The sequence below is a fragment of the Trichosurus vulpecula genome, chromosome 3 (genome assembly GCF_011100635.1).
Source record: "Trichosurus vulpecula isolate mTriVul1 chromosome 3, mTriVul1.pri, whole genome shotgun sequence".
NCBI lineage: Eukaryota > Metazoa > Chordata > Mammalia > Diprotodontia > Phalangeridae > Trichosurus > Trichosurus vulpecula.
Window position 1 is genome coordinate 110,761,535 of NC_050575.1, and position 144,179 is coordinate 110,905,713.

Sequence of the window (144,179 nt, forward strand, 5' to 3'; positions counted from 1 at the left end):
GAAATGAAGAAAAAAGAGAGTAGGAAGTTTAGGAGAAAGAGCCTTACCCTGGAACCAAAGGATAGAGACTCAAACCCAGTCTGGCCCCTACTAGCTAGAGCAACATGAGTTGCTTGAACTTTCAGCTTCATTTTCCTTCTCTGCAACACACGAATAACAGCATTTACACCCCCTGTCTCAGAGGAAAATGCACCATAAACTGCAAAGCTTTGAATCTGTAGGAGCTTTTGTTATTATTTTTGGAATCTGGTCATGGTTGCTCTGGTGCTCCTTCTGTCCAAGAAGCCTGGAATTTTCCAAGGAGCAAAAAAATTTCTCTCAACAGCAGCGAAGGCCAGACTCTGCACACAGAGAGCTTGCTGACTTCTTAGAACAAACCCCAGGCCTTCGCAACAGGAAGAGCTTTTCAGTAAACTTATCTGCTGCAACCTAGAGCTAGATGGCCTGTGATCAATCAATCTTTTTAAAAAATTATTTAATAATTTTTTTATTTTAAACTTAAATACAAAATGAGAAAAGGAAAAAAAAACATTGCTATATATACAGCAGAACATGAGATGATTCAATATAAAATAATAAATTTCCATTTCAAGAAACCTATATAATAAATACCACACATTGTTTTCAAAGCTGTCCAGCTTTTCTTTGCTTCCTTGTTGGTTTTCTTTTGTTTTCTGCTGTACACTTTTTACTTTATTTTTCCCCTCTCTGCTCCACCTTCCATCCTAAAGAAGGCTACTATTAAGTGTGGATATGTATATATAAACATAGATATCTATAATCACACACATATATACACATATACACTTATACACACATATATATATAAGACCGTACTATGCTCATTTCCACGTGTCATCTGTTTCTCTGAAGGTGGATAGCATCTTCCTTCATAGCTCTGAGTCTTTCCATGTTTTTCTAAATCAACCAACTCTTCATTTCCCATTCTACAGCAGTATTCTAACCCAATCACATCCAATCTGAGAAACTGTCTATGAAAGTTTTTTCCCCCCAATTTTCTGCATTCCATTCTTGGCTACAGAGGTTTTATTTGTACAAGAAAACTTTAATTTAAAATAATCAAAATTATCCTTTTACACTTCAACAATGCTCTCCCATATAATATAGTTTAAGGTCTGCTACTGCTCAATCTACTTCTTTTACTCCTTTTTTCCTGGTTTCTTTGAAGTTCCTGACCTTTTGTTCTTCCAAATGAACTTTTTTATTATCTTTTCTAACTCAATAAAATAATTTTTTAGTAATTTAATCAGTATGACATTAAATAAATCGATTAGTTGTAAAAATATCATTTTAAAAATTGTATTGGTTTTACCTACCCATGAACAATAACTATTACTTCAATTATTTAGATCTGAATTTATTTGTATAAAAAGCATTTTATGTTTATATTTCTATAGTTCCTGTATCTGTTTTGGCAGATATATATACTCTTGTATTTTACACTGTCTAGATATTTTAAATGGTCTAAAACAATATTGAATAATATTGCTGACATACAGTATAGTTTCTCTATTTTCACGTTTGATTAAATCTATTTTAACTTTGTCTGAGATCATGATCACTAACCCTGCTTTTTTACATAATAAATTCTACTCCTACCCTTTATTTTATCTTTGTGTATATCTTTCATTTTTATAATGTTTCCTGAAAGCAACATACAGTTGAATTTAGATTTTTAATCTGCTATCCATTTTTGTTTTATGGGTAACTTTGTTATCACTGACACTCTAAGCTATTACTTGTTGTGTATGTTCCTCCTTCCTCTTTTTCCTCACTATTCTTTTCACCCTATTTACCCTATCTATCCTCATTCCTCTGCTTTACTTCTCACTACCTTGCCTCCCTATTCCTTAACCTACCCACCCCTCTAAAAGTCCATCCCTTATCCTCTCCCGCCACCTATCCCCTTGCCTTCTTATTTCTTTCTGAATTTAGAAGACTTTTATACATCCATACATATATACATATATACATACACACACACATACACACATGTACATAAAAGCTCATTCCCTCTTTAACCCATTCCCAATGACAGTAAGGTTCCAGCACCACCTGGCTTTCCCACTACTAGCTTCTTCTGTATAATTTTTCCTTTTATGCCTCATTTGTATGAGATAATTACTTCTTTTTATCTCTCCCTACATGGTTTTATTTTTTTAGAATCATCCCATCATACTCAGCTCAGGCCAAGCCTGTCTTTCAAACTACCCAAATAATGATAACAACCATAGGAGGACTGCTAATATTTCCACATATGTGAAGTAAGCAATTTGACCTTATTGAGTCCCTTATAATTGGTCTTTAATTTTACCTTATATTTCTCCTGGATGTTATACGTCAAATTTTCCCTTAAATTGTGGGGGTTTTATCACAAAAACCTGAAGGTCTTTCAGTTCATTAAATATCCATTTTTTTTTCATTCAGGAATATACTTAACTTTGCTGGGTTAAGTTATCCTTGGTCATAAGCCCAGCTCTTTTGCTCTACAGATTATAGTATTCTAAGGCCTATGGTCCTTCAATGTAGTAGCTTCTAGGTCTTGTGTAATCCTTACTGTAGCTCCATGATATTTAAATTTTTTTTCCTTGTTGCTTCCAATATTTTCTCCTTAACCTGGGAGCTTTGAAACTTGGCTATGATATTCCTGTAAGTTTTCTTCCTGAGATCTCTTTTAGATGGTGATTGGTAGATTTTTTTCTATTTCTGCTTTGCCTTCTTGTTCTAGGACTTTAGGGCAATTTTCCTTGATATTTTCTTATAATATTGTGTCACGGGGTTTTTTATGGTATTTTTCAGGTACTCCAACTATTCTTATATTATTTTTCCTTGATTTGTTCTATAGATCCATTGTTTTTCTGATGAGATGTTTTACTTTCTCTTCTATTTTTTATTCTTTTCATTTTGTTTTATGACTTTTTAGCATCTTAGAATGTCATTAGCTTCCCTTTTCCCAATTCATAATTTCTTGATTTTCTTGGATTGTTCTTATTTTTTTCCCCAATTTTTCCTCAGTCTTTTATTTGATTTTTAAAGTCCTTTTTTAAAGTTCTTCTAAGAACTCTTTTTATGCTGGGGACCATTTGATGGTTCTCATTGAAAAAGAAGTAGCTTTTTTTAAGCTCTACTATCTTCCTCTAAATATGAACCCAGATCTTCTTTGTCCCCGTAGTAACTATCTATGGTTGGGTTCTTTCTCCTTTGCTTACTCATTTTATTTATTTTATTTTATTTTTAGCTTCTATTAGTGTAATCAAGTGGTAGCCCTGAGGTATGGGGAATGATGCCCCATGTCACAGGTCCTTCTTACTGTTATTTTCTGAAGTCTGTCTCAGGCCCAACCTTGGGCTTACCTTTCCACTTCTAAGCCCTGGCTAGGGCCCCCAGAACACTGTCCTGCAAATGAGCTTGCTCCCTGTGGTCCCTCCAGTGACTGCAAGCTACAGTTGTGCTCTCTGCCTTGGAATTGAAACCAGGGACTCTGATCTCCTGCAAGTGCCTACGGCCAACAGGGACCCTGCCCCTTGCTACTGTACTCACCAGGTGTGTGCTAGCTCCTTCTCCCCATAGCCATAGTCTGGGTGTCTGGGCAGCACAGCTATGTTTGGCATCCCTCAATAGTAGAAGGTCCTTCAATCTTCCCCTACTCAGCCATCAGACCCCCACACTGTCTGCAAAATGAAAGTTTCTAAGGCTGAGGCTGCGGCCTGGAGGTGTTTGCACTTCACTCAAGCTAAATCTCTGCCCCTAGAGGTCTGGTCTTTCTTGGGTTCTTCTCAAATTGTGTTAGGATGACAACTGCTTTACCCCATGTTTATTTATGCTGCTCTGAGGCAATGTTCTATCTTTTTTGTAGAGAAAATTTGGAGAGCAGAAAGTTTTCTGACCTACTCTGCCATCTTCCCAAAATTCTCTCCCCAATTAGTCAAACAATCTTAAAAGCATACTACGTGGGACAGCTAGGTGGCACACTAGATAGAGCACTGGCCCTGGAGTCAGCAGAACTTGAGTTCAAATCTGACCTCAGATACTTACTAGATGCATGACCCTGGGCAAATCACTTAACCCTGATTGCCCCAAACAAACAACAACAATAAAGATCTTATTATGTGCCAGGAACCAAGTACAAGGAATGAAATAATCTCCACTCAAAATGAGGTCACAGTCTAATGGGGGAGACTAAGGTGTGTGGCAGAGAGAGCTGGGACTGGCCTGGATCTGTCCTTCACCTGGGAAACTGGTGGAGTAGAGCTGGACCGTGGGGTGGTGGTGGTGGTGGTGAATGGTGGTCCTTGGTAGGCAGAGAGCATCTGGACCTATGTCAGATTTGGTCAGGACCAGGTTCAGGTGCCCCATGGGATGGCATTGGAGAGATTAGTATCTTTGGTCTTTTACTTGCACTTAGATATACTCTCAGCCATCCCAGGTGTCAAAGTCAGCCAGCTGGGGGTACCAAATGTCTTAGTGCCCAAGAATTAATGGGAATTCCTTATACCTTTAGCTCTGTGCACTGCAGTGTCTCAGTAAATGCTGACTGCTGATTATACTGGGTGAGTTCCCATCTTCTTCAGTTCTCAAGAAGAATATGACACCATCCACATATAGAATAAATCTCTGTCTCTCTCTTTGTCTCTCTCTGTCTCTGACTCTCTGTCTCTCTCTCTCTCTCTCTCATATGCCTATATGCAAGAGCAGCTAGGTGACACAGTGGATAGAATGCCAGGCCTAGAGTTAGGAAGACTCATCTTTCTGAGTTCAAATCTGGCCTCAGACACTTACTAGCCTGTGTGAAGCTGGGCAAATCACTTAACCCCGTTTGCCTCAGTTTCTTCATCTGTAAAATGAGCTGGAGAAGGAATTGGCAAACTCCTCCAGTATCTTTGCCAAGAAAACCCCAAACGGGGTCACAAAGAGTTGGACACAATTGAAATGACCAAACAACAACAATACATACATATACTTTATATAGAGATAGAGATAAATACCTTATATATACATATACATGCACGTACACATACACACATATGTATGTATATATGTATATGTGTGTATATATGTGCATGTATTTGTGTGTATAGAGAGAGAGAGGGGGAGAGAGAGGGAGAGAAAGAGAGAGGAAGGAGGGAGGGAGGGAGAGAGAGGGAGAGAGAGACAGGGGGAGGGGAGAGAGGAGAGAGACAGAGACAGAGACAGAGAGACAGAGAGAGTGTTGAATTTGATGATCACAACAGCAAGACAGATGCTATTACAGAAATAGCTTGCCTATAGTCACACAGCAAGTCTATGGGAGACTGCACTCAAGCGGTTTTTAGCTCTTTCCCCTATACTGTGTTGATTTATGCATCTTCATAAGCAAGGATGATAGAGCTTTAGGTTTACACTTGGCACCCTTTTCTCCCTGGCGCCCAGGACAATCTTCTGAAATGAAGCATGTTGTCTTCCCTGGGGAAAGAGATCCCACCATATAGACTCTGTGCTTATAGATCCTTTTGAAATGTAAGCACTAATTCTCCCCAGCGAGGGATAGCATGATATAGGAGATGATTGCTGGCTCTAGAATCAGAGGGCTTGGGTTCAAATTCCCTCTCTGAGACTCGCTACCTGTGTGACCTTGGGCAAAAATTTTAACTTCCTGGGGCCTCAGTTTCTTCATCTGTAAATTGAGGTTAGACCACGTAGCTTCTGAGGTTTGTTCTAGCTCTAGATTTACGGTCCCATGATGCCTCATGTCCCAGGAAGCCTCCTCTACAGAATATATTTCCTGTGATGGAATTTGAATATGGTCAGATGTTGGGACATATTCAATGACCCTGTCCTGGCTTATCTTTGTGGATGAGGTGGCCTTCTTAAAGTGGGTGCTAGAGAAGGGGCTGGTAGACTTCAAAACTCTTGTCTCCCCTATGAGTACTCAGCATATGTTCAGTGTGAGTGAGTGAGGGGTTAAGGGAGGAGGAGGAAGTGAGGAAGGGTCAGGCAACCATGGAACGAGGCTGCCTTTAGACAGTATGGAACTCAGTGACTAGAACCGTGCTCTGAAATGAAATGGGCTTCTTTTGGGGACAGGCCCTGCATTGCCTAGTGCCTTCCCTTCACTTAGCAATTAATTTACCAATTATGTTCAGATCAGAATTTCCCTGAGAAAGAGGGACATTTTTATTATCATCTGCAGTTGCTAGCAGGGTTTTTAAAGCCTCCAGCTAGAAAGTTTGCGTGGAAGTTTGAGCACAAAGTGACCTGGTTTTTGAAGTCGCAATGAGCACTCCTGAAAATAGGACAGGGAATAGTGGCTAGACTTGCGATTTGATTATAGGGATCTCCCAGATCGGGCAACTCCCTCTACCAAAGCAGGTCAGCACTTTTTCTGCATTTTATAATCTTAGAGAGTTAACTAGAGCATTGAGGGGTTAAATGACTTGCCCAGGATCACACAGTCAGTAGACAAGACCTGAATCCAGTTCTTCCTGGCTCCAAGACAGCCTCTCTATCCACTATGCCACTATATCTCTGGGAAAAAGGAATAAATAGGACAGGAAAAAAGTAGTAGAGAACAGAGAGGTAGTGAGTGCATCAAGCTAATTCTGGGGGGTGCGGGGAAGTTCTTGAGGTAGAGGGATTGAGAGGGCCACACACCGAACAATCTGTTGGGTTGGGTTAGGAAGTGCTGAAGACACCCTTCACTTTCTCCATCATTGGGGGGTGGAGGAGTGGGGGAGAAGAGAAACTGCTTGATTATGAGGGGAGAGAAGAGTGTGGGAGAAGGCCTCTGGATCTGCATGCGTGCTCTGAGAAACTACACTCAAATGTATCTCATATTCCTTAGGGATGCCCAAGTCTCCTCCACATCCCCTAAGGACATTCAAGCCCCTCACATTTCCCTGGCCTCTAAGACCTAGGGATCACCCCAGGCCTATCAAACTTCTCAGAGATAGCCCCAGGCCCCTCCTTTCTCCCTAAGAATAGCACTGTGCCACAGAAATTCCTAGGGGAACCTCAGCCTCTTTATATTCCCCTAGGGGAAGGTTGAGCCCCTCAAACCCTCTAGGGTAGGGGTTTTCAGTGTGTGTGTGTGTGTGTGTGTGTGTGTGTATAAATGTATAAAATAAAATACATAGTTTACAAAGGAAACCTATTATATTAAAATACAATTGTCTATATATAAGGAAAACAAGTTCATAGACTCCAAGTCAAGGACCCCAGTTCTAGAGATTCACTGGGTTCCCACAGTCCCTAAGGGAGTGGGTCCCTTCATATTCCCTAAGAAAAATCCTCTAGGGGATGGCCCTTGGAAATTTGGTTGTGGGTTGTCTTGGCCTGCCCTCCTGCTTCATTTGCCCTTAAGGTAAATCAGCCTTCCTGGACCCTTTCTTGACCTTTGGGTTCCTTAGGGATAGGGGTGTGCTGGCTCCTGCAAGCCCAATTGTTCAATTTTCAGTCTAAGCTTTTATACCTTCAGGAGGCAAATGCTACAAATCTGGGCTTGATTTATTGTTTTGTTGATTGTCTAGACTTAAACAAGTAATGGATAAAGTGTTAATAATGCATATTAAACTTAAAGTGTGTCCTGCTTGCATTTTCCCCCCAGAGAGCCAGTTGCTAAACATTTACCAGCATACCCCTTCTTGGGGGTAAGGGGCGGAGGCTATAAAACCATCTGAACATGGAAATACATTCAGATCATTCAGCTGGAGATGTTCCCGGATTAGAGGGAAATTTATCCCCTCCCTGCTCCGCCGTGGCATGATTTAAAGGCCTCTGAGTGTGCGATAAAAGACTGGAGCAGGTTTCAGCCATTTAAATATAATTATACGGCGTCTCAATCCAGATTTCTCAGATAGATCATTAATACGAGCAGGACCCAGATAGTGCCTGGCTGTTGGAAAGACGGGTTTAGCTGCTACTCAAGGGACCAGCCCACCTTAGGAGATAGGACCACCTAGGCTCAGGATGCACCTTCTGCATGAGTAAGCAGCCACTTAGAAGATGGGGAGAGACTGCTGCTCCCTAAACGAATGAATGCAAAAGCATTTTAAAAGCACTTAATATGTACTAGGCATTATCCTAAGTGCTGGGGAGTCAAATGCAAACATGGAGACAGCCCTTGCCTTCAGAGGCTTGCATTCTGATGAGAAGGTACAATATATAGGGAGTAGAGAGTTTGGGGTTAGAGATTCATGGGGTTGGGAAGACGATCCTTGGCATAGTCAATCGACACCCACTTTCTGGAAGCAGTAAGATTGACTTGACTACTATTCCTAGGGCAATAGGAATGGAGGGAGTTGGCGACAGGGGAGATGACCAGAAAGCTTGGCTTTGTAGCTCAATGAGATGTGAAACGTGGTCTAGTTTGGGGCCAGGATCATGGAGTTAGACTGTAAAGTACCTTGGAGCTCATCCTGTCCAACCCCCTCATTTACAGATGAGGAAACTAAGGCCCAGGGAAGTGGCATGAGTGCCGAATGTCACACAGTACATGGCAGAGCCAATTGGCTTGGTAAATACGACCTTCCTCAGTCTCCAATCAGGACGGCCCAGAGCCCAGGATAAGCTAAAGCTTGCCTAAAGCTGAGCAAAATAACTTCCCCAAGAAGTCACACCACCAATGAGTGACAGAAATGGGGCTTGCACCTGGCTGTTGCTTCCTAAATCCCTATTTAAATGCCCCTGAGAAAGGAAACATTCAGTCTTTTCAGGCAGTAGAGGGATAGCCTTACTCCAGTCTCTTCCTTCTCCAATCTATTCTTTACAAACTGCCCTTATAAGCTTCCTAAAGTACCTCTTGTTGTTCAATAAGTTGACTTGCATCTGACTCTTTGCAGCCCCATGGACCATAGGACTCCAGGCCCGGCTATCCTCTGCTGTCTCCCAAAGTCTGTCCGATCTCACGTCCATTGCTTCCATGACACTATCCATCCATCTCATCCTCTCCCGTCCCCTTCTCCTTTTGTCTGTAATCTTTCCCAACATCAGAGTCTTTTCCGGTGAGTCCTGTCTTCTCATTATGTGGCCAAAGTATTTAAGCTTCAGTTTCAGTATTTGTCCTTCCAAGGACTAGTCTGAGTTAATTTCTTTAAGTATTGACTGACTCGATCGCCTTGCTATCCAAGGGACTTTCAAAAGTCTTCTCTAGTGAAGCAATTCAAAAGTGTTGATTCTGTGATGCTCAGCTTTCCTTATAGTCCAACAGCCAGCCTTGCTACTGGAAAAACCATAGCTTTGACTATACAGACATTTGTCGGCAAGGTGATGTCTCTGCTCTTTAGTATGCCATCCAGATTTGCCGTTGTTTTCCTTCCAAGGAGTGTGTCTTTTAATTTCATGGCTATAGTCACCATCTGCAGTGATCTTTGAGCCCAAGAACATAAAATTTGAAACTGCTTCCATTTCTTTTCCCTCTACTTGCCAGGAAGTGATGGGGCCATTTGCCATGATCCATTATGATCATGTAATTCCTCTACCCCAAAATCTCCAGGAGCTCCCCATAGCCTGATCCTGGCATTCAAGGCCCTCCATAATCTAGTTCTACTTTATTTCTCACTTCTCCCCACTAGTCTTAGGCAAACTGGACCACTTGTCCCCAACCTTCATTCTGCCTTTTTTCTGTCTCTGTATCTTCAGTCACAACACTCTTCATCCCTAAGATGGAATCATCTCTCCTCCCCATCACTGTCTGTTGAAAACCCTCCCTTTCTCAGGCCCAGCTCATAAGCTTTTTCCTCCATGGAGCTTTCCCTTAACATCTCTCCCTGCCCCCTACTTTTCAGGTGAAAATGATCTTCTCTTCAATTTTTTTCCCTTCAAGTATCTAATAATTCTTTGCCTGCACCTCTTATTTGCACTTATCTCACTGTCTTTTGTGTCATAGTCATTTGCATGCTTGTCCTTTGTGGTAATACATAAGATACTTGAGATCCGTACCTCTTTCCTAACTACTTCTGTATCCCTGGCATGGAGCACGAAGTCTGGCATATAGTAAGGGCTTACTAAATGTTTTTTGAATTGAACTGAATTTTAACTGAATGTAAAAGGACAACTCAGACCTTTACCTGAGCACAGGTTTGGAGAGGGGAGAGGGGAGAGGGGAAGTCCCAACATCTCTCGGCCAGGGCAGAGACATGGGAAAACATCGACGGCAAAAATATCTATTCAAGATTACAGAATGTTAGCTCGGGAAGGGCCCTCAGAGATCATCTAATCCAATCCACTCATTTTACAGATAAGGAAACTGAGGCTGAGAGATCATGTCACTGGCCAAGGTCACACAGCCACCCGTGGTGGCTCTGAGTGAGACTCAAATTCAGGTCTTCTAAATCCAAGTCTGGCATAGTTTCCTCTTTATCGCACTTTTATGCGAATGTGGGTTATGTTTCCCTCCTAATCTGTAAACTCAATGAGGGCAGAGATTGTGCCTTAGCATCTTTCAGTTTAGGACGGTGCTCTGGAAGACCTGAGTTCAAATCTGGCCTCAGACATAGGGATAATAATAGTATAATATATAATATTATAATAATATAATATAATATAATATAATATAATATAATATAATATAATATAATATAATATAAATTATTATATAATATATATAATATAATATTATAATATAATATATAATATAATATAATATAATATAATATAATATAATATAATATAATAATAGTATAATAATAATAGTACTTACCTCCCAGATTGTTGAGGATCAAATGAAATATTTGTAAAGCATTTAGCATGGCGCCTATCCTATGCTAAGCACTTAATAAATGGTTATTCCCTTTCCTTCCTCCTTCCCTCTGCACACAGTAGGCACTTTACACATATTTGTTGAATTGAATTGAATCAACCTTGACTTTGGCTCCTTTCCCATCCAGCCATGTTAGCAAAGAAAATGTGCATGGCCCCTTGAACACGTACAACACTTTGTCTCAAAAGGCTTTCATGCCCACTGTAGAATGCGGCCCACAATACAGCAGTCTAGTTTATCACTCCCCTCCTTTTATGGATGGAAAAATTGAGGGCAAAAAAGGTTAAGTGAGTTGCTCATTGTTACGTAGGTACTTTGGGGCACGGCTGAGATGCAAAGCAAGGATTATTAATTATTAATCCAGTATGTGTCAGCACAGGTGAAAACTGGCTGGCTTTGAACCTCTGAATTTAGAAGCGAAGGCCTTGGGTTCCAATCTCAATTCTGCTGAGAAGTGATCATATCATGGCAAACACCAACTGTAGGTTACTCCCACCATCTGCCTCCTTTCTTCCTGTTCATATGCTGATGAAAAGAGCTGGAGAAAAATCACAAAGCCAGAGTGACCTGGTCTGCTACAAGTGTGTAAACTAGCTTGGGCCCTCACTGCAGCAAAGCAATTCTTTTATACCCCCCAATCAATTTAAGAATTTATTTTATTTTTTTTCCAATTGCATGTAAAAACAATTAACATTCATTTCTTAAAATTTTGAGTTGTGAATTCTTTCCCTCCCTTCCTCCCCAACCCCTTCTTGAGAAGGCAAGCAATTTGATATAGATTATACATGTGCAGTCGTGCAAAACATATTTCTGTACCTAACCGATTTTCTACCCCACTCATCACAGTGGCTCTTCTAAATCTTTTCATATCTCCTTAATCTGCCCAAGACAGATGCTCAATTGAGAGAATTCGCCAAATTGTTGTGGAATGTGAGGTCCTTAAGAGTGAAGTCCCAGTGAAGTGCTGCTAAATGTTTAACAACCAGCTTCAGGTCCATTGGGGTTGCACAGGTAAAGGGGGCAGAAAAAGAGGAGAACAGGGAAAGTATGCCCAAAACATTTTAAATCTTATTCTGCATTATTAAGATTTTCTCCATCACTTTCTTAAATCCAGAAATCAACAAAACAATAAATCAGGGACTAATTTGTATCATTTGCTGATTTCTGAGGTATAAATGCTCACAATGAAAATTAACAATTGATTGTGATCCACCATGGACTGGCTCTACCACACCCCTGGCAAAGGTTGTGTTTTTTGCCTTTCTTTGTATCTTCATTGCCTGGCACACAGCATAAGCTTAATAAATGTTTGTTGGATGACTAAATGACCTTGAATCAACCACTCTGGGCCTCAGTTTACCCATTTATAAAAGGGGGCTGGAATGAATGAGTTCCAAGATCTTTTCCAGTTCTACATTATGTGATCATATGAAGACAGCAATGCGGTTGTTCCTTCAACTTTGCCAGGCAAAGATATTGGCTTGGATGAAGGGGGAGTCAAATCCTGTTGTGATTGCCCATCAACACTTTGCTGGCTCTCTTTTCCAAACTTGTATGTTCCCACTATATCCTTTCCCTTCATTCCTTTGAAATTGCTCTTCTCTGTGTGAATATGCAAGGAAGTAGATCCCAGGCTGGCAAGTGTGATCCCCTATTATATTTCCTTCCTCTTTTTTTTTACTCCCTTTAACTCCAGAGGGAGCAATGAACCTCCTCAGAGATCAATGCTATCTGGGATCTTCTTCCGTGAACTTTATCTGGACATGAGAGAAACACTGTGGAACACAGAAGGTCCTCAAACCTCCTGAATCATCATCCTGGTATGGACAATATCACATGGAACATGCTATATACAGCTCTTTCTGTTCTGACTGTCAGGACCCTACCAGGGGATGGAAATTACTGGAAAAACTCTGCCAAAGGAAGGAACTCTAAGAAGTTGAAAAGTTTAAGTATTTTCTCTCCAACCTACCCTTCACCTGCTTCCAAAGTTAATCTTCCTCAAACATCTCTCTCATAGTGCCACTGTTCTCCTTGGTTTAATGTTGTTTTCCTCTAGGTAGAATGTTAGATCCTTGGGGTATGGAGAACATTTTGTCATTTATATCTAGTGCCTAGAACAGTGCTTGACACATGTTAGGTGCCTAATAAATGTTTACGAACTGAATCAGTGGAGAAGCATTTATTAAGCTTCTACTATGTGCCAAGAACTATGCTAGACACTGGAGATACAAGTACAAAGACTGGAACAATCTAACAAGTACTAATCTAATAAGTAATTACAGCTTGAATACAAAGTGAATAAATACAAAGAAATACAAAGTAGTTAAATGTTACTAGAGGCAACTAGACGGAGCAGTGAATAGAGCTTTGTGACTGGGAGTTAGAAAGACCTGAGTTCAAGTCCAACTTCAAACACTTATTAGCCGTGTGACCTTGGGCAAATCATTTAACTGCAATCTTCCTGAGTTTTCTCATCCATAAAATGGAGCTACTAATAGCACCTATCTCGCAGGGTTGTTGTGAGGCTGAGATGAGACGATGTAAAGTGCTGCATAAATGCTGGCGACGTAGTTAGAGGAGGGCATTCGCTACTGGGGGAATCAAGAGAGGCTTCGTGCTGAAGATGGTGCTGGAGCAGCGTCTTAAAGGAAGCGAGGGCCTCTATGACGTGGTGGTAGAGACAGCCGGTGTAAAGGCATGGATGCAGACCGGAGGTAGAGTGCTTGATGCATGGAACAGAGAAGGCCAGTTCGGCTGGACTGATGAGTTCAGTTCAACGAGGCTGGAAAGCTAAGTTGGGGCCAGGTCGCAAAGGACATTAAAAGCTCATCAGGAGCAGGGATCCCCATAATCTATAGAATAAAGAATAAACTCTCTTTTCTGGTATTCATGTCCCTCTAGAGTCTGGTCCTAATTGTTAGGAATAATGAAGTAGATGGCAGCTGGGTGGTACAGTGGATAGAGTGCCAAAGCTGGAGTTAGGGAGACCTGAGTTCAAATCTAGCCTCAGACATTTACTAGCTGTGTGACCCTGGGTAAGTCACTTCACCCAGTTTGCCTCATTTTCCTCAAATGAGCTGGAGAAGGAAATGGCAAACCACTCCAGTATCTTTTGCCAAATGGGATCACAAAGAGTCAGACGTGACTGGAACAACTGAACAAAGAAATAATAAAGTAATAACAAAAAAGTAATAACAATTCTGATTTTTATAGCACTTTAACACTTACAAAGCAGTTGCCCCATGACCCTGTGAGGGGGATAGTACAGAAACTATTATCTCCATTTTTCAGATATGTAAAATTGAGATTCAGAGACTTACCTGTGAGTCAGAGCCAGGATTTGAACCTCAGTCCTGCTCCCTTTTAAAGCTTATATCACAAATCACTTGCTGATTGTAACAAAAACTTTTGCATATTTGGTGCATGGGATTTGAAAATGAGTACCATGATTTTGTAATCAAAGAACCAACAGCAACAACCATAGTCAATGATGTACTTCTTCCACTTGGGTCTATGCATTTTGGGGAGTATCTTTTTCATCTATGATAGCTTTTGAAACCAAGCATCAATTAAAAATGACTTAGAACCAAACCTTTGAATCACTATATTAGAGTTTTTGTTGTTGTTTTGAAGTAATCAGGGTTAAGTGACTTGCCCAGGGTCACACAGCTAGTATATGTCTTTGGTTAAATTTGAACTCAGATCCTCCTGACTCCAGGGCTGGTGCTTTAACTTGAGCCAACTAACTGCCCCTATATCACAAAGTTTTAAATCAAGCATTTCAAAAACTTATGATACGTGTCCAATTACATTGCTTTCACTAAAATATTTTGATCATATAAAACGGCTGGAGAGATGAGTTGGAGTCAGTTTGTGAGGCACTTTAAATGCCAAACAGGGTTTATCTTTGACCTTAATAGGCGTTCATTGAGCAGGGGTATGACATTGTCCTGGCAGCTAAGTGGAGCTACTTGACTTAGGGATTTTAATTAGAATGGCATTGAGTAAGAGATGAGCAAAAACTGGAAACAAAATGGGTGTTTAATTGGGCAGCAGTAACCCAACATTTTGATTACATCCCTATCAGCAAAATGTTTTGGCCATGCATCTTCAATATGTGTTTGGTTAGGCGGGAAAGCAGATAGAGCACAGGACTTAGACTCAGGAAGACCTAAGTTCGAATCCTGTCTCAGGGATTTGCTAACTGTGTGACCCTCATCAAGTCACTTCACTTCTCTGTGTCTCAGTTCCCTCATCTGTTAAATAGGGATATAGGTTATACATGTGCAGTCATGCAAAACCTATTTCCATATTAGTTGAGTTGTGAAAGAAAACATAGATGCCCCCTCCCCAAAGAAAACATAAAAAAGTTTAAAAAATATGCTTTACCCTGCCTTCAGATTCTATCAGTTCTTTCTCTGGAGGTGGATCCATCTTTCATCATAAGTTCTTTGTAATCGTCTTGGATCACTGTATTGCTGAGGATAGCTAAGTCATTCACAGTTGATCAATATTGCTGTTACTGTGTACAAAGTTCTCCTGGTTCTGCTCACTTCACTTTTCATCAGTTCATGTAAGTCTTTCCAGGTTTTTCTGAAAACATCCTGCTTGTCATATTTTATAGCAAAATAGTATTCCACCACAATCATATACCACAGCTTGTTCAGCCAGTCCCCAATTGATGGGAATTTCCTCCATTTTCAGTTCTTTGCCACCACAAAAAACTGCTATAAATATTTTTGTACATATAGGTCCTCTTCCTTTTTAAAAAAATCTCTTTGGGATACAGGCCTAGTAGCGGTATTGCTGGGTCAAAAGCCATGCCCAGTTTTATACCCTTTTGGGCATAGTTCCAAATTGCCCTCCAGAATGGTTGGATCAGTTCACAACTCCACTAACAGTGCTCTAGTGTCCCAATTGCCCTACATTCTTCCCTCCAACATTTGTCATTTTCCTTTTTTATCATATTGACATCATTTGGGTATGAGGTGGTACCTCAGAGTTGTTTTAATTTGCATTTCTCTAGTCAATAGTGATGCAGAGGATTTTTTCACATGACTATAGATAGCTTTGATTTCTTCATCTGAAAAATGCCTATTCATATCCTTTGATCAATTATCAATTGGAGAATGATTTGTGTTCTTATAAATTTGACTCAATTCCCCACATATTTGAGAAATGATTCCTTTATCAGATAAACTTAAGGTAAATTTTTTTCACAGTTATGATTATTAATTGTATTTTCCCCTCCATCTTATTTCCCTCTATTTATCCTTCCCTCTCTTCTTTAATCCCATTCCACCTGAAAAGTGTTTTGCTTCTGACCATCACCTCCCCCAATCCACCTTCCCTTCTATCAGGTCCCCCCCTTCTCTTATCCTCTTTGCCTCCCACTTCTCTGTAGGGTGTGTTAAACCTCTATGCCCAACTCAGTGTGTATGGTATTCCCTCTTTGAGCCAATTCCAATGACAGTAAGTTTCAACATTGACCACTACCTTTCCTTCCCCCTCCACTGTAAAAGCTCTTTTGCACTTCTTTTATGTGAGATAATTTGCCCCATTCTACTTCTAACTTCCCCCTTTTCCCAGTGCATTCCTCTTAATTCTATTTTTTAAAGATATCCCATCATAGTCAATTCACAGCCATGCCCTCTGACTATATATATATAGCTTCTAACTGCCCTAATACTGATAAAGTTCTTAGAAGTTACAAGTATCATCTTCCCATGTAGGAATGTAAACAGTTTAACTTTATTGAGTCCCTTACAATTTAGCTTTCCTGTTTACCTTTTTATGCTTCTCTCGAGTCTAGTATTTGAAAGTCATATTTTCTATTCAACTCTGGTCTTTTCATCAGGAATGCTTGAAAGTCCTCTATTTCATTAAATATCCTTTTCCCCCAAAAGTTTATACTCAGTTTTGCTAGGTAGGTGATTCTTGGTTGTAATCCTAGCTCCTTTACCCTCCGGAATATCACATCCTAAACCCTTTGATCCTTAAATGTAGAAGCTGCTAAATCTTGTGTTATTCTGACTGTAGCTCCATGATATTTGAATTATTTCTTTCTGGCTGCTTGCAACACTTTCTTCTTGACCTGGGAGTGCTGAAATTTGGCTATAATATTCCTGGGAATTTTTATTTGGGGAGTTCTTTCAGGAGGTGATTGGGGGTTTCTTTCTATCTCTATTCTACCCTCTGATTCTAGGATATCAAGCCAATTTTCCTTGATAATTTCTTGAAAGATGATGTCTAGTCTCTTTTTTTGATCATGGCTTTCAGGTAATACAATAATTCTTAAATCATCTCTCCTCAATCTGCTTTCTAGGTCAGTTGTTTTTCCAATGAGATATTTCACATTTTTCTTCTATCTTTTCATTATATTTATTTTGATTAATTGTATCTTGATTTCTTATGGAGTCATTAGCTTCCACTTGCCCAATTCTAATTTTTAAGGAATTATTTTCTTCAGTGAGCTTTTGTACTTCCTTTTCCATTTGGCCAATTCCACTTTTTAGGAGTTCTTTTCTTCAGTGAATTATTGTACATCCCCCTCCGCCCCATCTGGCCAATTCTGCTTTTTAAGGAGTTTTTCTCTTCAGTGGATTTTTGTACCTCTTTTACCACTTGGTCTATTCTGTTTTTTAAGGTCTTATTTTCTTCAGTGTTTTTTGTGCCTCCTTGACCAAGTTGTTGACTCTTTTTTCTTGGTTTTCTTGTATCACTCTCATTTTTTTCCAATTTTTCCTCTACCTCTCTTATCTTATTTTTCAAATCCTTTTTGAGCTCCTCCAGGAATTTTTTTTAAAGTCTGAGGCCAATTCATATTTTTCCTTGAGGCTTTGCATGTGATTGTTTTGACGTTGCTGTCTTCTGAGGCTGTTTTGATATTCCCTGTTACCATAGTAATTTTCTATGATTAGGTTCTTTTACGCTAAAGTTGGGCTCTGCTTCTGGGGTGGAGGGGGCACTGTCCCAAGCTTTTTAGTCTTTGTGCTACTGTTTTCAGAACTAGTTGTAGGGATCTGTAAGTTTTTAGTTCTTCCAAGGTGGTATGTTCTAAGAAGAGGTGTGGTCACTGCTCTCCTGGCCTGTGCTCTGGTTCATGAATGACTACAAGCACTCTTTTCCACCCTGCAAATGAGATCAGGCTACCTGCTTCCCTGCAATTGTACACTCTAGTGTGCTAGTGCTGCTCCTCACCCTCAGACTAAGACCCAGAACTATGTATGGGCAATGCAACAGAGGCCTACACCCGATGCCGGCAACTTACCAGTTGTCTGACCCTCTTACTGTCTGTGGGCTGGAAGCCGCAGTTGCTGATTAAGTTGTTCCTAAGGCCTGATGCTGGCTTGATGGCCTGTGCTGGACTGCACTCTACCCTTAGCCCAGTGAGACAGACCTTTCCTACTGACCTTCTAAGTTGTCTTGGGCTGGAAAATTGTTTCACCCTGTCCTTTGGTTGTTTCTGCCACTACAAAATTCATTTTAAGGAGTTACATTAAAGTTGTTTGAAGGGAAATTTGGGAGAGCTCAGGAGAGTTTCTGCCTTTACCATCTTGGCTCCTTTTTCATTTTTATTAAATGTTACTGATAATAATCAAAATATTCAGACTATTTTAGTGATAGCAAAATTTTGTATCATCAATATAAACATTTTTAAAATCTTTTAACTTCATCTTTGTCTCATTCTTTTAAGATGTTTGAATCTCAGGATGTCTTACCATTATTAATAATACTTAAATGAGAGTAAAATTTTTATCACGAATAAATCATTTAAAAAATATAAAATATCTTTGTTTTGTAATCTTGTCCATCATAAAATGTCTGTTTTTTATATTTTACAATGTATGTAATATATTATTAGCATAGTAGTATATATATAATTTATAGACATATTGGGGATTGCATGGACAAACATTTTTTACTGATGGGAGTGTGTGATCAAAAAAGTTTGGAGACCACTCTCTCACCTGATCAGCACCCCTCTTGTTTCTAGTCTTTCCTGTGATGGAGAATGCTGCTGTAAACAGTTTTGAAGATATGAGACCTTTCTCTCTGTTGTTGATCTCCCTAGGGTACATGCCTAGGAGTGGGAAGTGAGTAAAAGGCTTTGAACAGTTTGTCAAATTTTTCCAAATTGTTTTCTAGAACAGCTGGACCAGTTCACTACTGCAACAGCAATGTACTAAAAGGATTTGTATTCCCACAGCTCCTCCAGCTTTGTTTCCACTGGCAATCTTTACCATTGTCCACATCTTCATTTTATGGCAGAGGAAACTGATGCCCCCGTATAGTGCCCAAGGCCACACAGTGGCAAGCACAGTGCTGAAAATAGCTAGAAATAGATTTATAGAATATGTTCCTTTCAACAATCCTGTGAGGTGGGTAGTAGGAGCATTCTTCTCCTCATTTTATGATGAAGAAACTGAGGACCAGAGACCTCCCCAGGGTCACACAGCTAATAAGTGTTTCGGAGGCAGAATTTGAACTCAAGTCTCTTGACTCTTGGTCCAGAGTTCTTTCCACTGCACTAGAATGTGTGTACTAACCATAATTTTTCCCATAGAGGCATCTAGCTAATTACTCACAAAGCATTTGGTAGTTAGACTGGCATTAACCATGCCATTAAAGTCATCTCAGGATTTTAAAAAATACTGCTGACTAGCGGAGCCCCATAATTGGTATAGATCACGCCATCCCATTGTGTTTAATAAATGCCCTGCACAAAGGGTGAAGGTCTCACCATTATGCATTTGCTAAGGTCGGAGATGTCCCGCCTCTCGAATGCAATTAATTGCCGCTGACAGAAATTTTCATTATGTTTCTTGCTGCTACAATAGGGGGGAAAACATGCACATGTCTTGATTTGTTTGCAGAGCTTGATCCAGGGGCTTCTGTCTGAATCAGGGGAGCACCTGCCTGGAATGGGTTCTTCTGAACTGGAGGAGCTGAAGTCATCCAAACGAGGACAGAGAATCGTCTCCTTTCCCATTGACTCACTCAGCTGCTGACTTCAGGCCTAGCAGTGCTAGAAATCATCAATTCGATTCAATTCAGTAAACATTTACCAACTTCCTACAAAATGCAAGGCCCTGGGTTTGGTGCTGGGGATACCAAAATAGAGGAGATGTGGGGCCTGCTCTTCGGGAACTCACAGTCCGAGTGGAAAAAGCAGGTGTTCAGTCAATTGCTGTGTCTCCATGATTCTACTTCCACAACCCTCACCTCTCTCCCCTTCTCTCCTCTCACACAATTCAGGCCCTCATCCCCTGTGTCCTAGACAATTTCCTGGATGTAAGGCAGCTGGGGGTGCAGTAGATAAAATGTTAGGCCTGGAGTCTGGAAGACTTGAGTTCAAATTCAGCCACAGATACTTACTAGCTGTGTGACCCTGGGCAAGTCACTTAACTGCCTGTCTACCTCAATTCCCTCATCTGTAAAATGGAGTTAGCAATAGCACTCACCTCCCAGTGTTGTTGTGAGGATCAAATGAAATAAGATTTGTAAAGTTCTTAGCACAGTGCCTGGCACATAGTAGGTGCTTAATGAATGCTTACTTGCTCCCTCCCTATTACAACAGGCTTCCAATTTGTTTCCCTGCTTCCAGCGTGTCCCTTCTCTAACCCATTCTGTACACAGCTGACCATTTAATATTCACAAGACACAGATCTGATCATGCCATTCCCCTTCCCCAGATCTTTCAGTGACTCCTCATTGCCTCTGGAGAAAATACAAATCCCTACCCTGGCATTTAAATTCCTCCATAGTCTATTTCTCACTTCCTTTTGCCAGTCTTGTTTTATATTATCATCCTTTGTATGCTCTCCATCCTAATAAATATGGCCTGCTGTCTGGTCCCTCCTGTCCACACCCTGGAATGCATTTCTTTATCACCTCCACGGAATTTTCTCCTTGTAACTCTCTCTCTCTGATCTCATCATCTCCTATGGTTTCAATTATCATCTATGCCAATAGATAATATAAAAATATATCAATATACCAAAATCTACCAGTACCATCTATTTCAATCATATCATCTGTGATTCCCAGATTCACATATCCCTCCCTAGCCTCAATCTTGACTTCCATATCTGCATCACCCATTGGTGATTGGCCATTTCTAACAAAATGTTCTGTAGCTAGATCAAACTCAATATTTCTAAAATAAAACTAATTATATTTTCTTCCAAACCCACCAATCTTTTTAACTTCTCTATGTCTGTTGAGGATACAATAACCATTCCAGTTACCCACACTGGAAACATTGAAGTAATTCTCAAATCTTCATTCTCCCTTATCCCACATTCCAGATCTTGTCAATTCAACCTTCACGATGTTTCTCACATAGTCATCATCTTGGTTCAGACACCTCTTGCCTGGACTATGGAAATAGCCTCCTAATGGTCTCCCTAATTCAGATCTCTCCTCTTCCAACCCTCCTCCACACAGCTGCCAAAGTGGTTTTCCTAAAGCAAGAGCCTTATCACATCATTCCCCTATTCAGTAAACTCTAGTGGTTCCCTATTACTTCTGGGATCAAAACCAAAATCCTTTCTATGGCACTTTAAACCCTTCACAGCCAGTTTCCTACTTGTCTTTACAGGAATATTTGCTATTAATCCCTCTCATATGCTTTACGGTTCAAACAATCTGGTTTTCTTGCTGTTCCTCACATATGATGTTCCATGTTTCATCTCTGTGGCTTTTCACAGGTTATCCCCACCACTGCCTCTCAAGCCTGGAACCCCCTCCCCAATCCTCCTCCCCTGCTCAGAATCCCTAGCTTCCTTCAAAGTTTAGCTCTAACACTGCCTCCCACATAAGGTTTTTAATCTCTCAGAGGCTGATGCCTCCTCCCCAGTTACCTTGTACTTAATTTAGTACATACTTTTATATGCACATCTTTCTCTCTATATACAGAATGTAAGTTCCCTGAGAACAAGGACTTTTTCATTTATGTATCTGTATCCCAAATGTCTGACACATAGTAGGTGCTTAATAAATGTTTGCGGATTGATTGGTAGAATCCCAAGCTTCCCTTCAAAACACAATTCAGGTGCTCATTTCTCACATGGCTTCACTATTTGGGACTTCTCTGACTGCCTTATCCACCATGCATGCCCCCATATTGGGTACCTTCCCCGCTCCAATCTCAAATTCTCAGCTTCTTTTTTGTTTTGCCTTCCCCCATTAGACTGTAAGGTTCTTGAAGATTGGAAGTGTTTTTCTATCCCCTTAGCTTAGCACAGTATCTGGCACATAGTAGGTACTTAATAAATGTTTATTAAAGTGCTTTTCCCATATAAAACCTTTCCTCACACCCGTCCCCAGCCAGGCTTAGAATTCTTTCCATTTTGAAATTACTTTAGAACTTTGGATATACTTTCTGTTCACTCATTTCTGTAAATGTTGTGTCTTCCCAGTTGGATATAAGTTCCTGCAGGACAGGAACTGATTTGTTTTTGTTTTCATTTTCCCAAAGCCTACTATAGCAACATGTGCATAGTAGGGGCCTAATATGTGTTTATTAAATTAAATCAATTAGAAGAGACAATTTGACAAATGTAAAGGAGAGGTCTTATCAAAGTGCTATGAGAAATATGAGATCACTCTATTTCTTTTTTTTAAATTGTTATCTTTTAATTTTTACATCTGAGTTTTCCCTCTTTCTTCCTACATAACCTTGGGCAACCTAACTCTCTAGGCCTCAGTTCCTCATCTCTAAAATAAGGGGGTTGGAGTAGATGGCCTCCAAGATCTCTTCTATTGTCAAATCTAGGACATTTTAAAATCTAGGACCTAGGTGTCCAAATCTATGTCACATCCCTTATAGCAACAGTGCTAGGATAAGGTGTTGGATATAGTCAATAAGGTCTGAGTTCAAATCCTGCCTCAGACATTTACTTGCTGTGTGACCCAACAAACTGGCAAAGGGATTAAAATGTTGATATCCTTTGACCCAGAGAGCTTACTTTTTAAAGCATGATGCCAAATCGATTTCCAGAGTGGCTGAACCAATTCAAAGAATCACCCAAAGTGTATTAGTCTGCCCTTCTAGTAGTATTTCCAACATTGAACATTTCCTTCTTTTGTCATTTTCAGCAATTTGTTGGTGGTGGGGTGAAAGCTCAAAGTTGTTTAGATTTGGATTTCTTTTCTTAGTGATCTGATCTTTCATATAGTTGTTACTAATAGTTTGTAATTATTCTTTTGAGAACTGTTTATTCACATCCTTTGACCCCTTACTCATTGGGGAATGGTTCTTGGCCTTATTGGTGTTAATTCCCTACATGTTTTGGCTATCAAATTCTTATCTTGATTTTTGATGAATTTTTTAAAAAATCAATAGCTCCTCTTCTCATCCTGGCTGCATTGATTTTGTTTATGAAAAAGCTTTTCAATTTCGCATAATTTATATGATCGACTTTATCTTTTGTGATCATCGCTATCGTAGCTTGTCTGGCTATCCCTTGTATGATTAAAAACAAGGAGAGATAGATCACTTTTATCTGGAAGAGGTTTCAGGGGAGACTTCATAGAAGTGGCATTTGAAAGATGTCCATAGGCCTTGAATGAACAGAGGAACTTCTAAAAACAGTGATGGTGATTCAGGGAGGTCTGCTTCTACCATGTGGGAATGACTTGAGCAAAGAAATAGAGTTAGGAGAGGGCAGGACAAGAACAGGAAGAAGAGAAGTTCAAATTAACCACACTGCAGCAGCATGGGTGCCATTTGGGGACAAAGCCAGGGCCAGAACTTGGTCTAGTTCTTGTTCCACTGCAGCACATGGACAGTTTCCTAGGCCTGAATTTCTAACTAGAGCTGACTTTTTTTCCCTGGGGATTCTCCAACACAGGGTAACTTTTGATCAGTGGGTCCCTATAGCACTAGGGAGTCCATGGCCAGAGCAGTAGCAGTGATTAGAGATAGCTGTAAGTCCTTCATTTTATCCAAATGCTGGGTGATAATTTACGAAATTTAATTAAAGGGGAAAATGGGGATTCTCAAACACCGTGTCTTCTGTTACAATGAATGAAATACACCCAGGCTGTAAAAGCCAGTGCTGTGGGAGATTCAGCCAGCATGCTTTATTGCTAAGTTTTATTTACTGATGTAAACCTAATCGCTGGGAACTGACATGCTATTAGCACACATGTTTTCCCACATCTGGTGCCCTGAGACTACAGTTCCCCCCAATTTCCCTCCCCCAAGGTTTTTTTTTTGGTGAAACACCTCCAGAAGCCAGATATCAAAGTGTTCTGGGGTTTCCCATCCTAACCCAAGCTCCCTGAAGAGGAGGTCTGTGTGCCAGACCACAATGTCTACATAGTCTCTTTAGGCTTTTCTAACACCAGCTTAATACCCTTATAGTACAGATAAGACTTTAATAGAATTCCATAGCTCAGCTCAGGCTGGGTAATGCATTTCCTGAAATTAGGTGGCTACATACTAAAGCAATTGTTTCCACTTATGAATAGTCTCTGTTTCAGCTAGTGACCCTTCCGTCTCCGTCTGCGATAAGCTGTTAGGGACCAGTTGCTCCACATGTTATTGGTGTGTTAAAAGGTCTATCTATAGGCTTACATTGCTCATTGTTAGAAGCTGATACATTTAAGTAGTTTTCCCATGAATCAGCCTGCTTGGTTTTTTTCCCCCTCTTGGCATTGATAGATGAGCGAAAGGAAGCCGTTTAGACTGTTCTATATAGGGCCCCAGCCCACACAGTGAATGATTTCCAATGCCTAGTTTAATTTATTTTTAAATGAAATTTGTTATTGATTCTGGATTAAAAGAACAAATCTTCGGGCTGTTACCACTGACAGAGCCACGGCAGCAAAAGTGACACTCCTCCTGTGATAGGGAGGCAAGATGGGCTTCCCTGGGGAGCTGGAGCCAGGGGTATGAGGACAGGGTTGAGATAGCAGCCAGGAATGACCCTACATATCCTCCTTTTCCCTCCCCACCAGTACCGCTCTGGCTTCCTACAGCCCTTACCATCACAGCTGCACAGATTAGCAGTTGATTTGATACCCTCTCATTTGGCTCTAATTAGAATCACAGAACATAGGATTTCAGGGCTGGAAGTGCCATTAGAACACAGAGCACTGAATGTCAGATCTAGAAGTGACTTGAGAACACAGAATGTTGGAAGTGGAAAGAACAAGAGAACAAAGGACAGAGAATGTCAAAGGGGGAAGGGATCTTAGGAACTGAATTTCAAAGCTAAAAGACCCATACGACATGGAGTATAGGATATCTGAATTAAAAGAGACCTTAAAAAATAAGAATTTTACAGCTGGAAGGGGAAATAAGATGTAGAAGATAGACTACAAGAGCTGGAAAATATCTTTATTATGATCCAGTCCAGCACCTTCATTTTGCAGGTGTTTCAGACTTGTGAGTCTTGTGTCCCCAGCTAAACTATCAATTCCTTAAGGAATTCAACCTGATATTTTACTTTAGTAGATAAATAAATATTTATTTATTGAAAGCCTAATCCATACAGTCTTGTGTTCTTGCTTATAGGGGACAGAGAGATGAATAAGAATTATCCTTGCTTTCGAGGGCTGTACAGTTTAGTTGGGGAGACAGGACACAGATTAAAAGATCACTAATAATGCCACCTAGCATCCTTGTGAGGAAAATTCTCTTTAAACTATAAAATGCCACAAAAATCCAAGATATTAATATAAGGAGTATTGGATGAGTGGTAAAAGGTGCTATAGGAGTCAGTGGAAGGAGAGATCATTTTGAAATGGGGGTGATCTGAGGAAGTTACTGGAGCTGGACTTTGAAGGGTGTGTAGAATTTGGTAAGGTAGAGAGAAGTGGGGAGAGCACTCTAAATGGGGGGGAAATGGCATGGGAAAAGTATGGGAAATCCCAAGAGACATTCAGGGTCAGTGAGAAAGTGATTCTGGCTAGAGGAGAAAGGTCAGGAAGAACAATATGAGATAAACCTAGAAAGGACATTTGGGAATATATAAATAAAGCCTTGAATTCCATACCAAAATATGTGGACTTTATTCATTCACACTAAGGTATAAATGACTGAGAATAGCTTAAAGTATGATGCTTCTCAATAACACTTTACATTTTAATAGGAATCAGCCAGAAACTAAAGAAATGAATGGTTTGAATGATGGAGTAGAAAGGGATTTTCAGCACCAGTCAGTGAGTTGAGAGTTGTTTTTGTTTGTTTGTGTGGAGGGAAGTGTCTTTCTAGTGGTCTTCAAATCACACCAACAGCCAGACCCTCTTACATGCTGGGCACACAATGAGTAGGAAACTAATAAATGTCAACTTAGCCTTCTGAATTTCTGACTTATGAAGGACTAAAGATAATGTAACTTAGTAGAGTTGGAAGGGCCCAGAGAGAGGCAATGACTTTACCAAAGTCATGAAGTGAGTTAGTGGCAGAGCCAGGAGTAGAATTCAGATATCCTGACTCTCAAATCTAAAGGACTTTCATTCATCCAATGAACATTTGTCCAAGTGCTTTCTTTGTGCAATGTACTATGCTACTTTACCCCCTTCTAGTAACACCAAAGTTGCTGGTCACAAAGAATGCTTCCAAAAACTCAGCAGATGTTCCAGTCTTTCAATTACTCTTTCTTCCTACCTGTCTTCTAATTCCTGCCTTCTCTGATGCCACTCTACAAGGATTTTCTTGCCCTTTGGAATGAGAAAGATGACTGAGCAAGGAAGAAGGAGGCTAAAGATGGTTTTCAGCCGAATATGACCATGGATATGGTGAGGGGGAAATCTAGTCCAGCAAAACTTCACAGGGAAAGTTAGTTTTCTGTGTCCTTTTGCAGACTGTTACCTCTTCTACCCTCTTTTTTTTCTGCTGATTTGACCCCTTAAACTCATCAAGGTTTAAGAATATCTGAACTAAAAGAGATGGTAAAAAGGAATTTTGCAGCTGGAATGGGAAATAAGATGTAGAAGATAGACTATAAGAGCAGGAAAATATCTTAGTTAAAATCCAGTTCAGCTGCTTCATTTTGCAGACGTTTCAGACACAAATCAAAGGTTAGTGTAACATAGAGGACAAAGTGCTGGACTTAGAATCAGGAAGACTTAGTTTGAATCCTGCCTCAGAAGCTGTGACATTGGACAAAATTCTTATTCCTGTAAGCATTAGTTTGCTTATCTATGAATGTGGACAATAATGAATACCTCACAGAGTTCTACGAGGCTCAAATGAGGTAATACATGTAATGTGCTCTCAGAAATGTAAAGAATTATATAATTACAAGCTGCTCGTCATAGAGATCCTGGTCTGGGGAGAGGATGGACAATGGAAAGGACTGGACTAGGAATCAGGCTACTCTGCCACCAGCTCAATCTGTCCCCTTGAGCTTCTCTGAGCCTAAAGTCCCATCTTCTTTGTGAGTCACAATCCTATTCTTCCCTCAGATGGATGCCTTCAATAGAAGAACACTAATCCAATCCGAACTTCACCTCACCAGGAAAAAAAGTATTACTAATGGGGATAGTTACTTAGTAGGAATCATCATGTGATAGAAGAACTATGGGTCTAAGAGTTAGAAGACCTGGGCTTTGGAATTTGTTTGGTGGAGGATGTACTGTGTAACTGATGTCAAGAAATTCACTATCCTTCTCCAAGCCTCAGTTTCCTTAGCTGTAAAATGTGTACAACAAATCCTGCCCTGCCCTTCTTTTGAGTTTGGTGAAAAGCTCAATGGAAAATGGACATGAGAGAGTCAGATTAACCTAAGGGGTTGTTAGTTATAATTAGTTACAATTATACAGGTATAATACCATCAAAGCATGTTAGACCTGGATAGGACCTTATCTTAATCTGTATTTATCTTATCTGTATCACCCGTAACACCTAGCACAGGCTTAGGCACATGGTTAGTGATAAATCACAATGTGTCAGAGCTGGATGGGACCTTAGACAACATCTAGTCCAACTCCCTCACTTTACAGAGGAAGAAATTGAGGCCCTCAGAGGGTGAAGATGAAAGAACACAAAATAGAATAAGAGGATCTGGGTTTTAATGTTGATTCTGCCACTTATTTCTTTTGTCAGTCAATCAACAAGCATTTATTATGTGTCATGCACTGTGCTCAGTGCTGTGTATAGAAAAAAAGCAAACAACAGTCTCTCAAGGAACATACAATCCAATTGGGGAAATAAAATACAAATAACCAAGTATATACAAGATATATAGCAAGCAGACAGAAGGTAATGTGTCCCTAGCAACTGGAGGAAGAGGGGACTCCTGCAGATAGTGGGTTTCGAATTGGATATCGAAGAAAGCCAAGAAAAATAAGAGGCAGAGGTGAGGGGGAATAGCATATAGTCCAAAGGCATGGAGTTGAGAGATGGAATGTTGTGTTGAAGAAACTGCAAGTAGGTCAGTGTAGCTGGATCATAAAGTTCATAGGAGGAAGCAAAATGTAAAAGACTGGAGAGGTAAGAAGGAGCCAGGTAGTGAAGGGCTTTAAATGACAGAGGATTTAATATTTGATCCTGGAAGTAGTGGGGAGCCACTGAAGCTCATTAAATCAGAGGGGTGATAGTTAGATCTGTGCTTTAGGAAGATCACCTTGACAATTGAATGGAGAACAGATTAGAGCAGGAAGACTTAAGATATAGATACCAATTAGAAGGTTATTACAATAGTCCAGATTAGAGGTGATGAGTGACTGAACTAGGGGGGGCTGTGTCTTGGAAAGAAGGGAACATATACAAGAGATGTTGTGAAAGTGGAAGGGACAAGATTTTAGCAAAGGACTGGATATATGATGTGAGTGAGAGTGAGCAGTCAAGAGTAACACTGAGGTTGCAAACTTGGGTGACTGGGGAATTAGTGGTGACTTCAACTAGGGGAGTTCAGGTAAGAGGAGAGATTATTATGGGAGAGATAATTAGCCTTATTTTGGACATGTTGGGTTTGAGATGTCTATGAGACATCCAATTTAAGATATCCAAAAGGCTGATATGTACTGAAGCTCAACAGAGAGACTAAGGCTGGATGTGTGGATCTGGGAATCTTCTGCATAGATATGATAATTGAATGCATGAGAGCTGATGAGCTCACCATGCCAGACGGTGTAAAGCAAAAAGAGAAGAAAAGAAGAGAAGACAGAGGCTTGGAAGACACCCATGAAGAATCAGCAAAGGAGACTGAGTAGTCAGAAAGATGGGAGCAGAACCAAGAGAGACCAGTATCATGAGAACCTAGAGAGGAACATACATCCAGAAAGAAAAAGTAAACAATGGTGTCAAATGCTGCCAAGAGATCAAGAATTGTCATGATATGTCAAGAAATCACTGGTAACTTTGGAGGGGTGATGGTGATCTCAGTTCAGTGATGAGCCAGATTGCAGTGTGATTTTGGCCAAGTCGCTTAACCTCTGTTGATTCATTTCTTGTTCTCTAAAAGGAAAGAGTTGGACTAGATGACCTTTATGGTCCCTCACAACCCTAAATACTTGCTCTATATAAATGTAAACCAAGGTTACACGGCTGATAAGTCTTAGAACAGGGATCCGGGTCTTGGATCTCCTGACTCCAGTGCTTTTTTCCACCACACCATATTGTTGGGTAATCTAAAATAAAATTCAAAGTTCTGTGGCTGCCTATGTAGCCCCATTCTTCTCCTCCAGACACAATCCTAACTGTCTTTGTGAGGCCGTGTAGAAAGGTGGGAATGAGGGACTCTGACTCAGGCTTTGTCCTATGTGCTTATTTGGAATCTCGAGGAACTGGTTGGGTGCTGTCCTTGGTGCTGAAACCACACGGAGTCTGGCAGAGCAGTCGGACTGCCCAGAGTTTTTTCCTCCTCTTCCCCTTCTCCATGTTTCCCCCCACACTCATGAAGTGAGAGGAGCGGCCAGTGAGAACCCCCTCCCTTCTCCTGCCACTCTTCGCCCTACTCTTGGGGTTCGCTACGTATCGTACCCGCTTCACCTTCGTGAGGCCTGGGAAGGAGATGGCTAGAGGAAAGAATAGTGGTCTAGAAGCCGTAAGACTCCTTCCACCAGCAACTCAGTGTGATCTTGGGGGAAGGGGGAGATATCTTAACCTTTCTGAGCTTCAGTGACTCCAGTTATAAAAGGCAAAAAGGAAACAATCCTGCCTATGGTTACCCATGGAGAAACTAATGAGATGAGATCATGTGGAGGCGTTTTGGATATAGTAACGTAAAAATTTTGAAGTTCTAGACTTGGAATCATATGACCTATGTTTAAGTATCGATTCGGACACCTAATTCTGACACTTTGGCTAAGTCATGTCGCCTTTTAAAACCCGAGTTTCCTTTGGAAAATGACATTTACCCCACCCACTTCCTTGGGTTGTTAGGAGCTTCAGTGTGTGGTGATAACTAAAACATTAGATAGGTGTGATATGTATAATTCCTCAGGATTTCACAGAATGTCAGATCTGTAAGGGCCATTAAAGAAAAGCCATTAGTTTTACAAAGTGGGAAACTGAGGACCAAGGAAGGGAAAGAGACTCATTTTACACAGATAACAAACATCAAAGTCGGGATTTGAACCCAGGCCTCCTGGCTCTTCGGGTAACGCTCTTTCCACTCAGCCAGTCCTTTCTGCTCGGTGGTTTGCGCTCAGCTTGCAGAACTGGCAGCCTGGAAACAGCCTCGGCTCTCAGGCCGAGTGTTCCAGGGCGGGGGAGCGTGGGGGACACTCAGAGATCCAGAGGCTGAAAGCCAGCGATGCTATGGGCGTGTCGTTTCCCCTCCCTTCGAAAAGTCTTCTCGAGGGCCATAGCCTGAAGTTAGGGACTCCCTGTACCTTAGGAGGTGGTAAAATGTGCTGTCTCTCTGGCCGGGTGCCGAGCCCGATGCAGCAAAGCCAATAAGGTGGAAATCAAAGCCCCTTCACGGATCGCAAAGCGTAATTACAGAGTGTGCCAGGTCTCCGGGACAGCCCGGAGCGCGGAAGGTTTATTGCTTTGGTCGTGACCCGTTCGATTATATTTTACCCTTTAGAAACGAGTGTGTGCAGCGGCGCGGAGTGAATATTCTCCATTGCGGGGCTTAGGGAGACGCCCCTGAGCTCCCCTCCCTTTATTCTTTCCTCTCTTCCCTCCTCTTTACCCGCTGGAGGCCAACTAGGGGAAAGTTGTTGGTACCGCTTTAAAAATTACAGCCTTGGAAAAACTTTGATGATAAATCAAGCTCCAGATCCCTCCGCCGCCTCATTGGAGGCTCTAGGCGGGTCGCGGTGCCGCCGCCCGAGAGCGGCGTGGCCTTCCGCTGGAGGGAAGAGTTCCGCAGTCTAAGGGGCGGCAGGCGGGCTGGGCGGACGGTCGGGCGCGCATCCCCAGAGCTGCTGGAGCTGCCAGGGGCGCGGAGGGTGTAGTGGGCTGGGGAAGCCGAGAGCACCGGGGCTACTGTAGAGGACAGGGAACCAAGCTGGCGGGGGCAGGGGGACCCCTCTCTGGGGTTTGGGGTTAGCTCTCTCTAAGGGGCTTATCTGCCACCCATCCCCCCCCCCCCCAAGGCGCCGGTGGCTGCTGTCTCCGTGGGAGGTTAGGCTTGTGCCTGGAGCTCTTGCTCCCCCATGTGAGACGCCCGGAGCCGCCCCCCTTCCCCGAGCCCCCGCCCCCCTCCCGCCCTGGGAGCCAAGATGGGGGCATTCGTTGTGACCCTGGGGATTTTCCACTCCCTGGGACTTTACCTCCAACTCAGCGGCGCCACGAGGCCCGGGGGACAAGCTCCTTGGGACAACCACATCTCGGGGAATGGTGAGTAGGTCTGCGCCGCTCCCCCCCCCCCCCCCGCCCCATGCTGTCCCTGTCCCGCCCTGCCCCGCCCCATCCCACCACTGCCCTCCCTTCCCCTCCCCCTCTCCTGGCTCCCCTCCTAGTACCCTGCTGAACCCTGGGATCCCAGCCCTGGGTGGAGGAAAAGCTAGGTTTGGGGCGGGGGGGGAGACGGGTGTCCTAGGATTGGGGGTGTCACGCACTCACGTGCTTAGGGGAGAGAGAGAGAGAGAGGTCTACTGGGGTACCTCTTTCTTCAGCTCCCTACTGGACTAAGCTGAATGTCCGAGTCCCTGTCCGAACACATCCTCCTGCCCTGGGGAGAGAACCTAGGGGCCAGGGCTTCCCCACCCCTCCCCCTTCCACACATACCATCCCTTAACTCCCCTCTGTGCTCAAGACTCTGGGAGTGCCAGCTGAGCCGAGGTTCCCAGCCAGGACCTGCCCCTTTCCCACCCCACCCTCTGCTTGTATTCGCGTGCCCCGAAGTGTAAAGTGAGGGAGGGGGCCAGGGTTCCTTTCCAAGCTCTCTGTCGAGTGCAGAGCTGGGGAAGCCGGAACCGGGGTGGGCGGGGGCGCAGTCCCAGCTGGATCCAGCTCTCCTGTGCCCCATGGAATAGAGAGAGGGAGACCGGTCAGGGCTCCCCTCTTTCCTCAGCGTTCAGCTCTCTGGACAGCGTGGGGAGGGGGTATCAGTCTCGGAGGGCCGCAGTACTCCCTAACCCATGGGGGTGGGGGTCTGGTTTACTTGTACGTGGGAAGAGAGAAGATAGGTTTCCTCCGCCTTCCCCTCTTGTCCCCCTCGCATGACTCGGGGAGCCAAAATGCTGCCCCCACCCCCGGCCTTGTGTCTTAAACTCAGTTCACAGGCGAGCGAGTGAGAAGCCAGGGCGTCCCCATCCTCATCCCCAGGTCCAGTCGCAGAAGCCTAGAACCCAAACTTGGTTTTCTCCCTTCCCCAAGGGCCACCCCAAGACTGAGCCTCTACTGGGCTTTGGCTGGTTAGAAGGCGGAGTAGCAGCCGGGGCTTCTCCAGCACCTTATCCCCGAGCCTGGCATACTCTCCCACAAGTTAGGACTCCCCTGGGCTTCCCCTTCGGGGGCTGTGATTGTTCCAGCCTCACCCCCGTCCTTCCTGATTTTGGTCTCTCGTACTACACGGCAGCCAGAGGGAAAGCTGCAGCTTAAAGATTGGAAGGACTTCTTCTTGTGGGGCTGACTTAAGTCATCCTTTGCCTGATCCCTTTATATTTTGAGGAAATATGATCCCCACTCTTGACCAGGATGGCTCTGCAGGTATCTCTCCTGGTCTGGGGGCTTTACCTAGAAACTCGGACAAGAGTAGATTAGGTGTAAACCTTCGAGCCTCTGTCAGAGTTAGGGAAAGACACTGTGCCCCAGGCGCTGCAGCCAAGTGGAGGCTGATAAAGAGAGAGTGCCTGCCCAGTGTCTTTGTTTGCTGGAGGAGAACCCTGGGGATAAAGTAGATTTTTTCTCAATTTCTTTCCTCACCTTCAAGTCTAGCCTGAAAGAACCCTGGCTTAAAGCTGAGGGCAGAGGATGCTGTTCATGCCATTCTGAAGACCCCTGAGGACTTGAGTCTGGAAACCCTCAATTCTTGGCTGTCGAAATGAATGTTTAGTGGCAAATAGATGTCACAATGTTAGATGTTAGTCTTATCCTGGCAAAAGAGAAACGCAAGTTAGCAATTGGAGTTAATCTATCTAGAGCAAGTTTATAAGACTGGATAGAACAAGGCTTTGGAGGGTGTGTGTGTGACCTTCCTCAGCCACGACTCTTCAGTTCTTTATTTTAGTGACCCTCACACTGACACATCCCTCTCAAATCTATCACCTCTCCCCCCCACTCTCTTCCCTAAGTCAGCCATATCTCTGGTTACTTTCCCTTCAACCAGAAACCATATGAATGCAAACCTCTCTTCCCTGTTGCCTACTTAAGGGTACTCCATAGAAGGGCTTATCCTTCTAGTTCCAAGTCCCCAAGAGGCATATGGAGTGTGCCTCTGACATTTAGCACCACTCCATCACTGGCAGATCCCCTGGAGATGAAGAGTGAAGAGATGAAGGGAGCAAGAGAGCCAAACCATTATGGGACTATGCTGAGCATTATGTTGTGTTGTTATTTGTGTTTGTTTTTTAATAAAGATCCAGATCTCCAATTGTTGTTCCTGGGCCCCATTACAGCCTTGGAGAAGAGTTGAGTTGGGTTCAGAGCCCACATTTTGGAACAAAGTAGTTCTCATATAAATTACCTTTTGTCCAGGAAGAAGAGTGCACTCTTCCTCTCTCTTTTGGGTGCTAGTGAATGAGGAGGGCAGATATCTGCATCTTCTAGAAGGAATTTGCCCCCATACTAAAGAAAGCTAATGCTCGCCAGTAAAGCCACGAAATAGTTGTTGCAAAGGAGTGACCGTAACCTGCCTCCACTAGGACCGGCAGTGCCCAGGGAGCCTTATACCAGACGAAGGGTTTGCAGCCACTCACTTAATCACAAAAGAAACTGTTATTAATGGTACTGAGACGCTGCGAATAAGTGGGTCATGTCTAATAAGCCATTTGTGTTCAGGAGGAGAATACCAATTTGATAAAAGCTGTGTGTGCTGAAAAAGACTCAGAAATTGCTGTTTAGCAGATTGGAGCCTAATCATTTCATCATTCCTCTGCTCTGCTTGTCCTTAGCTGAATCAGGGAATATGGAATAGCTGGTGGAGGGAAAGTGGCTTTAAAAAGCCACCCCAAGTTCCTAAGCAATGTCAAATGGGGGCCTTTGGTAGAGTCCCACTTGATCGGAAGCCCCTGATATCCCACCCTCCTCCCCCAACCAGGCCTATATATATATGCTTTGTATCCTGAAGTCTGAGGGTTGACAGAGCTCTGAGCCCAGTCAAAAGACCAGCAAACCAACTCTTCCTTCCCCATTGTGGAGGCTTGTAAGGAGAGAAAAGCTTCAGAAAACCCCATCTGTTCTTGTCCCTCCCTGCCCCACCAACTCCATGGTATGGGGGGAAAAGTCTGTCATGAATGACTTATTTGATTAACTTTAAGAAAGGCTCTTTCCATGGGGTGAGAAGAATGAATAAATGAATGAATGAATGAAAAAGCATTTATTAAGTGCTTACTATGCGCTAAGACAGGAGCAGCTGGGAACTGATGGGCTTGCAGTTGGACTGTCACTGGATGGCTGACCCTAACGGTTTGGATAAAGTCAGCCTTGCTTGGGAGGAAAACATGGCTTAAAAATCATCTCCAAGAAATAGGGTGGAGGGGAGAGGGAAAAGAGTAATTCACAGTCTCTTGCCTTTGAGCCAAGATTTGCCTCTAGGTACTTTAAGTCATAAAATCTTAGAGCTGGAAGGGACCTCTGAGATCACCTAGCACAACACTGTCATTTGATAGAGGAGGGAGCGATCCAGCTGTCTTGGTTTGGATGGTGAAGTCTTCCCTCAGAGGCACCCCATGAGGCACTGAAGTGCCTCCATTGCAGCAAACATCTTTCTTCTTCCACCTCGCCCTTCTGTCCACTCCCCCACCCCTTTCCTTAGGCCAGCACTTTCAATTATTCATGCACCCCTCTGCAGGCAGAATGGGAGCATCATTTGGCCAGGACCCGATCTCTTCTCAACCTGTATCTTCTACTTGCCAATCCAGCTACTGATTCACAGCCGTGTTTGTGTGTGTGTGTGTGTGTGTGTGTGTGTGTGTGTGTGTGTGTGTGTGTGTGTATGTCGTCGGGGAGGGAGCAAGCCCTGAACAATTTGGTAAACAGCTTGTGCTGAAAGATGACTATCTAGGTTTCTTGTTTTTATTTGCAAAAATTTTTCTATCTTACCATCAATAAACCAGTTAGTTTGGTAGCTCAGAGATGAAGAAAATTGAGTTCTGTTTCCCTAAGGTTATGATGTTAAAATCTGTTCTCCTTTGTCTCATACACTGATGATTATTCTATCAATTACATTCATAAACACTTTGCACTGGGCTGGATTTTTTCTAGCCCTCTGTAGGGAATTGGCCATCGGATGTGTTTTTCCTTAAGTCATTCACTGCAATTGTTTCTGACACCTTTCCCATCGTATAGCTCCACGGGCCTTTCCCCTAAAGAAGGTGGAGTGGCAGCCAGCAACACTTGGGGAATTATCACATTTCCAAAATGACAGTGAATTTTTATTTGAAAAGTCTTGCTGTGGCAGGCAGCAAGCCAGAGGGAGAGGCCAGTGGGTTTCTAATTCACCAGTCAGGTGGGGGCTGGTTGCCTTACTGGCCCACGCCTGGCCTCAAAGCAGCCAAAACCAAACTTTCAAGGGACACAATCAGCCTGGCAGGTAGCAGAGTCATTTCGAAAGCAGCTGGCTTTAAGGTAGGGAGGATGAAAGGATGTCTGGCTGAGCTGGTGATTTTAGGGTCTGGATTCTTCACAGAGCCCCTGTGTTCTAGAGAGATTTTGCTCCCTTTTGGTTCTAGGAGTTTGACTTAATTTATGCTGATTCACCCAATGCTAAGGCCCCTGGGCACATTTTTAAGTTTGCAAACAACCAAAGAGGAGCGGGAAGGGATTGTGAATAATTGTTATGAATAATCTACTGCTTGTCCTCTTGTAGAAAGAAGCAGACATTAGTCAGCTTCCCTTCTATCCACCCCCCTTACAGCAGCTATACTTTGTATTGTCTCCTGACAGTGGAAAGAGGGTCTCAGATACATGAACAGGTTAGTGGGGTTTCTTCCCACTGGCAGGGTTGAAGTTGAGGGATAGCTTCAGGGAGAATCTTAGTTGTTGGGACAAGAATAATAGACTTTGATTGTAGCATTTCTAAAAGCCAGCGAATGTCTGGCATGTTTGGGGGAAGATTTATTTCCCTCTTGGTGGAAACTTGTGTTTCACTCTTTGTATTTTAGCTGGGTTAGTTCAGAGGGTTAGCACATGGTGTTTATGGGATCCAACTTATATGCTTGAGCCCCATACAGGTGATTGGCTTTCTGTTCCTTGACCCCAAACTACTCTAGAAGGAAGTGTCCATTTTTGATCACCAGAATGACTGGGTAGGAGACCAGAGATAAACGTATTTTAGCTCATCCTCGATGCTGGGGAAACAAAAGCATTTGCCTTGTTATAGATAGGCCAGTAGTGTAGTCTGCATTTTAAAAGAACATTACTATTAATCTTGCCTTTTCCCCTCCTTGCCCCCTCTCTTTTCCTAAAATACAGCCTAAGATTCCAGTTTGAAAAATTCCATTATGGCTTTTGGTAACCCTAATTCCTGATCTTCTGTAAACTCTGTGGACTAGCTTTGTGAGATAGCAAAGTCTACAGGCCAAGCTAGGGTAGAAGGCTAATTTACAAGTTTCTGAAGAGGAGTTCCAGTTTTTAACACAGCACTAAGTTTTGGTACTTTGATGTAGTGACAAAAGTTAGAGGAATTAGAAGACCTGGATTTGAATACCAGCATCAAAGCTCATGAGCAGTGTGACCTTGGGCAAGTCTTTTCCTCTCTGGGAGTCTGTTTCCTCAGTTGTAAAATGAAGATGACAATGATAGTTTTAAAGCTTTGTAAAGCACTTTCCATATATTATCTCATTTGATTCTCATACCAACTCTTTGAGGGAGGTACCATGATTAGCCTCGTTTTACAGATGAGGAAACTGAGGTTGGGAGAAGTTAAGAGACTTGCCCAGAGTTAGTAAATATCTGAGTCTGGATTAGAGTGCAGTCTGAGTCTAGGTATAGTGTGCTAATCAAATGAGATAGTGTAGGTGAAAGTATTTCGTAATTACAAAACACAATAGAAATAAAATCTTCCATCACTCTTGGTGGTTGTCCAGGACAGAGGATGCTTTTATATTCCCCATTCATTCCATTGCTTGAGAGCTAGTTTAGAAGGGATTTTTTTTCTCTTCCTCAGAGGTTATTGAATTAGACCAAAGAAGACCCCTCTTTATGAAGGTGTTTGCCTCTAAATCCTATACAAGTCTTGTCTTTCTAGTTTCATCATGGAAGGGACTCCCATGAAAAAATCTCAGAGGCTAGACTCTACTTCAGCATTCCCCTTCCTTCCTGCCCCCTGCCACTTGCCAGTCCTGTGCACCTACAGAAATGTTTCTGGAGAGAGGGATGAGAAAGAGAACCTGACCAGCCTACTTTCCCTCTTTCTTGGGTTGTTCCTATGTGATAGAGTAGGAACCAGAACCAGAAGGGAATTTCTGATTTCATTTCTACCACTACGACCTTAGGGAAGTCATATCTCCTCTCTGGGCCTCGGTTTCCCTATCTGTAAAATGAAGGGATTAGATTAGATGATTGCAAAGGTCCCTTTCAGTTCTAAGAGCCAGTGATTCAAACAAAGAAATACCCTCAGCAAAGATGCTAATCCAGGAGTCCAAACTCATAAGCATTTTGTAGATTTCAAGGTTAATTTCGGCTCCCTGATGAGCTGAGACCCAGTTCCTCTCACAGTTTATGAATTAGTTGGTTTGGACTGGTAATTTACAGGGGAAATTTGAGCTGATTCTGCCACTAATATGACAGTAACGAGGGTCAGAGGAATTGTGTGCTCCAGTTCGTGTTCAAAAAGCAGTCATCGGCAGCTCTGCCTGTCAGTTCTGCATTCAGATGCACTTCAGGCATGGCACTTTCATTGGGAAAAGGGCAATTGCGTAATTATGGGAAGAAGTCGACTCATCGGCCAGAACCCTGTCCAATATCCAAAAGCCAAGCCGGGTGTGGGCCAGATGGTTTCTAGGTATTCACTGCCCGCTCAGACAGCCAGCTTTTCATACTGTTGGTGATGAGTGATTTGGAGATGAAATGTTAAGCCAAGGGGAGGCTAAGAATCATTGTAGATTGGGATGCAAGAGAACTGGGTGCAGAGGAGAGGGGCCAAAGGGATTAAAAACTCTGAGAAGCCTTTTGGGGAGGTGGGAGAGATACAGAGTGGAGAAGAAAGGACTGGAGAAGGCACAGCAGAGCTGTCAAGAATTGGAAAGTCTCGAATATAGAAGAGGTTTGTTCTCTTTGATTCCTGAGGGCAGAACCAGGTTCAATGGATGCAAGTTAGAGGGAGGCAAGTTTCAGCTCAGCAAAAAGAACTTTCCATCAGTCAGGTCTGTCCATCAGGGGAAGAGCTGCCTTATAACGTACTAGACTCCTCATTCCTGAAAGTGATGCATAGAAACTGGATGACTGTGAAGCTATGAGGGGCTTTTTGTAGAGGGTAGAAGATTAGACTAGAATCCCCTTCCTTTATGCCCTTCCCACCTTTGAGATCCTGTAAGAGGAGGAGGCATGAAAACCAGAAAGGCAGCATAGAAGAGAAGGCTGGGTAGGCAAGGGAAGCAAGCAGCAGAGGGCTACCGTGATGGCGGCTAACAAGAAATTATTCTCGGAAGGTACTGAGATACCTGGTGGGGCCTAAACCATGTTATCCCTATTAGCGTGATTAATTAATGCTAGCAGTTTAATTATTAATGATACCTCTCTTTGCTGTTGACAGTACTTAACAAGACTCAGTTAAGCCATATTAATAATAATCCTATGCATTTGCCTCAGTGCTTTCCTTCTCAAATACTTTCAATTTTCTACCTGCAAACAGCACAACAGGGAGGGAATACAAGGGAGGCAGAGCAGGTATGAATCGTGTCATTTTACAGATGGAAGAACTGAGATCCGGGTTGGTGGAGTGCCTTATCCAGGGTCATATAAGTGGATTCACCTGTTCAACCGAAGCCTGATTCACCAAGGATGGAGGTGGTAATGCACCAGCACCCTCCAAGAAACTACTTTCTTTTGTAAAAATGTTTAGGAACTGGGGACCTGAATCGCCACTAGGGGGACTCTGTGAATGTGTGTGTGTGTGTGTGTGTGTGTGCATGCATGTGCACATGTGCATGTACACACATGTGCATATGTGCACAAGATGTTTGTATGATTTGGTTTGTAAGTCTGATGTTTGTCTATATGGGTCGGTATTTATGACTAGAAAGGAAAGGGGAAGTGAGATTCTGTGGATGTTGCCAGGGTTTGTATGGTTTTCAAGTTTGTTTTGTAGGTCTTGGCTTGTTTGCCTGTGGATTTTTTATTTGTGTGGAAGTATGTTTCAATTCAACAAGCTAATATTAATATTATGTGCTAGGTGACAGAATGAAAAACACTCCCTGGCCTCAAGGACCTTATATTCTATCTGGGAATACAATATGTAAACAGTTAAGAAAATATGAGATAATTTGAGGGATAGAGGATTAACAACTAAGTGGATAGTAATAGCTGATATTCACATAGTATTTTATTTATGTTATCTCATTTGTACCTTGAAACAAGGTAGGCAATAGGAGTGCAATGTCCAATTTGCATATGAGGAAACTGCCTCTAGAGCATATAACTAAGCTGGCCCAGGAGATACCATTGATCCAGGTAGCCAGAAGTTCTTCTCTGAAGAAGTTCTGGGTCTAGGTTTTCATAGGCAACGCTCCCTGGCCCCTTATCAGAGCCCCATCCTTCTCTTTCAGGGGCTATTTCTACTGGGCCACCTTCCAGGGGTCCCTGGAGCTTGACCCAGATAACTCTGAGAAGGCTACTCTGTGCACAGTCTGCACTTTCTTATTAGTTCAAGTCCCTCAAATTACCTTTCCCATGCTTTTTATTTTTAATTTTTCCCCAATCCAAAAAGCCTCCCTCTTTCCTTCCTTCTTCCCTCCCTCCTTCTTCCTTCCTTTTTTCTTTCCCTCCTTCGTTCCTTCTTGGCACTTTCCTTCCTTTCCTTTCCTTTCTTTCCTTCCTTCCTTCCTTCTTCCCTCCCTCCCTCCCTCCCTTCCTCCCTCCCTTCCTTCCTTCCTTCTTTTCCTCCCACCTTCCATTTCTTTCTTCCTTCCTTTTAAGTAGAGCCTTTCCCCTCCAAATTAAAAAGCATTCATTTTTTTCCTTCCTACTCCTCCCCTTCCCACACTGAGGAAAAAAATCTCCTTGTAACAAACACACATAGTCAAACAAAACAAACCCCTGCCTTGGCCAGGTCCCAAAAGGTATATTGCATTCTGTACCCTGAATCGATCCCCTCTTTGTCATGAGGTGGACAGAATACATGGTTGACCATTGCATTGATCAGAATTCCTAAGTCTTTCAAAGTTGTTTGTGTTTCTTAAACACCTACTATGTATTGGGCGCTGGCATCACTAAACAGTCTCTGCTCTCAAGGAACTGACATTCTCCTGGGGGTGGGGATCCAACATGTAACAGATAAGTGTGTGTACACACATGTGTACATATGCACATATAATAATGTGAAGGAAAGAACCATTGCAACTTGGGGGATCAAGAACAGCTTCTGTTAAGAGGTGACACACAAGCCCTTGAAGGACATTAAAGAATCTAAGAGTTAGAGAGAATATATTCCAATCACATTCCCCACATGCTTTAGAATCTAGGAATGCAAAATCTAGAAGGAAATGGGCCTGGAGAACATCAGAGCAGAAAATGTCCTTACATACCAAGTCCAAAATTTTCATTTTACAGATAAAGAAATGAGGCCAAGAGAGGGAGAATGACTTGGTCAAGTTCCCATAGACCATTAGCTAGGGTCTAGTTACTAGACTAGAGTTTTAGCCATATATCCTGTTCCATCTTGGATTCCTATAAAGGGACCTACAACTTCGTTCTCACCAAAGATATTCCTGTCCTCCTCCCACTTGCTGGTCCAAAGACAGGCTTGAACCACATGGCTCTGAATTAATCATCAGAACCATACAGCAACAGATCAACAAGTCTGTTTTGGGGCTTTCATGTGGATATAAATATATAATCACCAAGGACTATACACACAACCCTCCCCCTACCTCCACCCCCACACAAACACAAATAAACACAGTACCCAATTGCCAACAGATACAGATGGATGTAGAGGCAGAAAGGCCTGTACTTGTTAGCTGTGTCACCATGAGCAAATAACTCGGACTCAGTTTCTTCATCTGTAAAACGGGGATAATCATAACAACCTACTTCACAGGGTTGTTGTGAGGATCTAATGAGAGAACTTTGTAAATGTTAAAGTGTTATATCAATATTAGTGATGATGATGAAGATGATGATGAAGGAGATGTAGGTGATGTGTTCTGGACCCTTTTGGCATCTAATTGAAGCCTATGGAACCCTTCTCAGAAAAATGTTTTAAATGCATAAAATAAAATATAGGATTACAAAGGAAACCAATTATATCAAAATGCAGTTCTCAAAATATTAAAAAAAGAAACAGAAACAAGTTCATCCGCACCCCCACCTTGTACTAGATGATCTCTAAGAGCCTCTTCAGATTTAAAGCCTTTGACAGCTTAGAGCAGAAATTGGGTTTATTTAGAGATCATTAAGTTCCCCATGTTCCAGAAGAAGAGGACTGGGTGGTGGGTTTGGAGTCAGAGAGCCCCGGGTGTGAATTCTGCCTCTGCCTCTTACTACCTGAGTGACTTTAGGCAGGATGCTTAAGTACTCTGGGCCTCAGTTTCCTCATATATAAAATTATGAAGTCAAAGTCTTTAAAGCCCCACCTAGCTTTAAAACTGTGGTTCTCAATTAGGACAATAGATTTAGAGCGTAGAAGTTATCCAGTTCAACCTTGTCATTTTACAGACAGGGAAACTGAGACATGGGGATCTTAAGTGACCTGTTCAGTTATTTTCCATCATGGCCAACTCTTCATGACTCCATTTGGACTTTTCTTGGCACTAAAGTCGTTTGCCATTTCCTTCTCCAGCTCATTTCACAGATGAGGAAACCAAGACAAACAGAGTTACAGCTAGTAAGTGTTTGAGGCTGAATTTGAACCCAGATCTTCCTGACTCCAAGTCCAACACTCTATCCACTAAACAATATTGCTTTTTCAAGTCAGTGGCCAGTATACTTTCCACTGTTCTTCCCATGGCTACATGATTATACCCTGATACAGATTGGGGGAGTGGGTAGAATAAGACAACACATACTGTGTTTTGCTTGAGATCTTATTAAAAGACGAGGGGGAATATCACTCTTACCCACTCTTACAAAATTGTTTCCTATTGTTTGTGAAGAAAGTGCACTTCCCTATCTTCTAGCATCCTTGCAGGGAACAATTATGCCCCTCATGTGCTGCCCTCCACAGCTCCCTCCCAGAGCCTGGGGAGCTATGACAAGGCTGTGTGTATCTGTTCTCTGGCTTATGGAATTGTGTATATGTGTCTAGGGGTGGGTGACCAGGTAGGCATGGCAACAGGGGTGGGAGTGTGGGAGTTTGTGTCATGTGTGGGTGTATGTCTGTGTAACTGTATCTGGGTGTGTGGGTGTTTCAGAGGGTGTGTGTGTGTATTGAAAAAATGTAAGTGTGTGTGTGTGTGTGTGTGTGTGTGTGTGTGTGTGTAGAGAGGGGGAGAGAGAGAGAGAGAGAGAGACAGACAGACACACTAGAGGTGTGTGACTTCAGTGCCTGGATCTGTGTGATGGGAGAGTGATGGGAGTGACTGAGCTGTGTGTTTGATGGGTGTGTGTGTGTGATTATGTGAGCATTCTTTTGGGGGACTGTATGCTCACTGGATCTCAGTGGCTATGTTTGGGGAATATTCCTGGGTCCATATATTTAGGGTGTGAGTACTCCTGAGTACACAAGTTGGACCTGATTTTCGTACTTTGTGCCAGCCTTTCTTACCACTGGCTTTCCCCGGGTACACTTGGCTTGAGCTTCATCACTGAGAGTGCACAAGGGGAGCAGCTGTGAGGTCAGTGCTTAGAGCGGAAAGGAATAGGCATTTTTCAAAGCTGTCAATTAGTGGAACTGGGGAGGCATCCAATCCTCAGGCCCTTAGCAAGCCATCAGTGGAATCTGTGTGTATTTGTGTCTGTCGTGTGTGTGCGTGTGTGTGTGTATCCTGTGTCACGTGTTGTACATCTCTACATATATATGCATACATGCATATATACATACATATATCCTGTATTCATTCATTGTTCATTCATTTGAAAAGTCTTTATCAAGCACCTGCTCTGTGCCCATTTCTGTGCTTGGCTACAATGTGGGAGAGACACAGACAGAAAGAAATGGTGTCAATTCATAATCCTTTAAGAGCCCATCCAGAAAGAATTGGAAAAGATCGCAAAGTCTTAAAATTTTTTAAGGGACCATGCAATGACATCTGGTATAACCCAAGCCTGAATGAAAATGCCCTCTACTGTATTCTGACCAATGACTATTTAGGATTTGGTCAGAGACCTCTAGTGAAAGGGAACCCATTCCCTCCTAAGGCAGTTTTAGCCCCCTTCTTGTGCACCAAGAAAACAAGAACTTGTTCTGGAAAAGCCAACTGTATAGTTGGGGAGGCAGGACTGGTCCATATGAAACATTTAGAATTCTGTTACTTAGATTGAAAATATTAATTTCCCAAGTATAGCACAGAGAAAAGGACTTTTTTTATTATTGGATTGCAAGCTCCAAATGATTCAATGGTGTGATGTAGCAGCCTCAAAACCAAATTTGATCTTAACTCTGCATTAATAGAAGCTTAGTATCCAGAACCAAGAAGATATGCTCCATGCTCTGCCTTGATCAGTTTGTATGTAGAGTATTGGGTCCAGTTGTGGATAGATTTTAGTGAGAGCCTGTACAAAGGAGGATGAACAAATTAGAGTTTGAAACCATACCATGTAAGGATCATTTGAAAGTAACTGAGATTATTTAACCTTGGAGAAATGAGGGTGGGAGATAAAAATGGGGGTGGGGAGAAGATACATGAATGATGTCTTCACATATATATGTAAAGGATTATGTGAAAGAGAGATTAGACTTGTTCTACTTGGTTATGGAAGGCAGAACTAGAATCAGTGGGTGGAAGTTATAGGACCATAAATTTTAGCTTAATATAAAGAGAAATTATCCAATTTGAGCTGCCCCCAAATGGGATGGGCAGTTAGTTATAAGCTCAACGAGGTCAGCGTCTGTATCATACATATCTTTGTGTTACTAGCACCAGGCATGGTAGAAATTTAATGAATCTTGTTTTCGTTGAGGTGTTTCAGTCATATCTGACTCTTTGTGACCCCATTTGGGATTTTCTTGGCAAAGATGATAGAATGGTTTACCATTTCCTTCTCCAGCTCATTTTACAGATGAAGAACTGAGGCAAACAGGGTTAAGTGACTTGCCCAGGGTCACACAGCTAGTAAGTGTCTGAGACCAGATTTGAGCTTAAGAGGATGAGTCTTCCTGATTCCAAGCCCAGTGCTGTATCCATTATGCCACCTAGCTGCCCAGATATCTATATACCGAGTACCAGTCTCACCACTGAACTCCAGTCCAACAAAGCTAGCTGCCTGGTCTACACCTTGTGAGTGTTGTACCAGTACTTCATACTCAACATATCCTAAAAGGAGCTTATCATCCATTGTATGGCCTCAACTTTCCAGTTTCTGTTGCTAGCACCATTATCCTTTCCAGGACCAGAGTCTTTCCTTCCCCTCACTTCCTATATCTAGTTAGTTGCCAAATTCTATCAATTCTACCTCCAGAACATTTATCTCATCTATACCCTCCTTTCTACTTACACTGCCACCACCCTTGTTAAAGCCCTGATCACTTCTCATCTGGATTGTTTAATAGTTTTAAACTTGTCTCTTTACCCCAAATCTCTCCTTCCTGAGATTCAGCTTTCACACAGCTGCTAAAATAATCTTCTTATGGTATAAATATGACCACATCATTCTCTTGCTTAAAACCTTCATTGGCTCCTCGTTACCTCTAGGATAAAATACAGAGTCTTTGGCCTGGCCTGACAGTTAAGGCCCCCTGTTATCTGGTTCTAACCTTGTTTCCTGCCCTTTACACTCTCTCCAATCCAGCTCCTGCCCATACTTGATATGCTGCCATCTTTTGCCTGTGCAACTTAATGCAGGCTGTTTCCCCTGCCTGGAATGTGCTTTTTCTTCATCCCTGCTTTTCAGGGCCAGCTTAGATGGCCACCTCTTCCATAAAACCTTCTCTAGTCCCCATGGTGACTAGTGTTCTTTCCTCATGTTTTCCCATAACTTTTCATTAGAATTTCCTTTGACTCCAGCACTACCTACCTTATGAGGCTTATTAGTCCATAAGCCATAGCTTTCTTTCTCCTCCATATAATAAACTCCTTGGAGGTAGGCACTGCCACTTAAAAATATATATATGTTTTTTGTGTCCTCAGGGATGCGGTAGATAGGATTCAAATTAAAGGTAGGTTTTTAGAGTAGACGATATCGTGCTTTCCAACTCTGAAACTCTAGGATTTTATGGTCTAAAGAGCTGTATGAGACAGCATGTGGTTGAACTAAATGAGTGGTACTGGGCACTACAGCAGGAACAGTACTAGGACCCTACAGTAGTAGGCTCAGGAGGCTGGGTGCCTGGGAGGTTGATGATGCCACTCAGAGAGAGGGAAATCAAAAGGAGAAGGAGGTTTTTTTTGGGGAAGACAGCAAGTTAAGTATTGGACATGTTGAAATGGAGATGCCCTTTGGACATAGGTAGAGATGTCCCAAAGACAGCTGGAGATGGAGTCGTCCACACAGAGATGACAGAGGAAGTTATGGAATGGATGAAAGTGACTAAAGAAAGAAGACATCATTTGGAGAAAACAGCCATATTGCTGGTGCCTTCCCCACCCCCACTCCCACCCCACCCCCATGTCCCCACCTCAGGGTACCCCCCCACCAGCTAATTACTTTGTATTTATTTGTATATATTCTCTTTATATTTATTTTGCATCTCTCATCTTCCCTTACAATATAAGCTCCTTGCAAATAGGAATTATTCCCTTGTAGCCCCAGCCTCTACTGTGGTTCCTGACAACATAGTACATTGCATAAATAAATGCTTGCTGACTGATTGTTTGAGAGGGCCTGGCTGAGACAGAAATGTGTGTGAATACATATATGGATATACAAAATTTATAATATTTCTCTACCGTATTAAAGGCATCTTCTAAAACCTTTGACACCCCCCTTCCCCAAAGTATGGATTGGCAATCCAGTGAGATTCTGCTTTGTGCAGGTTCTGCTGTTGAGAGATGAGAGATGGAGTGCCTTGTTTGAAGAATAGGCAGGAGGCCAGTAATGATGGGTCACTGAGAACACGGTGGGATAGAAAGTGTAAGGAGACTGGAAAGGTGGAGGGGGCGGGGATGATTTGCCCAAGGTCACACAGAAAGTAACGAGAAGACTAGGAGCTCTTAAGTCTCCTGACTCCCTGTGGGGGAGACGTCTATCCCTCTGTGGCAAATAGACTTGAATATGCCCCCTGCTCACAAACTAATTTCCCAGCAAACATCAGTGTTTCAAACAGCTTGGTTGTAATGGTGCCTGATTCACAATTAGAACTTCAGATGGGAGCTAGTGTAGAGCAGAAGAAAGAGTGCTGATCTCTAGTTGGAAGACCTGGTTTCAAATTCTGGCTCTGCTCTTTCCTCCCTCTGTGGTCTGAGGAAGATCACTTCAATCTCTCTGGGCCTCGGTCTCCCCATCTGTAAAACGAGGAAGTTGTTCTACATGACCTATAAGGTCCTTTTCAACTCTCAATCTATAATCCCACAGATGAGCTAATTTGAGATCAATTTGGGTCTGGAATCTGCTGTGGGATTTTTGTTTTCTTTCTTGTTTTCTTTTTTAAAATTCATTTCCAGCCTTTGCAGAGCAATTACTGACTGCATGAGCTGTTTGTTCAGACCCTGCCATCAGCTCCAGGAAAGGGTCTCTAATGGAAACCCTGACAGACCTTTAAATGGGAGCCGCCAGGCCCACGCGGCTGAAATAATGTTTATAATAAAGCTGAGAGCCAATCTCCCGTCCTCCAGAGAGCCCCAAAGAGCTTTCTTCAGGTCTGATTTCTGTCTGGTGGTCAGAGGAGGGGGCAAAGGGCCCAGAGAAAAAGATGGGAGGGAGAGTGATGGCTTTGGGGGGGGACTGGTAGAAGGTAGCGGGGCTGCATGGAAGAGGTTGGTATTGAAGTGTGTATGGCTATCCCGTCTCTCCCAAGAAAAGGAGCCTTTTATTACCAGAAATACTCTCCTTGCTACAGGTGGAGTCTAGGCTCAGGGCATGTGGAAGCGTAGCTTGGTGCAGTCCAAAGAGCACTGGACAGTCTGTCTCTTTGTCTCTCTCCAGCTCTCTCCCCTTTGGCTCTCCTCTCTGTCTCTGTCTCTTTCTCTTTGCCTCTCTCTGTTTCTGTCCCTCACTCTCTCCTCTCTCCCTTTCTCTCAGTCTCTCTGTCTTTCTTTCTCTGTCTCTCCTTTCCATTTCTCTCTTTTCATCTCTCCCCCCTTCCCTCTCCTTCCCTCCAGTACGTATACACACACACACACACACACACACACACACACACTTAAAAGAGCACGGAACTTGAAATCAGAAAACCTTTGGTTTGAGTCTCAGCTCTGCCATTTCCTGTTTGAGCTTGCGCGGGTCAGTTTCCTGTTAAGCCTCAGTTTCCACATCCATAAAATTAGGGGGTTTGGACACATGACCCATAAGGTCCTTTGAGCTGGTCTCACCTATAGGTTAGGTAGCTAATGATAACATGGGAATCCAGGGGTCTTGGAAGGCAGAGACTCAGGGGACCCCCACTCCTCAATACCTTCTCTTACCTGTCCCTTTAAGGGAGAACAAAAAATCTTATTCCTCAGTTAGATGAGAGGCTGAGAATGTAAATCCTGCTAAGAGAGGAAACCCAGGGACATCCCCTAAGGTTGTAAATGATGAATCACAGAGACTTTCCTCTGAGTAGGCTTAGATAGAGGGAAGAAGGAAGACAGCAAGAGATTCATCACAGTGTAGTGAAAAGAGAGTATTAGATTTGAAGTCAGAAACCTGGATTCAGATTCTACTTTTAATTGCCACCTGTATGAATCTGGGAAAGCCACTTAGCCTTTCGGTGTGCAGAAGGAAGAAGTTAGACTATTTGACTGCTGCTGTCTCTTCCAGCTCACAATCTAAGATCCTTTAATCCCTGGCTACCCACAGCTAGGAGATGGTGGGGATTTGGGAAGGGCCCAGAATGGAGAAACCTAGGAACCCTAAAATAATAGTTAGATGTTGTTCAGTTGTTTTCAGTCATGTCTGACTCTTCATGATCCCATTTGGGGTTTTCTTGACAAAGATATTGGAGTGGTTTGCCGTTTCCTTCTCCAGCTCATTTTACAGATGAGGAAACTGAGGCAAACAGGGGTAAGTGATTTGCTCAGGGTCACACAGCTAGTAAGTGTCAGAGGCTAGATTTGAACTCAGGAAAATGAGTCTTCTTGACTCCAGTCCCAGGGTTCTGTGCACTGTGGCGCCACCTAGCTGTCCTTATATATACACATACATACACACACGTATATACACAGAGAGGTTTGTAGTAAGCTTTCAGGCTACTTATTTCTTTTCATTCTTGCATGACTGAGCTCCATTCTGCGTTAGTAAGGCTCTTTAAATTGAGACGTGAGTGGAGTAGCAGTAGGGAAGCCCAGATTATGATGGACAGATCTCTCCTCCACCTTACCTCTCCTCCTCTGAACAGGAAGAAGGTTGCCTCTGGAGATGGGGTGCCTGCCAAGCCTTCTGGTCTGCAGCTTGTTAGTTATACTAACAGAGCCCTCTCTATTCTACACCCTTGAGTTCTGCTAAGTGTACAGGCAGCTGGTGGTGCCATAGAGCACAGAGTGCCAGCCTGGGGTTGGAAAGAGTCATCTTCCTGAGTTCAAATGTGGCCTCAAACACTTACTAGCTGTGTGACCCTGAGCAAGTCACTTGACCCTGTGTGTCTCAGTTTCTTCATCTTGTAAAATGAACTGGAGAAGGAAATGGCGAACCACTCCAGTATCTCTGCCAAAAAACAAAACAAAACTAAAACCAAAACTCCAAAATGGGGTCAGGAAGGACTGAAAAAATACTGAACAACACCTACATGAACTAGACAGGTACCTAGAATGGCTGAGTTGGACAGTCCTTAGAGAGCTCATCTAGTCCAACTCCTTTATTTCTCTGGAGAGGGGAAGAAGCCTGCTCAAGGTCAGAGCACCAGCTCTGGAGTCAGGAAGACCTGAGTTCAAATCTGACCCCAGACACTCAGAAAATCACTTAACCCTGGTTTGCCTCAGTTTCCTCACCTTTAAAAACGGGGACAATAGGAGCACCTATCTCCCAGAGTTGTTCTGAGGATCAAATGAAATAATAACTGTAAAACACTTAGCACAGCGCCTGGCTAAGTACAATATAAATGTTTATTATTATTACCCAAGAAGTTCATGGCAGAGCCAGGACTAGGTCCTGAGACCCATTCATATCACTTCCAGCTTAATCTTTCTTACGTGCCGATCTGGTCGTGTTACTCCTTTGTTCTAAAATCTTTAGGGGCTCTCTACTGTCTCCCCAATAAGTTTCAAACTTCTTTGTTTGATATTGAAGACCTCCCCCCTCCCCCCACTGCTGCCATTCCCCTGCTCTGGTGTCTCCCCACCTTTCTAGTCTGTCTGCTGTATGTTGTACACTCCAGCCAAACTGGACCACCCCAGCCAGGAACACAATTTATGCCTCTCCAGCCCTTCACTTTGCTCTGTTCAGACACACTTCCCTGTTTTGAATCCTCCCCGCTCTTCAACTGTTGAATTCTTTCCTCTTCTTTAACTCACTCCCTTCTCAGGACCGGGAGTCAGGAGTCTTGGGCTCAAGCCGGGCTGTGCCCCTTTCTAGCCATATGAATGACTAAATGAATGAAAAAACAACAAAGCATTTTATCAAGCTCTAACCACGTGCCAAGCATTGTGGTAAGTGCTGAAGATTCAAGTAGAAAAAAAGAGAAATAGTCTTAGCTCTCAAGGAACTTGTGCTCTAATCGAGGGACAACAGATAAAAGAAAGTTCAGCATCAGGAAGGAGAGAAAGGCTTGGAAATGCTAAGGATGTATCCATGGGGCAGGTGTCAAGGCCCAGCGATCTCTAGGTTATTATAGTAGGTCAGATGACAGTGGGGTGAGGGGGGGTTGAGGAGGGGATCATCTGGGAGATATAGAGGCAGGGTAGATGAGAAGGCCTGGAGGACATTAGGAGGCAAACCCTGATGGTCCTGTATCTCTCCAGGAGGAACAGAGTTGGTGAGTCTCATCTCATCCAAGCTGTGTGAGCAGTAAAGAAGCTGGGTGGGTTCCATGTACCTGGGACTAGGTGAAGAGACAGAGGAGGAAGATGAAGGGAGGAGGGGGGAGGGGAAGGGCACCCCCAATGATGGTAGGTTTCTGCCTCCCAGCCATTCCAATTATTAAGTAAGTTGACCAAGGTTGCCCAGGTAGTAAGTAGCAGAGCTGGGAGAAAAAAAATCAACCAGATCCTCTGATTCCAGATTCCAAGCTCTTTCCATTATGCCCCCATCTTTGTGTGCCTTGCAGCACCCAGAATATAGTAGGCACCCAATAAATATTTGTTGACAGATTTACTGTTCCATTGAGATGGTACACAAACCTTCCCATGTCCTTATTTTTCCTACTGAAATGAGACACAAAGCATCCCACCTTTTCCTTGATCTCTCTTCTTGCCCTCTGCCTGTGCCAGACTTTCTCCCACCTTCTTCTCCCAGCTCTCTTCCCATCCCTCCTGCACCCTTTGCTTTGACTCCCACTGGCTTAACCTCCCCCTTCCCCCACCCAACTGGCCTTCATTCCCTAGGATTCTTCTCTGGGTCTCAGCAAAAAAAAAAAAAATCTCATCTTTCTTTCTCAATCACTCCTTTCTTTTCCCTTAGGCAAGTGAGACTTGAGCTGCCTGAGATTTCCTTTATAGCTGTGCCCTGCTAGAATCCTGGGTCTATTTTTTCCCCTGTGTTTGCAGTGGGCTTTTTTGGGTATTTATTTCTCTTCATTCTTGCCTGGCTTTGAGTCTCAGTCTCTCTCTCTGTCTCTCTCTCTCTCTCTGTCTCTCTCTCTCTCTCTCTCTCTCTCTGTCTCTGTCTCTCTCTCTCTCTCTCTCTCTCTCCCCCCGTACCCCTTTCTCTTTCTCTCCCCTCTCTCTCCCTTTCTCTCCCTCCCCATCTTTCTCTCCCCCTCTCTCTCCCTCTCTCTCTCTCCTCTTTCTCTCTCTCTCTTTTTTTCTCTTTCTCTCCCCCCTCCCTCCCTCCTCTCTCTCTTTCCCCTCTCTCTCCCTCTCCCTTTCTCTCTTTCCCTCTCTCTCTCCCCTCCCCGCTTTACATCTCTATGTTGCTGTTTCTGTCTCAGCCTTCGCTGTTTTGCCATCTTCTCTGTTTCTTTGTCCCTGTTTTTATTTCTCTATTCATCATTTTTTGGTATATTTTCTGCTTTTGTATCCCTGTTCCTCTCCCTTTCTCTGTGTACTTATTGCGGTCTTTTCTGTCTCTGAGCTCCATTTCTTCTCTGTTTGCCTCAGTTTCTCTGTCTCTGTGCTCCAGTATCTCTCTGTCTTTCCATTACCTGCCCCTTCTGTGTCCTTCTCTGTCTCTGTCTGTCTGTCTTGTTCTGTGGTTCTTACTGTATCCTTCCTTTCTCTCTTTGTTACTCCTTTCCCTCTGTGTTCCTCTCTTTCTCTGTCCCTTGTCTTTCCCTTCCATCTTTCTTTGAGTATGTCCGCTGTGTCCTCATCCCTTTCTCTCTTGTCTCTGTGTCCCCCTCTATTGCTGTCTCTCTGTGTCCCTCTCATTTCCTTCTCTCTTCTTCGTTTCTCTCTTTCTCTGATCTCTCTGCGTGCATCTCGATGTGCCTTTGTGTTTCCCCCTTTCTGCATCTCTGTTTCTGTATGTCTCCCGTGTATATCCCTCTTCTCCCTCTGTGTATATCTTCACCCCCCACATCCCCCATCTCTGTATGTCCCTCTGCCTCCCATCCTTTCTGTCCCCCCTCTTTCCTTCCCTCTCTCTGTGTACATCTTTCTTTCTACGTGCTTTTCTTTGTGTGTCCTTTTAGCTCCCCTGGTGACCCTTTCTTTCTCTTTGTTTCTCTTCCTGGATCCTTTCTTTCTCCCCCTTTCTTCTTTCTTTCTGTTTGTTCCTCTATGTGTTTCTTTGTCCCTCTGTCACCCTTTTTCTTTCTGTCTCCCTTTCTTTATATTTCTTGTACTCTGTGCATCCGCCCTTTGTCCCTCTCTGTGTCTTCCACATCCCATCCGAATGAGTGTATCCCCAACATTAGATATTCCCCATATTCTCCCTGACTTGCTGTGTTTCTGTTTCTCTCTGCCCCTCTCCCTGTCTTTCTCCCCTCTCTCCATTCTCCGTACCCTGGTCTTTCCTTCTGTCCCTCTCTTTCGATGTCCTTCCCTCCCACTCTCGTACTCTGTCTTCCTCTCTGTGTATAACATATATACATTCATACATTTCACTCCTACCAGTCTCTCCCTAGAGCCAAGTCCATTCAGTAAGAAGGTGGGAAATTCCACGGGGAAAACCAGTTCAACTCCCCAAACCCTGCACATGCCAGAAAATTTTCTTTCTCCTTAAATCTCCCTAGATTTGTAATTCCACTGCTGTCTTCCTCAATGTGCCTGCAGCCTCGGTGAGGGCCCCTCCTCCTCACCCTCCCTTTCCTTCCTGGTAACAGATGCAGGCCAGTACTCACAGGGATCAAGAGAGCTATGGCATCTCCAGGAGGGAGATATGGGGTCCCTTCAGACACAGAATCTGCCTTCCCATGGGACAAATAAAGTGTGGGTGGGGATGATAGTTGTCCCAGGATACGGTGTGGGAAGGGAGCTTGTAGCCCGATTTGGGGGCACCCAGAGCTAGCCCTGTTGGCAAAACTTGTCTTCCCTTTTCTCCCCTTCCACTACCTTGGGCATTTGTCCCATTCCTATCTTGTCATAGTTGGAAAGATTCCTGCTGACGAGAGGTGAAAAGCAGGTAGGAATGGTGGTCTAGTGGAAAGAGCCCTGGTTTGGGTATCAGGAGACCTGCCACTGGCACTTCTAAGGAAGTTGCTTTAATCTCTCTGTGTTGGTTTCCTCATCTGTAAAATGGGTCTGAAAATACATGGACTGCCCATAGTGTGGAGCTTCATGGCAGTGTTGGGCAAATCTTTCCATGCTGTAGCCACGAGGGGTAATCTTGTTAATTCAGTGGATCTGTAATCTCTTAGATGTGAGTTTTTCTTCCAGTGTTGCAGATCCCAGCCCACTCACCTTTTATCCGTCTATGCAACAACTCTTGTACTTGTCCCAGCCATAAATCCTCAGTGGATTAGAAGTAGGGGAAGAGCTACCCAACGCATTGGGGGCGGGGCTTCCCCTAGATTTCTTGGTATTGCATAGATACCAGTGGAGCACATGGGCTGTCCATCCATTCTTTCTATCTTATCACCATGACTGTCCCACCTCCTTTTCTGGTCACACATCTCCCTGATGACATGCTTGACACTATTTCTTCTGTTATTCTTTATTGGTAACATGGTTCAGTCTCCTTGTGCCCATCGTGGGCCTCTCTATTCCTTTTGAGTGACCTGTAACTTTCATCATTCAGCGACTGTAGGAGTCCATGACTTGCACCCATGCAGTGTCACCAGAAGAATATAGATGCTAAAAAGATTGGCTTTTATTTCAGGGAGAAGTTAGAGGTCATTAAAAGCATTGCATAATTTCCCAAAGGCAGTCTAACCTGTTCATTCCTCTACTCCTGTTCATTTCTGAGTCAATTTGTTGTCTATCCGACTGTAATTGTCCGACTTATGGGATGTCCTTCCAGTTGTATATTTTAGTCTTGACAACAGATATTCTTCATCCACTTGGTTTTTCCCATAGTTTGACTATAAGGTAGTTTGACTGAATTCTTTTAAATGATTATGGATTTTATTTAGGAGGCCCTCTAATGTTTCCATGCTTGATATAATCAGCATGGTATCTGTCATCTTCAACCAGTAACACCTGGATGACTTCATCTACAAGGAATCCATATTGAATTTGGACTCTACATTGGACATCCTTTATGACAGTAGTAAATCTCTTTGGCTATCATACATCTCCCTGTTTGACGCCTCATTTGGTGTAATAATCAGAGGCTTGCTGAACAAAATTTCTTCATTTAGGAAACTTCATATGACTTCAACCTATACATGAGAGACAACTTGTTGGAGAAGATTCTTTAATGTAGCATTTTTCTCTACAGCATCGAATGCCTTATTATGGTCAATAAACACTAAGAATGGAAGGATCTTGTGTTCTTTGCACCCTTTTGTTAGTTGTATGACTGTAGAAGTGAGATCTATGACAGAATATTGTTTGTAGAAGGTTGCCTGTTCCTTTGTCTTGCTTTCATCAAGGATATCCTTGTCATGTGCATAGATTATTCTCATAAAGATTTCATAGAGACGTAAAGAATATACATATGGGATGGCAGTTACCAATAGTTTCACAATCACTTTTTTCAGAAATAATAATTTGCCCCCACCTTTGTTGTTACCATCATTGCTATCATCATCATTATTATTGAGTTAGCAGATATCTATGGTGTTAGCTGATAACTTATTCTATCCCTTTACAACAGTGGAAGTTAGCAAGGTGTAATAGGAAGAGCACTGATTTTAATCCAAGACTGCTGGTTGTCCTTGGAATCAAAAGACCTGGGTTCAAGGCCAGTTACAGTACATATTAGCTATGTAGTGTTGGTGGCATCACTTCTCCTGGAGCCCCAGTTTCCTCAGTGGTCCAATGGGGAATAATGGTACTTGCACTGAGGGCCACACAGGTCTATTGCAAGCAAAGTACTTTGCAGTCCTTACAATGTCATAAAATATACACTAGTGTGGGTATTATTTATGGAATCACAGTATCATAGTGGGAAGGGACCTCAGAGATAATTTAATTCATATTGTGCCTTAATAGAAATTTCCTCTATAATGTCCCTAGAGAGTAATCATTCAGCCTCCTTTTGAAAACAATCTGGTGGTAGGGACCCCACTGTGTCCCAAGGGCTTTTCCACCTTTGGAAAGGTCTAATTGTTAGGAAATTTTTCCTTATATTGAGCCAAGATCTGCTTCCCTGTAATGTCTATTTATTGCCCTTAGTTCTTCCTTCTGAGGCAAAGCAGAATGAGTCCAAGCTCTCTTCTGGGGGGATTCAGATACTTAAAGAAAGCTGTCATATTGCCTTAGTTTTGTCTTCTACAAAGTGAAATATTCCCAATCTCTGCAGTTGATCGCTGTGTATCTTGGCTTCCTAGACTAGTCATATGGTAGAATCCATGTCTGCTAACAAAAATAGCTCATAGTTATGTAGCAGTTGAGGGAAATAATTATTAATAACCAATGATTTGGGGAGATCTAGAGTCCCCAGCCCACTTTTCTAAAGTCCTGATTTTAAAAATTCAGTCTCTTGAAGGACATTGCTGATAATGAGATTGGACTAACTTTCTTGTTCGGACCAGGTAGGGTAGATGTTGTGTTCTGCTCAGGCTTGAGTAGGGCATAAATTCTTGGAATAGATTGCCCCAGGCTGAGGTTAATTTAAGAAATAAATGACTTAATCAGTGTTCTGGTCCAGACTCTCATTGTAATAATATTCATTCTCTCATTAATTGTTAACCAATCAGGGTTGATTCTCACCCTGGGGAACACCTATTCTTAGAATGATATATAAACTGTGAGCTGGCCATCATGATTATTTTTGGTCTAAGAGAGAGGCAGCCAAATGACCATTCTTTTATTAAAATGCTGGCATTATTAATAAAATAATTAAATTATCCAGAAATTATGTCTCTTGAACCTTTTTAAATGCCACACAGTTTATAAGACACCTTCTATCTCATGTCTCTTTCGATGCTATGGCAAGTAAGGAAGCTTGCTGGGTAAGGGGCCACCTTCTAACTACCTAAAAGAAGAAGATGGGCTTGAGGACACAGGTTGAGAGCAATATGTGTAAAATGTTTTGCAAACTTTAAAACACTCTATAAATGTTGGCTATTATTATTATCCCTATTTTATTTTTATTATTATTACCCTGAATTTACCTGAATGATACCCTGGGGCATCTGGGAACTGATGCCAAGATCACGGTGATAATATGAGTTTTACAATGGCACGATGCCAGTCGGTGCCCTTTCAACCACGTCTCAACTTCACCTGATTGGGCACCAGAGGTTCCTTTTGTGGACACCCACACCCCCTAATCCAGAGGAGGCTGCTCCCTAACCCCCATACATTCTTTTCTCTCATTGATTTTGGAGTCAAATGACCTTGTTTTGAATTCTAGCTAGGTTTCTTATGACCTTGGGCAAGTAATTTAACCTCTCTGATCCTGTCTTTTTATTTGTTAAATGAGAACATTGAACTAGATAATCTCTAAGGTCCCTTTCAGCTCTACATTCTATCATCTGCCATGGTACCCCATACTGCTTCTGTGCCCAGAGCCTTTCTACCCTCTCCCAAAAAGGAGGGAGGATGGAAGGGCCCCAGAAATCATATCCGTAGGCATGTTGATTCTCTCAGAAAAACCGTTAGAGATTAGCTTATCAAACCCCCTCTTTTTTATGTTTAATTTTTTTGATTAAAAATCTTTCTTCTCTTCCTTCTACCTCCCTCCTTATTAAAAGAAAAAAGAAAAACAAAATGTTTATAACAAATATGCAGTCAATTTAAAAAATAATTTTAAAAACAAGTATAATAATGATGATGATGATAGCAAATATTTATATAGTACTTGCTATGTACCAGGTATTTGTGCTAAGTACTTCATGATTATTATCTCATTTGATCCCCACAACACCCCTGGGGGGGTAGGTGCTATTATTATCCCTATTTTACAGATGAGGAAACTGAGGCAAACAAGTTAAGTGATTGGCTCAGAGTCACATAGCAAATTAGTGACAGAGCCAGGATTGGACAGAATTGTAACTCTTAGTGGATGGAGTCTGCTTTTCACTAGTCTACGTCTGCCTTACATCAGACAAATATAGAAATCAACATATAGAAACTCCCTACTAGGCTGTAGGCTGCTTTTGGTCAGAGACCAGGTCTTATTCATCCTGGCTCCTCCCCAACCCCACAGTAAGTGTTTGTTGAGGGAGTGAATGACCGCTCTGGTACAGCCCCTGGTGGGTCCATTCAAGGGAATGTTTAACCTCCACTACAGCATGTGGGAACCTTGTTGTACATGCCAGTTAGAGTGGAGCTAACCCACAAACAGCCCGTCTCCATTTAATGCTTCGGCACTTCACGGTATGGGTCCTCCCACCATCCATCCATCCCCTCTTATCCTGGACATGTCTTGTCCATATGTTTCCATAATTCCTCCATAAAGGATCCACCCAAATGTGCTGCAGGCTTTTCTCTGGTTCTTTGAATATTTCATGGGTACTAGTGCAGCAGGCAGGCTGTTCATCTCTCTCTGCCTACATGGCCAGCGTGCCTCCTTTTTTCCCATCATACGTGTCCTTGATGTCTCTCATACCACTTTTCACGCACCAGCCATCCTTGGTAATGGGGCTGCAGCCGACTTACACCCACCCTGGGGTCTTCCCATTGCCCTGTAGGTCACCTGAAGTTGTGATTCTTCTAAGATCATGGCATTTCGTGATTCACAGCTATATAGCATCGCCAGGAGAATATTGGTGTTAAAAAAGATGGGCTTCCGCGGCAGTGAGCAACATTACACCTGGCGATATCTTAATGGGCTTTTCTGTGCTCTTCCTGTTGTTTCTCTTCCTCCCATTATCAGGCCCTGCCCCTCGGGTCACTGTCCTTTCTTATTTCTTCATTCTAATTCTATCCTTACGCTGAGGAGGAATGCTTTCTGGACTTTTAGTTCCATGGTGAGGTGGGTTCCCTTCTGCTCAGGGTCCCAGGTACACTCCCCTCAGGTTCAAATTAAAAATACTTTCCTTCCAGTTCCCTGACCTGCTGAGTGGGCTCATCTCTGGGGCTCTGATTGTAGTGGTCCTTTGACTGGCATTCTTCCTAGTTCTGGCCATTTAAACCCTTACTTCATTCTCCTGAATTAAACTGCCAGTATGTGCTAGCTAGTCCTTAAAAGAAATCCTTGCTTATGCCTAGTAGCAAGAGAACTAGATTAGGAACCAAAGGACCTGGATTCAAATCCAAGCTCACATATGAAAGCTCTGTTTAATTAATGTGGCAAGAAAAGGACTCATGATGGAAAGTACCATCCCACATCCAGAGAAAGAACTATGGAATCGGAATGCAGAGCAAAGCAGACTATTTTCTTTTTTGTTTTGTTTTTCTTTCTCATGGTTTCTCCCATTTGTTATAATTCTTCTGTGCAACATGACTAATGTGAAAATGTATTTAATAGGAATATATGTGTAGAGCCCATAGCAGATTGCATGCTGTCTTGGGGAGAGAGGGGGAGAAAATTTAAAACTTATGGAAGTGAATGTTGAAAACCAAAAATAAATTAATTTAAAAAATTGTGATGGCAAGAGAGTTATATTTGGAACTAGAGGACCTGGGTGCAACTAGGCTCCTCTCTGAAAGCCCTGATTAATCACAATGGCAAGAGAACTAGATTAGGAGCCAAAAGATCTGGGTTCAAATCCAGGTTGGGCCATTTATTATCTGTATGACTCTTGGCAAATCATTTCTCTCTGAGCTTCAGTTTCCTCGTCTGTAAAATGAAACCATTGAACTAGTTGTTGTCGCTCAGTCTTTTTCAGTCTTGTCCGACTCTTCCTGACCCCATTTGGGATTTTCTTGGCAGAGATACTGGAGTGGTTTGCCATTTCCTTCTCCAGCTCATTTTACAATTGAGGAAACTGAGGCCAACAGGGTGAAGTGACTTGCCCAGGGTCACACAGCTATTAAGTATCTGAAGTCAGATTTGAACTTAGGAAGATGAGTCTTCCTGACTTCAGAACCAGCATGCAATCTACTGTGCCACCTAGCTACACTTAACTGGACAAAAACAGTGGTTTTTAACCTAGGGTCTGTGAAGTAGGGTTTTTAAAAAAAAATTTTTTTTAATTGCTTTCCATGGTAATCTTATATATTTTACTTTATGTAGTTAAAAAACATTATTTTGAGAAGGGATCCCTAGGCTTACCCTAGGACAGGCTGGGGCAGTGTGCTTCCCTTTCCCAGAGATAATTGGTAGAACATCATTAAGAAGTCATTGCCAAGGGGATGCGTGACACAAAAACGGTTGAGAACAGCTGCATTAGAGCAGCCATGAGGTAGGTCTCTTTCATTTCAAACTATTTAGATATTTCTCCCATGCTTTAAGGATCTAGGTCATGGCCCGTCTCTGACTTAGTAGACAGTGAATTCAACATTCTGTGTAGCCAAGCTTATTAGCCTCTCTGCACTTAGCTAGGCTAACACACAGTCAGTCTGTCATTGAGCCCAGCCTGTACTTGAAGCCTTCCCAGCTTGATAAGACCTGCCAGAGCCTTCAAGAGCCCACAGTCTATGCCGTGACATGGTGAGGCATTGGAGGATGATTTTTAGGGGATGTTCAGCCCCAAGTACAATGACACTCAGGATGATAAGAGCACAGGGAGGGCCGTGCTGTGTGCCGAAAGCTGTCTCTTTCCAGGACCACCTGGAGCATTCACACCTCTGCAGGCCTCGGGGGTACTCCCGTGCAGCTGCCCTCCCTCCTGCTGACCCAGCTTTGACATCTGACTGTTCAGCTCTAGCTCTGCATTCTCCAGGCCTCCAGGTTCCTGGGTCAGACTGACTTCCAGTCTCTGATTGCTTTCTGCCCCCAGTCTGGTGCTGGCTTCTGCCCCCAAACCTAAGAAAAGCTATGCAAAGGCAGCCACTGTGCACAGGCGAGCCCTATCTTATCTCACTGCTCCTGGCAGTGGGTAAGCAGTGGGCCTCTACTTAGTCATTCCTTTTCCTCCCTCCTGCTGTCAGCGTGTGACACTGTCCGGAAGCTTCTTCAGCCTCTCCTTGTCTCTATTTCCATTGCCTTTTTTGCCTCCCAGCTTTTATGTTATGTAGTAGCTAACAACTTACCCCAGCTACTGTCCTCATCTTGAGCATGTCCTAGCCTCTCCACCCTTTAGGGTGCTTCTAAAACTTATTGGTCTCAGAACCCCTTTATACCTTTAAAAATTACTGAGAACTCCACTCCTGCAAAAGAGTTTTTTGGTTTGAGTTATATCTATGGATATTTGCCGGGGTAGAAATTAAAATGTCTTAGTATTATTGTGAAAATAGTTTTGACCTCACAAATCCCCTGAAAGGATCTAGGAGATCCCCAGGGGTCCCTAGACCATATTCTGAGAATTTGTGGTCTAATTTTCTTCATTTTACAGATAAGGAAGGACACAAAGGCCCCAGGAGGTAAAATGACTCACCCAAAGACATTATAGGTAGTATTGAGCTTAGGGGTGCTCGGGATGCCAAAATACTGACACGCTGAGTGCTGCCTGAATTTATTTGACCCAAGCCTTCTTTCAGCCAAAGAGAAAAACAAAGTCTATTAAAGATTCTCTATGTTGGCTAGACTCTTAAGGAATCTGAGCATTTGTGACCCTTTTATCGACAAGTGGCCAGATTGAATCTCAGCTAGATTGAATCTGAGCACCTTCATGGAGGCAAGATGAGACTTATATACAGAAAGATTGTGGAAGGGATCTAGGGTTGTTCAAGTAGTCTAGGGTGATGGGAGGAGGGGTTTAGGGAGGATCTTGATGGGACTGGGGTGACTGGGGTGAGGTCAGACTCCAGGAATGGGATTAAGGGTGGGAAATAGCTGAAGGCTACCTGGAGAACTAGGCTAGGTTAAGGCAGTGGGGGGGATTCAAATAAGTTAACAGCCGGTCCGTGGAACCCAGCCAAGGCGCAGGTGCTGATGCTGACAGGCCCTGCCCCTCTAACAACCTGTCAGCTAAACTCAACCTAAAATTAGGTGCAGTTCTGCCAAACTGGTACAAACCGGTTGAATCCCACCACTAGGTTAAGGGTATCAAGGGTGGGAAGTGTCTAGAGGCAATCCAGAACAGACTAGGGGAGGTAACAGACAATGAGGGCTAGGCTAGGTTAAGGGCATGAAAAGTTTATGGCTTCAAGTGAACACGAGATCAAGTGGAAAGATTTAAGGTGGGATTCAAGGGGGTTTCCAGAGCCTATACCCCATCAGTAATAAGTGGGGGACCCGGGAGACCATGTGTTTTAATGAAAAGAGCACTAGATTTGGAGGCCAAATATCCAAATTCAAATTCTGATTTCATCACTTATCATCTCTTTGACCTTAGGTAAATCATTTTACCTTTATGGGCCTTAGCTTTCTCATCTGTTAAATGGGGATGAATGCACTTCCACTCTCTTCCTCCTAAAGTTGTGTGAGGAACATGCCCTGAAGAATTTGAAACATCTGGTAAATAAATCATCTCATTATTTTCATATGGTCCCGCGTCCTGTGACTCTAAATCTTGTGCTCTTTCCACACCGTGATGTCACTGTCTCTCCAGGACCTTGTAACCCCTTCCTCCTGTTCTTCTTGACTCCATGACTTCCAAGGTCAGCACCAGAGGTCACTAGAGCCCCCAGGATAATTTTCTCTTTGACCCCTGGAGAAAAAGGCAGAGGCCTGGATGGGCTCTGGGCACTTGTGCTTCCCCTGCCAGGAAGCAATTACTAGGACATCTCTGAGAATCCATTTTTTTCACCTCCTAACCTGTCTCTCTTCAGATACAGCTGCCCAGCTGCCATCTGGGTAGGTAAGAGGGGATGGAGGCATGACCATGGCTTGGAGCAGATGGTCCCTGAGCCGAGAGTGTTCAGGGAGGCCATTTAGTCTACACCTCTGCATCCAGGAAGGATGGTACTGAAACAGATGAGGAATCTATAATATTCTCAACATTCGTTTGTGGGAATGGGGGTTGGGATGTGGGTGGCAGAACAGAGTTCACAGCTTCCCTTAGGGAAATCACAGCCCTTCTCTTGGCCCCCTAACTTCACACTTTAAGTCCTTCAAAAAAGAGATTCTGATCTAGGATTTTATTTTACTATCTTTCCCTCCTTACTTCACTGATCCAATAAAAGGGGAAGACCTCGTTTGACCTTTCTGGGTCACCACTCCAAGAGTGACACTACTCACGCCTCTATAGCTTTTTTACAGTTTACAAGGGCCTTTCTGTATAACACCCCTGGGAGGTATGTAGTATAAAGATTATTATCCCCATTTTACAGATAAGGAAATAGGCACAGAGAAGGGAAAGTAGTGTAGTAGAGTAGAAGTGCTGCATTTAGAAGTCAAAGGAGCTGGGTTTGAATTTGGGTGATGCTACTTTCTAGCTCTATGACTTTGGGTAAGTTACTTTCTAAGCCTTATATTTTCCCCTCTGTAAAATGAAGATGGCTCAGATCAGGAATCCTCAACCTTTTCTGTGTGTCATGGACCCCTTTGGCAGTCTGGGAAAACCTATGGACTCCCCCCCATCACAAGAATGTTTTTAAATAATTGATTTAATAATAATTTAATAAATAATTGAAGGAAATAACCTCAGGGGTTAGCAAAAATAAAGATGTGATTTTTTTTCAGATCCAAATTCATGGACCCCCTGAAACCTATGCACCTGTGGACGCCAGGTTAAAAATCCTGGCTTAGATGATCAAAGCAGGTCCCTTTCCACTAGAATCCTAAGGGACCCCATGATCTGCCCACGGTTACTCAGGCAGGAAGCATCATTTGGGATCAGAATCCCAGTCCGATGCTTTTTTCACAACAAAATTTTGCTTATCTAAAAGGTAACAACTCTCATTACTGGAAAATCCTTTCTTAGTTCTAACAATAGTCTTTCTTGCTGTAGGGAAACCCATCTCTACCTATTGCCCTAGGAGGAAGAACTATTAGTCTTGAGTTGAAAGGGGGGTAGGGTTGAATCCAGTTTGGCTACTGGTTGGGAAGGGACATGGGTAGGTGGGGGGATACCAGTGACCTGGAGGAATTTCAACTCTACAGACAAATCAAGAAAAGAGTTCTCCCTGCCTCCCCTGCACCTCAAGCCAGAGCAAATGCTACAAATATCTGGATTACACTTAGAAAAGTGTACCTAGGCTAAGATCTTGACATCTCCTGGGCACAACCCAACATTCCCTGGGTGTGGGCAGAAAGAGAGCTCAGGTGTGGAGGCAGGAGAATGGATTGTCAGGATGCTTTGTGTCTGACAGGTGGGAGAATGTGTTCTGGAGAGACGGAGCATTCCTTTCTCCCTCTGTGCTATTTAGAGACTCATTTCAGGCTGGGATGCCTTCCCCAAGAGACTGGGCCATGAAGCTGAGTGTCTAGGGCATCACCCCATTTGGGGACACCTAGGTCTGAGTTAGAAGTCTCTTCCCCTTCATCCAGCTCCTTACATTTTTGTTCATCTCACGAGTGAAAAACTACTACATCAGGCTTTATGGAGGCTATGGAAGTCCCTTATCATAGAAACATAGGGTCATATACATAAAACCCAAAGAGGGCTTCGAAACCATCTAGTCCAACCCCTTCACTTTATAAATGAGGAAATTGAGACTGAAAGAGGTGAAATGATTTGCCTAAGGTCAAATAGGTAGTAAGCATCAGAGCTGGGATTTGAACCCAGATCTTCTGACTTCAGATCTAGTGCCCTTTCCCACCATACTATCTTGGCTTGTGTATACAAGATGCTTAATAATTGCATCCTGAATTCAATCGAAGAGGTCTCTGCATTGGGGGATGGGATGTTTTCAACCAGAAAGGCTTATTTCAACCCTGCTCTCTAAGAGATGTTGATCTTGGTTCCTCTTCTCTATTGTCTCTCCTCCCCTGTCACCCCCATCATCCTCTCCTTCCAAATGAGGCCAGAGGCGGGATGACTTAGTGGAAAGAAGACACGATTTGGAACTAAAAATCTGGATCCAAATCCCAGCTCAGCCTCTTACTAGTTTCATGCTTTTGAGTAAGTTTGTTAACCTAGAACCTTCAATTTCTATAAAATGGGTATAAAAACTCCTGCATTATCTCCTTACCCCTTAGGCTGCAGAGAAGATCATATAAATAATGTCTATAAGCAATAAAGTGCTTTATAAATGTCAGCTGCCAAATCACATGCACACAGGGCCTAGTCCTCACATTGCACCTTTGGGCCCCAGTTTCCATCTTTGCACAAGAAAGAGGTTGAACTGGATGATCCTGGCTCGGGCATTCTCTTATTCATGCATTTGGTGAGTTGGGATGCTTGTGTGCCTGGTGTTCTGCTTCTGTGCTGCCAAGGATGGAAGGAATAAGAAAAAAAGAGACCCTTTGAGTCTCTGCCTTGAGGGAGTTCACAGCCTGGCAAGGAAGACAAGACTTACATTTACTAACTGGTGAGATAAAAGTATGTGCTCCAATGTCTGGTACCTTGGGGTAGAAGAAAGGGGAGGCAGACATGAAGGTGGTTTGGAAAGCCTTTCTGGAGGAGGTGGGGTTGGGGTTGGGTTTCTGGAAGCCAGATCCTCAGTGGGTGCTTTGAGATCCTGGTTATGGAGGTTCTGAGATCTACCCTGGAAGAATAGGACCCAGAAGGCCATACTTCCTGCCCTGGATTTAAGGAAGAAGTCACCCCTTCTCCAGAGAGGAGCCAGACAGGACCCACGTCCTCTCCCCTCCTTCCCCCTGTCCCCAAGTCCATACCCATCTCACCTTGCCTCTCCTGGCACGTCGGCAGTCAGGGCTGCAGCCTGAGATAGTGAGACAAGCCCGTATATCTCCAGTTTACGAGGGCCCCGGGCGGTCCCAACGGGCGCTTTCCATTCCGTTTATCTGTGTTTTCCCCCATCGAGCTGGTTTTATTTCCCCTGATTTTTGTTTCCCGGCAAGATTTACTGTGCCTGGTTTGCTCGCTTTATGACAGGCACAATGCCGTAAAACACTCCCCTCCCCCAGTGGAGCGGAGCTGATGCCCGCCTGGTGCCTCACTCCGTGCTCCTCTCTTTGCCTTCAGAACCAGGCAACAGTGGGGAGGATGTGGGGGAGAATGGCAGGCCCAGGCCTCCTCCTGTTATTTGGGAGATGACCCTTTCCATTCCAATGTTGCCAGTATTTACTGAGAGCCTACTGTATCTAGCCCAGTGGTATTATAAAAATCATGAGAACCTCTTCCTTCCTTCCTGCTCCTCCATCTAATGTATTCCTCAGTCGCTTCCAGCAATAATATTTTATGATTCTAACCTTCCTCAATCTACAGAAGAAGAAACTGAGGCCTGGAATGGTGAACCAATTTGCCCAAGGTCCCAGAGGGAGTCACTGGTAGAGCCAGGACTAGAACCCTAACTCCCAGGCCGTTGGTCTCTCCATCATGCTACCAAGTCTATACCATCAAGGAATAGTGGAGCTGGGAAGATAAGACTCCTCTGTGAAGCCTAGAAAGTAACAGTATGGGAGATCTTCTAGAATTAAGTGTTAAAATGTGGTGACCAGAACAGCCCATGACTTTCCTGGTGTAATCTAATGAGGGAAGAGGACAATGGGACAATGACCTCCGTTGGTTAATAGAATAATTGAATTCTATTAAGGCAGGCTTATTTTGCCCACTGATATATTTTACTGACAATTCCACTTCCTAATTTAGAATCATAAAATCCAGAATACCAGAGCTGGAAGAGAGCTTAGAATCGGTCAACACTCATTTATTGAACACCTACTATGTGCCAAGTGTTATATTAGGTCCTGAGAATACAAAGACAAAAGTGAGACAATGCCTTTGCTTATTATATTCTAGTCATTGGAAACAACCTAGATGGATAGAGAGGTAGGTAGACAGACAGATAGATGGATAGGTAGACAGATGAATGGATAGATGGATATATATATATTATATATAATATCTAAAACATAGAATAAGGAGAGGTATTAAACCTATGATTTCATTGGTATAGTTATTTTCATTGTTATATTCTTAGAGAAGGAAACTCCCTGTACCAATGCAGATTGATACCTTCTCTGAAATTTATAATCCTAAAGAGTTACCTAGAGCAGAGGTATCAAACATGGGTAGCAGGCTGCATTGAGATCTATGATACTCCCAGATGGGCCTGAATCAGATATAATTGGGAAATATTTAACAAAGAAAATTAAAATACAATAGAACATAAATAATGTTAATATGTGGTTTTCTAAGTCAATAATATGTGGCCCCCAGGATCTTTAGGTACAGGTACGGTTTAGTGGACTCCATTTCTACTTGAGTTTGACACCATTGGCCTAGAGGACTGAATGATTTGCCCAGGGTTATATAGCCTCTTCTGAATTTCCCCATTACTGTGAAGGACACTATCATCCTTCAGTCTTTCAGGTTTGCAATCTCGATGTCATACTCAATTCCTCTCACTCATCCCACATATCAAATCCATTTCCAAATCTTTTAAGTTCTTTCTCTACAACATCTCTCACACACATGCCCTTCTCTTGACTCACACAATCCCCACCTTAGTTCAGGCCCCCATCACCACTTGCCTAGACTATTGAAATAGGTTTTGAACTGGTTTCCCTGCCTCATGTTTTTCCCAACTCCAACCCATCCTCCCCTCAGCTTCCAAAGTGATTTTTCTAAAGTGTCTGTCTGATCATTTCACACCTCTGCTCAGTAACCTTCAGTGACTCTCTTTTACCTCTAGGATCAAATATAAGATCCTTTCATTGGCATTTAATACTCTTTACTACATGGCCCCTTCCTACCTTTCTAATTCTTTTACATTTTACTGCCAGACATACTTTGTTATTTAGCCACATTGACCTGTTTGCTGTTTCTTGAATACAACAGCCCACTTCCCATCTCAGTGCTTTTGCACTGCTTGTTCCCCATGCCTGGAATGCTGCCCATCCCTGACCTCTAACTCTTAGAATTTCTGACTTCCTGAAGACCTACCTCAAGTGCCACTTTGATGGGAGATTTCCTGGGCCCCCTGAGCTGCTTAGTACCATCCCCCTAAAGTTACCTTTCACCTACTCTGTGTTTACCTTATATGTTCTGATTTTTATGTATTGGCTTCCTCATCAGAGTGTAAGCTCTTAGAGGACAGGGACTTTTTTTTTTTTTGCTTTTTCTTTATATCCTCAGAACTTAGCCTAGTTCCTGTTACATAGTAAGCATTTAGCAAATGCTTTTTAGTTGATTGTTTTATGAACATGTTAGAAATAGGGATTGAACCCGGGCTTTCCTGGATCCAAGGCCAGCTCTCTACCTGCTAGGAAAAAATTGTCTCTTCAAGATAGATTCAAGGCAATTTGAGGGGAAAGCACTAGCAGCTGGGAGATCAAGAAAGGCTTCGCGTGGGTGATGGTTTCTGAACTAAGCTTTGAAGTAAATAAAGGAATCTAAGAGGAATAGGTGAGGAGGATATGCAGTCAGGGCATGGGGGACTGGAGACAGGAGATGGAGGGCTGTGTGGGAGGAGGAGAAAGAAGGCCAGTGTGGATGGACAATAGAGTGCATAAGAGCGGGGCCAGGGAATGCATCTTAAGGCTGGGAAGCTAAGCTGGGTCCTGATTATGAGGGGGAAAAACAGAGAAGGTCCATGCTAGAATGGGCCTTAGAACATGCAATATTAAGAGGGAAGGAGAGAGAGAAAATTAGGAAAGGGAGGGAAGGAGGGAGAGAAAGGGAGAGAGAGACAGAGAGAGAGAGAGAGAGAGAGACGGGGAGAGAGAGAGAGAGAGAAGAAGAAGAAGAAGAAGAAGAAGAAGAAGAAGAAGAAGAAGAAGAAGAAGAAGAAGAAGAAGAGAAGAAGAAGAAGAGAGGAGAAATGAAGAGAAGAGGGGAGAATTAGGAAAGGGAGGGAAGGGGAGAGAGAAAGAACCAATGCATTTCTGAAGTGCTTCCTTTGTGCCAGGCCCTGGGCTAAGTTATGGGGATATAAAAACAATAGTTCTTACCTTCCAGTAGTTTACATTCTAATAGAGGAAGGCAACACGTGGGGAGCTAGGAAACACAGGGAATGGGAAGGTAATGGAAACCGTAGAGGGCAAGGTGGTGGGAGGGGAGGAGGAAGGAAAAAAGCTGTCCAAAGAGTGAGAGCAGGTGTGAGTGAAGCTACGGCTGCCTGGAGTCCTTCCTGAAATGCTGTTCTAGGGGAGGGACCCACCACTCGCGAGCGGAGGGCTTCAGGACATTTCTAGAGGAGGGGGCGCTTAGGGGAGGAGGTTAAGGAGGCAGGCTGAGGGAGAGTGAAAAAGTCCAGATACTCAGTCTGGGTGAATGATGCCCCACAACGCATAATGAACTTACAGCCTCATGCTAAGTGGTTAGGAGTATAGGAATTTGGAGAAGGGAGATATCCCGGAAGGCTTCTTGGAGAAGGTGCATTTTTTGAAGGAATGGGTTGGATTGGGATAGTCAGAGGGTTGGGCTTACAGCTTTGCTCATAAAAACAGGGGCAAGGATTCTGTTCCCGTGGGGGTCGGTTGGCTTTGCTGTAGCTCTTGGTCACAAATTACACGCCTCACCCTGGCTGGTTGCCTGAAAATGAGTACCCCAGGGTGGGGGGAGGAGGCCCATGAAGTAGACCAGGTAAGAGAATGCACATGGCTCCATGCACAGCATCCCCTTGACCAATGAAACAGCTCACGGCGCATGTCCCAGTGACAGCGAAGGCAAAGATTGCTAGTTTTTGGGATGAGGTAGAGAGCGCGGGGGTGTGGGGGAGGATGGAGAACAATTAGTTTCTCTAAGGTCCTAAAAGCACTAAAGGAGCAACAGTATAAGAGGCAGTGTGCTGCTGGACCTTGAGGCCAGGAGACCTGGGTTTAAGTCCTGGCTCTGACACTTAAACAGCTTCAGTGAAGTCACTTCCCCTATTTGAATCTCATTTTCTTCATCTTTAAAGTGGGGATTTTTTCTGTCATTGTATAATCTGGATATTATTATTGTTAATAGATACTATAATTTTTAAAATAATATTTTATTTTCCCCCAGTTACATGTAAAAACAATCCTTTTAACATTCATTTAAAATGTTTTTTTGAGTTCCACATTTCCCCCTCTTTCCTTCCCCTTCCCCTCCCCCTCCCTGAGACAGTAAGCAATCTGCTATAGGTTATACATGTGCAATCATGTAAAACATATTTCCATATTAGTCATTTGATATTATAATTAATAACAATCTGGGGATATAATCATCGTCATTGTCCTTCGCCACCTACCTCTCAGGATTGTTGTGAGGAACGAGCCGTGTAAAGCATTCTGGAAACGTGAGCTATAAGGCAAGTAGCCACTCAGGGTGAGGACTGTAGTGATTTGCCAGTGTTCATTTTCTCCTTGTGTCCCCCCAAGGGATGGTGGGTCAGTGTCTAATCCTGATGGCTGAAAATGGGGACGATATCTGAGCCTGTGTGATTGGGCTGCCCTATGCCTGGAAGCCAAGCATAGGGGCCTGGGGCCTCTGGGACCACGTTCTCTGCGGTCATGGTCATTGCTGGAGTTTCTCTCATTGGCTGTCAATTCATCCCTTAATCTATCACCGGCAGCATCCTCACTCTCGCTTTCATTGCTAATCTATCAGTGGCAGCCCCGAGGTCTTCATCAATCTCTGATCTCTCAGGTATGGTATTGCCTGTTGTCTGTCAACCTTAGACCTCTGAGATTGGCAGAGGGGGAGGGGGTGCGGAGGGAAGGCAAATCAGGCCCTGCCAGCCTTAGCTTGGAAATTTGTGATGTTGAAGGCCATCTGCATCCCTCAGTTCACCTGGCACGTTCTGAGGCCGTAGCTTCCCGAAGGCGTACAGGCAGCCCATTGGCTTCTCCCATCTTCAGCTAAACCCTCTAAATTTGCAGGTGATATCCACTGTCTGAGGCTCAGCTTGTCATAGATGATGGGGCTGTAGTCTGTATTTTCAAAAATCAAGGGAGAGCTAGGTAGGGGCTGCCTCCTGTCAGTTATTGTCTTATTCTTTCTCTCAATTCACATGTAAAATAGAGTTTACATCGTAAGAGGGGAGAGAAGGGGAATAATTTCTACTGCACCTACTCTGTTCCGGGGACTGGGCTAAGTGCTTTACAGATATGATCTCATTGGATCAGTCCTGAGGTAGGTGCTGTTATTATCCCCATAGGATAAGTGACTTGCCCAGGGTCACATAGCTAGGAAGTGTCTGAGGCCTGATTTGGATTTGGGCCTTCCTGACTCTAGGCCCCATGAGCTAGCCACTTAATGAGTTGTGGAACACAAGATTCAGAGATGGAAGGACCCCTTATGGACCATCCAGTTCACAGAATGAAGGTCCTCAGAGTCATCTAGTCCCACCTGTAACTGACCAAGAATGTGCTCTCCCAAATGGTCAGTAGTGCCTTGTATCATATACTGGGCATTTCATAAATGCTTATTGAATTAAATCGTGTTGAATCCTCTGTTCAAAAACCACCAGTTGGAGTGGGGAGGACCCCACTGGTGGCCCATTCTACTTTGAGATAGCTTTGTCAGGAAATTTTTCCATATATTAAGCAAAAATATGTCTCTAGTTTCCACCCAATGCTTCTGGTTCTGCCACAAGATGGGTAGGTGCTTAATAAATGCTTGTTGAATTGAATGCCTCTCTTAATGAAGCCTTGGATAACATTAACTGCCTTTTTTGGCTACCATATATCACACTATTGACTCCTATTGAGCTTGAAGTCCACTTAGAACCCCAAATATTTTTCAGATTAATTATTATCTAGCCCTGTCTCCTCTATCCTGTACTTGTGAAATTGAACCCTTACCCTCTAAAGGAATACAACTGTAGAGAGCCCAATAGCTAGAGTTGAAGGTTTAACCCTCTACGTTTTATAAATGAGGATACTGAGGCTCAGAGGGGAGAAATAATTTGCCACCATCACCAATGGAGTGAGCGGCAGGATTTAGACTGAGACTCAAGCCCAGAAGTAGTGCTCTGGCCAAGGGACATGCTGCCTCTCTCTTGGAGACCAGAAGACAGGCAGGATTTCAAGGGCTCAGGAAACCCCAGCACCATAAATATTCCTCTCTTTTGGCTCGTTGGTGTCTGAAGTTCCTTTAAAAGAGCTTCTTGTCTCTCTCTCTCTCTCTCTCTCTCTCTCTCTCTCTCTCTCTCTCTCTCTCTCTGTCTCTCTGTCTCTTTCTCTCTCTCTCTCTGTTTCTCTCTGTGTCTCTCTGTCTCTCTCTTTCTTCCTCTTTCTCTCTCCCCACTTCCTCACCCCCACCCCCAGTCAGAGACTAGGTTTACTGAAAATCTCAGAGGAGTTTCTGACAGCAGAGGTCACCCCAAACTTGATGGTATCAAAGTAATGAAGGAGAACGAGGCCACAGACAGGCTGGGGGCATAGAAGGCAAATCTCATTAGTAGGCTCCTCCTGATTGGCAGCCTGGACTATACATCCCAGACAGGGATGTGCTAAGATACTTGCTCCCCTCCTTTCTTTCCTCTGCTGGACCTTCACTGTGTCCCCTTGACTCCACCCCACCCCCACCCCCAATCTGTCCTCTCACCCTCAGGCTTTGGCCTGGGTCTCTAAGGAAGTGACTCCTCTCTCTGGTGAGCCCTCAGCATCTACCCCAATTCCTAGCATGGAAAGAAGCCCAAGTGGGGGGTCTTCAGAAGTTGAAATGAGCTTTCCTTTATTAATCAGGATTCCTTGCAGAAATCTTTCCAATTTTTGAGAAGTTTTGTCATCTTTTGTTTTAATACCACAGTTAATTCCCCTTAAATCTGCTCATGCCTTTACATTGAACTTTCCCCTTTTCATAAAGACATTTAAGCCGAACCAACTGATGTAGCAATTGTATCTAATAGTGTATACCACATTCTATACACATAGCTCCCCACTCCTCTCCTGAGAGAAGGAAGGTGTGTCTAATCATCTCTCCTGGTGTCTTTCTGGAAATAGCACTGGAAGTCTTGGAGTCAGGAGACCCAAGTCCCAGATCCCTTCTTTAATCGGGACACCCAGCGTATCTTGAATAGAAATCCTATGAATATAAATCCTATGCAGCCTGACACTACTTGACCTAGACCCCAGACTTCTGACGAAAGGAACAACGACATGAATGGCAGTCAAGACAACAGAGTCCTCTTCCTGGATCTGTCACCAACCTGCTGTGTGACCTAGGACTAAGCACAACCTCTCTGAACCTCAGTTTTCTCCTCTGTAAAATGGAAGAGCCGGGGTACAAGATCTCCAAGGTCCCTTTTAGTGCTCAAATTCTGTGATTAATGCAGCCACAGATCCCACGCCCACCTCACAGTGTTGACTCATACTGGTGTTGTGAGCAGCTCAGACTTAATAATGAGATTAAGACTTGGATTTAATCTTATGGTCCCTGCCCAGAGGAGAATACATACAGAAAAGCTTACAGTCCAGTGGGGGGCAGGGAACACTACACATACACACACACACACACACACACAATATTCATGAGGTAGCAAGGACCAAAGAAAAGGAAGATTTACACAATGCAGGCCGGGTTTACTGGTGCCAAGGGGACCCAAAGCACAAAACGGCTTAGAGCTGAGCACGGCTAATCCAAAAAGGCTTCCTAGGGGAGGGAACTCTACCAGAATTCTGAAGGAACAGAAGACTGTGGGGTCAGGGGGTAGGTGGCAGGCATGGGCAAAAGGTACAGAGGAGACAGACAGCAGAACCATGGATGAGAAAAATACGCTTTGATCTCTGATTGCAAGGCTAAGTGAGAGATGAAATAGTCTATTATGACTCAACTTTGCAAACTTGGGGTCATGCTGGAGCAGAAAGTCTGGGGTGTGGAGGAGAGAGGAGGCTGGCTGGCGAGAGACAGGGTTAGGGGTGGAGGGGGTGTGGATGGGAGGAATGGCCTTGAAAGCCAGGGTGAAGAAAACCTCAAGAAATGAAAGAGATTTCTTTTTCAGAAAAGCTTTGCGAGATGATTGTATCACTTTGTCTTCTTGAAGGACGGCTCAGAAGATCACAGAGCTGCCTTGTGCACCAAGTCCCTGCAGGTCATTTTACAGATGAGGAAGCTGAAACCAAGAAGGATTAACCGATTTGCCCAAGGTCACACAGGGGCAGCTAGGTGGCACAGTGGATAGCGTGCCGTGCCTAGAGTCAGGGAGACTTGTCTTCCTGAGTTCAAATCTAGCCTGAGACATTTACTAGCTGTGTGACCCTGGGCAAATCACTGAATGCTGTTTGCCTCGGTTTTCTCATCTGTAAAATGAGCTGGAGAAGAAAACCGCTATAGTATGTTTGCCAAGGAAAACCTAAATGGGGCTAGACATGACTAAAAAAACCACTGAAACAACAACGTGGAGCGTGTTAGGAAATAGGTGGAGGGAAGTCTGGATGGGACAAACTGTGGGAGAACCCTGAATGCCTGGCCAAAGAGCTTAGAGTTACTATCGTTACTGCTTTATTATTACTGCTGTTGTTCATGTAAGGGTCTAAGGGTTTGGATGGCTCCAGGTAGCTCTTCCCTACCAATAGCACCAAAAGTCAAAGAGTGAGTCCTCCTGACTGGGAGGTCATCAAGAGCATCCTCACTGTATGTGAAGGATGGATGGGTGAATGAATGGGTGGATGGATGGATGGATGGAAGAAATAATGGATCATTAGGAAAAGATGAGGAAGAGGAAGGGGTGGGACTTGCTAATACACAATACTGCTTGTCTGAGCCTTAGTGGTAGTTTGTCTCTGCGCCTGGAACATTCTTCCTCCTCTCCTATACCTCTTAGAATTCCGAGCTTCCTTTAAGCTTCAACTTATGTGCCTCCTACTGCATGAGGCTCTTCCAGGCCTCTCAGTCGCTGGTGTCTTTTCCTGAAGGGTCTCCTTGCATCTGCCCTCAATGTGTTTTTGTAGATATCTATATAGGTACATCAAGTTCTTTGAGGTCAGGGACTGTTCCAATTTGTGTTTGTATTCCCAGCACCTAGCACACAGTCCCTAGCAAGATGTAGTTGCTTAATAAATATTCAATTGATTAAGTGATTCATAGATGATAAACTGTGGGGCCCAGATTCAATGGGGAGGAAAATTCAAATGCAAAATATTTGGAGGAATCTTTTTGGGTCCCAGTCTCAGCCAACTGGTGTAGAAACCTTAGAAAATAAAGATCATTTGCCCCATAAAGAAAACTCCTAGGAATATTGTTGCCAAATTCCAGAACTCCCAGATCAAGGAGAAAATACTACAAGCAGCCAGAAAGAAACAATTTGATTATTATGGAAACACAATCAGAATAACACAAGATCTAGCAGCTTCTACATTAAGGGATCGAAGGGCTTGGAATATGATATTCTGGAGGGCAATGGAGCTAGGATTAAAACCAAGAATCACCTACCCAGCAAAACTGAGTATCATGCTCCAAGGCAAAATTTGGATTTTCGATAAAATAGAGGACTTCAAGCTTCCTCAGTGAAAAGACCAGAGCTGAATAAAAAATTTGACTTTCAAACACAAGAATCAAGAGAAGCATGAAAAGGTAAACAAGAAAGAAAAATCACAAGTTCACAAGGGACTTACTAAAGTTGAACTGTTTTGTTTACATTCCTACATGGAAAGATGATGTGTATGATTCCTGAGATCTCAGTATTAGGGTAGCTGAAGGGAATATACATACATATATATGTACATATATGTGTGTATATGTATGTGTGTATATATGTGTGTGTAAATGTGTGTATATATGTATATATATGTGTGTATATGTATGTGTGTATATATGTGTGTGTAAATGTGTGTATATATGTATATATATATATATATAGACAGAGGGCACAGGGTGAGTTGAATATGAAGGGATGATATCTAAAAAAATAAAATCAAATTAAGGGATGAGAGAGGAATATATTGAGAGAGGGAGAAAAGGAGAGATAGAATGGGGTAAATTATCTTGCATAAAAGTGGCAAGAAAAAGCAGTTCCATTGGGAGGGAAGAGGGGACAGGTGAGGGGGAATGAGTGAATCTTGCTCTCATCGGATTTGACCTGACGAGGGAATAACATACACACTCAATTGGGTATCTTAGCCCACAGGAAAGAAGGAGGAAGAAGATTAAAAAGAGGGCACGATAGAAGGGAGGGCAGATAGGGGGAGGAGATAATCAAAAACAAACACTTTTGAAAAGGGACAGGGTCAAGGGAGAAAATTGAATAAAGGGGATAGGTTAGGAAGGAGCAAAATATAGTCTTTCACAATATGAGTATTGTGGAAGGGTTTTACATAAAGATATGCATGTGGCCTATGTTGAATTGCTTGCCTTCTTAGGGAGGGTGGGTGGGGAGGAAAGAGAGGAGAGAATTTGGAACTCAAAGTTTTAAAAACAGATGTTCAAAAACAAACAAAAAAAAGTTTTTGCATGCAACTAGGAAATAAGACACACAGGCAATGAGGCATAGAAATTTATCTTGCCCTACAAGAAAGTAAGGGAAAAGGGAATGGGAGGCAAGTGGGGTGACAGAAGGGAGGGCTGACTGGGAATGGGGCAACCAGAATATATGCCATCTTGGAGTGGGCGGGAGGGTAGAAATGAGGAGAAAATTTGTAATTCAAACTCTTATGAAAATCAATGCTGAAAACTAAATATATTAAATAAATTAAACAAAACAAGAAAATAAAGACCATTGTGGAACATTTTATAAGATTCTCTGGGTGTTCCTCCTGTCCTAGTGATATTAGAATCATTGAGTGTCAGAAGTGGAAGGAACCTTGGAGACCAATCCTCTCATTTTGGAGGGGAGGAAACTGAGTCTCAGAATGGATGACTCCATCAAAGTTACATAAAATTAGTGATAGAATTGTAGATTAGGTGTCAGATCTACTGACTTTCTGGTCTGCATCTTTGCTGCTATCCTGTGCTTCTAGTCTATACAGAAAGTCCCCAAGTCTTTGTAAAGTCTAAATAGCTTAAAACTACAAGACTTTTGGGACACCTTGTACGTGTAGAATTGTAGGACTTTTACAGTTAAAAGCGACCTTAGAGATCATTCAATGTAACACTCATTTTTCAGATAAGGAAACTGAGACCCAGAGAGGTTGAGTGATTTTCTCAAGGCCACACAGGTTAAATAGGTGGCAGAGGTGACATCTGAGTCCAGGTTTTCTGTCTCCAAATTCAATTTCTTCCCATGACTCCATTTTATCTACTGCACTGGAAATGGAAAAGGAGGTGATGGCTGTGAAGTTGGAAAAGAAAGAAGACAAGAAGTTACTTTGAGGTTTGGAGATCCAGACCCCAAAAGGCATCAGGCACATCCTTTTGCTTATCAGTGGAGCCAGTTTCCTCTTTTAAAGCCCCAAATTAAATGGAGGTTGGGGTTCATCCAAAGAGCAGGCTCCTGTGGCTGACCATTGCAATGGCTCAGCTCTGAGGTTAATTAATACATCGCTCCCCCAATTAAAAGCTGAAAGGAAGAAGATGTTTGATTCAATCAAGTTCCTCTCCGGTTGCTCTGCAGAATCCTAATTTGTGGGAGCAGATTTTAATTGTGTTCCCAGCAATTTAGATACAAACCTGGGGCCTCCGGCTAGAGAACACAATTGTATCCTTCTCAAAAATCTATAATTACATGTGTCTCTTGGGGGAAGACTGCAAGGAATATCACCTAGGAAATTCAGGATGAAGGTTTGTCAGGGGGCAGGGGAATGTCAAAGAAGGGTGGTGATATTTATATTCAGAACTCAGTTCATACGATGAGAGTTGGTATTTAGTGTGTCTTAGACAGGAAATGGAGGTGGGGAAGTGGATTATACTTAGGCCAAAAGTTCTCAGCCCAGAGAAGAAATCCTCACTCAGCTCTTTCTGCCTCCATTTTTTCCATACTGCAGTCCACCCTTCATACTGCTTCCAGAACAATCTTTATTTTGTACAACTCTAATCCTGTCTCTTCTCAAAAATCTTCAGTGGCACCCCAAGTAAGTTTCAAAATCCAGACCAGTATTCCAGACCTTTCATAATCTGGCCCCACCCTATCTTTCCTGCTCTGTCTTCTATTACTCCCCTTTAAGTACTATGCTTTGCTCAATGGAATGCCTGCCTTCGTGATCCTGGGCAAGTCATCTAACCTTATTGGGCCTCTGTTGTCCAACCTCTTTGGGAACACCTTGTATTTATTTATTTGTGGAATATCTGTTGCCTATTCTTTAAAATAAGGGATGTGAACTAGGTGTCTGAGGTTCCTTCCAAGTCTAAATCACAACCCTGGCCTTATCTCTTCCTTCCTCCAAACGTTTTGACTCATGCTGTTCCTTGTGCCAGAAATGCCCTCCCTCCTTCTCTTCACCTCTTGGATTCCTTGTTATTCCTTAAAGCCCAACCTTTATGTCATGTGACCCCTGAACACTCTTCAGTCAATCCAAGTGACTTCCCCAAACACACATTTTCTTTTCTCCTAGTGTTTACTCATACCATTCTTCCCCCTCCCCAGTTCTACCCATCCTTCTGATACCAGGTCAAATGCAATCTTCATGAAGCCTTCACTGATTCTTCTTCCTGCCCTGGAAATGATGTCTTTGTCCTCCAGATCTCCATAGCACTCATTCAATTTGTATCTCTCTTACAGCATTAATCATAGCCTACTCTGTATTACAGTTGTTTCATTTGTTCATTTAACAAATATTTTCTGAGCATCTACTATGTGCTAGCCAGTCTCTGGTTGGCACTGAAAGGGATTTTTAAAAAAGTAAGATATAGTCTCTTCCCTCAGAGAGTTTATAGCTTAATAATATTTTGAGGTGATGGCTTTGGTTAGGTGGCTCAGTGGATAGAGTGCTGGACCTTGAGTCAAGAAGATCTGAGTTCAAATTTGACCTCAGACACTTACTAGCTGTGTGACCCTGGGCAAGTCACTTAACTTCCGCCTTAATCCTCTGGAGAGAGAAATGGCAAGCCACCCCAGTATCTTGGCCAAGAAAACCCCACATGAGATTATGAACTGTCAGTGTTCAGTCAGACATGACTGAGCAACAACAACCTTCGTGTACATGTTTATCTTACTTAAAAACTGTGAAGTCCTAAGGAGATAATCTTTAGGAGACATCTGTTTTCCAGTCACTGTTCTGCCTCTTACTAGCTGTGTGGCTTGGAACAAATCATTTCTCCTTTCAAGGCCTCAGTGTCTTCATCTCTAAAATGAGAGCTTTTGGACCGTGCGATCTCTAAAATCCTTTCAATTCTAATATTTTATGACTAAGAATGGATGCGTGACCAACTTTGGTTGAACCGATTCATGTCCAGGCCTCAGTTTTCTTCTCTGTCAGATGGGAATAAAAATATTTGCCCTATGTACTTGAAGAGTGTAATGAGCTAGGATTTCAGTTCCCATCTCTTCTGATTTCTTATATGTGATCTTGGGCACACTATTAAGCCCCTCCCCCATCAACCCCTGGGCCTCCTCTTTTCTCTTCTGTTAAACAAAAGGGCTGGACCAGATAACATCTTCAGGTCCTTTCTGCTTCTGAAACCTCTGAATGCCTATTAAATAAACCCTCTGAATTCAAGAGATGAATAATAAAGAATTTCACCCCTTCCAGGGTAAAATATTTGCCCTCATTTCCCTCACCTCCCATCCCACCCTGCTGATTCCTTGCAGTGGTGACTGAGACCCAGGGCTCCAAACTTTGGGGGGGGTTCAGGAATCTCTTGGGTAATTGATATGACTTTGTCAGGGCAGGGCTGGAGCCCAGAGACTGGGCATAAGGAAGCTGGTAGTCAGCCTGGCAGGTAATTAGACAAGCAGAGACTGTCTCCAGGGACTGTCAATCAATATCGTTCATTGCCCCAGAATTCACATTTTTTGACAAAAAGAGAGAGGGATGAGGAGGCCTGAGTGAGCCAGATTCCCTCATTAAAAAACCAAACTTAAGCACTTCATTTTATGGACCCTGGGTAGGAGTGATTTTTTTTCCTCCTAAATTATACATTCCCTTCTGCTCCCATTCCCCCTCCCTCCTCTCCCCCTCCCCCACCCCAAATGTGAACTCAGAGACTGCTTCACTACTCCTGGGTGGGCAGGTGTCCAGGAATGGGTTTCACAGGCTTTAGACCTGGAAGAGGCCTTAGAGATCATCTAATACAAAGCCCCTGATTTTACACATAGAGCAACTGAGGCCCAGAGAGAAAAAATGACTTTCGTGGTAGTAGATAGCCAAACTGGGATTTAAACCTAGGTCTCCTGATTCCAAACTCTGGGTTGTTTCCATTACATCACACTTCCCTTGCTCTCCCCAGATAGTTCTCATAGCTAGAGATCCTGGGTCCACAGCTTCCTAACAGGAGCTCCAGGCAAGAGTGGGAAGGAGTCCCTGGGGGCCTGGATTAGCAAAGTCCTCCTCCTTCCCTTCCCCACCCCTCCCCTTTTCCAGGCCTTTTTCTACCGTCTTTTCTATTTCTGTCTCCTGCTCATGCCCCTTCTCTTCCTCATCCTTACCTTCTCCCTCCTTTCCTTTTTCCATTTCCTCCTTCCCTTCCTAACCCTTTCCCTTCCTTTCCTCTTCCTCACCCCATTTCCTTCCTCTTTCAATTCTGTTCTCCCAGAGTTGCCCTTCTTTTTTTATTCCTGTTACCATCGCCTTTGTCCAGGCCCCTAGCACCTCACATCCATCCCTAAGGGAGAGGAAACAATCCTTTCAGGAGGTGCAGGCATGTGGCTTTGTCCCTCCTTTGTTGGCGTCGATCCTACAGTAAACACCAGGACCACCAGTGTTGTGAGCAGGGGGTTCTCTGGGTAAGAAAACAGCGGCGTCTGACATTGGCCGGAGATGGAAATTTGTGTCGACGATTGGCAAGCTAAGTAGGATCCAGGTAATTACAGAATGTGGTTAGGAGCAGGTGTGTGACAAATATTGGCCCAAATGTAAGAAACAGCACTAATTGAATCCATTTATTCCACAAATATTTATTGAACGCTGACTGTAATAATCCCTTACATGTTCACAGTGCTTTGCGCTTTCTTAAGTGCTTTCAAATCTGTTATTTCGTTTGATCCTTTGGACGGCTCAGGGAGACAGAAAGGGAAGGGAAGGGATTATTATCCCATTTTATAGATTACGAGAGTGAGGCCCAGAGGCTAAGTGATTTGTCCAAGGTCACACAGCTAGTAAGCATAAAGACCAAGGTTGATTAATTGCGGGAGAGGAGCGAAAGGAAGGAGAGGAATCTGACAGGTGACAGGTGAATGTGACAGGCTGGGTTAAGTCTCCAAAAGGCAACTGTTAATTGCCTTCACAGCATAGATGACACTCCCGAGGTGACAATGTAAATCTGTTACTTTGAACAGTAAGAGGCAAACCTAAAAGACCCAGAGGCTGTTAGCCTCTGCTGTAGGGTAGCACCGTGAGAGCCTTCCCATTTGGGGGGGCCTGGGGGCCATCTCTGGCTAGGGTACATACCAGGGAGGATCTCCCAAGACCTCGCTAAAGCCCTCTTCTCCCTTTCCTCACTCAGCTGTATTTGTGAATCAATGCAGAGCTGGAAAATGCCTTAGAACAGAGAATTTCAAGGGGTCAGAGGGGCCTGAGAACATAAAATGTCAGAGCAGGAGAGACCTTAGAACATGGAATGTCAGAGCTGGGAGGGACCTTAGAACGTGGAATGTCAGAGCTGGGAGGGACCTTAGAACATGGAATGTCAGAGCTGGGAGGGACCTTGGAACATGGAATGTCAGAGCTGGGAGGGACCTTGGAACATGGAATGTCAGAACTGGGAGGGACCTTGGAACATGGAATGTCAGAACTGGGAGGGACCTTGGAACATGGAATGTCAGAGCTGGGAGGGACCTTGGAACATGGAATGTCAGAGCTGGGAGGGACCTTGGAACATGGAATGTCAGAGCTGGGAGGGACCTTGGAACATGGAATGTCAGAGCTGGGAGGGACCTTGGAACATGGAATGTCAGAACTGGGAGGGACCTTGGAACATGGAATGTCAGAGCTGGGAGGGACCTTGGAACATGGAATGTCAGAGCTGGGAGGGGCCTTACAACAGAGAACACAGCACAGCAGAGCTGGGAGGGACTTTATTTTATGAGGAAATTTGACTATAGACAAATTATTTGATTTTCTTTTCCTTCCCCCCAACCTCCATTTCAAACCACGTGACATTCTTATTTCTGAAAGTTGTACAAATTGTCATGCTTCCATGTTCCTTCCACTCTGATAAGTCATTCTACCTTCTCATATTCCCCCCTTCATTGACAGTGAGACCTCCTGATTTCTCAAGGTCCCTTCCTGCCCCGTGGTCTCATAGTCCCAAACACTAGTGCTATGATTTGGGACCACCTTCTCTAGAGAAGAGAGGGTTAACCCGGAGACTAGGAGCCCTGCTCAGATAAATGGGGAAGTTGAGGTGTCTCTTTTTTTCTTCCTGTGTTTGAAAAGGGCTTTTCCTCTGCCGCCAGCTTCAGTTACTAATCTTAATTAGGTTTTCTTTGTGCTGGAAGGTTATGGAAAGGCAGAAAGCATGAAGAGAAACCAAATACCTCTGTGAGGAAGGATGGAGTATCTCTGATTAATCCTGGGCCCTTTCTGGGGATCGAGTTTCAGGTTTTTACCATTAGCTGCTGTGTGGGTTTGTAAAAAGCTTCTGAGCTAGGCATTGGGAGGCATTATTCGTGCTATGCCTCAATGGTATTTAGAGATGGGAGACCAGAAGGGGACAAAGTCCTAAGAAGGGCATAATACAGCTAGAGAAATTTCTTATGGGTCCCAAATGAAACCAAGCTGGCTGCCTTGAACTGAGTCTTTGCTTAGAAGAACATCTCTCCTAGGAGGCTTCCAGGTAGAACAGTGGACCAGATGTTAGATCCTAGCTCATTCACTTGCCAGCTATGACTTTCGGTGAGTCACTTAACCTTTGTGAAGCTGTTTTCTGGTCTGTGAAATGAGGGGTTTGGCTTCTGGCTCTCACATTCAGTGAGTCTGTGATTTCTTTCCCAAACAATCTAGTCTAAGCAGCATCAGAAGCAGATTTGATGAGGAGAGGGGCTGGGGGTGGGGGTTGAGGGTGGCAGCATAGATTGCCGTACTGCACCTGGGGAGAAGACAGGCCCTTTGTTGTACTCCTGTATGACTTGTGCCTTGGTGGTGGTGGTGGGGGGGGGGGGTGGGGGGGGAAGGGGCCAGGTGGGGGAGTGTTTTTATTTTAGTTTTTGTTTGTTTTCCCAGCCCTGGGAATGGACTGTACTGAACCTTTTGTGCCCCTCAGTCATAGGATACTGAATTTAGAGGCCAGAGTCCAAACTCTTCATTTTACAGATGAGAAAACTGAGGCTTAGAAAGGTTGAATAATTTACCCAGGGTCAAGATTCTGACTCAGACCTTCCTGCCTCCACATCCAGTGCTCTATCTACTGCACCACCTACCTGCCTCAAGGGGAACACACATAGCCTCAATGGCAGACCCGTGTTAACAAGGCACAGGGTTTAGTTGGGAAGGATGGGAGACAGGTAAAGTAAGCAGAGAGAGGCCACATGATGAAGCAGACTAGATGTCAGGACATCTGGGTTCTAGTTATGTTTCTAACACTTGACTGCTAACCCATGTCCAGGAATGATATAGGTACACGTCTTCTCAATATTCCTCCATCCCCCTTTGAGTAACCAGCCTCGAGTAGCTGGCCCCTTACATGCCAAAGGTCCTCTTTCATTCTCTCCTCATAGGCTGCCTGTTATCCTTTCCTGAGGGTCCAGAATTCCCCAGAGGAAGGGGAGAGTCCAATGGTAATGCTTGTCTGAAGTGCCAACATGCTTAGGCACAATTGGCTCAGGTTCTATGCCCGATACTCGGACCCATCTCTCCTCCTTCTCTCTGGTAATCCTCAGCATTATCATCCCTCGTATGTATGCTTCACTTTTTATTTTAATTCAATTCAGCCAACATTTATTAAGCACCATGTAAGGCAATTTCATACCCATTATCTCCTTTTAAAGAATCACAGAAAGTCGAAAATGGAAGAGACTTTCGAGATCAAATCCGCCTCCCTAGTTTGGCAGTGGGAGGAGGCTGGGCCTCAGAGAGGTTAGTCATCTTGCTCCGAATCACGCTGCTAATTGGAAGGCAGGGCCAGTAAAACGTAAGCTGCTTAAAGACAGGAAAGGTTTTGTTTTTGTCTCGGTCTCCACAGTGCCTGGCATAGGGCCTTGAGCAGAGCAAGGGCTTAATCAGTGCTAATTGAATTGGACTGAGCTAAGCCGTGGCCTGGAACTCTGGGTCTTCTAGATCCTTCATCTTGAGCTTTGGGGGGTGGAAATGTAGGTGGGGCAGGTATCATCTCAATTTCATAGGAGGGGAAATTGAGGCTGAGAGGGGTTCATTCCTTTAGCACAAGTATGGTGCACAAGTTCTTGTGCTTCATGCTGTGAGGGAGACAAAGATGAATCAAACAGAAGCCTCACTCTCAGGGTTGCCTCTCCCCTGCTAGACCACAAACAGAAAGAGCTGAATGTAATCGAGGGGCAGTATAACGTGGTAGGAGGATCACCAGCTTTGGAGTCAGAGGGCCTGGGTTTAAAGGCCTACTCCGGCTGCTTACCCGTTTAGCTGTGCGACTTGGGGCAAAACATTTTACTCGTCTGGGCCTCAGTTTCTTCTTTTGTAAAAGGAGGGTTTGGGCTAGACAATCTCTAAGGCCCTTTCTGGCTCTTAATCTTGTAATTAGGGAAGAGTGACTTCCCAGAGGGCTGGTGGGGGCTGATGCAGGGGGAGTCCTGTGGGGGAGGGAGCAGCTGGATGCTGGATGCCACATTTCCTTGGTGACCCACACGTCCCCAGCCATCTTTCCAGGGCGAGATAATCTCTCTGGAGAAGATGAAAAGAATTCTAATTACATCTTTGAACAATATTTGTTTTGAGAGAAGAAAAACAAACCATATGGTGTGGAAGGAGGGTTTGGGGGCTGCATTAAACGGGGATTTGTTTTCCATTTATATATCCAGGCAGGAGGTGATCTGGTTGGGGGTGGGATGGGGATTGTTTTGTGTTGGGGTTGGAGATGAGGACGATGTGGAAAGGAATCATGATACCTACCTCAAGCTGTGCAAGCTCCAGGCCTCCTTTGTTCCCATATTTGTTCAGAAGCAGGAGAGGGCCCTGCAGAGGTTGTGGCCAGTGTGGACTTAGCCACAGGAGTAGTAGGGGTGGTGATGGGGAACAAATAATTGGCTTCTAGGTGCTAATAAAGGGGAGCCTGCCCTGAAGGACACCAGTATTGGCTAAAATCTAACTGTACGGTGAGGCACCTGCTTGAAGGAGGAGGAGCAGGAGGAGGAGGAGGAGAGAGATGCACCCACAGGAGCAGAATGAGAAGAGTTGGGCCCCAGAACCTACTTCTCATCCTAGGGAGACCCTTTGGATTGTTCTTGGCTGTGTCAGCCAGAATCCTGGCTGGCCGCTGTTTCCTGACAGGTGGTTATTTCCTGGACTATTCCATGACAGGCAGTTCTGCTAGGAACTGACTGGGGACTATTTCCTGACGGGCAGCTGCTTTATCTCTGTTGACTATTCTGGACAGGCAGCTGTTTCCTGGGCTCTCCCCTAGCCAGCCATCATTCCTGGACAGGGAACTGAATATTCCCTGACAGGAGAGAATGTTTCTCTACCTAGTCAGTGTTCTTGGACAGAGAACCGTTCCCCGACTGGGGTAACTACTCCCTCGCTGGTGACTGTCTCCTAACAGATGGCTGGTCTCTGATTGATTCCTTTCTCTCTGCAGCCCTGTTCACAGAGACTCCCCATGACATGACTGCCCGGAGTGGTGAGGATGTAGAGATGGCTTGCTCCTTCCGGGGAAGTGGCTCCCCCTCTTACTCCCTGGAGATTCAGTGGTGGTACGTCCGCAATCACAAGGACTGGACAGACAAACAGACATGGGCATCTAACCAGGTAACCTCTTCCAAAGCCCAACAGCATCCTCCCTCTTCTCCTTCCCTGGGGATTTGCTTGGTCCTTCCTGTTGAACTTGGGTCCTTATCCCTTAGACATCAACTTCTACTACTCAGTTGTCATAGGATCATAAGGTGTGGAACTGAAAAGAATCCCAGAGTGTCAAATTCAAGTAGAAGCAAGGTACATAAGGATACCTGTGGGCTGCATTCCTGCCATTTTGGATATGTGTGGTTTCCCTTGAGGCAGGTAGGTGGTGCAGTAGATAGAGCACTGGATGTGGAGGCAGAAAGGTCTGAGTCAGAATCCTGACCCTGGGTAAATTATTCAACCTTTCTAAGCCTCAGTTTCCTCATCTGTAGAAAGAATGGGTTGGACTCAATGGCCTTTAAGGTCCCTTCGAGCTCTAAATTTAGTAACCTATGACCCACACATTAACATTATCCATGTTCTATTATATGTTTTATTTACTTTATTAAATATTTCCCAATTACATTTTAATCTGGTTCCCCACTAGGGAGTATCGCCTGCTGCAATGTGGCCCTCTCCTCACACATTGGACACTTCTGATCTAATCCAACCCTCTTATTTTACCACTGATGAACCTGAGGCTAAAGAAGGGAGAAAGGACTTGCTTGAGGTAACACAGGTAGTAAGTAGCAGATTTGAACCCAGGTTCTGTTTCCAAATCCATTGTCTTTCCACATTTCTCTTTTGTGGAGGTCTGACTTCCAAAGGGGCTGAGCTGGGAGGTACCTGAAGGGTTCTCTCTGACCACCTTCCTGGGGGTCAGTCCCTCTGCTCTGTGATCCCAATAATCTTCCACTTTAGAATCAGGAACATTGGGGGAGCCATCACCAGCCTAGTGGTTCAGGGGCAAATTCAGTAGGTGTTTACTGAGCAGCTTTGGGGGAAAGAAGAGAAAGAGAAGACATAGTCCCTTCTAGCAAGGAACTCAGTGTCTTCTGGGAGTGACAAAGTATGAAACAAGTACAGGATAACAGAAAACCAAGCACTAAATATAAGCAGCTGCCAAAATGCCTGAAAGTATTCTGGTACTCAGAAAGCAGAGGGAACAGTGTGGTCTGTGTTATCCAGAAAGGCTTCTTGGAGGAGGTGGGATGAACTGGACCCGGAGGGATGGGAAGGCATTGCAGGCCAGGAGAGGAACGTGATCCAAGGCATGGACGGAGGAGAGAGCCTGGGGTATTCAGAGGACAGTGACTGCTTGTCTAGAACAGAACAGTTATGAAAAACTTTGATAAATTCATTCAATAAATACTAACTGCCTCCTGTGTATACTTTGCCCTAGCAAAGTTGGACAAGGCAGGGCCTAGGTTCTATGATTTTATGGTATAGAGATCCCCCACATGAGGAAACATTCCTTACCCAGGCAAGTCTGCCTTTTCTCTTCAACTGAGTTGCCAAAGGTACTGGAAGTCAAACCACTTGCCTAGAGTTATACCACCAGTGTGTGTCAGGGGCAAGACTTGAACCCAGGACCACCCAGCTTCGGGGGTTGACTTGCTTCTTAGTCTCATAGTGGGAAAAACCCTACAAACAAAGATAATTAATTTACAATAATATGTGGATAAGGGCAATAGGGAGTTACAGAACAAAGGGCTATATGAAGACCAAGGGAGAAGGAGATGAGGGAGGCTTTGTCAACAGATAATTACAACCTCATGAAACTTAGGTGAAAACTAGATTTATTATAAGAGAAATGAACATGCATTTGGAACCCAACAAGTTCACAACCCATACAGAAGTTTGCATATTTATGATAGCATAACAAAGGGAGGAGGAGAAAACACCAATCTCTACCTAAAGGGCCTTGGCATGGGATGGGGAAAGGCCCAGTAAAGGTGGGAAAAGGACAGAGCCCTTCCTGAAGGGGATGAGCAAGGCAACAGCAAAAGCAGCATTCTTTTCCCTTGGGAGCTGCTAGACCATGAAGATATGATGGTCAGCTTATCTTCGAAGGTCCCAGCTACACAAGCGATTTCTCAGTCTAGTGCAGACTGACTGGTGCCTGTCTTGACTCCCAAGACACAGCTTGGGATGCAAACAACGCATTATGTCAGCTGGGTGGGGGGGCTTCATCTTTGACATGTTCAGGGCCTCCTGCATACTCCTGGTCCTGTTTTTCTGGAAAATATGGCAACTCAAAAGGACAAATTCAGGGGACCCCTTAACATTCCTAAAGAGCTTCCTGGCAGAGATGGCCTTTAAAATGGGCTTTAAACAAATAGGTTAGAATGCAAAAGTGAAGAGAGAACAGCATAAGAAAAGACACAAAATTGGGAAGAATACAGGGCATGTTCAGGGGACAGAGATTCATCCAGATTGGTTGAATAATATTAGCAGCTAACATTTATATAGCCCTTTAAGGTTTGTAAAGCACTTTATATTTATCATCGCATTTGATCCCCACAAAAACCTCTGAGGTAGGCGCTATTTTTATCCCCATTTTATATATGAGGAAACAGACTGAGAGAAAAGGGACTTGCCTCAGTAGTAAGTATAGAAGCAGGATTCAAACATCAGGTCTTCCAGCTGGGTGTGATGGCCCATGCCTGGGATTCCTGCCACTCTGGAGGTTGAGGCTGGTGGCTCCCTTGAGCTCTGGAGTTCTAAACTGCAGTGGCCTAAGCCAATCACATGTCTGCACTAAGTTAAGCATTGATATGGTAACTCCCCCCAGCCCCCCAAGGAAAGGTGGGCTGGGAGGGGCATTACTAGGCTGCCTAAGAATGGGGAACTCACTGAGGTTGGAAACAGCAGGTGAAAGTTTCTGTGCTGATCAGAGTGGGATTGGGCCTGGGTCAATCTGTAAAAAACAAAACAAAACCCTAAAACAAAGCATTTGGTCTTCCTGACTTCAAATCTTGTATTCTATTCACTGTGTCATCTAGCTGCCTAAAGGAAGGAAACAGGTACTTATTAAGTGCCTGCTATGTGCCAGGTACTGTGCTTTACAAATGTTATCTCATTTGATTCTCACAACAACCCTGTTTTTAATTATTATATTTATTTACTTATTATTATTATTATTAGGTGTTTTTATTATCCCCATTTTACAACTCAGGAAATTGAGGCAAACTGAAGTTAAGTGAATTGCCCAAGGTCACACAGCCAGTGCCTGAGGATGGACTTGAACTCATCTTCCTAACTCCAGACCCAGTGCTCTAGCTACTCTGCCCCCTAGCTGTCTCCAGTTACTTACCCTATGGTTACTTATAGGGAAGAGAGTGTGGAAGGGAGTCCTAAAAGAGAAGGCCAGAAAGGAAGATTTGTGATCTCATCCTTGTGGGGATGCCCTCCATTGATTCAGATGGAAAGCCCTCCATGCCTTCTCATGCTTCTTGCCAGTAAAATCCATAATAAAGAATCCATCCAGCACACTTGTGTCCTTCCCCAGGTGCTTACAGTAGCTCCGGGCTATGAGGGTAGTACCTGAATTGTCAATGAAACAGATGCTTAATAGACATTGATTTAGCGTTCCATGATGGGGATACAGCCAAAGAGAGGACGTAGACCCTGTTCTCAGGGAACTTACAATCTGATGGGTGGGGGGAGGAGGGTAAGAGCATAAATGCTATGAAATGGGAGAGTGGAAGAAGTGAAGGAAAAGTCCAGGCCTGGTGCCCAGAGCTGCCATCTTTCCTCTTAGTGATCATAGGAGACAGAACCAGAGATTGTTTAGTACAGGGGATGGCAAACAATGGTCTGTGGCCATATCCGGCCCACCACTACATTTTATAAGAGCCATTCTTAGCTCGTGGGCCATTACAAAAGTGAGTAGTGGAAATGACTTTCTTAAGGTGATGCAGGGAGTAGATAGTAGAGGTTCAGATCATATGTATTCTGGATAGTGCTGTGAGGAAAGTGTTTTGTTGGGTATAAAATGTGACTTACGATTGGTATTTTGCTGGGGAGCTACGGTGGGAGAAGTGGGTTTATAGATGAGAGCTGATAGACCAGGGGTAGGGAACCTGTGGCCTCAAGGCCACGTGTGTCCCTTTAGGTCCTCGAGTGCAGCCCTTTGACTGAATCCAAACTTCACAGAACAAATCCCCTTAATAAAAGGATTTGTTTTGTAAAACTTGGACTCAGTCAAAAGGCCATACCGAAGGACCTAGAAGGCCACATGTGTCCTCAAGGTTGCAGGTTCCCCAGTTGGGAGCGATATCTTTGTGTTCTGAGGCATTCATTTCCCTTCTTTCGGGACTGCAGGTATGTTTGGAGAATCCAGCTCCTTTTCCCACCTCTGGGACTCCCCACACCACGACCCCAAACTGGGGCTTGGGAACAGGGCAGGGAATTGGTTGTTGGTGCCTACACTAGAAGCCTGACTTTGAGATTCCACTGGCTTTGAAGGTCAGGGAATGAGGAATGGAAGGAAACCACTTGGCCAACTTTGCCTAGACATTATCTTCTTTCAGCTCTTGGCCCCGGAGGTCAGGTCTTTAGTTCACCCTCAAGACAAGAGGCAGCTGAGAGTAACGTAAGCTGCTAGTGGGATCAAGGTGGCTTAGTGGATAGAGTGTAAGACTTGGAGTCAGGAAGACTTGAGTTCAAATCCTGCCTCAGACACTTAACTAGCTGTGTGTCCCTGGACAAGTCACTTAACCTCTCTATGCCTCAGTTTGCCTATCTGTAAAATGGGGATCAAAATAACACAGGGTTAGAGTGTGGATCGAAAGACTCAACATATGTAAAATGCTTTGCCAGCCTTATAAATCCTGGCTATTCTTATTATTAGTGTAGGAACAGCAGTCCTAGACTTGGGGTAGAAGGACCCCAAGCCTAGGGAAGGGTGAGGAATAATAACCCACATTTCTTTAATACTCTAAGGTCTAAAGGGAGTTTTCCTGGTAACTGGAAGCACCAGTGTTATAACCCTCATTTGTATTTGAGGAAACTCACGAGGCTCAGAGATGTTAGCTGACTTACCTGTGATCACGAGGCTAGTAAGAATCAGAGCTAGGATTCAAAATAGGGGAGGCCTCTTCTAAATTTTTCACATCACACGGTTGCTCTCCTGATATCTAAGAGTAAAGCAACTTCCTCCCCACCTCGACTCTTTCAATTTTCCCTCTTTTAACTGTTTCCCATCTATCTTATGTATAGCTTTCTTTGTTTATAGTTGTCTGAATGTTGTCTCCCCCATTAGATTGTAAGCGCCTTGAGGGCAGGGACCGTCTTTTGCCAATTTTTGTATCCCCAGTGCTTAGCGCAGTGCCTGGCACACGGTAGGTGCTTAAAGAACATTTGTCAAACTGAATTGAACTCTTCCAGAGCCAATCAACTCCATTGATTGAGGGAAGTCATTTGTGAGATAGAAAAAAGCTAGCTTGGTATGTTGGTCTTGAGATTCAGACCCAGGGATTACCTGCGTGGGACAGTAGAAAGAGTACTAGATTTGGAATCGGGGGACCTGGGTTCAAAGCCTCTGTGAGTTTGAGCAAGTTGTTTAAACTTCTTCATTTGAGCAAATGATGGCTCTAAATCTGCAAGCCTATGAGAAGTCACTGTGGTCCGTCTCTGTAATTCTTCCATGTTTCCTGCCCACCTCTACCCTACTGGATGCTGATTTGGGAGTGTTTTCAACTAGGTCTCTTTCTTTACTCTCCTTATCCCTAACACTGACATCTTCTCACAGGGAATTTTGATAACATCAGCAACAGGATTTGGTGCCCTACCCATATGTCCCTCTAAGTAATCCAGGGCTTATCTTCCCTGTTATCCCCTCCACCATCTTCTTCCTTCCCCCCTTTCCCTTGACCCTGTCCCTCTTTGCTCTGAGCCTGCCCCCCCCCCCCCCGTGTTGGATACAGAGCCAAGGTTTCTCCCTTCTTTTCTGTTTCTGCTCACGTAGCAATAAGGCCTCTGCAACAGTAAGCAGGAAGCTTTGGTATCTTCATGCAGATTTATTTTTTTGATGTTAGTTGACCATACATGGAGAGATGGTTGTGCATGGGCTGGAGGAATGGTGTCAATGCCAACCTCCCCCTATGAAACTCTGGAGTAACAAAAGTGGAGGGGATTCCCCAAGGTGGCCTTGGATCTCTACATTTCTGAGGAGCATGGTGTCATGGAAGGAGACCTGAATATTAAGCCAGAGGTTCCTAATTCAAATCCCAGCTCTGCTACTTATTATCTCGATGACCTTGGACAAGTCACTCCCCTTCTGCGGGTCTCTGTTTCCTCCTTTGTAAAATGAAGGGGTGGGATTAGGCAACCTCTAGGGCCCCTTCCAGTTCCAAATCCCATAATCCTATAATAATAATAATAATTAGTAACAGTAATCCCTCATGTTTGTACAGTACTTTCAGCTACTCAAAGTGCTTTCCCATGAATTATCTCTCTTGATCCTTGCAATAGCTCTGTAAGCCTGGCGGTGCAGATGCTACCTCTCCTCCCCTACACTCCCACCCTGCCTCCCTCCAGCGTTGCAGGCAGAGAGAACGAGGCTCAAGTGATTGGTCTAAGGGGATCCCTCGAATTCCTAGTCCAATAGACCTTAGAGGAGTTACAAAAATAACTAAGATATGGTCCTTGCCTTTTAGGAGGTTTTAGTCTCATGGTGGAAGAGAGGTAAGGTTGTAGGCAAGTTTCTTAAGCTCATACAACATAGATTTAATGCTAGAGAGGATCTCAGAGGTCATCCAAGCCCAGGTCTCTCATTTTATACAGATGAGGAAACTGAGGCACAAAAGTAGTAACTAGCTGAGCTTGTATTTGAACCCAGGTCTTCTGACCTCTAGTCCAGAACTTGTGCTCCTACACTACCTTCCCTCTCTCTGCGCCTGTTTCCTCATCTGTAAAATCCAGGTAATGATGTTTGTACTACTTACCTCCCAGGATGGTTGTGCTATGGAAATGTATGCCATTAAGCTGATAATGGAATACAAATTAGAATATAAATTCGTAAGAGGAACATAAATGGCCATGCCATCTGAGGTGGGAGGAATCGCCTCCAGCTGAGGGAATCAGGGGAAGCTTCATGGAGGGGATGGCATTCAAGCTAGACATCTCCAAAAGCCCATTGCCTACTAGCTAGTTGCTGTATGTGCTTTTTCCTGGAGTTTGCTGGGCTGAGCCAGCCCCCAAGGCTGAGGAGAGTCAGAGTGAGTGTCTCACCCTGGCTCCCTCCCCCATCTAGCTATCTACCAGCTCATCCTCCTGTCTGAGGCACAGTGCCCACCCAACCTGACCTTTGTATTCAGATATAGACACATTCCTACTCAGATCGGTGCACAGACACGCACAAATACATGCACAGACAGAAATATGTACTTATGTTCAAAAGAGCCATAATTACATCTAGATGGGGCAGGAGGTATGGCATAGTAGAAAGAATGCTGACTAGGCAGTCAGAAGACTTGGGTTCAAATCCTACCTCTAGCGCTTATTAGCTGTGTGAACTTGGGCAAATTCCTGAGTCAGAGTCCCTGAGCCTCGGTTTCCATCTGTAAAGTGAGAGAGTTAGTCTAGAAGGTCTCTCAGGTTTCTAGCAACTTTAGGTCTAGGAGTCTAAGATCCTCCATTATAGGCACAGTTATACTCAACTGGGTATAGCACACACACACACACACACACACACACACACACACACACACACAGAGATATATTTATGTTCCAAACAGCCATGATCTTATCTGGGTGAGGAAGCAATGTGGTACCGTGGAAAGGACGTTGGCTCTGGAGAGGACTTGGCTTCAAATCCCTGCTGTGTTGCCCATCACCCATGTTCCCTTGGGCAAGCCATTTGAATTCTCTTGATCTCAGTTTACCAATTTTTAATGTGAGGCAGTTGGGCTGGATGGACTCTGAGGTCCTTTTCATCCCTAGATCTATGATCCTGTCATCATCCATTGGCAGGGCACCAACACCCACACCTTAGTGTTGACAGTTTCATAAATTACTGTGGCCCAAAATATCCATCCTTGGGGGCCAGCCCTCTGGTGGTGAGCCTCTCTACACTCAGATGGACTAGTTCTGTGATATCACGCACATACTGACACATAGACACACGCACACACACATGCACACAAACACCCTCTCTGTCATCAGTGCCATACTCAGCCTTTCCAGCTGGGTGGAACCTGCCAGCTGCTGGCAGAGCTTCCAAGAACCCAGGGTCACCTCCACGCCACAGTGAAGCCCCCACTGGCAGGGAACTGGCGTGGAAGATAAATCTATATGCTCACAGAAGAATGTGCAGTTTCACACACATACAATAAAAGCGGCAGCATCCATTCCCACAGCACTTGATATTTTCAGATTGTTGTCTTTGCCACCACCCTCCAAGGAAGGTACCGAAAGAATGATTTTCCCTGTTTTGTAGATGAGGAAGCAGAGACCCAGAGAGACTGACTGATCGACTTTGGGCATCGGATTGAGAGATGGAAAGGAACTCAAATATCACTTAGTCTAGGGGGTTCCTCACCTTTCTTTGGTGTCCTGGACCCCTTTGGAGGTCTAGTGAATCAGCCTCTGGACCCTATCTCATAATGATGTATTTAAATGCATAAAATAAAATACATAGAAGTAAAAAGAAAACCCATATATGAAATACAGTTATCAAATTATTCTAAAGAAAAATCTCAAAAAAAAATTTCATGGACTCCAGGTGATGAATCCTTGCTTTAGTTGGACTCCCTCATTTGACAGAGGAGGAATTGGGACCCAGACAACTGGGCCCAAAGTCGTACCGTGTGAGGGTCAGAGCTGACATTGAAACACTATCCAGTACCCTTTCTAATATACTGTCCTGCATTTGATTCACATTACACATGAATGCAAATATATTTGTATGGGCATATGCTGACATAAACAGATATATTCATGTGCATATACATACACAAGATTCTGTTATTTTAAAATTGGAAGGGACCTTAGATATTGCTTACCTCTCCTCTCTGTCTTCCTTCCCCCCACCTCTGTCCCATTTTATAGATAAGGAAGCTAAAATCCATCCAGTTAAAATTACTTGCCCAAGGTTACAGAGGTACACACATATACAGGGTGTTCCTAAAGTCTGGACACATAGGAAGAATGCATATTTTCAAGAAATGAAATGAATGAAATTTTTATTTAATTGGAATATCAACAAATAACATCTTTAATATGATTTCCATCATTTATGATGCAAAGGTTGGTGCATTTTGCAAGATTCATGTGAACTCAATGCAGTAACTCCACATTGCCGTCAATTGCCTATGTGTCCAGACTTTAGGAACACCCTGTTTTATGCGCGCGCGCGCGCGTGCGCGCACACACACACACGCACACACACATGCACACACCTCTACCATGCTTACCATGCCATCCACCCTCTACCAGATTTATCAGATGTTGGCAAAGGGGAGTGAAGAAATCTGGGACATTCAGGATGCACCACAGTTATCTTCAGGGTGCCTCAGAGTTTTGGTTCCCCAGTCTGGAAAATCTGACCCCTAGCCCCACCCCATAGTGATGCCTCTACAGCAGGGCATTCCTATTTTTCCAGCATCATTTTCTGCTACCCCTACTCTGTTCCTCCCATGTCTTCTCTGTCCTCCATTTCATTCCTTTGTTCCTTATGCTAGAAACGGCCTCTCTCATTGTCTCTATCTTTTGTTTGGATTCTTTCCTACCCATCCTTTGAAGCCTCACTCAGGGCCGTCTCCATGAAGCACACACACACACACACACACACACACACGCGCACATACCTACCTTGGTAGTCCCTTGATTCCCCCTTAAATCTCACTTGACCCTTTCCCCTGCATCTCTCTAATACACTCATGCACTATTTATTGTAGTCTAGTGTTCTAGAATGCATCCTCCCCCCACCCCACTTCTAGACTGGGAGCTTCACGAGGGCAGGCACCGTGTCTTATCACAGCTTTCTCTCTCAGCTCCCATTCCAGCCCTCTAGAGGCAGACAGCAGGCTCCTAATAAATGTTTGCTGAGTGAACGGATGATTGAATGAATGAATAAATGAATATTTTTCTCAGAAGCTCATAGTGCAAATTGAAATATGTGCCTTAATACGACAGGTGTCGCTTCTCCCTCCCTGTCTCCCCCTCCCACCTTCCAGCCAAACTAATGTTTTCTCTCTCTCTTTCCTTAGCTAAAGGCATCTCAGCAGGAGGAAGCTGGAAAGGAGGCCACGAAAATAAGCGTGAGTTTTGATCCTGCTTTGCACTCGGGCTCTTGCGTTGGACACAGCTGTAAACTTTGCTTTCCTTGACTCAGCAGGGAGCTTGGGGGAGGAGGAGCCGCAGAAGAAAAAATTGGACCGTTGTGATTTTTAAAGGCTGGAGATTTTTCAAGCCCGTTGAATGACAACAACAAATAATAGGGGGAAGGAGAAGGAGGAGGAGCTGGGGGAGAAAATCCATTCTCCATGTAAGGCCAAGGTTGTTCGAGGTCTGATGTTTTTCACTGGGCTTTCCAGTGGCATTTTTTATTTGGGGGAATGAGGAATCTAATGGAACAGAATCACTGCTATTTTTTTTTTCTGTGACAATTGTGCACAAAGCTTCTTGAACTGACCAGGTGATCTGGTTGGTGGTGGGTAGCCTTTTTTTTTTGGCCAGGAAAGAATAAGGAGTCAGCATTACCGAATCCTAGACTGTCAGAGTTAGAAAGGGCTTTGGAACATGGAATATCAGAGCTGGAAAGGGACCTTAGAACATAGAATGCCAGGCCTAGGAGGGCCCTTAGAACATGGAATGTCAGAGTTGGAAGGGATCATAGAATATAAAATGTCAGAGCTGGGAATGATCATCAAATCTAGTATGCTGGGCCTGGGAGGGCCCTTAGAACTTATGATGTTAGAGCTGTAAGGGATGATTGAATATAGAATAGCAGGGTTGGAAGGGTCCTTAGAACATGGAATGTCAGAACTGGAAGGGAATCATACATTATGGAATAGTAGGTCCAGGAGGACCCTTAGAACATGGGATGTCAGAGCTGGAAGGGATCATAGAATCTAGATCTCCAGGACTTAGGAGGGTAGTGCACCGAATGCCATTGTTGGAAGGGACCTTAGAAGCTGTAATGTAATCTAATGTCTTCATCTTACATATGAGAACGCAAAGGCCCAGAGAGGGGGAAGTAGCTTGTCTGAGGTTACACAGTGGGTTAGTGGTATCAGAACTAGAGGCCAGGTTTTCAGACTCCCAGTGTAGGGTTGATTCCATGAACATAATGGCATTCATTCAACAAATGTTCATCTGTGCTTCGAACTCTGGGAAATGCAGAGAAGTTTAGACCATGATCTCTTTGTTATAGTTTATGGAGGTTCTCAAACTTGTTTGACCTACTGCACCTTTTAAAAATATTACTCAGTGCCCTGCTGGATATCTTACAAACTAGGGAAGAAGTCTCAGATTAAGTGTGCAATTGCACCCAAGGCTATGACCGCCCCCCAGGATCGTGCCAGTGCCCCCCAGGGGGCAGCATCACCCACTTTGGGAACCTAGTTGAGGAGAAAGGATACTTTGGTATAGGTCACAGGCGTCTAAAAATTTGGATGGCAATAGAAGAATATTGTGAGGTAGTGATACCAATGATAATCTTCGTCATCGTCATCATAAATGGTAACAACCCATCTCCATGGCTGTTTAAGGCTTACAAAATGCTTTCCTCACAACAGTCCTATGATGTTGGTAGGGTGATTTCACCCCCATTTTGCATATGGGGAAACTGAGACTCCAAGAGGGGAACTGACTTGGCCAGCATCACCCAGGTAGGAAGGGTTGGGGCTGGGCCTCTTGGTTCCAGCAGCAATGTTTTTGTCCCTCTGCAGGATTTGCAACACAGAAATCCAAAGCCTCTCTTCTGCCCAGTCTTTGGCCTTTATTGCCTTCAAAACGCTGGAACCATCCAGAGTGTCATTTGACCTTCTCTGAAGTAACATTTGGAAACCAGAAACGTTTTCAGCTCAGCGAGCGAGTGCCTTCCTTTCCCCCTCCCCAAGGAGTGCCTTGTAGTTCCTGAATGACCCATTTGCTGCCTGAGCACAGATCGCTTAAGCCCAAGCAGGTGGCAGTATTCTTTTTGTAAAAAACTGAGGCTCCCTCTTTTGATTCCGTTTGGGCTTTAAGGAAGAGGGAGTGCAGGCCAAGGAGAGACTAATCTAATTGACTTAGCGGATTAGAATTCCAAGGCTGCTTAGCCCCACGTGAGGGGAATGTGAAGACGCTAATTAGTTAAATATAATAAATGTGCTTAGCACTGATTGCTCCTGCCTGCCGCTTCTGCCCACCCCTCTATTTGTCCCCTTTCATCCTGGGCTCCCCCGAGATATTGACATGTGCTTAAGCTTTTCTTTTGCATCCTTCTGCAGGATTGGGGTCTTTAGGAAAGTCCCCAATATTAGCTAGATAAATGCACACATCTTGGAGAGAAAGCAGAGCGTGATGGAAGAAACCCCTGTGTTGGGAGTGCTAGTTCTGACTCTGCCATTAACTCTCGATCAACAAGCAAGCATTTAGTAAGCCCTATGTGCCCAGCACTGTGTTCAGTAGTGGGGATTCAAAGGTGAAAGGGAACCAGTCTCTGCCCTCAAGGAACTTACATTCTCTTAGAGAAGCTAATTCGTTATTATTGTTGGTATGTCAGACTCTTCATGAGTCCAACTGGGATTTTCTTGGCAAAGATCCTGGAGAGATTCGCCATTTCCTTCTCCAGCTTATTTTACAGATGACGAAGCTGAGGTAAACAGGGCTAAGTGACTTGCCCAGAGTCACACAGCTAGTAAGTGTCTGAGGTCAGATTTGAACTCAGAGGGGCAGTGAGTAGAGCACCGGCCCTGGAGTCAGGAGGACCTGAGTTCAAATCTGGTCTCAGACACTTGACACATGTACTAGATGTATGACCTTGGGCAAGTCACTTAACCCCAATTGCCCTGCCAAAAACAAACAAAAACTCAGGTCTTTCTGACTCTAGACCTGGTTCTTTATCCACTGCATCACCTACTTGCCCAGAGAAAAGCTAATAATAATGTTTTAATGGACCCTGGATCAAGTATTTTCCCATCGCTGGGAAGCAATTCTCCCACCTCTACAATGAAGGGTTTTGACTTGATCCTTAGGGTTCCTTCTATCTCTGAGAGTCTATATTCATTGATTTGACATACATAATGTACCTGAGCGAGTACTGGCCTTAGAGTCAGGAAGACCTCGGTTTGAGTCTTGCCTCCAACACATACTGCATGTAGGAACCTTGGCAAAGTCCCTTAACCTATCAGTGCTCTGGCCCGTTCACAAAGACTAAACTTCAGGAGGTCACTAAATCAACGAAAGCATGGGTTTGGTCCATATCTTTGTCCCTGTCATGTAAGGCTGGCCCCTGGTGAGAGGCTGACCCCAACTGAATGACAGGTTCTAGGCAATACAGAAGCTTCTAGGTGGTGCAGTGGAGAAGAACATGGATCCTAGAATCAGGAAGTCCTGAGTTCAAATTCAGCCTGAGACACTCACTAGCTGTGTGACCCTGGACAAGTCATTTAGCCTCTATTTGACTTGTAAAATGAGGATAATAATAGCACCCACCTCCCAGGGTCGTTATGAGGATTAAATGAGATAATTATCTATAAAGTACTTTGCTAACCTTAAAGTGTTATTTGAATGCTAGCTATTGTTACTTTCCCCCCCTAGAAATCCATGTGTAAATGGGTTGTTTGGAACTCAGAACACAGAGAACAAGCTTCCCCGTAGAAATGGTGTCCTCACCCGTGGTGGCTGGCTTCCCCAGCCAGCCTGCCAAAGCTCATTTCCTCCGTCATGGCAGCTGAAGTACTTTGTTCTTTCACCGACACCCAGCCCCGCCCGCCCCCCCCCCCCTTGTGTAAGTAAGATGATTTCTACAGGATCCCGCTTTCCAAGTTCTACCTGGAGAGACCAGGTACACACTGTCTGCTTGGCAGGACTCTGCCACCTCCACCTTCCTTTGCCACCTGTTTGTGCCTACAGCTCATTCCTAAGCGAAGGGACTCAGGGCGGGACGATAAAAGGGAACGCTAGATTTGGAGTCAGAGAATCTGGGTTCAAATTCACTGCTTGTGTGACACTGGGAAAGTTGTTTAACCCCTCTGGGTCTCTTAACCCCTCTGTGTCTGCAAAATGAGGTTTGGACTAGATGACCCCTTGAAAATCCCTTCCAGGTCTAAATCCATGATTCTATAATTAAAATGTTCCTAAGTCTGCTGCTTACACATAAAGAAATATACATGCACATGCACTGTATTGGTCCAGGTGTGGGCTGCCCCCAATGCAGGCTGCATCCCTGAAATGAAATCACTTTGAAAATGAAATCTTTGAAAGGAAAACATATAGGTATCCATTATAAAATAACACTGGTTAGAATCAGTTCAATTCAGTCCAACAGGGATTTATTGTGCACCTACTATGTGCTACTCAGTGCTAGGCACCGGAGATTCGAAGACAAACACTGACAGTGCTTGCCCTCAAGGAGCTTACGTTGAAATTCCCATTTTTGGACCAACCCACACATGCACATGTATGCACATGCACAGACCTGAACCCTGGGGTGTAATGTGATTGGGGCACACTGAGTGTGGTCCGCCCTACCCCCAGTTCAGGAGAGCGGTAGAGCCAGGGAGGGGCAACATGAGCTGGAGAACAGAGAGGAGAGGGAATTGCTGTGGGCAGAGAGAGGACTGGAACACTTAGGGTGGGAGGGAGGGGGGCCAGACGGCTCCACCCAGCCAGCCACATGCCCAGGCCCAGCTTTCCCAGATGCTGACATTGCCACGGAAGAAATCTAGCTCCGTGTCGACTCGTGCATGCGTAGACATTGTGTTTACATAGACATACGCATGGCTGTTGTTACTGTATACTGTAATGAATTTAGAGTCAGCAGACTTGGAGTTTGAATCCTGGCTCTGCTACTTTCTCCCTACGTAACCCTTGGTAAATCATTTTTCCTTAGTGGGCCTCAGTTCCCTCATTTGTAAAATGAAGGGTTTTGACTAGGTGATTGGTATCTAAGGACACTTCCAGCTCTCAGTCCTACGGTCCTAAGTTACCTGCCATAACAGAAGTAGCAGTTCTGAGCCGAGAGCCCTCAGGACTGACTGACCAGAGGGCCTTGCAGAGAGCGGGGCTTCGGTCACTGTTCATGGACTTACATTGGATCTGATGAGCTTACACAGTGGTGGAGGAATGCTTGGTAAAATCAGCAGACCAGCCTTTTGATTTCAGTTCTAGTTGAGACAGGAAAAAAATGCAGACAAGTCTTCGAGGCTCAGCCCTTGTGTCCTGGTCAACTGGGCTACCTCTCTACTCCAGGTCTCAGCGGGGGCTAGAGCTGCCCCACATAGCTGTGAGTACATGACTTCCATAAACTCGCCGCAGCAGTACATCTCCTGCCCATTTCCCCAGCGTCACCATCAATAATTAAGAGGTAGCTGCGTTTGTCAAAGAAAATGCACAAAGAAGGTCTGTGACTCTGAGGCCCTGCCTGCACAGCCCTGAGCCTGGCTGCCTACATCTATGCCACCATTGTGGGGAGGGAGGGGGTCCCATTGGATATGAGAGGCTGTGGCGGGAGGGGGTAGCGGGAGGATGATGGTGCTCATCATCACTAAATATCGAAGCTATCAGAGATCATCAAACCCAATCCCATCATTTTATAGCCAGGGGTGAGACCCAGAGAGATTGTGACTTTCCCAAGGTTAATCAGTAAATAATAGAGCTTGAACTCAGACTCAGCCCTTCTAACTATAAATACAGTGCTTATCATGTACACACACACGCATTCATACTACATGCATACATGTATATATGTAGTATATGTGTATATATTTACATGCATACATAACATGCTTTTTTATCTGCCCATGGCACAAAGATGTCAGAGGGAGAATCCATAATCGCGAATATTGTCCTTGCCCATGTCCAGAACAATATTATAAATCATAGAGCCATAGAACGTTAGTGCTGGGAGTTACCTTTGAGAGAATTCAGTCCATTTTATAGAGGAGGAGCCTAAGCTGTAGAGAGAAGAATGATTTATGTAACGTCACGAAGCTAGGAAATGGCAGCTGGGACTTGAGCCCCAAGTCCCCTCACTCCAAGTCCAGGATTCTTTCCATTATATTGAGTTTCCTTCCCTATATCCCAATTTTCAGTCATTTTTAGTTGTGTCCAACTTTTTGTGACCCCATTTGGGGGTTTTCTTGGCAAAGATACTGGAGTGGTTTGCCATTTCCTTCTCCAGCTCATTTTACAGATGAGGAAACTGAGGCAAACAGCATTAAGTGACTTGTCAAGGGTCACACAACTAATAAGTGTCTGAGGCTGGATTTGAACTCAGATCTTCCTGACTCCAGGGTTGGCACTCTATTCAGCATACCCTGATAGGGCTTTCTAATTCTTAAAGACTTCCCTCACTGTTATCTCCTCAGATCCCACATCCCTGCCTTGAAGGAGACTGGGCAGGGATCCTTAATTTCAGTTTGCAGAAACTGAGGAAGCTGATGCAAGCTGGTCTTAGTGAGGCCGTCTTCTGATGCCTCTCCATGGCCAGAAGGTAGCCCTGGCCTGTTTAAGGTTATGATGGCAGAGGGAAACTTCAGGCAGGTCCTCTCAAGCTGGAAAGACTCTGACCTTGGTTCCCTTTTGGAATTGTTTCGCTAGAACCTAGTACAGTGCCTGACACGGAATAGGCCCCTAATAAAAACTTGCTGATTGATTGAGTTGGAGTCCTGAGGGTGGGCTCTCTGTTATCTGAATACTAGCCCATCACCTGAAGGGTGGTCCCTAGGAGATGGATTTTTTTCATCCCAGACACTCTTCAAATCGTCGGCCAAGGGAGCAGGAGGGCTGTCACGTATGTTGGTGGAGGAAGCGCCCAAACAGTTGATCATGGGAATATAAACTTAGAACTAGAAGACACCTCAGAAGTTATCCAGTCCAACCCAAACATTTGACAGATGAGAAAACCGAGGCCTAGAGAGGTTTAGACATTAGAGAGGTTAAAAGATTTATCCTGAGCATGAAGTGGAAGCTAGAAGTGTACTCTGGGCAGAGGGAACAGCATGGACAGAGGTGTGGAGGTAGGAAAACACTGGGTACGTACAGGAAACAAGAAGTCCTGTTTGGCTGGGTCAGGGAGTCTGTGGCAAGTTGGAGGAAATTATGGACGGGTTTCATTAATAGGCTAAGGAGTTTGGACTTTGGCCTCTGGGCAGTGGAGAGTCACTGAAGGATTTTTAAGTAAGAGAGTGATGTGGTCCAAGTGGGCCATTGGGAAGATCTGCTCTTAATCACATAATTAAAAAGCATGGTGAAAAACAAACTAACACATACTTACTGAGTATCTACCATGTGCCAGGGCAGTTTCAAGGACAAGGCTTAGTCCCAGGTCTGAAGAGTAAAGTTCTGAGGGGAGGGATGACAAAATGAAGGGGGCCACGGGCATAGAGTCCTGGAAACATCCATACTTGGATCAGAAGGGAGAGTCTATCGGGGTGGGGAACCTGTGGCCTCGAGGTCACATGTGGCCCTCTAGGTCCTCAAGTACAGCTCTTTGCCGAAATGTGAAGCTTGGATTCCATCAAAGGGCCACACTTGAGGACCTAGAGGACCACATGTGGCCTTGAGGCCACAGGTTCCCCACCCCTGGACTGGGAGGTGGAAGGCCTACATTCAGGTCTCAGGCCTACTACTAATTTGCTATGCAATCTTGGGTGTGTTTCTTAGCTTCTCGGAGCTTCTGTTTCCCCATCTTTAATGCTGAGATAATCTCTTCTCCCACCAGTGTACCCCATTGCCAGCTGCTGCCAAAGTGTTCTTATTGGGCCCCTGCAATCATACCTCCCCCCTATTAAACCACCATCAACAAAACTCAAACCTTCAGCAACACCCTGTTTCCTACTGAATAAAATATAAACTCCTGACTGACTTTCAAGGTCCTCACAGCCTGGCTGTATTCTTCTTCCTTTCTGATCTTCTCTCACAGCTATCCCCTTTAACTATTCTGTGTTCTGTGTGACCTGGACTGCTCTCTAACCCATAGTCCTCTCTTTGTACCTTTACTTCCTTTGGTCCCCATGCATGGAATAGATTCCACCCCCACCCCCTCCCTTCCTTCAGGTCTACATTCAGGAGTGAATGCCTTGAACCCTTTTCTGACCCCTGATCCCCTGCCCACACCCACACGTATACATACTTGTATCTCTCAAAATGATTTTCCCTCTTTACATTTCCTTACATTTTTCTGGATCTTTCCTTTGTGTTTTTCTCATTTTCAATTGTGTCAGTTATCTGTATACTTTTTCTTCCTGGCCCATTAAATTGTAGGCTTGTTGAAAGTAGGGCCTCCGGTGCGTGTAACTCTATGTCCCCAATGCCCAGCACAGACTATTAGGATTACAGGAAAAGGCCTTAGGGATCAAGAATTATTTGTGGTTCACTGAATTGAGTATCAAGGACCAGTGAAAACACTGACTGACCTATCCAGGGTCTATCCACTGAGGCCCTGTGAAAGATTGCTGGCTACCTTCCCCGGCACTGTACCTGTGACCCTTTCTTATGGAGAGTTCTCATTGAAGAAGTACCAACCAGAGCACAGTGCCCAACAGTGGGTCAGCATTAGTATGGACACATCCTAAAGGAAGGGGTTGGACTAAGAAGCTTCAAGGGATCCCGCCTAGTCTTAGGATCATATGTTCTAAAGGATGAGACTGTGGGTCTCTGCCCTGAGGCAGCTGCCAAATGTATTACAGTCTTCCAGACAAGGTTTAGCCACACAGCCCCGGTTTCCCCAAAACCTAGAGGACGGGAAATGTGTGGCAAAGTCTCTTTTAGAAGGAAGAAGCCCCAGGCTCGGTCATGCCATGATTGGGCTTTGTGTCTTTCAGCATAATTAGGTGCCTAATTGCACAGCTAAACCATGTCAATGCATCTGCACGAGGAAGTCATTATGATTTACGGGCAAACCTCTGTTTGTTAACATTCTCTTCTCCATTTGCCACCAGTTAGATTCCTATTGGAAGGGATCAATTTTGGGAATCATTTTGGAATCAGAGTTTGACAGGGTCTAAAGCAAGATTCGCTTTAAATTTCACAAGCTTTAAGATGAATTAAATATGAAAGGAAAAACCCAGATAGCTCCATTTGGGGACGTGCCATACATTCTGCAAAGGCAGGAGTCTAACCAAAGCTTCCGTCCCTACCTCAGTGACTGTATGATTTTGGGCCCTCTTGGTTTGCCCATTTGTAAAATGAGACAATTGAACTTAGATTGCTTTCAGACAAAATATTCTGTGATATTCTGTGAAGAAGCCTGAGAACTGGGGTCAAATCCTTCCCCAATAGTAATCGACTAGCTGTGTGACCCTGGGTAAGTCACTGAGCTTTCTCATGCATGTCCTCAGTGTTGCACAGGGCTGTTGTGAGGAAAGTGGTCTGTCAACCTTGAAGTGCTCTAGAAATAGGAGCCATTATTACTAGTCTCAGTATATCTACTTCCTCTCAGCCCTGTTACTTGTACAACACCCCCACCCCACCCCCCATCCCCCTGGAGGATAAGTACCATGTTCACTGTGCACACATTTATGTAGGGGGCTGTCTCTCCTGTTGAACAAATACAGAGAACCTGCCAGCCCCATGGCAATGAATCCTAATTACCTCATCAAAGGCGCAAACCCTGCTGGGTAGAATAGGGAAGGAGCACTGCTCCTTGGAAGCCTTTTGCAGGAAAGGCCCTTCAAGAAGCCAGAGATGTGGGGAAGAGAGGAGGGAAGAGAGGAGTTTGGGTCAAAGCACAGGGGTGGGATGCTCCCCTAGAACTACCCAGAGATATGATGGGGATGGGGTGAAACGAGTCCTAGCCAGGAAGTGAGGTCTGGCTTCCAGCCCTGCCCCTACCACGTACTCAACATGTGACCTTGGGCACATCATTTTAACCTTCCTAACCTTGTTTTTCCCATCTGAAGCAATAATACCACCCCTGGGCAGCTGTGGCATAGCGAATAGGGTGTTAGGTGTGCACTCAGGAAAACCCAAGTTCAGATCTTATTTCACACCCTTTCTAGCTCTGTGACCCTGGGCAAGTCACAAAATCTTTCTGTAAAATGAGAATGATAATAGCCCCTGCCTCAAAGTATTACAGGGGTAGAAGAGCTTTATAAGAACCTTCATGTATTGTATTAATGGTATCTATCTATTTATTAGAGGGAAGCTAGGTGGTGCTGTGCACATAGTACCAGGCCTGCAGTCAGAAAGACTCATCTTCATGAGTTCCAATCCAGCTTAAGACACTTATCAGTCATGTGGCCCTGGGCAAGTCACTTCACCGTATTTGCCTTACTTTCCTCATCTGTAAAATGGGCCAGAGAAGGAAATGTCAAACCACTCCAGTGTCTGACAAGAAAACATCAAATGGGGTCATAAAGAATCAGACACGACTGAACAACAACAGTAAAACTCTATTTATCATCATCATCGTTATGTGAGAGAGTAGGTGGGAAAGTGCCTTGACAATTATAAAGCAACATGTAAGTGGGAGGAATGACGGTTTGGCCATTGGAATGAGTATAATCTAAGATGTAATTGAGCAGGGTTGGAGCTTTTAAGGGTGACATTCCAAGTCTTCATTCCTAGGGTGAAGGGGGAATAGGGAGAGTGGCACCACTTATACGCATGATGTTACCATCACCCCTTTCTTAACCAACTAGTAAGCATTTTTAGTGCCTAGAGTGTGCCAGGCACTGTGCTAGGTATTTAATAGATGCTTCTTAACACTTTCTCATCCCTTTATCCCTTTACCTTTAACCTACTGAAACATGAAGCAGAGAAATTAGGTTGTCACGGGCAGGGGGTCACTAGCCAGGACCATCTGGGAACCTCTGGCTAGTGCAGAGACTGACACCGTCTTATTGCTCTTGTCAATACTTCCTTATCTTCACTAAGCAGAGGACAAAAGCAGTGATGCAGATAATCAAAATACCATAGATAGTCCCCCCTCCTCCTCCTCCCCCACAAAGTGCCTAGGATTTAGTAGCTGGTGTTCTATAGCACTTTAAGGTTTACAAAGCTTTTTACATAGCTCTCTAAACAACCCTGAGAGGTAGGTGCTGCAGGTGTTATTACCCGTCATGCTCACGTAATACAACATGCAACCTGCTGTTTTGGTGGTAATGGCTTGCTAAAGCAGGATGCCAGAGAGACCATCTTGTGCAACCTCACCATTTCGCTAAGTAGAGAACCGAGGACCAGAGAAGGAAAGGGGCTTTGCCTAAGGTCACTCAGCAAACTCATGGCAGTCCTAAGATTCGTCTCCCATTTTCTGCTGTACCAGATGATGCCTCTGATGGTGAGATGCTTTGGATTCTTGAGGCATAGGGATCCTGCCTGGCTGGCAGGAGAGAGGGTTGGGGAATTAGGGAGGTGGCAGTGATCTGCTCTCCAAAGGTTTCTGGGGGAGTTGAATTAAGGTGACAGAATGATTGTTAACAATACTGACATTTCAAGGTTTTGGGCAAGCCAGGTTGAATTTGACTAGACTTTTGTTTCCCCCTCTAAGAAATGGGAGTATAAATGTATATTCTCTTCCCCCAGCACAACTGAGATCAGGAGGAGGAGGAGGAGGGCGGTATGTGGAGCACATGGCACTCCCGAGGAGCAGGTCCTCTCTGAGCTCAAAGCATTATTACTCCATTAGTGGCTCGTAGGGTTGACAAATGAAGGATAATTAATATCCGTGAGGGAAACAGATGTTGAGGTAATTCACTCCCCGCTGTGCATCTGAAAAAGCATTTCCTTGGATTCCTCTAAGGTCGGGGACTTCGGGTGAGAGACTAGGCCCAAGAGCTTGGCAAGACTGCTCCAGTCCCTCATTTAGAGGGAATGGAGGGGTCAGGAAGCCAATCTAGCTCATCTGATTGTCTGGGCCTCCAGCCGATTCAAGGTCCTGGTGCCTCAGAGGAAACCCATCACCCTATGTCTCGAAGCTAAGAGAAACATGGGATCCTCAGATGGAAGGGTCACCCAGGGGTCTTCTCATCCACCCCTGTTTCCTGGTGGGATGACACTTCACTTCTAAGGAAAAATGATTATTTCTCATCTGCAAAACAAGGATAATAACGCACTTTCTCACAGGGTTCTTGTAAGGACAGTGACTTACAAACTGTGAAGCACCATAGAAATATGTGCTAGTACTACTCTTCTTTTGCTAGCACCCCAATCTGAGGCCTCATTATAGTATAGACCCATAACCATGATTTTCTGAGGCTGTGATTGTAGATTTTCTTCTCTCTCAGATCCTACCATGTTGGAAAGGCTCAGAGTACACACCCTGAAATGGTCTGTATATGTCAGCCAAGAACAAACCTTCCTAAGTGTGGAGAGGCTCAGAACCCAGAAGGGTGGCCACTAGGTCATGCTTTTGACCACAGTACCTCACAACACCATCTACGGAGTCATATAGGGGCTGCAATCTGTATTGGTGGACTAAGCACCACCCCAAGGAAACCATCGGTCCTTAAAGCATAATCATCATCTCCATCATCACTCCTATTTTGTTCTCATCTTTTTTGATGGGATTCAGCTAGAAATGGTTTGGGGACAAGTAGCTATTTTGCTATTATTCATTTATATTCAATGTCCCATGGCCTGTTGTGTGGGTGGAGAAAAATGACTTCTTTTTGGGAATTGAATGAAGTATTAGGATTTAGTATCTTCCTCATAGGCTCTAGTGCTGGAAGGGACCGTAAAGATGATCAGTCCAGCTGTCTCATTTTACATCTAAGGAAATGGACAGGGAAGTCTTAGAAAGATTAAGTGGTGACCAAGGTCCTATAAGTAGTAATTAGCAGAGGCAGGATTCAAACCCAAGTCTTCTGACCCCAAATCCAGTGTGCTCTGTCATCAACGTCATACTGCTTTTCAGAAACAAGTTCCTTTACTATGGGATTTAAAAAATTTTTTGTGTGTCTTAAGCCAGTTTGACAGCCTGATGAAGTCTTAATGTTTCTAAATGCTAAAAATAAAACATGTAGGATTACAAAGAAAGCTAATTATATTGAAATTCAATTATCAAAACATAAAAAAAACAAATTCAGAAATTTTAGGTTAAGAATGTCTGCTCTAAACCCCAGGCCAGCCAGCTACGTCTCATCTTTGCTGTTCCAGCTCTTAGTCTTCTCCTTAGCACAATCTCCCATCTCTTTTACAGGGAAAGAGCTCTAAGGCCCAAAGGTGGCTCATAGACAAAGGTATCTCTCCTTTTTTTCAAGGGACAAGGCCTTGGAAACTGTTCTAGGATGCTAACTTTTCCTGCATCAATCCTTTTCAAAGCCAAGGAGATCCTAAAGTTGTGTCTCCCTGGAGATATCCTTGGATGCCAGTCAGTTCTTGCCCACACCTATCCACTCACCTCCTCAACCCCTAACACTCTAGCCACATTAGCTCTTTGGCTGTCATAACAACAGGACCTGCTCTGGTCTATAATCCCCTTGTGGCTGGGAATTTCTTACCTCTAGCTAATGCAGATCCATTCTGTCGCACTGTAAATTCAGTTCTTTCATTCATGTAAACAGAGCCTAGCTGGTGTACTTATTGTGGGTTGTGACAATACACATGAAACTCAACTGTTCATAGAGACCATGGCCAAGAAACAACGGTATCAGCCTATGCTCAAAATTGAGGAAGAAGGAGAATAATGATGGATGTCAGGCCACTTCTCTTTAAGACCACAAGAAACTGACCCACTGCCCTGCATTGGTGCCATGGCCAAGTAGCTCAAGGGTTAAGATGTGGTATTTTTTAGGGCAAGGCCATGGGATATGATCTCAGTGTAGACTGGTTGGTTAGCTTTGCTCTGTTCTGTTGGCCAGAGCCATACCCCAATTTAATACTATCTTTACATCTCAGAATCCTTGTCTTCTTTCAGGACTCAGCTCAGGTTCCGCTTCTTTCATGAAGTCTACCTTGACTTCTCCTATTTGTTTGTACTAGTTTATCTAGTATATTTTTATTTAGGTATAATTTGATTACTTCCAGTAGAATGTATACTTCTTGAGAGCAAGGATTGTTATATTTTTTCTTTTATCCCTAGGCCTAGAACAACACCTAGTACGTGTAAAACACTTAATACATGTTCGCTAAATTTAATTGAGTTGTATGCAGATACAATTGTGTGTCTTGGGTTATAAGACTGCAGAATTCTAGAAGAGACCAACAAATCTCTAGGTCATCCTTCTGCTGGAAGGAAAAAAAAAACAGCTGGGCATGGTAGTGCATTACTATAATCTCTGCTGCAGGGGAGGCTGAGCCTGGTGGATCACATGAGCTTGGGAGTTGTGAGCTGTCATCAGTTTGGGTGTCTGCAACAAGTTTGACACCAGTATATTGAGCCTTGGGAATACTGCTTCCTTAGGAGGTATAAAGGGCCCAGGTTGGAACTGGAGCAGGTCAAAGCTTTAGTTCCAGTCAGTAGTGGGATTGGGCTCCTGAGTGGCCACTGTAGTTCCAGCATAAGAAGGATAGAAAGACCTAGTGAAAGAAAGAAAGAAAGGAAGGAAGGAAGGGAAAGAAAGAAAGAAAGAAAGAAAGAAAGAAAGAAAGAAAGAAAGAAAGAAAGAAAGAGAAAGAAAGAAAGAGAAAGAAAGAAAGAAAGAAAGAAAGAAAGAAAGACAAAGAAAGAAAGAAAGAAAGAAAGAAAAAGAAAGAAAGGAAGAAGGGAGGAAAGAAGGAAAGAAAGAAAGAGAAAAGAAGAGAAAGAAAGAAAGAAAGAAAGAAAGAGGAAGAAAGAGAAAGAAAGAAAGGAAGGAAGGAAGGAAAGGAAAAAGGGAAAAAAAGAAACAATTCATGATACATGCCCTAACATGTGTAAATTGGACATAACTATTTTGTTATTATTAATGATGGTAGTTGAGTTTTCTCATCAACAATACAGAATGTTAGAGATGAAAAAGACCTTAGAGACCACCAAATCCAACGTCCTCACTTTACAGAAGAGAAAACTGAGACGCAGAGAGAAGTGAATTGTCCAAGGTCACAGAGTTAGCAGCAGAACCAGGACAAAAACGTAGGGCTTCTAATCCAATACCCTTTCCATATTTCACTGGGCTATCACACCACAAAGACAATATATATTTGCTCTCTAGAAAACTCAAATTAAAACGCATATCACCTGGAAAGGTTAGATGTTAAAATGTTACCTGGGAGTTTCCTCCCCAGCCTCTCCTGTAAGCACAGGCAGCATGGATGCTGCATGAGCTGGTTATTCACCAAGGAACAAGACCTGGAAGCAGGGCAGTCTCAGCGAGAAGAGATTCAGAGACGAGCCTTTAGTGCGCCAGTGATGATGATGATGACGACGATGATGATGATGGTGGTAAACTGGCATTTATACAGGTCTTTAAGGTTTCCAAAGTATATTTCAAATAGAAATTATCACATTTGAACCTCACAGAAGCCATGTGAAGTAGGTATATTAAATATCGAGTGACTCACCCATGGCCAGTAAAAAGAGACAAGATTTGAATCCAGGTTCTTCCTTACTTTGGGGGCAGCTAGGTGATGCAGTAGATAGAGTGTAGATAAAGTCAGGAAGACTCATCTTCAATAAATTCAAATCTGGTCTCAGACACTTACTAGTGTGACCCTGGACAAGTCACTTCACCCTGTTTGCCTCAGTTTCCCCATCTGTAAAAATGAGCTGGAGAAGGAAATGGCAAACCACTCCAGAGTCTTGGACAAGAAAACCCCAGATGGGGTCACAGGGAGTGGGACACAGTTGAAATACGACCAAACCACAAAATCTTCCTTCAGGCCAGCAGTCTTGTCATTGTCCTGTGTTACCTTTCCTAGACCATGGCAATGCACAGACTCTGGACAAGAAAGGCAGACCCAGGGTACTAATGGCAGTCTTCCCTGCATTTCTCTTTGGGAAAGGCATTGTGGAATGGTAGAAAGGGCACTGGAGATAGGGGTTTGGATTAGGAGACCTGGTTCTAGTGCTTTACTGGCTGTGTCGTTACGGACAGATCACTCAGCCTCTTGGAACCTCAGTTTCTTCATCTGTAAGATGGAGAAAAAAATGAAGCAGTGTGGTATAGTAGAAAGAGCACTGGATTTGGAATTGGGGCCTGGGTTCAAAACTTGCCTCTGCTACATCCCTGTGTAACTTTGGTCAAATAATTTCCCATTTCTTTGACTCAGTTTTCTCATTTGTAGAATGCTGTTGTTCAGTTGTTCTCAGTCTTTGTGACCCCATTTGGGATTTTCTTGGCAAAGATCCTGGTGTGGTTCACCATTTCCTTCTCCAGCTCATTTTGCAGATGAGGAAACTGAGGCAAACAGTGAAGTGACTTGTCCAGAGTCACACAGATAGTATCTGAGGCTAGATTTGAATTCAGATCTTCCTGACTCCAGGCCTGGCACTCTTATTGACTGTGCCGCCTAGCTGCCTATTTATAAAATGAGGACATTATATTAGATCATCTCTAAAGTCTAAAAAGTCTCCAAAGATCTCTAAAGTTCCAGTTCTAAATCCTATGATCTTATACCTCATAGAGTCATTGTGAGGACAGTGCTTTGTAAAGCTTAAAATACTCTAGAAAAAGGAGTCATTTTTCTCCTCATCCCCCACCACTAAATGGTGATATTCATGAGGGCCCTGAACAGGGTCCCTCCTAAACTATAGGAAAGCCCAGCTAGGCAGGTCCATTACAGGGTGAACAGTAGCAGCCACTCCCTGCTGGGTCCCCGTCTCTCCCTCCCCCTCTGGCACAGAGCCAGCGACCCAGGGCGGGCTATAAATCGGATTTATTGACCCAACCTGAAAGCTGCACCCACTCGGGCCGTGAGTAAGTCTTAAATTTCATCGGGTGATAAATACCGGGAGAGAATCAATTTGGTATGAAAGCTAATTAGCTGGCGAGCTGTGGCATCGATCTTAGCCTGATGCTTCTTGGAGGGGACTAGGACTCCATAGGGCTATGGAGAAAGGGGGAAGCCAGGGATGAATGGGTCAGTCATCTGGCCTTTTCCAGAGAGCAAGGAGGGAAGAAAAGGAAGGGCCTCAGGACAAATTCTGCATTCCTTAGCTGGATTTTCTTCCTCAGAGAGGGGAGGGATTAAAGGAAAGGCCTAGGTTATTGGGAGAGAGATTTTGAGGTTAAAGGAATGAAGTTGGATGGCCTCAGCATAATTTCATTTGTAGAAATAAGGAAATGGGATAAGCTCCATTGTTTCAATAGGAGAAATAGGCTTGCTTCTTCTTCTGTAGAGAAAGATGGATTAGATTGATTCTAATGCCCCATCCAGTTCTAAATCCTACAAAATAAGGGAGTAAGGAGTCTGGGGTTATTTTTTGGAGATATAAAGATGTGGAGCAGTCCTCATAAGTCCTTCTTGTAGTCAAGCTTTGGGGATGATGGAAAACCTGGAGATGTGCTAGTGCCTTCCATCCACTCCAGTGTCCCTACCCAGCATTTCTCTGAAGAGATGGGGTAGGGTGCTCCACAGAATAGTTGGGTGACACCAGGTTGATCCCTTCTCTACTAATTGGGGGCAGTAGGCCAACATGGGGAATTTAGCATGTTAGCATTAAAAGGTGATAAAGATATAGTGAGCTCAAAAATAAGATGTTAGTTGAGATTTGGATATAGGATCATAGGTCTCCTTTTAATATTCTTGTTCCTCAGAAAGATTCCTTTTCCTCCTTCTCCTCCTCTTCCTTCATTCAATTCAACTCAGCAAGCATTTTTCTGCACATATTATATACAAAGCCCTGGAAATATAAAGACAAAAATTTTAAATAGCCCCTGCCTTCATGTTGCTTATATTACAGTGGAAGATAAAACATGTGAATGTATAAATAAGTAAAAGATAATTTGAGGCAGGAGAGAGAGAGTGCTAACAACCAGGAGTTTCAAGGAAGGCTTTCCCAGGAGATGAGATATGAATTGAGCTCTGAAGGAAATGAGTGATTCTATGAGGTGAAAGTGAGGGTGGAATGCACCATAAATTTATAATAACAATGACTGATAAGATGTACTTATTAGGCACCTTACTTCAAGGACCCGTGATTTCATAGTTGTAGCCTCTCTCTCCACTGACGCATATCAGAACCCTTCTATGGTTTGTGAGTTAACATGAGGCAAGTGGAAAAAGCAGTCAATCTGAAGTTAGAAGACCTGGCTTCAAGTCTCAGCTCTGCCATTTACTGTCTTTGTGACTTCGGGCAAGTCACTTAACTTCTCTGAGCCTCAGTTTCCTCATCTATAAAATAAGGGGGCTGGACTAGATAACCTCTGAACTCTTACCATTCTAAATACGTACTAGAAGGCAATAAGTTCCTTCAATCACAACAATTCATTATCTAGTGGTCAGCCTTCTGGTGATAAGCTTCTCCACACTTAGCTCAGCTGCCCTTCAGATAATGGATACACAGATGGGACAAACATTAGGTTTACACTGAAGCTTTCCCAGTTTGGTAGGATCTGCTAGAGGTTGCAGTTCACTAATGTAGGCTTTATGCCCCTATAGTCATCATTTCCAGGCCACAGTGAGACAAAAGATGAAATAAGATATTTCCCATTTGTCTAGCTTAGCAAAGTATAACACTGTGAGGTTGTTAGTATAAGGATCATTATCTCCATTCTATATGTTGGGAAAATGTGACTTAAAGTAGTGAAGCCATGATCACATTGGCTACTGTCAGAACTGGGAATAGAATAGATTTTCCAAGTCCAAGTCCAGTGCTTTTTTCAATACACCATGCTGCCTTTATGTACATACCACACACACACACACACACACACACACACACACACACACAAACACACACAAACACACACATTTCCACTTATATAGCACTTGCAGGTTTGCCAATTGCTTGCCTTTCAACAATTATTCGATACTAATAATCCCTAGTGTTTGTATATCAGTTTAGGCTTTTTGAGTCTGACAGAGAAATCTAAACATATTTTCTAAAGTGAGAGTAAAGGGAGCTGACACTCAGACTGGAAGTATGCATTTCCTGGACCTGCCTTTGGGTCTCTTCATAGTGACAGCTTAAATGGTCACTCAGGACTACATGGGACTGGCCAGAACATGGCATGAGTCTACAGTAGCGGCAGGATGACCTGATCTGAACAGGACAGTTCACAGTGGTAACATCTCAATTCACAAGGGACCAGAAATAGGAAGTTTTTTCAGGGGGAAAAGTGTTCAGTTATCATAGCAGCTTGCATGATAGTCCAAGAATATAGGAAACAAAGGGAGGAGACAGATCTGGAGTCCAGAAAAATAGGTCAGGAGCATGGAAATGATGGGATCCAAGGAGCAAACAGGAAAACATGGTGTGAGGTCAGACAGGTTCAAGAAACCATGTGTTTAAACAGGCTTGATGTTGTACTAGGAGTTCATATACAATTTGATTCCAAATGGGGACGTACCAGGGTCGTTTTCTCATGTGGTACAAACTCTGCCCTTGTGTATTAGCTTCAAATGTATTAGCTTCTAGAACTGTGGACAGCTCCTAGGATGCTGGGTAGATCTCAGCACTGTGGACAGTTCCCAGAGGCTAGTGTTTCTTACATGGAAAATAGCTCTGTCTGAGCTTACTGACAGTGGAAAGAGGCTCCTAGGGGGACGTCTGCAGCCTCAGGGTACCTCACAGTCATCAGATGCCTGTTAGCATCAATCAGTCAACAAATATTTGGGCAGCACCTTCTTCATAGTATTATAAAGTAGAGAGAACACTGGTCTGGGACTTAGAAAACTATCCTCCACTCTGCCACCCATGTGACATCAAGCAATTCTCTTCCCCTCTCTGAGGCTCTGTTTTCTCTGTAAAATGAGGGGACTAGGTGATCTTGAAGGTCCCTTACAAGGGTGTCATTTTGTGTTTTAAGTTCTAAGGGCCTTTCCAACTCTTATATGCTGTGTTCTGTGTTATAAAGATCCTATCAGATCCAACATGCCAGCTCAATGTTCAAAAGACTGTCCCAACTCTGTCACCTTCTGTACTTAGGACCCTTTCAGCTCACAGAGTCTATATTCCTAGGGCCCTCCCAGCTTTGCCATTTTAGGTTCAATGTTCTTTTAAAGCTCTGATAGTCTCTGTTTTTTGCATCTCTCATTTCAAGCAATAGTATCATATGAATAGTGTAGACAATGAGAGCTCTGAGGAGAGAAAGAAGTAAATCCCATTGGATTTTAAATCCATTTTAGCCCCAGGCCTTGATCTTGGGGTTTGTGTATCGATTTTGTGTTAACATACATTGAGAATGGAGGATGAGAAAGAAACTCCTTCTCTTATGGACTCATGTCTCATTGGACTGATACCTGATGCATTGGTTCTGACCTATATCTAGTATTTCTTCAGCCTGTCACTCTGTGTTTCCCATCCCCCTTGTCTCCTCTTTCTTTAGGTGGTCAAGGTGGTTGGCAGCAACATCTCTCACAAGCTCCGCCTGTCCCGGGTGAAGCCCACAGATGAAGGGACCTACGAGTGCCGAGTGATTGATTTCAGTGATGGCAAGGCCCGGCACCACAAGGTCAAAGCCTACCTTCGGGTGGACCCTGGCGAGAACTCCGTCCTTCATCACCATGGTCACGGCCCCTCCCTCCACTTGCAGGACACCCCACTGTTGGGGGGGCAGCCTGCAGGTCCTGCCCCACCCCCACCACCCCCCAAGCCAGGCAAGGAGCTGAAGAAGCGGTCAGTAGACGCTGCCTGTGCTCTGTAGACTGACACTCCTTCATTCCCTTTACCCACCCACCCCACCCTGGTGGCTCGGAGAGAGTGGGAGGGTCACTCCTTCCCCAGTCCCTCTGCCTTTCTTTCTTCCTTTCCTTCCTCCCTCCACTGTACAGAGTGCATGAGGAGCAGGGTCTGGGCCGGAGGAGTGCCCTGGATCCAGATGCCACTGAATTGATGTTGGCCCAGCTGGGCCCTTGCGTGTCCCCCAGCAGTGGCTCTTGTTGCTCTCCCCATGCTCAGCATGTGAGCCCCTGTACCCTTCTTTCAGTCAACTTCCTCCTCTGTAAAATGAGGCAGTTGGACTACATGATCTCCAAGGTCCCTTTCTGCTCTAAACCCTATTCTCCTATGGCCATTGCTTTTTCAGGTTCTTCTAGGAGTGGAGAGGGGTGGGTGGGTGGTGTGAGACTGGGGCTTTGAAGGCTGGCAGGAAAAAGGCCATCAGAAATTGGGGGTAGGGTGGGGGGTGCTGTTCCTATGCCACAGGGTCTAATCTCTCCACACCTAGGGGTCCATGCAATGCCTCATCTCATTGCCAGCTTTGGTGAAGTCCTGTGTTTTGCTTTTCTTGTTGGGCCCAGCCCAAAACTCTAGCTCGCTCTTGCTTTGATCATTGCCCCCGGGCACACTCTACTCCCCTTACCATCCAGTTTCATTGCTGTGCCAGGATCTGGCCATGCTAAACAAGCAGCTAGTCCCACTACCCACACTTGTATATTGTAAATAGCAAATAGCCCAGATGAATGTTCTTTCCTTTGATGTGTATGTGTGTGTAGGGAGGTCAGGGGAGAGGGGGCAGCAGGAGAGGAAAGGTTGTCATGAGAAGCCTCCCTCTTCTCGGGACTAGAACATGTTTGAAGAGACCCAAAACTGGGAACCCCTGGCCCCAATAGAACTGCAGACCCCTCTGAAAGCCTGGCCCAGCAAGGAAGATCCCTGCTGCCTGGATGGGCCCAGGACTGAGGTAGGTGGGGAGGGGCTGTGAACAATCTTTATATCTTTATAGTTTGTATTTCTGTGGTTCCTTTTATCCCAAGCCTTCCAAATAAGCTATTGTTCCTTTCCCTGTTCTTGGAAGAACCTAGAATCAAACCCAGGAGCCCCCTTGTTTTTAGGGCTCACTTCTGGACCCTCCTGCCTTTGCCACCTTCCTCTCCCCTCCATGCAAAATTTTGCACCAGCAGGGGCCCCACCTTCCCAACCTCACTTCACTTCAACCTGAGGTTTCTCCCAGAAGGCCCCCCTCCCTCTTCCTGTCAACCTCACAAACTCCAGGGCCTGTTCTGATCCAATGCAGCTGAGTCCACCTCTCTGAGGGGATCCTCTGGGGCCCAGTGACAACTCTGCCCAAGGCCCCATCCCTTTCTCACACCCACACTTGCATCGTCTTGTCCTTTTTACCCCTCTCCCCCACAAGGATTTGTAAATATTTCTAATGGGCCAAACCCTCCACCCCCACTCCCCCCATATAAACACACACACACACACACACACACACACACACACACACACACGGTTCTGCCCTGGCCACTGCCTGACTAAGAGGGAGCGTAGTGAGAAGGGAGAGGGCAAAGGTTCCTTGGGTAGAGACCCCTCACAAGTCTTTTGCATCAATACAGAAGGGTGTGACCACAGGTTATAACACTGGGGGCTCAGCACCTGCTGGGCCTTCTTCATATCCACATGATCCAATCTGTGATTATCAGCCTTGCTGAAGTGAATAAAGCTGTTTAAATGAACTTCTGGGTGAGTGTCTTTCTGTGACAGGAATCAATCAATCATTCATTCAATCAGTCAGCAAGCATTTTAAATCGCCCACTAAGTGCCAGGCACTGGGAATACAAAGCCAAAAGGGAAAGAGAAAGGCGATACCCCTCATATTCTACCTTGCCACTGAGAGTTAAACTGGACTTCATTTACTCATTCAACAGGTTCTCTTTAAGGCCCACTAGGCTTTGGGGTTGACAAGAGAAGGAACAGTGTCTCCTCTTTGGAAACTCCTCGAGTCTGTATAGAGAAAAAGAACTAATTTTTTAAAAGAGACAATACAGTAGATTATACTACCAACACTTATTTAACACCTACTGTACACAGAGAATTGTGCTTAGTTCTACAGGAAATAGAAAATTTAGATAAGACAGGGTCCCTGCCCTCATGGAGCTCCCAAGAATAGACATTCACAGATAACTACTTTTCTATTATCTAAAATAAATTGTTCTAACTTGAACCACTGTTAGATAAATCATTCTTCTGTGATGTGTAGGATGAGCTAGGCTTTGGATGGGAGATGAGAAGTGGAGCATTAGTGTTGGGAACAAGTGGGACATTAGATTGGAAAATTAAGTTGGGACCAGGTCACAGAGGACCACGGACTTCTATTCTGCAGGCAGTGAAGAGTCACTGAATTTGGGATACTAGGACCTGGCTATGATAACTGTGTGATCTTAAACAAGTCACTTCACTCTACTGGCCACAGGTTTCTCATCTGTAAAATAAGGGGATTGGATTAGGGGGAAAGGGTCCCATTCAAGTCTAGAATCTATATTCCTTAGGGTCTTGAGCAAGGGGGAGATGTGGTAAGAGTTGTAGATCAGGAAGTATCTGTTGGACCTGTGCAGGGTAGATCGAGGAAGAGATGGGAAATCAGTTGGGGAAGTGTCATAATAGTCTGTGACGGGTGTTGATTGATAGCTTGGTGACTGGAAGCTTTGTGGGGCACTTGGGCAGAGAGATCGCTAAGAAGATAGAGGCAGCTCATGAGAAACTTTCAGTGGAGGCTGAAGGACCACTTCTCAAGATGCTTCACAGAAGAGTCCCTGTGATAAGGGCTGGACTAGATAGCCTCTGAGGGTCCCTCTCATGGACCTAACAACAAGACTTCTGAAAAGCCTTGTTCTAGCCAGATCTAGAAGGAGGAAGGAGCAGGGCACTCAGATGAACCCCAACCCCACTCACTTTTCCTTAGATTTGGAGTCAACGCATTTGGGATTGAATTCTGACTCTGCTGCTTTTTTCCTTTGTGACTTTGGGCAAATCATCTCTCCCTTCTGGAATCTAGTTTTCTTATCTGGAAAAAAGGGAAAAGGAAGGGGTTGAACTAGATAAACCTTATAATTTCTCTTCTCATGAGCCTATATATTCAACTTCTGGGGAAATGAAGGATGGAGGCTACCAGCCTGGGCCAGGACTGTAAGGGATTTTGAGTCTGCTAGCCTTCCTGGCCTTGGAGTGGTATCCCCTTCTGTCTCCTAGCTCAACTTAAACAGAGGTTGGATTTTCCAAAAAAAGACTTTAGCTGGAGCTATGGGAAAGAAGGGAAAATCAACAAACCCAGGGCCCCAAATTTCCAATTTACAGAGCCAAGGGACCCAACACTAAAATGTCCCCAATCTAGCCATGGCAGGGCAGGGGGTGGTTGGTTCCCGGGTTAACCAGTCTTGCTTCTGGATGACCCTAACACAACTGCCTCTTGTGCAAGAAGAAGGCCCTGCGATTGGCCAAACCCAACTCCTCCATTACCCACTTTAAAGCTGATGTCCTTCTGGCCTCTTCGCTGGCTCTTATCTAACTGGCAGGGCTGAGATGAACTGGATGTGTTTAGATTAGAGAATAGGAGATTCAAAAGGTGTATAGATAGGATCATTGGATTTTAGAGCCAGAAGGAACCTTAAAGATCACCTCATCCAGCCGACTTATCCTTAGTCACAAGCTATTAAATGACAGAGGTGGTATTCACACTACAGTCTCTTACTCCAAATCCACTAAGCTAGAGATGTCAACCACCCAGTCTGTAGGCCCACAACACTCAATTAGAACCAGATTAAAATGTAATTGGGAAATACTTAACAAAATAAATAAAAATACAATAAAACATAGATAACATTACGTTTTAAAACCATATCGATAGTTTTGACAGCCTGAAAGAGACCCTTACGTTCAGATTAGTGGCCCTAGTTCTACTTGAATTTGACACCACTGATTTGCACCACAGCACCATTCCCTGGCCCAGGGCCTTGCCTTCTGCCCGCTCCACCTCTCTTGGGAGCCTGGGACTGTGGGGGAGACACTATGGTGAGCCAGGGCCTGTGGTCCAAGGTTCTGCTACACGGGTTCCAGACATAACAGTGGTGGCAATTTGCCTCTAATATGGTAGAATGTAAGTTTCTTGAGGTCAAATGATGATCATTTGGGGCTTTGTCATCCCCAGTGCCTGGCAGAGCTCTTGGCCACATAATGAGCACTTCATAAATGTCTAGTGAATCGATGTGAAGGTTTATAAAACACTTTCCTCACAACTGCCTGGTAAGGCAGGTCATATAAGGATTATTCCCATTTGACAGTGGAAAAAACTGAGGTACAGAGAGGACTGGTTTGCCCCAAATCACCTGGCTAATAAGTGTCTCCCAGGTCTCTTCACACCAAGCCTAGAACAGTCTCTGCTCTACCCCATGTCCAGACTCTGTCAGATCCTTGTAAGAGTCATTAGCTTGTCCTCTAATCTCAATTTACTCATGAGAAGTCTGAGGTCCAGAACAGGGGAGGATTTACCCAAGGTCACACTGCTAATAAGTGACCTACCCCTTATCTTCTCTTCCTTCCCCTGCTCTTCTCCCTTCCTAGAAACAGCCAATCCATTTCTCAGGATTCATTTCCTCGGTTATAATTCTTCTTTACAACTGGACTGTTATGTAAATAAGCTCCATGTGAAGGTATATGTAGAACCTACGTTGGATTACGTGCTGTCTTGGGGGGGAGGGGGAGGAGAAGGAGGGGAGAAAATTTGGGACTCAAAAACTTAGAGAGCTGAGTGTTGTAAACTAAAAATATAAAGAAATTAAAAAAAAGAAATAGCCGATCCAAACCTTGGCTATTTCTACCTCTCTGCCTTTGTTTTAGAGGCGGTTGGTGGATAGAGCTCTGGACTTAAGTTAGAAAGACCTGAGTTCAGATCCGACGCCAGGACGAGGCACTAGCTGTGCGACTCTGGGCGAGTCACTCGCCCTCAGTTTCCTCCCATGTAAAGTGGAAATAATAAGGCCACCTGCCTCCCAGGGGTGTTGTGAGGAGCAAATGAAATAATATTTGTAAGGTGCCTAACACTGTGCCTGGCACATCGCAAGCACTTACCGAATGCTTGTTTCCTTCCTTCTTTTGCTCACAAGGTTGTGCCCTCCTCCTCCTCCTCTTCAGCCTATTTCCATCTTCCCTATCCACCCTTCAAGGCCTAAGTTATGCATCCACAGACTAGCTGTTTTTAATGCTTTAAGTGATGCCCATGGCTACCCAATGGCCTCTCCCGGCCTTCCCTTATTGTGAAGAGAAACAACGAAACAAATGACAGGCACGGTGTCTGACAGGATGGTCAGCGTTGGCACCCGTCCTCCTCCACGCGGCCTGCCATCTCCATGGGGAGAAGAAGGAAGAGTGTCTTATTCTATACGGTATGGACCCCAGAAACGTGACAGCGTATGATCTGATTTCTCTGTCTTTTATTTTATTTATATTACTATAGTCATCGTGATCATGGTTCTCTTGACTCTACTTTGACAGGCTGGACCATTTTGGAAACTAGAATAGGTCGTAAGGACCTGAGGATTCTGCTCCCAATCCTACTCTACAGTGAAATCAGCTGTATGGCCTTGGGAAGATCATTTCCCCTTTCTGAGCTTGTTTTGTCACCTCTAAAATGCAGTCAGTAATCCTTGACCTGCCTTCCTCACAGGGAAAGTTCTGAGGACAAAGGAGAGTGGCACAGTGAAAAGTTTATATGGGCTCCTTGATTTAGAGCTAGAAGAAACCTTAGGCAACACTGAGTCTAGTTTTCCTAGCCCCCTCCCAATTTTACAAATGAGGAAACTGAGGCACAGAAAATTTAATGACTTACCCAGGGTCACACAGTTAGTGAGGCTTTGAGGCAAGTCCTCCTGGCTCCAAATCAAATGCTCTATCCATTATGCTAGGAGTCCTGAGCATAAGAGCTGCTTTCTATACCCCATAGAGGCTTCATTTTTTTCACCTAATCTTCTTGACGGCCCCTCTAGTGTCTTGGCCAACCTGCCCTGGTGGAACAGATGCTCATCTCCCCAGCCTGAGGTCCCTCTCAAGGCCTTGGTACAGTACGACCTCATACAAGGGATGAAGCCTCTCACAGAGAGCCGACAGGGACAGGCTTCCAGCCACCTGCAGGCCCCACTGTATTCATTAGTGGAAAAAATAGCCTAGTGGGGTCCTTGGAGAGGCCTATGGGAGAGTCTCAGGGAGTTTGGGGTGGAAGAAGCCTGCTCTCTTGTCTCCTTCCTGCCTCCTCTCCCCTAAGTGAGCTGCGAGTGATGGGAGGCTAAGCAGAGCAGAGGGCTGAAAGCTCTCCCATCGTGTCCTTGGCTGTTTCTCCCTGCTCCATTCCCACCTTCCCATCCCGTCTCCTACCCAACTCACTCTGTTTCCCCTACTGTTTCCCTCCCTGGGGTTTTTCCCCTGCTCTAATATGGTTACCCAGGCAAGCTTTGTTTGGACAGTTCCAAGGCATCCTGGGAGTCAGGCTTAACTCATTGACTCATCCAACTTGCTAACTCTCCAGTCTCTGAAACAGTTGCTAAGCCTTTTGGATGCTACTTCCACAATACACCTCCCATCTGACCCTTCTTTCCACTCACAAGGCCACCATCCTAGCTCAGGCCCTCATGACCGTTCACCTGAAAGATTACGGCAGCCTCCTAATCTGACTCATCTTCCAGTCCCTCACTTGTCCAATCCTCCACACAGCTCCACACGGACTGATATAACTAAAGCACAGATCTGACCATGGCATTCCCCAGCTCAAGTTGCTTCTGAGGCCCCCTATTACCTTTAGGATAAAATATAAACTCATTAGTTTGGCACTTGAAGCCCTTTGTCATTTGGCCCCAGCCTACCTTTCCAAGCTTCCTTTACACTTCTCTCCTGCACATGCTTGGTGTTCCAGCCAAACTTCCCTACTTACTGTTTCATGAACTCATCACTCTACCTCATCCTCCAGGCTTTTTACATCATCTGTCACAACTGAACAGCATGCCCTTCTCACCTATACCTCTGAGAATCTCTAGCCTCCTGCAAGGCTCGGCTAACAGAGATGGGGAGTTTGGGTTTCATTTTGAAATGCTCTGTGGCCTTTGAATCTTTGGAAACCTTGGATCTTATTTGGATTCCCCTTACCCCTGTCTGGCATGTGAAAGAGTTTAAAGGGTAGAAGGTTGAAATCAGGGCTGTTTTCACTGTAACCTCTACATGGAGCTTCCAATTTAATCAACAGAGGTTCTGGGAATGATTCTGAAAGTCTGGCACCTTTCTGGTTATGGTGGTTATTGTGTGCATTTTCCACTAGCCTCATGACAAATAATTTTGTTAAGCAGCCTGAGTTTTTAATCTTCTGTCATCCTCAGGCCTCTTTTGCTTTTTTTGCATTATCGAAGTGATGCAGGGGTGAAGATTTGGTTAATTAGTAATCCATCCTTGCATGAGCTTTCCTTGAAAACATTCTGGATCTGGATGGACAAAAGGCTTCCTGAGCCCAAAGCTAAGACGTGTAGGAAGAAGGAAGTGGAGCGGGTGATTAGGGTTTCTGTTTTGATTAAGTATTGATTCTTGGAGAGGTCAAATCTAGAAACTAATCTGCCTCCAGTTTGATGGGGGCTATGGTCTCTGACCTTACAAATCCTATTGTGATGAAACTGACACATCCTATCCCAGGGAAGCTGATCCTCAGGCTAGGAGAAGGTGTCAAAAAATCTTTAAGGTTGCCTAAGTCTAATCCTTCATCTTACAGAGGATCAGAACCAAGGCTTAGAAAGAAGTGACTAACCCAAGGTGATGCAGCTAATAAGTAATAGGGACAGGATTTAAACCCAGGCACTCTGATTCCTCATTCAACACTCTTGAAAGGCGCAGCCCTAAAACTTCAGTGGCCAAGGATATTGCCGTTTTTTGCTTTAATTATGGAATGTTGGCCCTAGAGGATATTGTATTGAGGCAGTGAGGTGTTGCAGTGGCCAGGATGAGCTAGTTCAGATCTGGCCTCATGCCTTTGAGTGACCTCGGGCATGACTTAATCTCCATCTGCACAAGTTTCCTCGATGTAAAATGGAGGTTAATAAGGACACCTACCTCCCAGGCTTGTTACGAGGATTAAAAGAGATGATATTTGTAAAGCACTTGGCACATGGTAGGCACTGTAAGATGCTATTGTTGCTGTAGAAAGACCACTGGATTTTGTGTGATGTGTGATGTGTGTGCGTGTGCATGTGTGTGTATGAGAGAGAGAAGATGGAATAAGCATTGGACCATTCAGGACCTGAATTCAAATCCTTGCTCTGTAGTTTCCTCCTCTGTAAAATGAACTCTGGACTAGGGGATCTCCAAGGGTCCTTCTAGCTCACTCTCTGTGTGTATGTGTGTTTTAAATGAAATTCTCCATTTATTTTGTCCTTTTATAAAACTCAACGTTCATAATTGTGTGTATGGAAAAGGGTCTCACCTCTCTCTTTAAAAGATCGTTATTTCAAACCAGATCTCCTTAAGCCCTGAATTTGAAGACAGAAGGCCTTGGTTTGAATCCTGGCTCTGCCGTTTATTATCTGTGTGATTCTGGGAAAAATTACTTAGCTTCTCTGACCCTCAGTATCCTCTTTTGTAAAATGAGATGCTTGATCAAGATGACCTCTGAGGTCCCCTCCCACTCGAAATCGATGATCCTATGATTCTAAATGTCCTCCACTAATCACTGAAAAACATGATAAATATAAATGAAAATACAAGTTAGAAATGTGAATGAAAAGTATGATAAATACAAATAAATATGAATAAAAGCTCTTTGAAAACTATGAGGCACTAGAAAGGTGCAAGGTAAAATTGTTTTCCTTGGTCTTTGGACCATGGATTTCAAGAGCTGGGCTGAGACTAGAATTTTAAGATTACGGAATGTCAAAACTCTAAGCACTTTCGAACACTAAATGTCATAACTGGAGAGGACCTCATAACACGGTCTTCCTAATTCTAAGTCTGTTATGACAGTCTTGGGATCATGGAGCACAGTCCCAGGAAGGGACCTCAGAAGCCATCCCTGCTCCTCTCATTATACAGATTAGGAAATGGAGACTCAAATCATTAGCACAACTAATTATGAGCTGACTGTGATTGCATTTACCCATCCTGCCCCAGGTTCCTGATTGGAGAGAGTTCTCAATCTCTAGTGTATACCTAGACCTAGAAGGCTGCTCCACCGTCTTCATGGGATACCATCCCAAGTATACCTTTCTCCCAACTCATCTTCTCCCTTTCTACTTCCTGCTCTAGGGATAGTAATCAAATCAACACTATTACCCTTGGGAAGGACAGAGCAACCACTTGGCTCCACTCACCATTCCAGTGACTTCCTGGTCCAACCCCACCTCCCCATCTCTCACTTCCCTATATGTATAATTTTCTTTTTTAGAATATAAGCTCCTTAAGGGATTGTACTTGCATTCCCAGTGCTTAGCACAGAGCCTAGCCATTAAGTGCTTTAAAAATGGCTTTTCATTTATTTATTTGTTTGTCCCTCCCCCCAAATGGAGGTGAACAAAATCAAGAAATAGTTATGATGGGTTTACTGTGTGCAAGGTCTTGGGATAAATACCCTAAGGTCTTTGGACTAAATGTATTAATGGTATGTGGATAATGTATGTGTAATATATTATATTAAATGAAATAAATGTATTATGTAATAATAAGAAAAAAGTATTAATTAGAGCTGTTCCAAAATGGAAAGAGCGGGAATGGGTAGTGAGCTCCCCATCATTGGGTATCTACAAGCAGAGGCTGGGTGAGCAGTCTTCAAAGATTTTGCAGAGGGAATTCCTGTTGAAGTTGGGGAGTAGGTGAAGTGTGAGGTCCTTTCTAGCTCTGAGATTATGTGATTCAATTCAATTTGGAAAATTCATGTATTCCCTGAGGAAGACTCTGAAATTCATTTTGCTGGAGAAAAGCAATACAGCCCAGCACTAATTTGGGGGTCAGTAGAGGCTGAGTGGGTTGCTTTCCTCTGCCAGCTGGGGCTCATTGTGTGCTTCCCCATCAATGCTCCCTGCCCGTGTGAGCCACCCCCACACTCCAGCCCAGCCTCTACCAAAGGAACCAGCAAAGTCAGACTTTTCTATCAAGGGCATGAGCTCATTCAGGCTTGGCTGGCAGTTTGATGGATTGTTGTGCAGCTGCTGAGATATTGCCTCCCCAGACTGGGGAGTTAATGATGTGATCAGTGGAGGGGCACATGATGCTGGTGGGGCAGGAGGGACAACCCTCTGGATGCGCCCAGGGAGAGGACATTAGGAAGGGGCCTTGGCAGCAGATACTGGCAGTGGCAAAAGCATGGGATTTGGGAGTCATAGGACCGAGATTCGAATTCTAGATCTTCTACCTACTAGATGTGTGACCTTGGACAAGTCAATGTCCCCCCTCTCCATCTCACCTGTAAAATGAAGGAGCTGGACCAGGGAGTCTTAGAGGTTCCTTCAAGCTTTAAATCCAGGGCTCTAGGCAAGGGCATCAAATCTCACGCAGGCTGCATCTGAGCTAGGCTAGCTGAGAGCTTGACACTCCTGACTGCCATTCACACAGCAATTTGGGAGACAGAGAAAGTGAGAAAGGTTCAACCTAGTATTTAAGAAGGACTAAAAGGAACTGGGCCCTGCAGGAATATGCATGTTTGGTCATTTGCCGTCTAGCAGGACACAGTCAACCAATCATTCAGTCAACAAGCATTTATTAAACCCTTCCTATGTGGCAGGCCCTGGGCTAGTTGCTGGGGGTACAAAGAAAGGCATAAGACAGTCCCTGCCCTTAGAGAGCACCTTTCTCCCCAGGCAAGGAGACAATGAGAAAATATTTGTGAAGTGCTTTGTAAATGCTCGATTCTATTATCATTGCCTCCTTCCCCAAACCTTTCCTGATCCCCCCAGTTATTTGCATGCTGGCCCAACTGGAAATTTCTCTGTGTTAACTTGGTTTTTCCTTAGACTGTACATGTTGCATACTCCCAAAGGACTGTAACCTTCTTGAGGACAGGACTGTTTTTGTCATCCCCAGATTCTATATGGGAGATGCTTCATCAGCACTTACTGAATTGTGCTTGTGCCCAACGAGCTGACCTGCTTCTGGAGAAGAGAGACAGAATCTGGAGCTGAGAATAGAAAAGACAAATCAAAAGAATTCAGTCAAGAAAACTGAACAAGGGACCTCACCAGGGACATAGAAATGGGGGCATTTTATCTAGCCAGGCAGTGAGACTGTAAAGGAGACCAGTGGTCTGAATATCACCTCTATCATTTAGTATCTGGGTGACCTTGGGGAAGTCGTTGCCCTTCTCTGAGTCTCAGTTCCCTCATTTGAAAAATGAGAGAGAGAGAGGAGTTAGACAAGTTGGCCTCTGAGGTCACTTCCAGTTCTAGAGCTATAATCCTAGGAAGCAAGTGGGGCTGGGAGTGGGGGGGTGGGACAGTGCTGAGGGTCTGGGATGGAGAAGGGAAGAACAAGGAAGGGCCAAGAAAGAAGGCCTACTTCCTGAGCCTGGCCAGACCGTAAGGGAAGCAGGGGGACCAACTAGGGATGTTGTGATTGGGTAAAGTCCAGAACATGCATGGATCTTGGTCTACATGGGTGCACCTGGATCTGGGCCTTAGCCTGAGGGAATCAGGGTTAATCACAGAGGGATCTGTTAATAAGAAAGTCTGCTGCCTGCCTGAGCAGGATTCCAAGAAGGGAAGGGCAGCTTGTCTCAAAAAGAGCCCTGGATTTGGAGCCAGAGACCAGAATCTTGTAGACCATCCAAGTCCAACTGCTTCATTTTACAGGAGAGGAGACTGAGGCCCGGAGAGGTTAAAGTGATTTATGTGTCCAAGGTTATGAAGGCAGCAAAAAGCTGGACCAGGATTCAAAATCAAGTTTCCTGACTATGAATCTGGTCCTTGAGAGAGACTGGTTCTGATTTTGTAGGGACTTTGGGAAGCAAGGGTCTCTTTTTTTTCCCACCAGAGCAGTGGCTGCTGAGAGTGGGTCTCTGGAATTTTGAGAGCTAGGCTGTGAATCAACACTTCCCCACCTGACTTGAAATTCTAGAGGGCAAGGCTTGGGGCTGATTTCATCTTTGGATCCCCAGTGCCTGCTTAATAAAGGTTTGCTGAATTGAACTGAATTGAATGGCTCGAATGAAACCGTGCCTGGGATCCCAGATGACAGATGCTCACCTGGACCTGCGGCAAAGCTGGAGCCAAATGCCAAGTTCCCAATAGGTAGGCTCAGAAAAGTCATTAGCTTCTGTTTTGCTTCTTTGTCATTAAAAAAAGATGTTGGCAAATGGGAAGGGATGGAATGTGCTCTCTATCTTTTCTGTAGTGCTTGTGTTTTGTGGGAGAAAGGCTACCAGGCTTTTAAAATTGTGTTTTCAATTGTACGCTCCATCAGTAAGCATCTACTGGGGACCTACTATGTGCCAGAACCTGTGCTGAACAAAAGGGACACAAAGACAAAATGAAACAGCTCCTGCTATCAGAGAGTTTGCATTCATTTGGGGGAAGACATGTACACATATGAATAATTTGATAATTTGGCAGAAGGGAGGGTCTAGCCGCAAAGTCAGTCTCTCAGTTGGTAAACATTTATTAAGCACCTACTAGAGGCCAAGCACTGTGCTAAATGATGGAGACACAAAGACAGCGGAAGACAGTCCCTGCCCTCCAGGAGATCCCGATCTAATGGGAGAGACAACATGGAAACAGCTGTGTACAAACAACCTATATGTGGGACAAATGGGAAATAATCAGCAGGGGGAAGGCACTAACATGAAGAAGGACTGGGGAATGCCTCCTGTACAAGGTGGAGCTTTAGTTGGGGTTTGAAGGAAGCCAGGGAACCCAAGAGGCAGAGATGGGGAGGGAGGGCATCCCAGGCATGGGGGACAGCTGGAGAAAACACTTGGGGCTAAGAGATGGAGTGTCTGGTTTGAGTTGCCAAAAGACTGGATCAAAGCGTAGGTGGCGGTGGGTGTGGTATAAGGTATAAAAAAGTTGGGGCAGGGGTGGCAGAGAGAAGAGACAGGTTATGAAGGGCTTTGAATGCCAAAAAGGATTTTATCTCAAAAGTGGAAAAGGAGCCACTGGAGTACTGAGTAGGGGGAAGGCTAAACATGGTCAGAGCTCTGCTTTAGGAAGATCCATTTGACAGCAGAGTGGAGTGGAATGGAGTGGGGAAAGGCTTGTGGCCAGGAGACCCACTAGCAGACTACTACAATATCCCAGGCATGACATCATGAGGGCTTGAACCAGGTGGTGTCAGTGTCAGAGGAGAAAAGGGGGATGCATGTGAGATTTTATGAATGCAAAATCAAGAGGTATTGGCAACAGCTTGGATATGGGGAGTGAGAGAGAGAGTGAAGAGTTGAGAATGACACCTAAGGGTGAGTGACTTTGTCTCACAAAAGACAGGATGAGGGCTGAAGGACACCAAAGATTCTGTGAGGTAGAGGTGAGGAGAGAGTGCATTGCAGGCATGAGAGACACAGCCTGGGTAGAGTCACGGGGTAGGGGGGCAGGGAGGGAAATGGAGCATTGTGTGTGAGGAACAGAAAGAAAGCCATTTTACTGGATCAAAGAATATGTGAAGCCTAGAAAAGTAGGCTATGAAGCTAGCTTGTGAAGACAAGTTCAAGAAACATTTATTAAACCTTTACCGTGTAAAGAGTTCTGTAGTCTGTGCCAGGGGACATACAAAGTTGAGACAAGACACTGTTTCTGTCCTTATAGGGCTCATGGTCTAGGACCAAAAATAGAGAGACTGTAGTAATAGTGGGAAGCTCACTGGACTTGGAATCAGGACATCTGGCTTTTAGTCCAGGCCCTGACCCTTAACTAGCTGTCTGAACCTGGGTCAGTTACTTATTCCCCCTCCCAGTTTCTTTTTCTGCAAAAGGGGCCAATCAGAGTTTTACTCCTTACCTCACAGGGCTGCTTTGATGAAACCAGGACAATAACATCCTAGACTTAGAGCTGGAAGGGACCTTAGAAATCTTCTTGTACAACTTTCTCATTTTACAGATGATGAAACTGAGGCCCAGAAGGGGATATGAAGCTAGATGAGGGAGCGAGTCACACAGAAGTACTCTGTAATCCTTAAAAGAGGTCTGCATTTAACATTCTTTGCCTATAGGTGTAAGGTCTTATATAAAATAATCATAAGCACGTCGGAGAAGGACAAACCAAGTACTGTGAGTAATCGTGTATCTTCTGCCAATGTCTGTGTCCTGATGGCACCCATTTGGGGAGTGTCGAGTCTTCTGATAAAAAAGTTCTTCAGTTCTGACTTACGGGCAAACCATAATGGACTGAATCAGAAGATACAGCTTATTTAGCAATAACCATTCTTGCTCTTTGGCCTTATAAGAAATTGCCAGCTAGCAGAAGGAGCTCCCAGCAGAGCATCTGGCCTGGGCTGCTAATACAGATATAGGTTGCCATGCCCTGTGCCCACTTTACCAGGCCAACATATGGTATTACTCTAGGACAGTAATCCCAGGATCTGTGATTCCAGCGATCTGGATATTCTCTCCAGGGAAGAAGATCACAACCTGTCCCGGCTTCTCTTCCTGTACCGTTCTCATTTGTGTCTTCCCCAAAGTTTGCCACGGGGGATCTACCCTATGTGCTGGGGGCCCTCCTCCAGTTGCCTCGACATTGAAGATACCAAGGGAGCATTTGTGCATGGGCAACTGATGAACCAACGGAATCATTATTATGATTCATTTCAAGATAGGGAAACTCAAGAGGTTTGGTTTCATCACCTTCAGGCTAGAGACAATATATACGCTGCCAACCGCCTGGAGCTGTTTTCCATCAAGCTCTTTATAAACTGCATTTGCCTGAAGAAATGTGAGCCACTTGTTATTCTCTTTGGTCTCAATAGTACTCATATTATCTTCTGTGGAATAGAGAAGAGCACTGGGTTCATGGTGAAGGGGAAAACATGAGTCAGAGGACCTGGGTTCAAATTCTGGGTCAATCAGTCACTCCCTGTGTGATCATGGGCAAATCATTTAACATCTCTAGGCCTCAGTTTCCTCACTTGTAAAATGAGGGGGTAGGAAGAGATGACTTGTAAGGTCCTTTACAACTCTAAATCTATGAGCCTATGATCTTAATCTTGGTTCTGCTCCTTACTACTTAGAGGACCTAGGGTAACTCTCCTCTTTCTAGGACTCAGTTTCCTCTCCTGTAAAGTGAGAATAAAAACCAATCAAGAAACATTTATTAAGCACCCACTATGTGCTAGGCACTTGGGATACAAATATAGAAGTGGCTCCCCTTGTCTTCAAGTAGCTTACTTTCCATGAGGGTGGGGGGGGGGTTACTTTTGCCCATTAACATGTTCACAGATAAGTAATTATGGCATTTCGGCAAATTAATTATAAGATTATTAGGGGGTACTAACAAGCAGGGGAAATAAAAAAGGCTTTTTAAGGGAGGTAACACTTGAGTTTAGTCTTGAAAGGTGCTAAGGGTTCCAAGAGGCTAATACAGGGTGTCCTATGTGGCTCAGTAGATAGAGCACCAGGCCTGGAGTCAGGAGCACCTGAGTTCAAATGTGGCCTCAGGCACTTACTAGCTGTGTGACCCTGGGCAAGTCACTTAACCCTGTGTGCCTCAGTTTCCTCATTTGTAAAATGAGCTGGAGAAGGAAATAGCGAACCGCTCCAGTATCTTTGCCAAGGAAACCTCAAATGGGGTCATATAGGAACTACTGAAGGACAACAAAGTGTTGGTTTTAAGTTTTAAGCTAAGACTTTTTGGATATCCTGTTCATGTACCTATCTACTTCCCCAGAGTTGCTGCTAGGAAAGACCTCTCTGGCTATAAACATACATTTTAATTATTGCCCCCGCTACTACTTCTACCACGAATAATAATGACAGATTGGCAAAAGGAGTTCATTCACGGATTTGCTAACTGTTCTTCCCCGTTAGGCCATGGCTAATTTGATACAAGCCTCAAGCATCCCTGGTCTTGTTAACACACATGCTCATCAGACAGCAATTAGAAAACCAGAAATCAGCTGCCTTGAATCCCCTCCACCCCCCTCCCACACACAAGCAAAATTTCAGCCTTATTCCTTTCCCCTGAGATTGTCACCCACTGCCCCTTTTTGCTCCATTGGGGTCCTGACCCCCAGAGCCTGAGGCAGGTTTTGTTGGACAATTAGAGCACTGTATCTGCATGGAATCCTGGATGGGTGAGAGCTGGGAAGCCCCTCCTTCCCTCATGCACAATTCTATGTTTGGAGCTCCATCTACAGGAGCCCTGCAGAGATGAGGCCCAGGCCCAGCAGGGACACAGAGCTGGCTAGGGGCAGATTTTCCTGGCTCAGGGATCTGTCCTGGTGAGGTTGATATCAATGGACACATGTGGCCATGTACTTTAGTCAAAGCATAACCCTAGAAAAATTTCCCCACAATTCCTGATACAGGGAAATGGGAGCAGGATGGGGATGGGAAATGGCTGGATGTTAGGTAAGGCTGACCTGAGCTTCAGTCTCTTCTTCTACAAAATGAGGGGGTTGGAGTAAATAGTTTTTAATATCCTTTCCAAATGCTTTGTTCTTAGGTCCCTTTCAGCCCAAGAAATTCTTTATAAGATCAAAGATTTAGAGCCAGAAGTGACTCTTTTTTGTTGTGGTTCAGTCATTTTTCAGTCGTGTCCAACTCTTCCTGACCTCATTGGGGGTTTTCTTGGCAAAGATACTGTAGTGGTTTGCCATTTCCTTCTCCAGATCATTTTACAGATGAAGAAACTGAGGCAAACAAGGTTAAGTTGACTTGCTCAGGGTCACACAGCTAGTAAGTGTCTGAGGCCAGATTTGAGCTCAGGAAGATGAGTCTTCCTGACTCCAGGCCCAGAACTCCATCCACTGTGCCACCTAGCTGCCCTAATGGTAATAATAGCTAACATTTACCAGCATTTACTATGTGCCAGGAATTGTGCTGAGCATTTGACAATTATGATCTCACTGGATCCTCACAACCCCCTCCTCTTACAGATGAGAAACTGAGATCAAAAGATTAAGTTACATGCCCCAAAATCATATCAGTGGTAGGAGCTGAACCCAGGTCCTTTGACTCTGGAACCAGTGAATGCTCTTTCCACTGGCCTTCACTGCCCTTCTGCCTCTCTAGTCTGCCTGCCTTTCTCCTTGACTGGAATTTGTGCCGCCTTCTCCTCACCTATCCAAATCCTATTCCTCTTTCTAGGCCGGCCTCCATTCCACCTCTAAGAACCCTGCCCGGACTATTCTTAGTCTTGATTAACTCCCTTTTCTAAACTCCTACAGTACTCATTGTATACCACATAAACTAGCTCTTGATTATACCATGATTGGTCTTCCCTCTTTGTTTCTTATGTGTTGCTACAAGTTCCTTTAGGGGCAGGTAGGCAGTGCAGAAGGATAGAGTGCCAGGCCTGGAGTCAGGAAGACTTAAGTTCAAATCCAGCCTCAGATACTTACTAGCTGTGTGACCCTGGGCAAGTCACTTAATGCTGTTTGCCTTAGTTTCCTCTGGAGCTGGAGAAAGAAATGGCAAACCACTGGTATCTTTGCTAAGAAAACCCCAAATAGGGTCAGCAAGAGTCAGACATGGCTGAATGAAATAAATTCCTCTAGGGCAACACTTTTTTTCTTCCACTTCTCTTACATCTCCCCAACTCGCCCTGTCAGTGTCAAATGTATTACTTCAATTCTCTCAAATATAGGGTGTCCCAGAAGTCTTACAGCTAGAAAGGAGCTCAGAGTTCAACAACCTTCTAAAACTGCACCAAGACTTTGGGGACAGCCTGTACTCCCTCCCTCCCCATTCTCCCTCCCCTCTGCAATCTACTATTTTTATCAGCAGAGATGTCCCCTCTACCTATGAAGGTCACAGCACCTCCATGCTTTGGTAAACAGTTTCACGAGTTGCAGCGGACAAGAGAACCCCCTGGTCTAACCTACTTGTCTTATATACAGATGAGTACAGTGAGACAGGTGAGTAGTAGAACCAGGATTAATGGGTAGGTCCTCTGACACCTGAATCCAGTATTTTTCATTATGTCACACTATTTTCTCCTTCCACTGAGTTATTCTCCTCCCCAACCTCCCCCAGCTCCTGGACTTTTCCATCCTGCCCCAGAAACCTCTTCATCCTGCATGATCACATCTGTCCCAGAACTCACACTCCTTCAGTGCCCTCTGCCCCAGGGGCCCCTTCTTTCCTCTGGCTGGAAGGTGGAGACCTCTCCTCCTAGCACCTCCATTTAAGGAGGGAGCCCAGGCAAACTCTCTTCAATTCCCACCTGTCTGCTTCCCTCTGAGCTTCTCCATCATGCCCTCTCACTGGGACCTTCTTCCCTCCCACCTGTTTGTCTTCTCCCATTAGACTGTAAGATCCTTGAGAGCAAGGGCTGGTTTTTAAACCTTTCTTTGTACCCTCAATGCTTGGCACAGTGTCTGACACACAGCAGGTGCTTCACAAACGTATATTGACAGACTGATTTCTAGCCAAAGGTCACCCATGTATTAAATAGCACAATCAGGATTTAAACCCTGGTATTTTAATTCTGGTAGATTTAGTTGGGAAGTGTGTGTTCAGTCTTCAATCTACTTTATCAACTTGATTCTCCACTAGTCCCTTTCTCATACTCTGAGATTCAGCCAAACTGTATAACCTGCCCCTCCCAATCTAACTCTATCTTTCTCCCTCTCTCTGCATTTCCCTTTGTTCATTTCTTTCCCTACATCTAGATTGTAGGATCAAAGATTTAGATCTAGAAGGTACCTTAGAGGCCATCAAATCTACTTCCTCCTCCCTCTTTTTTTTCACACAAGGAAACTAAGGTCCAGAGAGGTTGTGATTTGACCAGGATCACATAACTAGTATGTATCTGAGGCAGGTGCTCAGGTCCTCCTAACTCTTAAGTCCTGAGCCCCGGCCACCAGGTTCACTCCCCTCAAACTCTGCTGTCCAAATGCCTCCTTTCTTCTGAGATCCAACTCCGATGTCTCTTCCTCCAGGAAGTCTTCCTGGAAGTTCCAAGCTGCAAGTGAGCCCTTCCTTCTTGAATCTCTCCTTCCTCTCTACTGACCTTTTCTATGTGCTAATGTCTTGCTTTGTATTAGTTATGTGTATCCATAACTTATTTTCACCTCCACCCCGCAATTAAATCATAAGGCACCTCCCAGGGAGAGCATCATTTTTCATCAGTGCTAAGTACAGGGCCTTGTACATATTTAAGTGTTTATTAAATTGAATCAGATAATGGATTTTTTGGGGTGGGGTGGGAGATGAGAGGAGGTGATTCACTCCTCAATGGGAAGATGTTTTACATTCGATTCTTATTGGGTCCCTCTTCCTTCCAAGAGTAAGCAGGGCTGAGTTTGGGTGCCTGTTTGGAGCTGAGAGCTCTCGCTGGCTGACACTCAGGCTGGGAAGGAGTCCTGTGTTTATACTGTAGCATCGTCTCTGGCTGAAGCTTAAAGCTTGGCTGAGATGAGACATGGTTACAAGCTGTTACAGCCGGATCAGGCAGCACACACAGGCTCGAGTGGGAATGAGGGGGCGGATTTTGCTCACTCTTTCTTCGCCAAATGCTGCCTAGTAGGAACAAGGCTGTTCTGTAAAAACCATTTCGGCTGAGTGACAGGCCATGTGAACAATGGGACTGCAGGAAGGGGTTCTGCTTTGGAAAGCCTGGGATGGCAAGGCTTTTGCCCTGTCAGTCATAAGCCGTGCACTCCAGATGGGAATCATTCACTTTGGGCTCCCTGAAATCACAGCCCTTCTCTCCTTAGAGGCATCATTTCTGAGTAGGCAGCTTAGCAGTCCTGTGTGTGAGGGGTTCTCAACTGTGACCTAGAGTTAGATTGTGCATTAAGAAGAGTCAATCCTGGGATTATAGGACTTATAGCCAGAAAGGACTGTAGAGACCATTTATCTAGTCTTACACTCTTCTTTGACAGACTAGGCAACTGAGGACAAGTGAGATAAAGGAGATGCCTGAAGTCTCAGAGACAGTAAAGAGCAGAGCCAGGTTTTGAACCCAGGTCCTCTGACTCCAGACCCAGGGCTCTGATTTGGATATGGCTGGTCACAGAGCCCAAATGATAGGTCAGAGGTCTTGTGGGAATTTCCAGAGGAATGTAGCCAGAAGCTCCTGCACTGGGAATGTCAGGGGCTTGTGTGAAGGATTTCTCTGAGTCTCCCAGCTGGCCAAAGATCAGACCTCCAGCTCTAGCCTTAAAGAACATGATGGCTCCTTTGACTTAGCATCAGTTTCCTCAGCAACAGAAAGGGGAAGCAAGTAGCGGAGGGGAAGAGGGAATAAGCATTTATTAAGCACCTATTATGTGTCAGGCACTGTGCTAAGCATTTTACAAATATTCTCACTTGATAAAATCCCTCTGTAAGCTAGATGCTATAATGATCCCTATTTTGCAGTTGAGGAAACTGAGGCAGACAGTGGTTAAGTAACTTACCCAGGGTCACACAGCTAACAAGTATCTGAGGTCACATTTGAACTCAGGTCTTCCTGACTCCAGACCCAGTGTTTTATCCACTGCACCACCTAGCTGTCTCGGTAGAGCTTTGGACTCAGTGGACTCAGTGAACAGTAAAGGTCAGGGACTTGAGCCAGCCTTCGGAGATAAGTAAAGGTCAGCAATATTGAGGGACCAAGGGGACAGTGTTCTCCAGGTGTATTCTGACAAGTGGACTGACTCCTCACAAGCCACAGGATCATAGAATGTTGCAGATGGGAGGAACCTTAGAGATCATCATTTGATCCCCCTCCCCAATTTTATAGATGAGGAAACTGAGCCCCACTCATCTAGTGTTGCACTACATGGTTCCTTCCAGCTCTCGATCTGATCCTATGATTGTTAACAGTAAGGAAGAATGTCCTTTACCTTTTACAGCACCAACACTGATTGTTGTACCTGACCAGAGGTTGGCTGCATCTCTGTGTAGTCCCAGGATGTAGCTCCTATGGATGGAAAGTTATTCTCTAAACATGCGAAGTAGAAGGAGGTAGCCATCTGTGAGTCTGACCAGTCTTGGCACCCTCTGCACCATATCTAAGATAGCCCTCCATCCTGACTGGCCACCTCTACTCTACCTGTTAGTCAATTGATCAATAAGTGTCTATAAGGTCCCTGCTATGTGCTGGGCGCCAGACACAGTACAATGAATGAAACAGTTCTTGCCCCCCAGGAGATTATATTCTGATGGGGGAGAAAGCAAGTACACATATAAGTATATAGGGAATAAAGAGAACAGTTCAAATAAATACAAAGTATAGTTATCCCTTCCACATGGTGGGGGTTAGAGGCATGGCACCCTCACGATCTGGAGAATCCATGTAAAAGTTTTTGGCCGTCCTTTCGTATCAGAGAAGGTCTGAATTATTACGGTATTAAAAGACAAAATATGTTGATATCATGCAATACTATACATATATTTTATGCATTTCTGAGTTTCTAAAATTTTTCTGTGTCATCTGCTGGCCTTTGTGTGTTGTCTGTGGCTTCCATAAAACTCCCCCAAAAGTCCCACTTAATTTCTTATGCTGACCCTTGATATTTCAAAACCACAATGGGAAAAGTCGTAATGTGGAAGGGATAACTAGTTTAGAAGGGAAGGGACAAGCAATCACAGTAAAGGCTTCATGGAGAAGGTGGTGCTTGGGCTACATATGGAAGCAGGAGAGGGATTCTAGGAGGTGCAGGTGAAAAGGAACTATATTGTAGGCATGGAGGACGGCCAATCCAAAGGCAGGAGATGGAGTGTCAGGTGTGAGGAAGACAAGGCCAATTTGGCTGGATTGCAGGGAGCAGGAAGGGAAGACATGTACAACAAGGCTGAATATAGGCTGAGGCCAAATGATGACACATCCATCCATCCATCCTTCCTTCCTTCTTTTCTTCCTTCCTTTTCTCCTTCCCTTGTTTTTCCTTCCTTCCTTCCATTCTTTCTTTTTTTCTTTTTTCTTTCTTTCTTTCTTTTTTCTTTTCTTTTCTTTTCTTTTCTTTCTTTCTCTCTTTCTTTCTTTCTTTCTTTCTTTCTTTCTTTCTTTCTTTCTTTCTTTCTTTCTCTCTCTTTCTTTCTTCCTCTCTCTCTCTCTCTCTCTCTCTCTCTCTCTCTCTCTCTCTCTCTCTCTCTCTCTCTCTCCCTCTCTCCCTCTCTCCCTTTCCCCTTTTCTTCCTTCCTCCCTCCCTCCCTTCCTTCCTCCCTCCCTTCCTTCCTTCCTTCCTTCCTTCCTTCCTTCCTTCCTTCCTTCCTTCCTTCCTTCCTTCCTTCCTTTCCCTCTTGCACAAAATGACTAATAGAAATGTTTTATATGATTGCACATGTATAACCTATATCACATTGCTTACCACACCAGGGAGGGGTGAGAGGAGGGAACTCAAAACTTAAAAAAAAAACCAACGAATGTTAAAAATTGCTTTTACATGTAATTGGGGGAAAATAATATGTTAGTTTAAGAAAGATCATTGGTAATTTTGGAAAAGATGGTTTCAGTTGAGCGATGAGGAGGAAAGTCAGACTGCAACGTGATGAGGATTGAGTGACAGAAGACGTGAAGGCAAATATAGATATTTTCCCCCTTTGGGGAAATTTCCCCCTTTGAGGAATTTGAGGAAAGGAGAAGAGATTTAGGATAATAGCTTGAGGGATTGGTAAACTCTAGTGCAGATTTTTTAAGGACGAGATAGACTTAGACATGTTTTAAAGGAGTAGGGAAAGAACCAGAAGATAGGTAGAGGCTGAATATTAGAAAGAAAGAAGGGATGATTGAGGGGGCAATCTACCAGATAAGATGGAAGGGATGAAATCAGGGGCATAAGGCTGGGCAAGGAGGATAACCTTATTATCAGAGACTGGGAGAGAGGATTACAGTGTGAGAAAGGCAACGTGGCATAGTAGATAGAATACTGGACTTGGAAGTCAGGAAGAGCTGGGCTCAAATCCTGTCTCTGATAGATGAGGAGCTGTAACAGGCAAATGAGCCTTAATTTTGTCATCCGTAAAATGAGGCGATTAGATGTCCTCTGAGGTCCCTTCCAGCCCTAAATCTGTGATTCTGTGATGTCAAGGAGTTTTGAGATGAAGAGAGGGAGCTTACAAAGAATAGCCTCAATTTTCTCAGTAACATTGCTGTTCATCCTTCATTTTCAAAGAGGACCAATGACATCAGGCAATGATGTCTTGACTTTCTTGTGAATTGTGAATAAGTGAGGCAGAATTGCCTGAAGCCATCAGCTTCATTCTTTTTCTGGAGTCACCAAAGTCCAGTGACAAGACAAAAGTCAAGGTGACTGGTGATGGCCTGGGAGGTAATGGATCGCCTTGGCGTCTTTGATGTCTACCAAGCTCTAAGTGCTCCAGAGCACCTGCTTCAGCTGCCTTCATGGCTGTTGGGACAAACTGTTCTCATCCACCCATTCCACCAGGGGGAAGTCTTCACATGCTTGGGGTAGACATCCCCCTGACTCCCTGACAGGTTCGAGACCTCTTGGTTTACCTTCAACCTGCTTTAGCCTATCTGCTGATCAGATTTTACTGGGGTGTGGCTGCTGTGCATGCTGCAGCTTCTCAGAGACATACATGATGGTTTTTGTCCTTCCTTCTTGAAGAAGACCAGTAGCATCATGACAGTGATATCTTGACTGGTGCGTGAATTGGATTTAAGTGAGGCAGAGTTGCACAAAGTCAAAAATCAGCCTCACTCTGTCCTCCAGAGTCATCAAAGTCCAATGGCAGGACAGCAGTCAGGGTGACTGGTGATGGCCTAGCAAAGCCACAGGTGAGAGTTGGGTGAAAGACTTTATAGTCAACTGCTCTCAACTGAGAAACATTAAGTGAGTACTATGTGCCCAGCACAGTGCTGAGTGCTGAAGACAGAAATACCAAAAACCCAATTCCTGTGATTTATATTTTACCAGAATACACACACACACATACACACACACACGTATATACATATATGTATGTATGTGTATATATGTGTGCATATATGTATGTGTATATATGTGTATATACATATGTATATGTACATATGCAAACATATATACTTATAAATTAATATATAATGTTATACATATATCAGTTAATAATATAAAATGTATATGAAATAAATACTAATTGGGGCCAGGGGATTAGCAGCTATCGAGATCAAGGAAGGCCTCTGGTGGCAAGGAGTGGCTAACCATAATAGTATCTTCTCCTGTCTCTAACAGATTTCCTGGTGCATACAGGCACCCAGGAATGCCAGCCTGGTCTGTTCAGTGGAGCTCAGGATGCTGCTTCTTCCTCAGAAGGTCCAAATTTACCGTGCATGGGAATGACCTTATATCAGCTGAATAACTTCAGTGGTTCAAAATTTCTTTTCTTTTCTGTTCCTGATTCCAAGTCCAGTGTTCTATATGCTGGGCCACCTAGCTGCAGGTGGATAGAGCACTGGGCCTGAAGTTGGGAAGACTCATCTTCCTGAGTTCAAATATGGCCTCAGACACTTACTAGCTGCGTGACCTGGGCAAGTCACTTAACCCTGTTTGCCTCAGTTTCCTCATTTGTAAAATGAGCTGGAGAAGAAATGGCAAACCACTCTGGTATCTTTGCCAAGAAAACCCCAAATGGGGTCATAAAGAGGCAGCCGAGACTGAAACAACTGAACGACAATCAAAACTGCCCCCCTCCCCCAATTATTAAGCATCTATTGTGTGCAAAACACTTTGATAGGCTTGGAGAAAATACAAATTTTAGGTAAGACACAGTCCCTGTCCTCATGAAACTTATAATCTAAAAGGAGAGATAAGAAGCCAAAAGAAAGAACTGTAATAGAAGGTACCACATGACAAGTGTATGCATTAGAGAGGATGCAGATTGTGTGCTTTGTGAGTTCTAAGGTTCTTACCAACTGCAGGGATCAGGGAAAGCTTCATGGTTCTTTCTCTATTATGGGAAGTCTTCCTCCTCCCTAATAAGTCAGAATATAGAGAAACTTCCTTAAGCCCTGGTTCTCCAGTAGGAGATCATTTTGCATTCCACACACACAGAGTTGGCAGCCACCTCTGGCAGGAAGACAAAGGTCACCAGGAGGCTTCCTTTGATTTCTACACTTCCCTATATTGAAAGGGTTGAGGATCCAGTACTTGGTGGCTCCTGCCAGGCGCTTCCACCATGCTGTCTGCAATGCCTGCTCTCCTTGTTTCTGTTTTCCTCAAATGGATCACCTGCTGTTTCCTGTTCACTGGCTTTTGGCGTCATCTGGACTGACCTTGGCTAAGTGACCCAGGAGTGGGTGATAAATAATCAGAGGTCTGCTGCTGGATTCTTTATTGCCCTAGAGGGGGATACCAGAGTGCTTCCTTGGAATTCTCTGCTATTGGGCCTGTCATGGAGAAAGTCAGAGCACAATCACAGGCTCTTTGACTTGTCAGGGACCTTACAACCCTTCGATCTCCTACCCCACCTCACCCCCACTTCCTTCCTAAACAGAGGAGGAAACTGAGGCAGTATGGCACCCAGGAAAGACTTTTAGGGCTCTGTATACATAAAGAGAGCTCTCAGGTCAGCCATCACTTCTTTGGACTCCATCATGCCCCCCCTGGAACTTCATCATCCTGTGAGATTGCATCAGCCTTGGTATTCCCACTTCATCAGTATGCTCAGGATCGCCCCTCTAGTCGGAGTACTGGAGGGCTGAGCAAAGAACTCCACAAACCTCCTTTTAATGAGGGCCCAGTCATTTCTCCATTTCCTATTTGGCTGTACACCTTTGGACTGGACTCCATCATGTGGGTACCTTCCCCTCCCCCACCCCATGCTCTTCAGCTTCCTTCTGTGTGCTGTCTTATAAGCACCTTGAGGGCTTCCCTCTCTCCCCCTCTCCCACCCCTCCCTCCCTCTCTGGTATTTGTATACCCTTAGCACAGTGCCTGGCACATAGTAGGTGCTTACTAAATGTTGATTGCCTGGCTGCCCTGCATTGGAGGATCCTGATTGGAGTCTGGCCTCTTCCACTTATTATCTGCATGACCTCGAACAGTCATTTCCCCTGTCTGGGCCTCTGCTTCCTACTGACTGCAAAGGTCCCTTCTGGCTCTAAAACTTAGGATGCTGTGAACTGAGGTCCAGAGGGGGAGTGAGGTGCCCAGGGTCACCCAACGAGCAGATTGGATTCAAATCATAGATGGTTGGCTTTAGAGCTGGAAGAGACCTTAATGGACATCTAGTCCAACCCCTTAATTTTACAGATGAGGAAACTGAAGACCAGAGGGGTTAAGGGCTTGCCAGGGTGACATACTATGTGTCTGAGGCAGGTTTTGAACACAGGTCTTACTGACGTGTCTCTTGACCAGTTCAGGGCTCTTTTCATCATGGCAGGCTCCCTACTGAGTGTCAGGGGCGAGAGAGTGAAGGGGTGCTCAAGATGAAGAAAATGACTTAGGAAGCAGAGATGCTGCTGAAGTCAGCCCACTGTTCTCCCAAGAAGCAAGTGTGTATTTCCTGAAATTCTTCTCTCTCCTTTCCTTCTACAAGAGACTTCAGATACTTAAGATGGTAGCATTTTAGAGCTAGGAGGGATGTCGGAGGTCATGTAGTATAACCCACCCATTTTACAGGTGAACAAATGGAGTCCTAGAGAGGGAAAAAAAAAAACTTGCCCAAGGTCATACATATAAGTAGCGGAACTGGAATTCAGGACCTGCACACAGGGGATGAAATTGGAAAATATGAGAGTTTAGATTGAAAGAAGCAGGTTGGGGCCCATCAACTGTTGTGCACAAAGAAAGCAAATTATCTGGGGGAGAGGAGGAAGAAACGGAGGGAGAGCGACTATCTCCCCTGAAGCTCATGAAAGGACAGAGTCCATCAGTGACTCTTTGACCCCTCTCCTGCTGAAGAATCAGCAAGCTATAGACATGACGCTATTGTGGCAGGAGGAGGCATTTCTTTTTTCATAAATGGTTTATGCTGAAAGCCTTGATGGAAGCAAGACACTGTTCTCTCTACGAGTCTGCTTTGTACTCTAGGTAAAACTGTCGGAAAAGGTAGAACAGCTCCTAATCTACGAGATGATTCCTGTGGGAAATCAAGCAGCTTTTCAGGCGTAATTTGAAAAGTCACTGCCTCCACACTCCAAACTTCTGCGGCAGGGGTGAGGGAATGGGGGCGGTGTGGGGTGGGGGAGAGAAAGAAGCCATTTATAAAGCAATCAGCCCTTTGACTGATTCCACCATCGTTCAGAATTATTAACTGAAATTTGGCCTTTATTCCTCCCTCCTGAGGGAAGGCAGCGCTGGCACTTTGCTTCCAATCAAGCCCGGCGCAGAGGACATAAGGGACACATGGCACATGAGAATGGCCCCTGCATTGTTTGGCGTAGGCGAGGATCTCAGCAGGAATTGTGGGCATCGGTCTTAAAGCTGCTCGGCACTAAGCAACAAGCCAAAGAAAGGATCATTAGTACCTTTAGCTTGATGTCCTGGAAGGATGATGGACTTGGAGTCACGAGAAACCTTGGTTTGAAGATTAGCCCCCATTTTCACTCCTTGTATATGATCTTGAGCAAGCTGCCTAATTTCTCTGAACCTCAGTCTCTTTATCTGTAAGACCAGGATAATAATATCCATACCAACTGCCTCACTGTTATAAAAAAGCAGTCTGTAAAAAAAGAAAAAAAAGATACTAAAAATGAGCTTTTTTTTTTTTTAACTCCCTTTAACAAGCACTGGGCTCTGCTATTTATTCTAGCTTTGTGAGGTCTGCATTTAGCACCTACTATGTGTAAGTCCCTCTACTAGCTGCTGGGGATAGGAAGAGAAACAAAACAATCCTTGCCCTCAAAAAACTTACATCATCCTGGGGGGAAACAGTGTGTATACCGATAAGTTGATATAGTATGTATACAAAGTCATTTTGGGGATGCGCTGGTGGGGGCATCAGGAGAGGCCTCATGTAAGAGGGGCCCTCGAGCTGAGTCTTGAAGGGAGATGGGGATTCCTGGTGGTGAAGGGGAGAAGGGAGAGTAATCCAGGTGTGAGGGACAGGCCATTTTTCTATTTCCAACTTCAAAGGGCACATTTTGAGGCCTCATGAAGTATAT

At 44.3% G+C, this 144,179-nt stretch overlaps 1 protein-coding gene across 1 annotated transcript; it reads left to right on the forward strand.

Moving 5' to 3' along the window:
- Window positions 1–31,086: 31,086 nt before the first annotated feature.
- VSTM2L (V-set and transmembrane domain containing 2 like) lies at window positions 31,087–117,728 on the forward strand. Its single transcript, XM_036751112.1, has 4 exons — window positions 31,087–31,508; window positions 85,075–85,244; window positions 95,369–95,419; window positions 115,658–117,728. Exons 1-4 carry the CDS (start codon window positions 31,391–31,393, stop codon window positions 115,973–115,975), a joined length of 657 nt encoding a protein of 218 aa, XP_036607007.1. The 5' UTR covers window positions 31,087–31,390; the 3' UTR covers window positions 115,976–117,728.
- Window positions 117,729–144,179: the final 26,451 nt, after the last annotated feature.

Coding starts and splice junctions, on each gene's coding strand:
- VSTM2L (XM_036751112.1), top strand. CDS start 31,391: ATGGGGGCATTCGTTGTGACCCTGGGGATTTTCCACTCCCTGGGACTT. Junction 31,509..85,074: donor CAACCACATCTCGGGGAATG/GTGAGTAGGTCT, acceptor TTCTCTCTGCAG/CCCTGTTCACAGAGACTCCC. Junction 95,420..115,657: donor AGGAGGCCACGAAAATAAGC/GTGAGTTTTGAT, acceptor CTCTTTCTTTAG/GTGGTCAAGGTGGTTGGCAG.